The sequence below is a fragment of the Python bivittatus genome, unplaced genomic scaffold (assembly GCF_059951505.1).
Source record: "Python bivittatus isolate LINGU-HERP-01145 unplaced genomic scaffold, Pbiv_v1 ctg000180_np1212, whole genome shotgun sequence".
NCBI lineage: Eukaryota > Metazoa > Chordata > Lepidosauria > Squamata > Pythonidae > Python > Python bivittatus.
Genome location: NW_028277047.1, coordinates 3,611,904 through 3,747,361, shown reverse-complemented (window position 1 = coordinate 3,747,361; position 135,458 = coordinate 3,611,904). Strand labels below are relative to the sequence as shown.

The 135,458-nt window shown below is 48.6% G+C and overlaps 10 protein-coding genes across 17 annotated transcripts in view; 6 read left to right on the top strand and 4 right to left on the bottom strand.

The window, feature by feature from the left end:
• Positions 1-1,545: 1,545 nt before the first annotated feature.
• Positions 1,546-11,056, bottom strand: PCP4L1 (Purkinje cell protein 4 like 1). The gene is made up of 3 exons (XM_088137548.1): positions 10,892-11,056; positions 3,155-3,209; positions 1,546-1,691 (listed from the first exon to the last, which is right to left on the bottom strand). Exons 1-3 carry the CDS (start codon positions 11,054-11,056, stop codon positions 1,546-1,548), a joined length of 366 nt encoding a protein of 121 aa, XP_087993674.1.
• An 11,843-nt stretch (positions 11,057-22,899) lies between these two features.
• Positions 22,900-34,927, top strand: NR1I3 (nuclear receptor subfamily 1 group I member 3). Of its 4 annotated transcripts, none has more exons than XM_015887732.3 (10): positions 22,909-23,082; positions 24,079-24,145; positions 24,755-24,932; positions 25,594-25,724; positions 27,515-27,708; positions 28,775-28,989; positions 29,552-29,697; positions 31,387-31,503; positions 32,288-32,393; positions 32,907-34,927. In XM_015887732.3, the coding sequence occupies exons 3-10, from the start codon at positions 24,784-24,786 to the stop codon at positions 33,043-33,045; spliced, it is 1,197 nt and encodes a 398-aa protein (XP_015743218.2). In that variant the 5' UTR covers positions 22,909-23,082; positions 24,079-24,145; positions 24,755-24,783; the 3' UTR covers positions 33,046-34,927. The 4 variants fall into 4 exon arrangements, with proteins under 4 accessions (XP_087993445.1, XP_025021128.2, XP_015743218.2 ...); XM_088137318.1 differs by lacking the exon at positions 22,909-23,082 and adding an exon at positions 23,094-23,582; XM_025165360.2 differs by lacking the exon at positions 31,387-31,503 and having other exon boundaries at positions 22,908-23,082.
• A 1,414-nt stretch (positions 34,928-36,341) lies between these two features.
• TOMM40L (translocase of outer mitochondrial membrane 40 like) lies at positions 36,342-46,008 on the bottom strand. 2 transcript variants are annotated; one of them, XM_025165357.2, is made up of 9 exons: positions 45,432-46,008; positions 44,925-44,992; positions 43,608-43,700; positions 42,120-42,245; positions 41,460-41,565; positions 40,475-40,597; positions 38,399-38,475; positions 37,588-37,690; positions 36,342-37,069 (listed from the first exon to the last, which is right to left on the bottom strand). In XM_025165357.2, the coding sequence occupies exons 1-9, from the start codon at positions 45,535-45,537 to the stop codon at positions 36,930-36,932; spliced, it is 942 nt and encodes a 313-aa protein (XP_025021125.1). In that variant the 5' UTR covers positions 45,538-46,008; the 3' UTR covers positions 36,342-36,929. The 2 variants fall into 2 exon arrangements, with proteins under 2 accessions (XP_025021125.1, XP_015743217.1); XM_015887731.2 differs by having other exon boundaries at positions 42,120-42,221; positions 45,432-46,007.
• A 4,054-nt stretch (positions 46,009-50,062) lies between these two features.
• APOA2 (apolipoprotein A2) lies at positions 50,063-54,121 on the top strand. Of its 2 annotated transcripts, none has more exons than XM_007426133.4 (4): positions 50,063-50,160; positions 51,217-51,298; positions 53,366-53,540; positions 53,858-54,121. In XM_007426133.4, the coding sequence occupies exons 2-4, from the start codon at positions 51,247-51,249 to the stop codon at positions 53,976-53,978; spliced, it is 348 nt and encodes a 115-aa protein (XP_007426195.1). In that variant the 5' UTR covers positions 50,063-50,160; positions 51,217-51,246; the 3' UTR covers positions 53,979-54,121. The 2 variants fall into 2 exon arrangements, with proteins under 2 accessions (XP_007426195.1, XP_015743215.1); XM_015887729.3 differs by having other exon boundaries at positions 50,074-50,160; positions 51,220-51,298.
• A 2,863-nt stretch (positions 54,122-56,984) lies between these two features.
• On the top strand, positions 56,985-60,727 carry UFC1 (ubiquitin-fold modifier conjugating enzyme 1). Its single transcript, XM_007426130.4, has 6 exons — positions 56,985-57,143; positions 57,984-58,051; positions 58,264-58,327; positions 59,122-59,198; positions 59,302-59,392; positions 60,507-60,727. The coding sequence occupies exons 1-6, from the start codon at positions 57,021-57,023 to the stop codon at positions 60,576-60,578; spliced, it is 495 nt and encodes a 164-aa protein (XP_007426192.1). The 5' UTR covers positions 56,985-57,020; the 3' UTR covers positions 60,579-60,727.
• A 3,215-nt stretch (positions 60,728-63,942) lies between these two features.
• On the top strand, positions 63,943-81,804 carry USP21 (ubiquitin specific peptidase 21). 2 transcript variants are annotated; one of them, XM_007426129.4, is made up of 14 exons: positions 63,943-64,138; positions 67,955-68,048; positions 68,232-69,045; positions 72,563-72,622; positions 73,740-73,863; positions 74,497-74,608; positions 75,788-75,925; positions 76,513-76,577; positions 76,997-77,100; positions 78,536-78,622; positions 79,182-79,260; positions 79,863-79,970; positions 80,246-80,360; positions 81,141-81,804. In XM_007426129.4, exons 1-14 carry the CDS (start codon positions 63,943-63,945, stop codon positions 81,229-81,231), a joined length of 2,187 nt encoding a protein of 728 aa, XP_007426191.2. In that variant the 3' UTR covers positions 81,232-81,804. The 2 variants fall into 2 exon arrangements, with proteins under 2 accessions (XP_007426191.2, XP_087993443.1); XM_088137317.1 differs by lacking the exon at positions 67,955-68,048 and having other exon boundaries at positions 64,072-64,138.
• Positions 81,805-82,968: 1,164 nt separating this feature from the next.
• On the top strand, positions 82,969-99,003 carry PPOX (protoporphyrinogen oxidase). 2 transcript variants are annotated; one of them, XM_007426128.3, is made up of 13 exons: positions 82,969-83,040; positions 84,313-84,406; positions 85,338-85,472; positions 86,307-86,422; positions 86,710-86,842; positions 90,702-90,846; positions 92,568-92,758; positions 93,178-93,238; positions 93,629-93,747; positions 94,556-94,669; positions 96,648-96,797; positions 98,081-98,123; positions 98,626-99,003. In XM_007426128.3, exons 2-13 carry the CDS (start codon positions 84,320-84,322, stop codon positions 98,760-98,762), a joined length of 1,431 nt encoding a protein of 476 aa, XP_007426190.2. In that variant the 5' UTR covers positions 82,969-83,040; positions 84,313-84,319; the 3' UTR covers positions 98,763-99,003. The 2 variants fall into 2 exon arrangements, with proteins under 2 accessions (XP_007426190.2, XP_025021123.2); XM_025165355.2 differs by lacking the exon at positions 82,969-83,040 and adding an exon at positions 83,055-83,078.
• Positions 99,004-99,754: 751 nt separating this feature from the next.
• B4GALT3 (beta-1,4-galactosyltransferase 3) lies at positions 99,755-112,309 on the bottom strand. Its single transcript, XM_088137316.1, has 7 exons — positions 112,212-112,309; positions 109,639-109,927; positions 108,755-108,990; positions 106,228-106,418; positions 104,758-104,880; positions 102,024-102,128; positions 99,755-101,630 (listed from the first exon to the last, which is right to left on the bottom strand). Exons 2-7 carry the CDS (start codon positions 109,889-109,891, stop codon positions 101,042-101,044), a joined length of 1,497 nt encoding a protein of 498 aa, XP_087993442.1. The 5' UTR covers positions 109,892-109,927; positions 112,212-112,309; the 3' UTR covers positions 99,755-101,041.
• Positions 112,310-113,809: 1,500 nt separating this feature from the next.
• Positions 113,810-126,711, top strand: LOC103066520 (palmitoyltransferase ZDHHC3-like). Its single transcript, XM_007426141.3, has 9 exons — positions 113,810-114,363; positions 115,598-115,686; positions 118,522-118,607; positions 119,290-119,402; positions 119,616-119,677; positions 120,914-121,034; positions 122,832-122,904; positions 123,042-123,171; positions 123,267-126,711. The coding sequence occupies exons 1-9, from the start codon at positions 114,194-114,196 to the stop codon at positions 123,356-123,358; spliced, it is 936 nt and encodes a 311-aa protein (XP_007426203.2). The 5' UTR covers positions 113,810-114,193; the 3' UTR covers positions 123,359-126,711.
• Positions 126,712-129,269: 2,558 nt separating this feature from the next.
• Positions 129,270-135,458, bottom strand: part of ADAMTS4 (ADAM metallopeptidase with thrombospondin type 1 motif 4) — a 13,010-nt gene continuing 6,821 nt past the window's right edge. The window contains exons 5-9 of the mRNA XM_007426126.3: positions 135,006-135,292; positions 133,797-133,983; positions 133,078-133,253; positions 132,729-132,904; positions 129,270-131,797 (exon numbers count right to left, since the gene is read on the bottom strand). Coding sequence (XP_007426188.1) covers positions 131,383-131,797; positions 132,729-132,904; positions 133,078-133,253; positions 133,797-133,983; positions 135,006-135,292 — 1,241 coding nt within the window. The 3' untranslated portion in view covers positions 129,270-131,382. The remainder of the gene's footprint in view (positions 131,798-132,728; positions 132,905-133,077; positions 133,254-133,796; positions 133,984-135,005; positions 135,293-135,458) is intronic.

The following is a 135,458-nucleotide window of genomic DNA, read 5'->3' as shown; positions in this document are numbered from 1 at the left end:
CACACACACACACGTGTGCAAAACAGGGACATAGAAATCTGCAAATAGAAGCTGCGTGAAAAGTTCAGAGGAAGAGACGAATGGAAGCCAAAGATCAAAAGCAAACAGATTTTCCCGATTATTTTATTAACATGCTACACGTGTCAATCTTCAAAGCAGGTCAGTCGGTACCTATGGTGACATATCTTTCATAGAGATACTTTACAATATTTATTACGAATTTTGCCTCCACGACCACTGGAATGGCTGAGAGGCAGCAACGTGGGAAAAAGTACAGGTGACCTTCAGGATTTAGATTTAGGGGTTTTTTTTCCCCTTGGCTCATGAGAAGCTGGGCCCTGAGGTGGGGGAGCATGGCTTCTGGAACAAGCAGCCCTTTCTTTGGGTGAACAGACAGAAGAATCGGGGTGCCGAGATCTCCGGACACCGTCGGATGGACGCCAAGTTTGGGAACAACGCTCAGATGTTCCCTTGGCAAAGGATGGCTTAAGTAGCTTGAGGCTGACTTTTCCAAAAGCGTGTCTTACTCGCAGAAAGTGTCGTGGGAGGGAGCCAGACCTTTCCCAATGATGCTCAACATTTCACAATCAGTGCAAAAGATTTCCTTTGGCATGATGTCGGCTCTCCGTGAAAGCGGGATCCCACCGTGGAAGCAAAAAGAGATCCCCCCCCCCCACTTAGGTTGGAATCACTAAGACTTGACTTGCAATTTTCAAAATAGGGCATCCGGGTTTTTGTTCAGAATATTAAGCGAGCTCCCACCTCATCGGGCCGGAAGCTCTTCAAATAGATTTGCCAGGTTTTGAATTCCGCCTCGGTGGGGCCGGGAAGGAGAATTGTGGCCAAGACACGAGGACCCGGCAAGCCCAGAACGGTTTAAAATCCGTGGCTTGCAAGCGGAACGTTTCCTCTTTGGCAATTTTACAAGGGGTCTTTGGCGGGCAAGGTTGGCACCCCGAGGAGTCGGACTTCCCAGCGAGGCATTAAGCACTTTCCAAGGGCCAACTTGGGGGGGGGGGGAATAGCCTCTTTTCAGCACGGCATCTTCTCTGCCAAGGTGAAGAGGGTGGCACCGGAGAGCTGCCAACAGGAATTGCACTCCCGGTCTCCAAATGGGGAGTCTAAAAGGTCAACCCTCCATTTATAGAGCAGCAACCCCTGCCCCCCCGATGATAGATGGGAGGAAAAACGGGATGGAGAAATTGGTTCGAATGATGCCACTATTCTATTCGTCCTGGTCCATGGTTCTCACCTATAGCTACATCTGTCCCTCTGCCCATCATCAGCGGCTTCGTGTGGAAGGCCCCTTCCACCCGCCCCCTCCCCTCCCCACCATTGCTTTGACCGTTTTTACAGTACAGTACGTGCAAAAAGAAATAAATGAACGAAGAGAAGAGAAGAGCAGAGCAGAGCAGAGCAGAGCAGAGCAGAGCAGAGGCCCCGCTTGCTTGGGGATGGGAGGCGAGGGGGGACATGGAGTTGCACCGGATCTGGGGATGGGAGGGAAGACGAGGTCAAGGCGAGGTGGGAAGGCGCCGGAGAAACTCAGGAACTGGGGTCCTGTTTCCGTTTCTGGAAACGTCTAAACTTGCCCTGGATGGCCAGGGCGGCTTTCTCCGTTTCTGGAGCATTCAGGTCGATATCTATTTCTTCCTCTTCGGCATCTGTTTTCTTGGCGTTTTCAGCTTTGTCTGCAGGGAGAAAGCGAAGCGGGGCAATCTTTCAGCACCGTGGCAAATGGACGTTTAGACCCACCAAAAAAGATAAGTCAAATAGTTTTGATTTTTTTCCCCACCCCTTTCTTTTAATTAAGCAAAATTTGGTGATTAGATTGAGCACCGAGCGTAGGAGGGGTGGGTGAAAATTGCAGGGTTATTCAGGGGGAAGAAATAGTGTTGTCTGTTTAAAGATGGCTCCATTCATTCAACGTGCTTAACCTGGTGGGTTTTAACCTTGCATTTTGGGCGGGTCGGCTTCTGCTTCAACGTATTGTCCAAATTCAGAAAATGGGTTTATTCAGGAACCAGATTCAGCATGTTAGGGGTTTGGTTATCAGCGTTTTAGATTTGCATTTTATCTAGACATTTGCTGCAGTACCTCTGGTTTTTTTATGCAGGATCTGTGATTCTCACGCCTTTACACGACGCTGTTGCGGAGATCAAACACCGCCGTGCCAGCTGGACTTCAACTCCCAGCATCCTCGGCGGCGATGGTTGCAGCCGGGAATGTCTTCCCCCGGAAAGTCACTCCCCTTTTGCAATGTTTTACTTACCAAGCTCCAGGGTCCAACTGCAGTCCAAAAAGGAAGCCCAGTTGCCCACCCCCCCATCACCAAAAGACATGCAGATTTAAAAAACGAGTCCTTTTTATGCTTGGACGAGAGTGCAAATGTTGCAGAGGGGACCCGGGTTGCTGGGCCTTGTGTTAACTTAGAAGTAGGCACGGTAACCTAGCAACCAGAAGCGGACAACCGCCTATAATGGAAAGGCAGAGAGCATCACGGCTTTCAGGTTGCCTAGCAACCAGGATCCAATGAGGTCAGAGAGCATCCTCTCTCTCTCTCTCTCCCTCAGTGTTTCTCAACCTTGGCAGCTTTAAGCGGGGTGGACTTCAACTCCCAGAATTCTCCAGCCGGGGAATTCTGGGAGTTGAAGTCCACCCCGCTTAAAGCTGCCAAGGTTGAGAAACACTGCTCTACCTCTTCTTTCCATTGTTCCTGCCAACGGAGCGTGGAGTAGTAGGGAAAGAGCCGAATCTGGACTGGAAGGTGCCGGGTTCAAGTCCTCAGCCGCAGAAGGGCCTTGGAGCAGGCCCTCCCTCTCCGCCCAGCCTACCTCGCAGGGTTGTTGTTGTTGTTGGGGAAAATAGGAGGTGGTAACACTATGCAAGCTACCTTGAGCTCTTGAAAGAAAGGCCGGATATAAATCTAATCCATCAACCAATACAGGGAAATAAAAAGGGATCCCTGCAACCTATTGCAAAACAAAAGACATTGCTTACAGCTTCCATGCACTCATCCCCGTGCCTGGCTCAGGTTCCTGGCGAATGGATTTGCAAAAATAATAATAATAATAAAATAAAGAAAAAGAAAATTCCCCTGCTGGAGAGCCCATGCTTTGAGAAAGAGGGAAAGCCCCCAAGGGTCCCCCCTCACCTTTTTCTTCCTGCCCAGGGATCTCTCTGGAGATTGGTGACTCATCGGAGGTGAGCTGCAGAGAAGAAAAGAGAGCCGAGTTGAGGGGGGGAAGAGAAGGCGGTCTTGAGAACATGCCGGTTTGGGGCTGGTGGCTTTCTTCGCCCGCAAGTCGGCGGGATTCAGATCCCCGGGTGTCCCGGAGGGGAGAGCTTTGGAGCAGAGGAGCCCTGGACGGGGGGATGTGCTGGCCTCGTAATCTGTCTTTTTAATGTCTGGTGCAATCGGGCTTTTTTTCCCTCTAGAAAAGAAGCTTATGTCTTTCCACCTTATTCTCTTCCAAGTATGTTCTCCGGGCCTTTGCAAATATATTCTCTGCACTTTTCCAAATATGTTCTCCGCGCCTTTGCAGATATGTTTCTACACTTTTCCAAATCAGTTTCTACACTTTTCCAAACATGTTTTCTGCACCTTTTCAAAACTAATCATGCAAGATTTCCCAATTTGAAGACTAGTCTAGGAAAGGAATTCTGTCTTAGCACCCTCTCCTTGGATTGAATGGAAGATGCGGAGGCCGGAGGCCATTGAACGGAAAACTCTGCAATGCCTTAAGCGTTCAAAGCAACTTCATTCTTTCATCCAGTTGAATAAGAAACAAACAAAGCAGGTTTAATACAGTGTTACTTTTTTTTAAAAAAAGAGCAAGCACGCAAACAAATCCAGAAGTGTCCTTCCTTCCTTCCTTCCTTCCTTCCTTCCTTCCTTCCTTCCTTCCTTCCTTCCTTCCTTCCTTCCTTCCTTCCTTCCTTCCTTCCTTCCTTCCTTCCTCCCTCCCTCCCTCCCTCCCTCTTTCTTTCTTTCTTTCTTTCTTTCTTTCTTTCTTTCTTTCTTTCTTTCTTTCTCTTCCTTCCTCCCTCCCTCCCTCCCTCCCTCCCTCCTTCTTCCTTCCTTCCTTCCTTCCTTCCTTCCTTCCTTCCTTCCTTCCTTCCTTCCTTCCTTCCTTCCTTCCTTCCTTCCTTCCTTCCTTCCTTCCTTCCTTTCCCCTACCATCCACCCCAGCAGCTCTCACGGGATTTTCTGCTTTTTGGGGAAACGGAGCTAAAACTGTCGACTGATTGACCTGCTTAAGATGGAAAACTAAAGTATCAGATCTTTGTGGTTTAAAGCAGAAGTGAGTCTTTTTTGGGAGGGGGGAGGCAAGGTTTCCATTTCTCCTTTGAATGGAATATCTGGGTCATTTTCCCAAAGCAGGCAGGTAGGACCATTATGGAGGGTAAAAAAAGAAAAAAAAGGAAGGACCAGCAAAGCAATTTTTGCCTTCGACTTTCAAAAAAGATTAAACAGATGTCTTGTCTAGATAATAAGAGGTTTGGATTATCAGGACACCTGGTCTGATTCGGGAAAACAGTACTTATGCTGCTAAAAGATTAGTTAGGTTAATTTTGTGGCATACACACACACACACGCACACAGAGTTGGTGTTGGTTGCACAGTCAGCCAGATGTTTAGACTGGATTTGGCCTTTTTATCCAGCTATCAAGTCTATATATACATATATATATATTATATATATATATATATATATATATAATAATATTGTCATTATTATTTCCCCCATCAGGTGCATAACAAGAATATAATAATAATATGCAGCATGATAATAGCATCATATAATAATGTATAATCCAATCATATATTATAATTGCAGATATAGTTAGATATAATCACGTTATGGAGTGGAATGCATGTATTCAGCGTTATTCTGCAAGCCACTTTATTTGCAATAAATAAATAACGCATTCATAAGTAGACGAATGAGTGCATTAAGAATGCGGAAGGGAGATAAGAAAAAGAGAAGAAGCCAGGGAGAAATGAATTGTGTGTGTGTAGACAGTGCTAATGACCTACAGGTGGTGGCCATTCTCAAACAGTTGGTGTGAGCGGTGAACAGGCAGGACCAGACCCATTCGAGTGAACTTCACCCGCAAACAGTTTTATGCAAGAAAAGAGATTGAAACAGGGAAGGGAGGTGCAAGTCGCTTGCTCGCAGCCTGGGTTGCGCAAGCAAGGGAGCCCCGAAGGGCGGCTGGCACGCCAGAGAGCCAAGCAGCGCATCGTCAGCCGTGACTGGCAAGCCGCAGCCCCTGCAAGTGGAGGCAGGATCTTTATTAGACCCCCCGCGGGTGATTAAGCTGGAAAGGAGCAATTAAGCACTGGCTCCCCGCTCAGCAGGAGGAAAGAAGCAGGAGGAGGAAGGAACTGCAAAGGGAGGGGGGCAGGCAACCCTCTCTCGCAGCCTCGTTTGGGTCTTTTTTGCCAATTTCTCTGCCTCCGCCCTCTCTTCTAAGGGTTTCCCTTCTGTTTTCCAAACCCATCCTGCCTTCATCCCCAGGTCACCCCAGAAGTATATGGACCGTGAGACTCTACGCACAGCCATTCCTGCCCTGGTCGCCTCCCGAATGGACTACTGTAGTGTGCTCTACATGGGGCTGCCCTTGAAGATCGTCCGGAGATAGATAGATAGATAGATAGATAGATAGATAGATAGATAGATAGATAGATAGATAGATAATCATGTTATGGAATGTAATACATGTATTCAGTATTCTGCAAGCCACTTAGAGTCATATGATCGAAGAGGTATTTGCCTTAAATAAATAATGCATTAATAAGTAGATGAATTAAGAATGCGGGAGGGAGATAATAAAAGGAGAAGAAGCCAGAGGGAAATGAATTGCGTGTGTGTGTGCAGACAGTGCTAATGACCTACAGGTAGTGGCCATTCTCGTGCAGCTGCGCGGACAGCTTTCCGCGCCCCAGGATGGCACACATTACGCCTCTGTTCCGCGAGCTGTAAATCCGGATGCGATTCAAGGTGCTGGTTTTGACCTTTAAAGCCTGACCTGGCATGAAACCAGGTTATTTGAGGCGTCAGAAGGATGAGAGCCCTTCTTTTCCTTTGTTTGTTTCCCAAGCCGAGAGTTTAACAAAAATCACCAGGTGATCAGTGGCGGTCAAATATATTTATTCACCCAAGGTTGTTAGGTGGCTTTCGATGAGCAGCTGCAAATGGACTGCCTTCCCATCTCCCTTTTTATAGGAATATATATATATATATATATATATATATATATATATATATAATTTTAGTTTAAAAATGTAGCCAATCATTATCAATGGAATGGTATATGTTAGCTTATTACAATGAACATCCTTCCTTCCTTCCATATCCTGCTAAAACAGATGTTTCCTCACCTTAAAGTTAGGGCAAACTTCCTTATTTATAGTTAAACAGATGCCTCTTCATCTAAACTAAAACAATGGGCATTTTATCTTTCCTATGCATATGTTTTTCTACACATAAGTGATATGTTTTCTTTTACATAGATTTTGCTACATGATATATTCACTTGTTTATACTGGCAGGAATGAGCGTTACTATCTTTCCAAACTTTCCTTATTATAAATATATAAGAAAAATATTTTAACAGAGGGACCGGTTCTCTTCCTGGTTACATCTACCCGTCCCATCAGGTCCAGCAGAAGAGGGATGCTCTGGGTCCTGTCTTGTTCTTCCATCAACCCCGGGGATCCCAGGAAAAACATGCGAACTGGTTGAATGAGGCTCAGTGATGGTTGTCCTCCCGCTAGCTTGGGGCTCTTTTCTGTTTTATTCCTTTCTGGGTTTTTTGTGTTTTATTTTTTGATAGTTTTTATGAAATGTTTTTATTTATTTTTATTTATTTATGCAATTTGTCACTGCCCATCTCGTGAAACGACTCTGGGCGGTTTACCACAAGATAAAAATGCATTAAAATACAACATAAAAAGAGTCCTAAAAATAAACAGGTTCCAAGGAGATGGGAAATTGGCGAGTAATTCCCAGGGAGCATCATCCGGGCGCTAACCGCCCCCAGGGACGGGTAGAAGCCCTAGATAAAAAGAAATGAATTCAAAGAAAGAAAAGAAATATAGTAAAGTAAATGTGAAAAAGAAAAAACAAAGAGGAAAGAAGTTAGGGAAAAAGAAAAATAAAGTAAAAGGACAGAAAACATTTTATATATATATATAAATATATATATAAATAGAGTGCTTTCTGATCTTCCTTTCGGCAGTTATACATACAATTCCAATCAAACTGTTCTCTCTCAGGTTTGATCATAATTCCCTTCTGTCTACAACCTCTTCTTTCCCATCATCGAAACCGTAAGTCACAAATCATTTTCCTTCTGACCCAAAAAGTCCATAAAGACTTTCCAGCCATTAACGGATGCCAATAATGACCTTTCTCTACTCCAAGACGTCGATTTGGCCATCTCAGCCATTTCTGTTGGAATGTTTCATTATTAATGTCAAATGTTTTCTTTGCATCGCGATACAGGTTTACTTCTTTGGCTCGGAAGCCGCCCAGAGTCCCTTTTGGGGAGATGGGTGGCTCTATCCATTGGCTAAATAAATAAATCAGTTCAGAAAAGCTGGTTTTTTTGTCCCCCTTCCACTGTGCGTGCTTCTCCGCGGGAGCCCCAGGAAGTTGCCCGCCCTCGCAAGCCAGATGTTTTTCTCTCGGTGCCTTCTGACTGTTTTCAAGGCCAGCCTCCCCGCTGGGATAACAATACCCATCGCCCCGTTGCTGCCACTCAGGACCCACCAGTGATAGGCCACGGTGGGTGAATAATAGCAATCTGGCTTTGCAGCAAGGCGGAACGGGTGTGCGAGCACACCTTCCTCCCTTTCGCATCCAATCATCCACAGCTGGGTCCCCCAGCTGCTTAAAACGGGGTGGGGTCGGTGGGAGACCCCCAACCCTTCCTGGATGGAATCGATCGCGCCAACCAGACCTCAAATCCCCAAGAGACGTCCCAGTTCAGGCATTGCATTTTGCAGATTCAGATTCTGGCATTTGGGCATGCCATGCAAACCCTGCCAAGGCGTGGGCGTTTGTCCCCCCCCGGCTAAGCATCTCTGATTTTTTAATGTACGTATTTATTGGGTTTTGAAAGCGCTGAAATCTCGTGACCCTCGGCGGTTTGCTGAAATTAAAAACATCCATAACGCAGCGATATAAACTGGGATGAATACCATCAGCTCTCTCTTTTTTCCCCCCTCTCTCTCAGCAAAATGGGCTTTTGGCCCTTGCTTTTTCTCCGTTTCAAGCGCTTCGATTCATCGGGCAGGATTTTTTTCAGCCCCGTTTTGCCGTTTTTGCTCTCACCGCGCCTTGTGGCAGGGAGTTCCGTAAGTTAATGATGCTTTGTGCAAAGAAATCTCTCTCTCTCTCTCTCCTCCCCTTTCTCTCAGTCACAGATAAACTTCACTGAAAGACTGCGAGATAGTATCCCGGTTACATCTTGGCTTATCTTTCTCCACCCTGGTTAAACATATTGTAGGAACTGAACGGTTCTTGATCTGCAAAACGGTTCTTGATCTGCAACACTCGTGCAGTAACTCACTTCGCTTGGCTCCTGAATAAGCCCATTTTCTGGATGGGCGCCATACACTAACCCCAAGCCCAAAAAAGTAACCTAGGTTAAAAGTATCCATGATTAAGAAATTGTGTGAAGGCAGCCACTAGATCTTTCAAATCAGCCAGGGAAGTAGGGTTTCTCAACCTCGGCAACTTGAAGATGGTCGGACTTCAACTCCCAGAATTCCCCAGCCAGCTGGGGAATTCTGGGAGTTGAAGTCCACCCATCTTCGAGTTGCTAAGGTTGAGAAACACTGCAGTGAAGCATGCTGGTGAATGAGTTCTTGCCTTGCAGCCTGAGATAAATCAGTGGCGAAGTTAATTTTCTTGAAAGGCAGGGAAAAAAATCCTCTCCTGCTGGGACTACACCCCCCATCATCCTGATCGTGCAGATGGGAGCCTCATCCCTGCAGAATTTGGGGGGGGGAGGCATCTTAGATTCTGCAGAGCAGCCACAGTTCCCAAATTCTCTCCATCTCCCCCCCCCCCCATATACAGCTCCAATTTTGGAAGACACATTATTTTTTTAGCATTTCTCCTTGAAGGGAGATCTCTCCTCCCCTTTGGCTGTTGCTGAGGCAACCACAGGCCATCCCATAATGAACTCCATTGCAGAGAGGGAGAGACGAAAAGAAAAGAAGCAGCATCGGAATGGATAATCACCCGAGGAAGAAGCGGAGCAGAGGATGGAGAGAAAAGAAATATATTATTGGGGGGGGGGGAATCCAGATGGAATTTGATTGCATAGGGGGAAAAAATACGATGCAGAGAATTCACCCAGCTGTCAGCATGGCAAAATATGGGCAGAAAGGGGAGGAGGAACGACAAAGCAAGATCTTTATTATTTGGGAATCAGAGGCCATTAAAAATGGGCCCCCAGGAGGTTTTATCGGCAGACAGAAATTCAGCAGGTTCGGTCCTCCCCTTCCCTGGCGTGCACGGAGCTTCCCCGGGTGGATGCCCGCTTGCTGGTGGCGCATTTGACAGCACGAGGGCTCGGCGAAGGAGGCACGCGAGGGTTCGAGGCCGCCGGGAGGCAGAGCACGGTGCCTCTGGGTTTGAGAAGAGCCATTCAGAAAATGACCTTATAGTTTTAGTTTGGCCCTTACTTCAGGCTGGTTTCAAATGCCGCCCGCAAGAAATCAGGGCAGACCCCTGGAAGATGCTGTTTGCCACCCTCTTCACCATCGTCATCCTTATTGTAGTTGTTAATTTGAAACATGGCTTTACCAAGAGGCAGTAAAAATCAGAAAAGCCCCGCGAGTACAACGTCGGGTCCCATAAAATGAGCTCACCCCTCCCCAGCCCAGCCGGCGAACGGATATCAACGCTCGAAGAAACCAAACCTAAACCAGCAGACTTTTTCACCCAACATCCTGGGGGGGGGGGGGCAATCCGGCATTGATAGACCTGTCTTTAAAATCAGTCCTAGAAACGGTCACGATGAATGAGAAGGAGGAAGGGGGGAGTCAAAAAGAGAGGAGGAGAGAAAAGGGGGAGTCGTGAACGAACGTGGCCCCGGCCCCCCTTGCGTACATCCTTATCTGCGAATACAGTCCCTTGGATGCAAAAACGGTTATCAGGGTTTATTAAAAGCAGGAGGAAGATACGTGGTTCTGAATGTTCCGCATTGCTCTGAATGACTAACCTAAATTCCCTCCATTAATCTGGGCTGAATTCGAGCCACTGGAGCGCTCCTAATAGGCCGCCCACGGCATGCATTAAGAGATTGGGGATCATCTCTGATTCTTGCCTGTTTCCCCCGCGTGGCATTTTTTTTAAAAAAAATGATGGTCCGATCGTTGCTAAACCTCGTTTGCTTGGAGATCGGCCTCAGCAAACAGCAACCCCCCCCCCCCAAAAAACCTGCACTCCAAGATTAAACAAATGCAGGTCTGGATGGGAGACTACAAGGAAATCCAGGGTTTGGAGGCTAAACTCTCCCATTGGGGGAGATGGGCGGCATACAAATTTGAAAATAAATAAAATAAATAAATAAAATAAACTGGGAAGTTAAAAAAAAAAAAAGATAATGCCGGTTGTCTTTGTTTAGTGACCACAATTAGGACCAACAGCTCGGTTGTTAAGCGAAGTAGTCCCTAAGTGAAACCATGATGGTGCTGACAATCCGACTTCAACTTTCCTTTGCTTTACAGACCTGTGACGGTCGTAAATGCAAGGATCGGTCGTAAAGTGACTTTTTATCGCCGTCATCCCTGGGGACGGTCGTGAAGCGAGGCAGTCACTAAACGAGGCGGCAAGCCACCTCCATTCTCTCGCCAAGAAAAACGCACAGAAGACGTCTCCTCGAGGCCCCCCAAAACCAGATTCATCTTTTCCACGTCCTCCTCTTTATTCAGCGCCTGCAATCCGAATTTGCCCAGTGCTCTGATCAGCCCCGGGGCAGCCGAATCGAACTCGCTTTTTAAGGGGCTGCAGTGACATCCCGATGGGGACATGGTGGCGGGGGGGGGGTGTTAAAAGGGTGACAAGCTCTCCAGTTGCGTTAATAGAACGGCCCCTTTTGTCATGTTGCGGTCTTAATGATGCCAAGCAATTTGGCTGGGTTTTGTAGATCAATAGGGGAACCGAAGCCTTTCTCTGTTTCTGTAGCTTAAGGCTGCAGAATCTGCTCAATTCCAACTATTTTCTATCCCGTTTGCTTTTATTTTTATTTTTAATTTACATTGAGATGTTCCTCGCTCATGCTCGCTTGGGATCTTTCTAAAAAGCCAGGGTTTTTAATACTGGAGCGGGGAGGGGAGGACCCAGATCCAAATTCCCAATTAGCCCTAAAAAGTGACTCTGTTTCTTTCTCAGTTTGTACGCCATGATCTGCTCGGGGTTGCAAACGTCCAGAGGCTAGCAGGCAGCTATCGAGGGACTGTCAGCTATCGAGGGATGCTCAACTGCCAAATGTTAGCTTAGTGTCGCGCGTCAGGGAAGCCAACCATGATATACGGTACTGAACAAGCCAGCGAAAGTTTCTGGGTCTCCATGCTTCGTTTCTCTGAATTTCAGCTTAATCCTGTCTTCTTTTGGGATGAAAGAATGGCAGGATGTTGGGTTTGGGGACCTTTTTATAATTCATCTATTTCTTGAACTTATGCTAGCGCTGACTCTGGAGGTCTCTTAGCAGTTGGCGATGAAATCCTAACCCCAGAATGGAAACTCAGGGTATTAAAACAATTTAAAACAGCAAATCAGAATGGAAACTCAGGGTATTAAAACAATTTAAAACAGCAAATCAGAATGGAAACTCAGGGTATTAAAACAATTTAAAACAGCAATCCCAGTCGATGGCTTTGAAAACAGTTAAAAGGCCTCTTTTCCAGCCAGTTTTATCCATCCATATCCATTTATTTATTTGCAGGGCTTATTCCAGCTGAAACCAACTTGGAAGACTTTCTGTACCGCATGTACATAATGGCTAAAAAGGGCAGAGTTGAAAAATGACAAAACTCAGTGCCAAAGAGGGATAAAATTCTACATTTGTCAAATTGCTCATTACAGGAGGGAACAGCTGAGAATATCCCCATCCGCAAAGCCGCCCAAGGCAGATTTGAAAGCACCACTTGGATTTGGGGAAAATGCTATTTGAAAAATTATTTTCGGGGCTGCCTGCTTGATTTAATGGTTTCAGCTGTTTTTCTGCTTTTTTCTAGTTTGGTACGCCAACTAGAGTCCGTTGGAGTTGGGCGGCCGATAAATTCGAATCCATCAATATCAATAAAAATATTTGAAAAGCCAAATATGGGGGGTTTCGGGTTCCTCAATTGGGCAGGGATGCATTCCAAGGTAGCAGCAGGAACATTTCAAGGAGAAAGGAGAGTCTTATAGAAAGGATAACTTTGTATGCCTCCAAAGATCGGACTCGTGCAAGCCACCGCATTCCCTGGGATACGTCTATTCTTTGTTTTATCTTTATATTTTTTCATGCATTGATTGATCGCTTTGAGTTTTGCTCTACGCTACCCAGAGTCGCCTGGGGTGAAACAGGCAGCTAATAAATAAATAATGAAATACATATTCCAAGGAAGCAAATGTTGGACTTGGGAGAAGCAGGAGAGGAACAGCACTGACACCTTTGAATTTGGGGGTTGGAGAAGACTCCTGAGAAGACCGTGGACAGCCAAGAAAAAAAATCCATGGGTCATCAAACAAATCAACCCAGAGTTTTTACTCAAGGCACAAAGGACCCGGCTCCAGTGATCCTACTTCAAACACATGATGCCAAGACCCAGCTCCCTGGAGAAGGCTCTGATGCTGGGAAAGTTGGGAGGAAAGAGAAGAAGAGGATGAGCAAGGCAAGGTGGAGGGACTCCGTTACAGGGCCGATGAGGACACCAATGGGGACTTGAAAGAACCGCTTAGGGATAGATCGTCATGGAGAAAATCTAACTATGTGGTTGCTAGGAGTTGAAAACAACACGATGGCAAATCATCAATCAATCATAGAAAGACACGCTCTTCTCAACCCAGAGCCACGTCTACCACAAAGCTTCTGATTCAAAAACTCAGTCGTTTTTTTAACCCTCCAGGCAAATTCACCCACTTTTGCAGGGATCTAAATGTCCACCCCAAATACCTTCTCCTAAGCAGCAAATATGCAGGGATCTAATTGTCCGCTCAACGTTATTTCATAGCGTAAGTCTAATTGTTGGTTATCGACCTGATCGGTCTGAAGAACTTTTTTTCTGATTCTTTTGTGCTTCCAAAACCACTCCAGCTTCCACCCCGGGATCCTTTCCTAGATGGATAACATCTGTCTTAAGGATAGGAGCAACATCTGACATCCTTGGGAGCTCTCCGTGGTCCTGAATCGTGAACTGCCTCAAGTACTCCCCCCCTCCAGGACAGGTTTAGATGGTTTGATTCAGCAAGGATCAGACTCTCTCCAAACTTTATCAACTCCCCCACCCTCAGAGAAAGCTTGGAATAAGAGGGTGGTAGAAATAGGCACATTTTCTGGGCTTCCACAATAGATTGTATAGTACATTAACCAGGCTGGGTTTGCACGATACATTAACCTCTCAAACCCCTAAGCAAGGTTAAGGTCAGCAAAACGGTTGATGCCATCAGATCCTTCACTGATGTTCGTAGCTGGGTTGTCTGAACACAGCCATTGTCTCCAAGGAAATAGCTTCTGGTTATAGAGGCTGAATGAAATGTGGGAAAATCTTTTCAGGAAGAGAATGAGAAGAAACCTGGTTGAAACAAGCTACGTTTCTTTCTCTTGGGGACATGATATTGTGTCAGAGAGCTGGAGTTAGGGCCATAAAAGGTAGATTTATTAATACATTGCATGCTTCTTAGATTACTTATTTCCAAAAAGTGACAGGATGCTGTAAAAAAAAAAAAACAGATGGAAAACAATGCACGCGGAGCTCCAGAATATGATTTCATCTGCGTTCCTCTCTCTCAAGCACAACCTTCTCAATAAAAATGTTTCTTTATTTAAATTTATTAGCGCTTGTGCCTGTATTGGCCCAAGAATAGGTAAGATTTGCAATAAATAAATAAATAAATAAATAAATAAATAAGTGTTCTCTTTGCTTGTCTGCCCATTGACTTTCGGTCAAACACGAGAAATGAATGATTAAGTAAATATTTAGGTGGAAAAAGTATAAAAGGAAATTTGCACGGGAGCCACGGCAGGGGTTATAATTTTCCTTTTGCTTCCATGTGGTTCAAATAGGTTAGGCGAGCAGTGGGATTTTTATCAGCCTTTACATCCTTCAATACATTACATCCGATAATACATTAATGAACTTGGGGAAAGAAATATCATCATTCTGGGCTAGACAATGAACTACGATTAAAAGAGTCTGTCTTCATCCCCCTGAGACAACCCACATTGGCAAGCTTTTCTTCTTCCCTGATTTCCTAGACCAAAGCAACACAGAATGGTTTGCAACTGGGGCGGAAGACCTCAAGAACATTCCAGCCAGAATAGACCAAATGGCTATCCAGGTTTCAGGGAGCATTTAAGGGTAGACTGTTACTGGACCCAGAAGCTCCACTGAGTTATCCTAGTTATCCTACAGTAGCCGCCTTCCCCTCCTCCTCCTCCTCCTCCTCCTCTTTCTGTTTCTCTTCCTCCTCCTCCTCCTCCTCTTCATCTCCTTCTCCCTCTCTTTCTCCTCCTCCATCTTCTTCTTCTTCATTTCCTCCTCCTCCTCCATCATTATCATCATCATCATCACCATCATCATATCACCTTCTTCTCTTTCTTCTCCTTCTCCTTCTCCTTCATCCCCCTCCTCCTCTTTTCTTCCTCCTTCTCCTCCCTCCTCTTCCTCCTCATCTTCTTCATCTCCGTCTCCCTCTCCTCCTCCTTCTCCTCCTCCATCTTCTTCTTCATCTCCTCCTCCTTTTCCATCATCATCACCATATCACCTTCTTCTCCTTCTTCTCCTTCTCTTTCTCCTTCATCCCCCCCTTCCTCTTCCTCCCCTCCTCCTCCTCCATTTCTTCTCTTCCTCCTTCTGCTAAGATTTGTGAATTCCCTGGGTTTAGAACATGTTCCTTGATGGACTACTTTCTTTGGGGCCGTTCTGCTTCTCCCGCTGATGGATTTTCTAAGGAGGCCCCAGAGTTTTTATATAATATACGCGCATCCCTAACCCTGAACAAGTCTCCCTCACTCCGCCCTCTCTCCTCTTTTGTGAAAAGTGGGTCTCCCTGTTCCAGTTTGGAGTCGTACGCTCACGGATGCTCCATCGGGGCTCCAGCGTTACTGACATCTGCATTTGGATCAGAGCACACTCATACACACATACGCACGTACCCCAGCACAGCAGGATTGAGCCCCCAGAGATGAATTCTCTGAATTAAGGAACCGAGGTCTCCATAAAACCTCTCCTTTGCACGCACATCACGGGCTTCATTTCGGGCACATCACTTGGCATCAGGACAGCCTTCTGCACGCCTCTCCCTCACCTCCACCCGTGTGCCCCGATGCACGCTCTGTTCTACGGATGACCAGATGCAGAAAAGGGAAGCCTTTCCCAGGGGCAGAGAAGTGGATTTCCTCTCCCTACACCTTCCCCCCCCCCCCCGGCATTTTTTTACTGGATAGGCAACATTTTTTTTTTAAATCCATTTATTCTGATCTTGCCTTGCAGCAGATCAGGCAATGGAAAAGAAGCGCAAGAGGAATAAGGGGAAAGAGCCTCCGAAATATCAGATGGATAAAGGCGAAGAAATGCAACCATTCTCTTCTCAAATCAGGCGTGCAAATGGAACACCTTCGCAATACAGGTTGCTCAATTTCTCCTACCCCCCCCCCCGCCTTTTTAGGAACAAATCTTTCCCGGCTTCAAGCCATGCTTGCAGACCCAATCCCAAAGTTGTCCCGCTCTTTCCCCATATTTTTTCCTCCTCCTCTGTGTCTTTCATTCCCTCTTGCTCGCACCTCGCGCAAATCTAGTGCGAATGCCTACAGGTGCAGGGCTCCGCGGCGCGGGCAGGAAGAGATGCCCTGCGAGGCTCCCCCAGCCTTAGCTGTGACACCCCTGGCTTGCAACGAAACCCACAGCTTGCAATGAAACCCACAGCTTGCAACGGAACCATTGCATGGCTCCGGCCGGTATCCTTCTAAAGCCTTCCACGTCCTGGCGTCCCCTTTTGCATCCTCTTTGCTCATCCAGATGCTCAAAGCCTTCTCTGCGAAGGGGACATCCTTTGCCAAATCTAAAAAGCAGAAACCTTCAAGCTTGTGCACCCCCCCCAGTCCTCCTCATCCCATCCCTCCAAATTCTTGCATCCCCCCCCCCCCCCCCCGTACCTTACTCATAGCGCCTGCAGTCGGATGCTTAGGAGATGCTCCCAGGAAAATGCTGTATTTCTTCCTTTCTCTTGTGGGTTTTCATTCATCCACACTGCCCCTGTTTGCCTTTCCAATTCACTGGCACACTTAACCGACTCAAAGGTGCCCGGCAATTTGATTGGCAGGCGCAGGCGGCCAATGAGAGAAGCCCCTGGTTTCTACAGCATTGACAAAGTGGATTAAAACCAGCTTGATGGTAGTAAACAAACTGGGAGCTGGCTCGTCTTTCCTTCTTTCGGTTTTTAAGAAAAAGAGAGGGCTCTCCGTTAGATGGTCTCTTCCCGCTGTTTTTTTCCTGCTCCTTTCAGAAGCCTTTCAGTGAGCCACACCAGATGGGGCACGATGCTAACGTGCATTAAAAAAAAATATCTCTCTCATTCCGGCTCCTGCTGATCTCAGAAGAAGATCTTCTAAAGTTCGATGAATTTGGATTGATGGGGTTTGGGGTTTTCTCCAAGGGCACAAGAGCCACCAGGCCTACGAAGTCACGGGTGCAAGAACGGGGTTGATAGGAATAGAAGGAAGGTGGTGGCCAATATGGTTTGCAGAGAGGGAACATTCACGGTGTGGACTTCCACGTTTGCAAGATGATCACTAGGCTCTCTGGTGCAGTGCTTCTCAATCTTGGCTAGTTGAAGATGTGCGGACTTCAACTTGCTAAGTTTGCAAACTCTGCTCTGGCGCAACCACCACATGACCCATTTCCCATCTCAGTTTCCAGCTTTTATCAACCAGCTTTCCCCAGTCCTGTACAGTCCAGCTCCAATTAACCAACACTGGGCCAAGCTGGCGGTGGATAAGGGAAGTATCAGCCCAGTGCATTTCAATGGCACTCAGTTGGGGAAACTCTGGCTGTTGCTGATGGGCACTGCAGTCCCACATATTTGCTGGAACCCCTTTCCCCTAGATTTCCTAGTTGAAATTCAACCGTCCCCCTCTCGTGCTTTGCTACTCAGGGATTCAGCTGGAAACTTTTTTAAAACAACCTTTCCAGCTCGAACCATTGAAGGCGATCGGTTGGTAAAATATTCAAAGGAAGGAGGGTTAGAAGATGGCACCGTGGTTGTAGCTCTTATACCCTCCTGTGAAATGGAGCAAGAATATTAATAAACAGGATACCCAAGTAGGAGAAGATAATAATCTGAGCTATTCTTGGCCTTCCATCTGCATCTTGGAGGTATTTCCTGGTCCTCCCTTGCAGTGTTGTTGTGTATAGAAGAGTAACATCCAGGCACTCAACCCCTATTTATAAATACATCATTTAAAGCTGCATGAAGGAAAGCAACCGTATTTTAGAATGTGGCTTAAGGGATCCTTTGCACCCAGTGTGCGTTCAAATCCCCCCCTCCTCCCCGTCCATTTAGACCTGAATAAAGCCTTGTATTTTCAGCTGCTTCTCCCCCTCTGCTCACTTTTTCCCATCATGTTTAATTTAAAGCCTTGGCAGAAGATAAAAAATTCATGTGGCAAAGCCAGACCAGGGCTGGGGGCGGGGGGTGGGGGGGAGAAGCAGGGAGCAGGTTGAGAGATGAGAAAATTCCAACTCTCTTTGCTTTTTTCGTGCCTAAAATCCCACGGCTCTGGGGGCCAAAAGAAGAAATTATAAATCAAAGCGGGGAAATCAACTTCTCTTTCATCAACAAAGACCCACGGGGACGGCAGGCCGAGCAGGCAATTTATACTCCTCTTTTTTTTTGGCAACAAACCAAAATGTGAAACTGCCCTGGGTTATCCGTGTGTCATTACTTGCTTGCTTAAAGCTTCTTTTCCATATGCCATAATGAAATCCTAGCTTATTCTCGCTCTGATGTCAGTTTTTTGGGGCTCCGTCCGTTTCTTCGGCGGACGGGTAGAAGGGTGCGAGGGAAATATCACGAACTGGGCAAAAAAATCAGGCTGGACTTTGCTCAATTCACGCCCCAAGATGAGTCTAGGCTTCTTCGACAAACCATGATTAAGACTCATCCTGGATCCAAAGGCAGCTTGGAGAGATCGCAACAAGGGCTTTTGCAAGTCCTCCTACACAGGTCGATTTGGGACCCCCCCTGAGCAGTTATGGAGCAATAACTGTTTTGTATATCCCCCTCCAAAATCTGGAATTTAAATTCTTCTGCCTGTGATTGCATAGAGCTGTGTTTCTCAACCTTGGCTGCTTGAAGATGGGTGGACTTCAACTCCCAGAATTCCCCAGCCAGCAAGGGGAATTCTGGGAGTTGAAGTCCACAGCAAGGCTGGCTGGGGAATTCTGGGAGTTGAAGTCCACCCATCTTCAAGCGGCCAAGGTTGAGAAACCCTGGCGTAGAACTATCCAGTTTAGGACACGGTGACTGCCTCCTTTTCAATCCCTTGACGGTGAGTTCCGCAGATCCACTGTCCGATTTCTTTTCTCGCTCTTGAATCTTGGCCCCTTTGGTCAAAAGGAGAAAAATGGTCTCTTTTCGCCCTTTTCACCCCTCCGTGATTCTTGCTCATCTTCCTTTACGTGCCTTTGCCTGAAGTGAAGAAAAGAGCTTCCACCAAGAGGAGCAGTCTACCTGTGGAAGTCGGGGGGAGGTCCCTGACAGGTGCAAGGAGGTGAGGCGAGCTTGTGGTTGCAATGTGAGAGGGCGAGCACTGGTTCGGGTTGACCCCGATTAGAGTTTCTTAAATCAGAATCTTTTTAGGAATATCCGTCTTTCCCTGGCTTAGAGGGAACGTGGGGGGAGACACAGATTTTAGTCCCCTTCAGCCACGGAATGTCCCTGGGGGGGCTTGGGGCCGGACCCTCCCTCTCAGCCCAGCCTACCTCGCAGGGCTGTTGTCGTAGGCAAAATTCACAGAGGAAATAAGATCGCCATCCACATAGAATCGCTTGGGGAAAGGGGGTGGCGTCGCTGCAAAGGTGCTGGACGAGGCGCTGGGAGAGTTTGGGCCCCTCCCTCTCTCTCGGCCTGGCCTACCTCGCAGGGACGTTGTAGAGGACGTTTAACCCGCCATGAGCACGCACCTGAGCCTCCACCCGGCTCAAAGCAAGCAAACGAACTCGTCCAAATTCGGAAGTGACTCAGGGAAGAGGATCAGGCTGCAGGTTGTAAGTTCTCACGTGCTCCGGCTGGGAGTCAAACCAGTTCAGCTTCATTCCAAATGGGTTGCGAGAGCCGTTTTCCGGCACTCGGGGCCCAGCGTGGCCGATGGGAGCTTGCCGATGACCCGGGCGAGCCCTGGGGGCCACCGGGGAGTTGTGGAGAAGCCCCCCGCAAGATTGGCTGCCTGTCTTTGGGGTGTCTTTGGGCCCTAGGACGAAAGGGGGGAGCCAGCTTTGAACCCCTCGCTGGCTGAAAGCATCCGGGCGAGAGGTAAGCCAGTGTGAATAAGAGCAGTGGGTACGTCCACGTGTGTTTGTGTGCGGGCGAGCGTGTGTAGGAGAGACACCAAAAACCCTTTAATTTTAACACTATGCCGCTGATCCAATTGAGTATTAACCATATATTTAAGATACCCCCTAATCTAAGGCATATTAAACCGCCGGAATTATATGACATTAAATGATGATTAGAGCACCATCATCCGTCTTGGTTTTCGCTCTCTCGCTCCCTGGCAAAAGCGGTTGGCGTTTCCCGGGTTGCACCATACTCCGTTTTATCGCTAGGAAAAAAAAAAAATTCAGCGTCGCCTCTCTCTTTTACAGTATTAAAAGGAGAACGCGAAGGCGACGCTCCCTGTATTTCAGTTGTAGTCTGTTGGCTGGGATAGCATTTATGTTATGATTTCCTTTAGCTAAAATACCCTGCCCCAAAGCGCTTACAATAGAAACGTGGCTATTTGAGGGGGGAAACGGGCAAGGAAGGGGTTGGTTTGTGCGAGCAAAAAGAATTAAGACCCGGTGTTGGTTTAGTCTTCTAACATTTGGTTTTGCTTGCCCTGATTTATTGATTTCTCCCACACTTTTGTCTTTTCTGCATCGTTCATCTCTAGGGATATTTGGGAGCCGTTTTTCAGGGTCTTCCCCCCCCCGTGTTTCATTTTTAATTTTTTTTAAATACAACAGGGACGTAGCAAGGCTCTAGTCCTCAAGGTCATTGAGGGGCAGCCGAGGGCCGCATTCTGGATGCAGAGAAAGGGTGGCTCCCCAAAATCTCTTTTGTGATCTCTCAAGCCCCAAATTGGGGCCCTTCCTGGCATTTGAGAGGGCTGGAAGAGGCAAAATTTTATGGATTCAATTTATATAGCCGCCCATGTCAGACTAGTGACTCTGGGCGGCTACATAAATTGAATTAATAAAATAAATCAGATACATCTTCAGAATCCAAGCCCATTTTGCCTCCTCAAGCCCTTCGACAAGAGGTTGAAGCTGAAAGTTTGCTTACAGTATCTACTAATATTTTGGCAACGTCAAGGCAAGCCCCTTTGAGATTTTTTTCATGGAAAGCACAGCGCAAAAGCTTTGCATTCAGACTGTGGCTTTTGGCTCCGCTCGGGGAGTGAACCCAGCCAACTCGGCTCAATAAACCATAGTTTAAGAAGCCATGGTTTAGGGTGACATGCAAACCCAGCTCAGACTTGGCTTATTCATTGCGCTAAGCTGTTATGTAGGTGATTTGGTTTTGACTATGGCAAATACATACCCAGCTGTTGACATTTCTGAACCAGAGGCTATGGACCAGTGTTTCTCAACCTTGGCTGCTTGAAGACGTGTGGACTTCAATTCCCAGAATTCCCCAGCCAGGAATTCTGGGAGTTGAAGTCCACACATCTTAAAGCGGCCAAGGTTGAGAAACATTGCTATAGACAGTCTCTCTTAGCCAATCCTGGCTTCTCAACATGCTAAGGCAATTTTTCTCAACTCTGGCCACTTGAAAATGTGTGGACTTCAATTCCCAGAATTCCCCAGCCAGGAATTCTGGGAGTTGAAGTCCACACATCTTAAAGCGGCCAAGGTTGAGAAACATTGCTATAGACAGTCTCTCTTAGCCAATCCTGGCTTCTCAACATGCTAAGGCAATTTTTCTCAACTCTGGACACTTGAAAATGTGTGGACTTCAATTCCCAGAATTCCCCAGCCAGGAATTCTGGGAAATGAAGTCCACACATCTTAAAGCCGCCAAGGTTGAGAAACATTGCTATAGACAGTCTCTCTTAGCCAATCCTGGCTTCTCAACATGCTAAGGCAATTTTTCTCAACTCTGGACACTTGAAGATGTGTGGACTTCAATTCCCAGAATTCCCCAGCCAGGAATTCTGGGAGTTGAAGTCCACACATCTTCAAGCAGCCAAGGCTGAGAAACATTGTACCAAGGTTTGGTATAATGGGAAGGTGCAAATCATCTCTTTGGTACGAGCCACAGAATCCAGGGTGCAAACTGGAATTTTTCCAACCCTACCTGGGAACTGATTGGATCCCAACCGGGGAATTTTGACCAGTAAATCCAGGCCCATCGCTAACCATCTTGGGTTTAATGTTGGTCTTCTATTCTGGGCCTGCCAAGATGGCTCCGGAGAAGAAAGCTAAGCTTGACTCAAACATGGCATGGACTCACGGAGGAACCGAGATGACAATTTGTTTGACGATCCTCAATACCCCCAAGTGGGGCGAGGGGGAAATCTGAAAAAATAGATCAGCCCAGCCTGGACTTGTGCAAGATAAATTAACTAAACACACCATTTCATTAACTAGTGGAGGTACTAATCCGGCCTCAGGGATTAAAGAACAATCTGAGTTTTCTTCCTTCTTTTTCTTCCCCTTCTTCCTTTTTCTAAAAGTTTTATACGGACGTCATTAACCAAACAAATCTTTAAACTAAAAAAAAAAGATTAGAAGAAAGAAAAGAGACAACTCCACATGCTTAGAAAAGAGGAAAAAAATTACTTTATATTTTATACTTATCAATAATCATGGGTTCATTCTGCCCTGTGCTTTTCCCTCACGCTTGTATTAAGATCTCTTTCATTAGCTTCGGTTTTCATGACAAATTTCTGCAAATCCATCCGGCGGGTCAAACATCTCTACTTGAGAAATGTGATTTTTTTTTTTTTAGTTCTAAAAACAAGTGTCTTTTTTTGCAAGAGCAGTTTGGGAAGAGGTTAGCGGTCTGGGGTCCTCCGGATGCAGCCGAACGGCCTCTCCCTCGCAGCTGGTCCGTGGGGAAGGGGCTGATGGGAATTGTAGTTCTGCACATCTGGTGGCGTCCGATCTCAGACTCTGCTTGGTCTGAGCAAATAACCTTCCCCACGATGGCATGCCAGGCAGCACTTCAACCGAGTCAGCTTTTCCTCTGTCCCACCGGTGCAGAGTATGTTCCATGCCTACATGTTAAAAGAGGCAGGGATTTGGTCCAATGTTCACAAGTCCCAAGCAACCTGGCGTCCGTGCCGTGGGGTCTGGGTGGCCTCCAGCCCTCCTTCTCATCTCCCCATCTCCAGCTGGGTGCCCTTCCCTTCCCTCCCCACCAACCCTCCGCCCGCGGGCCGGCAGCCACCGTCCTCTCCTGCCCGCTCCAAGGGCAAAGTACAACGGTGCCCTCTCTTATCAAATCAAATTATTCTGGATCCTTCCCCCCCACCCCGGAGATCCAAAAGTCACTGGGGAAAAGAACAAGCGGGCTGTCGGGGTGCTAGGAAGAACGACAGTCGCCCCTCGCACACTCCGACGTCCATCGAGCACTGCAGGTCAACCAGGTAAGAAGGGAAACCGAGGCGGGGCAAGAGAAAAGTCACTGTCTCCACAGTCCGGGGGTGGCAGAAGAAAACAGGACCGATCCACACTAGATTTCACATCTGGGGCAAAACGGCGATCGGAGATTTTGCCCTTATGGGGAAGAAGATAGGGGGCTGGGGGTGCTTTGAACTAGAGGGGATCTGCGGTTTCCCAGCGTGGATTTCGGATTTTCGATCATTGAAGCCTGGTGGCCGCTTTTGAAATGCCACCACCGTCGATGCCTCGTCTTCCCGGCCAAAGACGCACACACTCGGGGACGTGTTTTCCCAGCCGCCACTCAGGATCCACGTAGAAAGCAAGAGATCTGGGGTGGGGTGGGGGTGACGTCACCCCCACCTGGGGGATTTGGGGGGCAGGAGGAAAGGGGAGGGTTATCGAGAGGGGAGCAGTTGTGCAACGCACACTCGGCACGACCTCTTGTTCGATCTCCCTCGCTCTGTACATTGGGAACAATGCCCAGGTTGGTACCGATGAGATTTTCTACCTTTAAATAACTTCCAGGTAGGATTAGTGTTATTGTGGGTTGCACAATCCAGATGTTGAGGCTGGATTTGGCCTTTTTATCCACCCATCGAGTCCTGCCCAAGGACCTGGGATGGCCAGATGTGGTCAGTTGATGGTGTTCAGGGTATTGTCGTAGGATATTAGCTATTATTATTATTATTATTATTATTATTTGTTATTCCGTGCCCAATTTCCTTGGAGTCCAAAACCCACGTCTTTCCTTTCTCCTCTCTCGAAGGAGAACCATGTTTGTCTACCGTAGTCCAAAAACAAAAATTAGGATTTCGGGAGCACCTTTTCCAACTAATCATGTTTAGGAAGAGGCCTCCGAGGCAGCGGGCCGCAGCTCCCCAAAGCTGGCGCCTCCGAACAAAAGGGGTGCGCCCAAAAAGGTGCCACCGAAATCTTTCCGATTCTCTTTCTCTCCCTCTCCCGTAACCTTTGCCTCCCAGGTTGCACAACCCTTGTCCTTTTACACACCCACGAAGGCGCGACTGGAAGGAGGAGCTGAACACAACAGTGAGTTGGCACAACTGGGCTTGGCTAAAACAGGGTGGGGGAGTTTGTTTATTTCTTCCCTATTTATTTCTTCGATTTTTCTCCCGCCTTTATTATTTTTGATAAATAACTCCAGGCGGTGAACATACCTCTGCACCTTCCTCCTCCTTTTTTTCTCCACAACAACAACCCTGTGAGGTGGGTTGGGCTGAGAGGGTACAGTCCAGTCATGACCTAAGTATTTTCTGCAGCAACCAGGTCCTCCCTTTTAGCCAGAAGATGGTTTGAATTCCAGAATTCCCCAGCCAGCATGTTTTAAGATGGGTGGACTTCAATTCCCAGAATGCCCCAGCCAGCATGCTGGCTGGGGCATTCTGGGAGTTGAAGTCCATCATCTTAAAGTTGCCGAGGTTGAGAAATACGGTGCTAAAAAGACTGGGGAGACTGGGTTCAAGCCCCCCTTTAGCCACAGAGGCTCCCTAGGGGGCTGTGGCCTCGCTGTTCTCTCTCAGCCAGCCTACCTCACAGGGTTGTTGTGGGGAAAAAATAGGAGCACCCACCCTCACCTTCATCTGGCCAGCAAATCCATTTCAAAAATAAAATAAAGAAGACGGGTGGGCCTTTTGAAAGTTCCCCTAGGGAATTGGCCGGTGGCCGCCATGCAGCACTTCTCGGACGGTGAGGTTAGGAGCACCTGCAGCGACCCAGACCTCGAAGGCGAGGAGAAGACCTGCGCCGTGTGTGGGGACCGAGCCAGCGGCTACCACTTCCACGTCATGACCTGCGAGGGCTGCAAAGGGTTCTTTCGGTAGGCATGAACGCCTTTCTTTCTGCCCTGGCCTTCCCCTCCTCCCTCTCCCGGCCACCATGAGGACTGGAGCCTTGCACGGTCTCCCCAGTTCAGGCCAGGCGTTCTCTCAGCAGATGCTAGGGGCCGACGAGGAAACATTTTTTAGAATCTTTCAGTACAAGAAAAGTATACAACGTTAAGAGAAAAGAATATAGAAAAGAAGGAAGGAAGGAAGGAAGGAAGGAAGGAAGGAAGGAAGGAAGGAAGGAAGGAAGGAAGGAAGGAAGGAAGGAAGGAAGGAAGGAAGGAAGAGAATTATGACTTCTGCCCTTCCTCCTGTCCAAGAGTACAGTAATTACCATCTTATTCTTTCCCCTTCCCCTTTGACCCTTTTTAATCCCAAAATCCATAAATCGTCCATTCAGTCTTTTCTTCTTTCAACCAAAAGCCCACAGAAGGCTTCCAGTCTTTTAAAAAAACATTTTTCCCTGACCCAACTCGCCAGTTTGCCATTCCCACAAGCTCCGTCAATTTTATTATCCCGTCTTCTACCACGGGTTGAGCTTTGGCATCCGAAAGCAAGGTCGGGTGCTAGTCCTCATGATTCAGGAAGATGCAGGCGCTTGCGAGTTTCTAGTCCTCAGGTCTCCTCTTCAGGTTTCCTCCCCTTGCCTTGCAGGAGGACCGTGCTCAAGGGCATCCAGTTTACTTGCCCCTTCACTCGGAGTTGCCCCATCACGAAAGCCAAGCGCCGGCAATGCCAGGCCTGTCGTTACCAGAAATGCCTCTCGGTGGGCATGAGGAAGGACAGTAAGTGATCGGGCAGGACCCTCAGACCCTGGCACCACAGCCTGGCCAAAGTTCAGCAGCTCTCTAGCCCGCTTCACACCAAACATGATTCGGTTTTGACTTCGGGGGTTTTGCACATGCAGATATTGGGGCTGGCAAACCACGGTGAAGGGGGTTCACGCCTACTGGCCTGGTCAGTAAACCGTGGTTAGCCAAAGAGAGCTGAGTGCAACGGGTGAACCCGGCTCATTATGGATGATAGAAATGTCAGGCTGAGCCATGGGTTATGGCACATAGGAACCAGGGTTATGGATTGGGGGGGTGGGCTTCCTCAGCCAGCTTCCATCGTCTCAGAGTGGATGATTGGAATTGGAGTCGGGCCCCGGCTCAGCCCCGAAATGCACTGCCGGCTGTTGGTCTGCCAGGACAGCTTTGCCGAGCCTTCCTCGCCAGATGGTCGTGAGCATGAAATCAGCAAGAGTTCACTCTTAAGAGAAAAGGCAGAACGAATAAATGGCTTTTTTCTGCCTCCCAAGGAGTTGCAGCTGTAAGAGGACCTCGCAGCAGGGTGACCTCCTTTGCCCACCCTGCCAGTGCTCTGCATCAAGGGGGAGATGGTTGGAGAGGCCCTGCAAAGCTTGGCTGGTTTCAGGAGGGGAGCCGAGGCGGGCCTGGCAGCTGCCGGCTGGCTTGGCGAGGACAGAAGATGTTGCCAGGAACGCAGCGTCAGCTCCCCTGGGAGCCCTGCGCGGCGCTGGAGGAGTCGGAGGGAGGACCGGCCCAGGCTGGCTTCCCCGCTGCATCGACCGGCTCGGCTGGGTCGGCTTTCATGCAGGGGCCAGCGAGAAAGAGAGAAAGGGAGGGAAGGAGGGAAGGAAGGGAGGAAGGAGAATTGGAGGGGATGGGGAGGGGAAGGAAGGAAGGAAAGAAGGGAGGGAGGGAGGAGAGAGAGAGAGAGAGAGAGAGAGAAAGAAAGAAAGAAAGAAAAAAAGAAAGAAAGAAAGAAAGAAAGAAAGAAAGAAAGAGGGAGAGAGGGAGGGAGGGAGGGAGGAAGGAAGGAAGGAAGGAAGGAAGGAAGGAAGGAAGGAAGGAAGGAAGGAAGGAAGGAAGGAAGGAAGGAAGGAAGGAAGGAAGGTTTCACTCCTAAAACAGAGCTCCGGTCCTGGCACGGAAGCCATCGATGTGCTCTGGAGCTTGGAATGATCTGGTAGAGGTGAAATTGGGGGCAAGCGAGACTCTGGATTTATCTTGCACCGCAGGGCATGGGGGTGGGGGGTGCGGGGAGAGAAAAGGAAGCGCAAGATGGAAGATGCGGCCACTGCAGGCGAGGAGGCGGATGAGAGATGATGCACTGCGGTCGCCTTCTGACCCGCAGCTCCAGTCCTGGGCAGGTTGCAAGGGAAGAAGGAAGACGCCAGGCGCCAGACCGCGTGCCAGGCACTCCGGGGTTGCATCTGAATATCCCACTGGGATATTCACGCTAGAAGCCCTCTCCAACCGGGACAGAGGCTGGGGGGCAAACCAATTTGAGCCAAGCAGGCTGGCGGGTCCCTAAGCAAGCTGGCTGGGTCTCTGCAAGCCGAGGAGGGAAAAGGAAAGTTGGAAATAAAAATTCCAAGAGGCCCAGTTGCTTCGAAGAAGTGGAAAGAACCAATGAAAAAGGCAAAAATAGGTTCCCGTCTTCCTTCCTAGCTGGCATGCCCGGTACGGTGTGAGAATCTGTTGGGGGTTTGTGAATCAGAGTTAAAGCAAACTCTGGTGCAGAGTTCGAATCATGATCACCGGAGCCCCAGTTCTTCTTTCTCTCCCAGTGATTATGTCAGAGGAGGTGCTCTGTGTCCGCCGAGCGCTGCGGAGGCAGAAGAAGCCCAAGGCCCCGATTCTCCCCACCGAACTGCCGGAGGAACGCAGCCTCTCTCCGGACCAAGAGCAGCTCATCGAGATCCTCACAGAAGCACACAACAAAAACTTTGATTCCACCTTCTCCCAGTTCATCCACTACCAAGTGAGCAGGAAGGAGGTGGGACAGATTAGTTTGGTTTTTTCAGAGCCTTACCTACCTTCCAAGATGGCATTCCAGGGCTCGGTTCACACAACCCCCTGAACCTGGGTCAGCCATCCAGGAGCTTCTCTTCGTCTGGGTTTCAACCGAGCCCCAGACGTGGCCGAAAGAAAAGGTGGTGAAGAGGCACGCCTGGGTGTGGAAAGTAAAATCACGCATGTGAAGACTACTTATAAATACAACCTTGCAAGTCTGAATGCGCTCCCCGCTCCCTCCCTTTATCTTCGTGAGAATTAGGGAAAGTCTGTCTCAGATGCTTTTTTGGGTTACAGTCCTGGCCCGGATTCAGTTTTCTTTTATCTGGCTGTTGTCTTGGCTGTGGCTCTTCCTCCTGTCCCTCAAGGTTGTTCCTTCTTCCCATTACAGATGGGATAGCTCCCCCGTGCCTAGCTTTCTGAGCCTAGCTTGGCCTACCTCGCAGGGTTATTGGGAATACTCTGCAGGTCATCTTGAGTTCCTGGAGGGAAGGAAGGAGTAGAAATGCAACGCATAGCCAACAATAGGCCAAAAGACTGGCTTGGAATGGACAGGAACTTTGAGTTTAGCTTGTAGATGATTGACCAAGGAGATAAAGGGCAGTTTAGGGATGATGAGAATCAGCCCAATCTATCTAGAACAGGGCTTCTCAACCTCGTCAACTTTAAGGTGTGTGGACTTCAACTCCCAGAATCCCCTGCACCCAAATTCAGATGCAGGAGAAATGAATGATTCATGGATTGTGACCGCCCAGAAGTGTCATTTGCGAAGGTCAAATGGGTGCAGAAGCCAACGTGGTCCTGGGACAGGGAAGCTGGGGATAAACGGAGGCTTTAGAAGACCCTTGTCCTGGTTGTGGCTCTTCCTCCTGTCCCTCAAGGTTGTTCCTTCTTCCCATTATCCTGAGGCTAAATTAGAGTGAGCTTATCCATAGCTTTCTGGAGAAATACCAATGGGATGGGGCTGCCCCACCCTGGGAGAAGGAGTCCCCCGTATCCTCAGCCAAGGCCTCTGATCCAGCTTCTCCCCGCAGCCTCCGGTCCGACTCTTCTTCCACAGTCCGCCAACCCGAGGCCCTCAGGAAGTCCCGTCCGCTCCTCTGTTTCTTCTGCACTCCCACGAGCACATGGAGGACAGCTCAGAGGAGGTCCTGCCTGATGTCTTCTCCACCTTGCCCTTGTTTGCTGACCTCAGCACCTTCATGATCCAGCAAGTCATCCGGTTTGCCAAGGCCATCCCGGTGTTTAGGTGAGTCGTGAGGCCGGTCCATCTCCTGGTGTCAGGTTCAGCCCAAAGAACTCCAAGAGACAATGCAAATACAGTTCTGTTGCATTTATTAGCTACAACCTCCAGAGAGAAAATCTCCCAGACAGGACCCTAGTTCCCAAGCCAGCCAGCCACAACACCGTGAATTCCTTAGGGAGGTGCCAGCCTCATCTTCTTGAACTTCCCACGCTCCTGCTGGGGGCTAAGAACACGCTTATCTCCCTGAGCCTGGCCTTCATAAGTCCATTCCATCACATCTGGCCATCTCTCACCTTCTGGTCCTCTCTTCTCTCTTGGCGAGCCCCATCTTTCCCAATCATATGGAGCTCGGTGACCAAATAGACCCATTTTTCCGGGCTCATAAGCCCCCTGAATCCTAAACTAACCAGGATGCACCCTAAGCCATAAAACAGAAAGCCACTCACCAAGATGGAAACGAGTCAAGCCAAGCGATGATATGAGGGTACCTCGTTGGATCTTCTCCTGATCTTGTGAACAGCATCCCCCAACCCCTGCCTCTCTCTCGGTCCTCCTCCCCACTTAGAAATTTGCCTATGGATGACCAGATCTCCCTTCTCAAAGGAGCCACGCTGGAGATCTGCCAGATCCAGTTCAACACTGTTTTCAACGAGGAAACTAACACGTGGAAATGTGGCCATCACTGCTACAGCATCCAAGATGGTGCCCTGGGTAAGTGGGTGGGGCTGGGAAGAGAATTCACCGTGCGCCTCTCGTGGATTCACGTGGTTGTGCATCGCACCCCTCCCTTCCCTGAAAAGGGGGGAGTTGTCGTTAGTTGCTTGTCCATTCACCCTACACGATTACTTATGGTTCACGGAAGCATTTTTAAATTTTTGATGAGAAAAGGAAGAAAATGAAACAGAGAAGAAAGTGGGGGGAAAGACAAGCAGAACAGCCAACAGCGTATTTAATTATATATGAGAAATGATTTGCTCCAGTTTTTAAACCCGCGAGGAACCCTGATCGCATGGAATCATATCCATCAGCTTTTCCATTTCTCTAGGTCATCAGCCAAAGCAAATGTGTGATCCAAGATTATAAAGACCGAATATTATAATCATTTTTGCTGCCCCCCCCCGAGTTCTACACATCCATAATTTTTCATAGAATGCTACATCTCCAAGCTGGGGGGTCTATCTTGCAAAAGGACATTTGCTTCTTTAAAGGGCATTTGCAACGCTATATTAAGAAACGTACAGATTGCAAATAAAAACAGGTCAATGATTAATTTATACCCTGCAGGACAAATGCCTCACCCCACAGTGGGCTTGATTAAAGAGGCTTGGCGAGTTTGGGGTTCACCGGGCGTTGCAAACTCAGCCTGGGAACCAGAAGCTGGAAAACAAACTATGATTGGTGGCTATGTTAGGAGAGCCCCCTCTTCTCCCCCCATGATGGGAGCTAAGGCTGGATCTGGCAGTTGAGAAATTAAGATCTGCTTTCAGTTAATTCAGGATGGGCTGGAGCATATACAATTGGCAAAAAATTGAATATAGATGTGGAAGGAAACCCTTTATGAAATGCATTTCGTTCTAGCTTTCTATGGCTAGAAAAATGGATGGATAGAACAGCATGCTAGACCAGGGTTTCTCACCCTTGGGAACTCTAAGATGTGTGAACTTCAACACCCAGAATTCCCCAGCCAGCATGGCTGGCTGGGGAATTCTGAGAGTTGAAGTCCACACATCTTAAAGTTCTCAAGGCTGAGAAAACTAAGATGCTTAAATGGTTAATTTGCAGACAGGTTCCCCAAAAGGGGTAAAAATCACACAATTCAAGCTCAAGGTCCCACACTTGCACTGATCCCTCCAGGGGTGAGCAGCGTAGAGGCCTTGCTGAACTACAACTCCCAAGAGCCTTCACTGCTCACCCAAGGCTGCTGGGAACTGGAGTCCAACAACATCTGGAGGGCTGCAGGTTGTGTAATTCTGGTTCCCACCCATGGCCCCTCTATTTAACAAAGCAATTCCCTCTTTTTCTTCCCGGGTGATCCCAGTAGCGGATTAGTATTGCAGTAAAAGCATTGGACTCCTTAAGACTTGGATCAACAGCGGTGCACATCTGGGTGGTTTTTTTTTCCAGCCCAGATAGGGTAAGCTGTAATTAATCTTTAGGACGGATTAAACAGGCATGAGACCAAGGATGGAAGAGAGATTATGGAGATATCTGGGGAGTTGCCAATGCGTAAAATTGGAGCGCCCGTTGGACGTTCGCCACAGATGTGTGTGAAAGCACCCTCCAGTGGCCAAACCTGGGTGTTTATTCCGGCAAGGGAGAAGACCAAGGTTGTCTTCAGGAACGTCCCAGCTCCCACCCTCCTTCGGATGACCTGGGTCCCCACCCCCGTTTTTCTTCCAGCCGGATTTCAGCAGGTTTATTTAGAGCCGCTGCTGAAATTCCACATCAGTTTGCGAAAGCTACGACTGCACGAAGCCGAGTATGTCCTGCTGCAGGCCCTAGCGTTGTTCTACCCAGGTGAGACCCCATTCGCAAGGGGGCAGACTCGATCCTGCTCCCCAAATTTGAGGGAGTAGATGATTCCTGCCCTGGCCGAGGGTCAGACTAGATGGCCTCTAAGGTCCTTCCCATCTTTCCGTTCGTGGTTTCCATGCATTGGGTCCCTGCCCCGGCCAGGAGGTCAGACTAGATGGCCTCTAAGACCCTTCCCACCTCTCTGTTCAAGGATTCCATGCATTGGGTCCCTGCCCCGGCCAGGAGGTCAGACTAGATGGCCTCTAAGACCCTTCCCACCTCTCTGTTCAAGGATTCCATGCATTGGGTCCCTGCCCCGGCCAGGAGGTCAGACTAGATGTCCTCTAAGGCCCTTCCCACCTTCCTGTTCAAGGATTCCATGCATTGGGTTCCTGCCCCGGCCAGGAGGTCAGACTAGATGCCCTCTAAGACCCTTCCCACCTTTCCATTCGTGGATTTCATGAATTGGGTTCCTGCCCCGGCCAGGAGGTCAGACTAGATGTCCTCTAAGGCCCTTCCCATCTTTCCATTCAAGGATTCCATGCATTGGGTTCCTGCTCTGGCCAGGGGGTCAGACCAAATGACTCTAACGGTCCTTCCCTAAAATCCCAACAAGCCTACAATGGCTTCAGCTGCTATTTCCTTCCCCTTAAAACGTTTCACTCCGTCGGGGGACACCCAGCCCTCTTTGGGTAGCCAAGGGGATCTCTCTCTGCCTGGCCAGCGAGGGAAGACGCTCCACCTCGACTCCCCCTTCTGTCTCACCCTCAAGCCTCTTGCTCTGTAGACCGCCTGGACGTTACCCAACGGGAGGAGATAGATCGGATGCAGGAGAAGATCGCCCTGACCCTGAAGAACTACATTGACCAGTGGCATCCGTTGCCCGAAGGCAGGTAAGCTGCCAACGGAGTCAGGGAAAAGCCCCCTGCAGAAACTCCAAATCGCTAAAAATCAACTCTCTTTCCAATCTGGGAAACCACCATTTCCATCGTGGGTAGATTTATGGGAGGCAGAATCCAGCCGGTCTGAAGGATCCAAGGCTGGGGGAACCAGCCTGTTCTGAAATCTCTGAAGCTTGCGTTTCCCTATTTCTTCTTGTTGCTCTGCCAGGAGTGTAAAGATTGAAAGCCAGCTCAAGCTGTTGAGTTTCTTTTTGGATCCTTCTTCGGAGGAACCCGCTGTTTAGCTTTCTTAAATCATCCGAGTAGACGTGCTTTCAGGGAATGGAAGCATGGCCTAGAAATAAGTATTTTTAAGGGGGGCCTGAATGAGAGAGGGACGTTCAGACAAGCTTTTTTCACCAACCAGAGTTGGGAAGGGGGGGAAAGGGAAACCATTCGGAAGTGAGGAGGAAGAAGGAGGAAGAAAAACGGAATAAATTGGGTATCCTCTTCTCGTCTTCTTAGGTTTCTCTACGCCAAACTTCTCCTGCTGTTGACCGAGCTTCAGACGCTGAAAGTGGAGAACACCCGCCAGATCCTTCACATCCACGACACCCAGGATCTCTCCTCCATGACCCCGCTGCTCTCAGAAATTATCAGCTAAATGTTTGGATCAGGAGAAGCCCCCGCGTCGCTTTGCAAAAGCTAGGACCCAGATACAGCAAAAAACAGGCTGGGCTAAAGTCCACCCAGCAGCTTCTACAGCTTGTCTTCTCCTGCAAGAGATTTTTTAAAAAATTGTTCTACCTCGTTTCCTGCTGGAAAATCTCCCCGTGGCGCCTTCCGGCTCTGTCCCTGTTTGAGACGGCCCTCCGGAAAAGGATGCGAGTTGGAAGATGCTTTTCCCCTTGCTCCCAAACCTGTCAAATTAGCCCCTGACCCATCCTGCAGTTGGAAAAAGGCTGTAGGGTCAAGCAGAAGGGTGAGAAGGCCATTAGAGATTGTCTAATGCCATGTTTCTCAACCTTGGCGGCTTGCAGATGTGTGAACTTCAACTCCCAGAATTCCCCAGCCAGCCATGCTGGCTGGGGAATTCTGGGAGTTGTAGTCCACCCATCTTCAAATTGCCACGGTTGAGAAACACTGGTCTACTGAAAGGCAGGACGTACGTCCGATCCTCAGCCCCAAACTCAGTTAAAGAACGCCATCCTTCAGCCGCTAGGAATTTCCACCAAATTTTTTGCTGTTTGGAAAGAAAGGAATGACACCTATTGCCAGGGGGGAAATATAGGCCATTTTTTGGAAGGGGGGGGCAAGCTCAGATGGCTGCTCTCTGCAAGATGGAGCCTTGAATCTTTCCTTACAACGAACAGCTATAATGAAATTTGGAGCTAAGGGGGAAAAAAGTGAGTCCATCTTGGAGGCTATTCTAGGGTTAATTCACCAGTCTAGGTTTCCTGCCCAGCTAAACCCATTTTTAACTCTCTCAGAGTTTTCCAACCTACCCTGTGCACATAATCCAATTATAGTAAGGTTCCTAGTTTAATCAAAGATCAGGGGATCCCAGCTCCAGCAAACTGGGTCTGACCCATCTGAGGGATCCTTTAATCCAAAATCTCAGTAAGTTACAATAGCTTCAGGACTGTCTGTACTATAGTCCATTGTTTCTCAACCTTGGCCATTTTAAGATGGGTGGACTTCAACTCCCAGAATTCCCCAGCCAGCATGGCTGGCTGGGGAATTCTGAGAGTTGAAGTCCACCCATCTTAAAATGGCCAAGGTTGAGGAACACTGCTATAGCCAATGAAGTCCATTCATTTGATTCTCAAAATGTTAAAAAGCAAAGAATTTCAGAAGGTAGCAAAAATAATTAAAATTAAAATTAAAATTAAAATTAAAATTAAAATTAAAATTAAAATTAAAATTAAAATTAAAATTAAAATTAAAATTAAAATTAAAATTGAAGGAACTTTCATTACTCCTTGCCAGCAAAAATCAGGTTTGGCAAGCAAGGAACAAAATGTGCTTTCACAACATCTAAGCATAGTCAGAGATATCACTACAAAAATCTCACAACGTAAGAGGCACCTAAAGGAGAGGCTTACACAGTGGTGTCACCGTGGGGCGGGTTTTGCTGAGGATCAGGAACTCCTCTTTGGCCCGAAGCCTAAAAACACACCAAGCCACGTGATAAAAGAGAAACGCGCTGTCTGAATCGAGCCGAAGACACAGACTCAGCTCAGGCACAAGATATTGGGGAGAAAGGACATATTAAAGAAAATAACTCTCCCAGACACAGGTACGGAGAGGAACATTGGGAGAGATTCCGGGAGAGTTCCCTGCTCAGGTTCCCACGGATCAAAAATATCCTTTTCCCCCAGCATAAAATCTCGGACTGAATTCCAGCTGCGAGACCTTGTCTCTGCACCACACCTGGCGATTTTGAAATGCAATTCTGCTAATTTTCTGGCACAAGGAGGAGGCAGGCTCTTCCCTACCCGCACTTTAATGGTTGCATTAAAAAAAACCCATGGTTTATTTTTCAACTGGGGTTTCTATCTTTCTTTTGTTCACTCAAAGCTTTCCCTGCAGGTTTATAAAATTATTATAGCTTTTTCCACACTCAAAAGTGGCAGGAAAGGAGTTTCCAATGGCTTTGCATCTATTTAGATGGGCATTTCTCAACCTCTGCAAGTTTAAGATGTGTGGACTGCTGGCTAGGGAATTCTGGGAGTTGAAGTCCACCCATGCAGGTTGGAGAACTCTGGGAGTTGAAGTCCACCCATGCGGACCGGGGAGGTCTGGGAGTTGAAGTCCACCCACGCGGGCCAGGGAGTTGAAGTCCACCCACGTGGGCTGGGGAACTCTGGGAGTTGAAGTCCACACATCTTAAACTTGCAGAGGTTGAGAAACACTGATTTAGGTCAGTGTTTTGTAGCTATCCCTCTGTACCAAGTTGTAACATGGGACAGGGAGTCCGGCTCCCAAATATTCTAAGGATTCAGAGCGATCCTAAGAGCTAGAAGTTCAAACCACTGAACACTAGATGGCAGCAAAGACTGCAAAGCATTAAGACTTTTTTCTCTTTGCTGCCTCCTAGTGACCATCCAAGTTCCTGCATCTGCAATCTGGTGGCCCTCCCGTAAGGACCACTCTCTTTGGAAGACCCTCACCTTGTCGTCCAAGAGACTCTCTATCCCAGGCAACTTTGTGGCCGTGGCCAACCCCCTGGGGAAAGCCTAGTTGCCCACCCCTGAAATTTTTAAACTTGCTCATCAGCCCCCCAAATAGGGAGGGAGGAGCATTAGAGTTGAAGGGGAACTCAAAAACAATTTGCGAAAAATTGAAAAAGCTAGGGGAAAAAATCTAGTTTCAGAACCAGGCACATTACGGGGGGAGATCAGCTCAGATGATTTTCAACGTTATCATTTTGACGGGGGGAAAGCAAGCGTGCCTCTCATCAGATGCAAACTCCCTGTGCTTCACCAAAGGGTATTTTGTGGGAATAAAACGAAAGCAGGGGTCCCGCTGAAGAAAAAGGCCTTAAGGAAAAGAACTTCATCACCCACAGACATTTTAGCCAATTCATGGGTTCCAGGAATAAATGGCACACGCTTTCGGTTTTGAGATGCGTTAGCGTTCTTCCTGAATGTCAGAGAAAACCCGCCGCTTGGACCACCTCTTCCAAAGATTGCCACCGCGATAGCAGCGTTGTTATGTACAATGCTGAATATTTTACAATATTCTTCTTCTTCTGAGTGGCTTCTGTGGATTCGTGGCTCTCTCCTCTCCCTCCCCTTCCTTCCCCCCCAGTGAATCCATAACTATAAGAAATGCACCGCGAGTGCCGATTTGCAAAGAGATAAAATGCCCGCGTTTGTCGCAGGTTAATCTTTGAGAAAGGGAGCTCCGTTTCCCTCCTCGATACCCAACAAAGGCATAAAAAAACGAGAGAAAAGGTGTGTTTGGAGGGGGTAGAAAGCCCAGCCTCTCCATCATTTTAATTCGATTCAGAGTCCCCGTTACACAGAAGCCCCAACTCTGGTTTTCGCCCGTGTCCTGAGTAAACAGAATAGCCCAGTGTCTGCCAACGGTCCAAGGCACGGCGGCTGGGTCCGAGGTCTCCAGAATTTCAGGGTCCCAACGTCACCCACACCGAGATGGCACCGATCCCTCGGCTCCGCTGGGGAATCCAGGGATCGGTGCTCTCCAAAAACGATCAAACAAGAAAAGTTTCCAGCCGCCTGGCCGGAGATCCCGTGCCCGGCTTTAACGCTGCCCTAACCCAGCAAAATCAGAGCTCCGTGCCCGTAAACGGGTGAGAAAAGGGCACCATCTCACCTGCGCGTGCTTCCTGAAGGTAGGAAGGGTGCGTGGACCCACGGAGGCTGCCGTTGCAGCGCCACATGCCTGCGGGAGGTCGCTCTGCCGTGCACGCGCATGAAGACTCTCACGTCTGTCCCGGGCTGAACTGCTCTGGCCGAGCAGCTGCTCCGCGTTTAAACCCCAACCGCCTCTTTTGCAGCGGGCCCAGGCTGAGCCAGGCTCTCAACCCACAATGATACTGAACCCACAATGGAACCGGTGTTTCCAATGGTTGAGGAAGGCGCCCAGAGCTAAGGTCACGGGCAAGGGAAGTATTCTCTTCTCCAGAACTGCCCCCACGCACCAGTTACTGTCCAGAAACCCTGAAGAAAGAAGGAGGAGGAGTTAAAATGGCAATACGGCTTCCCCCGAGTCCGTAGCCCACCTCCCATGTTCTCTACAAGCAGCCCAGATGGATCAACTTCCTTCTCCAGCCCCACCAGCTATGTTCTCTTTGCCTCTTTTGAAGGACCTTGATGTTTCAAGGCTGGTTCTGCTCAGAGAAGACCTCCAGAACCCTGGAAAGAAGTGGGAGCGTGCGATTGTGTGTTTGTACGGTCCACAGGTGTCTGATGTGGACAGGGAAGGTTGACAAGATGTTGGAAGTGCTCTCTTTGAGGTGTGGGATTCCTATCTCCTCTGGAACATTCTTGGCTCGTGAATTGCCACAATGACACCTCAGAAATGTGTAGCCGTCTTCAGAAAGGAAAAATATATTGCCTCCCCCAAGCTAAGGAGACGACTGACTTTGGCAAGCAAAATGGAAAAGACCCTCGTTCCCCAAACGAGGAAGAAAGGGTTGATGGGAAGCAGGACCTGCTGATGGTTTGATTTCACTCACCCCTGAAAATCATATTGGCTTCGGGCAGGGTGAGCTGATACCCAAAAGCAAAGCTTGTGTCCTGAAGCCGGGTGTTGGCCTCAAATTCCACTCCAACCTGAATCTGCAAAGGAGAGAAAAAAGGGAAGTCAAACTGAATAGGCCACTGGGGTCAAGGAAAAGTGGAGAAGGAGAAGGAGAAGGAGAAGGAGAAGGAGAAGGAGAAGGAGAAGGAGAAGGAGAAGGAGAAGGAGAAGGAGAAGGAGAAGGAGAAGGAGAAGGAGGAGAAGGAGAAGGAGAAGGAGAAGGAGAGGAGAAGGAGAAGGAGAAGGAGAAGGAGAAGAAGGAGAAGAAGGAGAAGGAGAAGATGGAGAAGGAGAAGATGGAGAAGGAGAAGGAGAAGATGGAGAAGGAGAAGATGGAGAAGGAGAAGGAGAAGATGGAGAAGGAGAAGATGGAGGAGGAGGAGGAGAAGGAGAAGGAGAAGGAGAAGATGGACAAGGAGAAGAAGGAGAAGGAGAAGGAGAAGGAGAAGGAGAAGGAGAAGGAGAAGGAGAAGGAGAAGGAGAAGGAGGAGAAGGAGAAGGAGAAGGAGAAGGAGAAGGAGAAGGAGAAGGAGAGGGAGAAGATGGAGAAGGAGAAGGAGATGGAGAAGATGAAGATGGAGAAGGAGAAGGAGAAGGAGAAGATGGAGGAGAAGATGGAGGAGGAGGAGGAGGAGGAGGAGAAGAGAAGATGGAGGAGAAGGAGAAGAAAGAGATGAAGGAGGAGAAGGAAATGTTGGAAAAGGAGAAGTTGGAGGAGATGGAGAAGGAACAAAGGTTCAACTCACCTGATCGTTTGCCCGGTGGTAGTAACTGGCGTGAGCCCCACCATACCCCAAATTAAGGGTGGCTATCCATTTCAGAGCTAAAAGCAAGCAGAAATATGATTAAATATATTTCTAATCCACCCTATAGATGGTGTTCCCTGGGCAGATTGCAAATAATCAAAACATTAGAAACATTGAACCATAATAAAAACAAGAAATCCTTGTCTTAGTAAATTTTGGCTACAAAGGAGTGGTTTTTTAATTGGACTCTGTCCTGATAAGCAGACCCCAGACCAAAGTCCGTTAAATCAGTAGTTTGTCTGTAAAATCAAACCCCTCCTGTCATATGAGCACTACTGATTATCACTGTTGTAATGTTCCTTGGTTTTGAGGAGGTTATTATTTTTATTATCTTATTACTGGGTTGTGATCGATGGTTTCAATCTTGCTTACATACAGTAGGACTGTAAAACACTTCAGTTAGTGGCATATCAGCCAAGTAAAATATAATAAAATAAAAATCAATCAATCAATCGATCAATCGAGGTTTTCCTGCCAGCGATGCCTTTTACGTCAATTACATATTCACATGAATGTTGGAAATTGACACAGATGTGTCACAATGTCCAACAGACATTCAGATTTAATAGACTAGCGTTTCTCAACCTTATCCATTTTAAGTTGTGTGGACTTCAATTCCCAGAGGAATTCTGGGAGTTGAAGTCCACTCATCTTAAAGTGGATAAGGTTGAGAAACACTGTAACAGACAGTCCCTCCCATCCAAATTAAATGGAGGCATTACCAGAAAACTTTAGAAAAGAGATCATCGCAGTCCAGTGCAAACATTTCAGCTCAGAAGCAAAATAAGAAAAAATGATCCAACATTTGGACCATCGGCTTGATGAGTTTTTATCTATATAAAGTGCTCGGCTGGAACAGAAAGCCACGATGGGAACACAAGAAAAAAAACAAGGAATAAAGAAAAACGTGGATTGTGATAAACCTGTTCTGTTTTAACATAGCAGGAGACGCTCTTGATGTCTCATCATCAATAGGATTTCTACCCACGTACCCCTGATTCTTTTTATATAGATACATATACGTGTGTGCGTTTGTGTGTGTATAATTAAATTCATTTTTAAAAGAATAGAAACAATACAAATGTTGAAATAGAAAAATAAGTAAAAAAAAAGTAAGATGTGAAGAAAAAAAGTGCACAGAAAGGAAGAGAGAAGAGAGAAAAAGAGAAGAAAAGAGAAGAAAAGAGAGGAAAATAAAAAGTTATAAAGCAACTTCTGATCTTAACAGTAGCCACAAGTACATTTCTATTCTACCCTCTCTAAGGTGACAACATCATTTCCTTCTTTTCGCAGTCCACCCTTTCTAATCATTAACCCCATCAATCTCAAGTTCATTTTTTTTTCAGCCAAAAAACCCTACGAGTTTTCCAGTCACTAATAAATTCTCTAATCAAACAAGTCCGTTCGGCCAGTTCTGTCCTCTGCACCAGCCATTCCTCCGTTCCAAACATCCCGGCTTCTTGATCTATCAATGACGTGGCCATCGATCCATCCAAAGTTCATCTCCACTCTTCAGCTGAACTTAAATATTTGATTTTGGATGAAGTCGTCATTTCGGAGTAGGGCAGACATCACGGCTCGTTCTTTTTCCCTCTCTCTTTCTTTTCCTGGTTTCCCATTCATCCTTCTCCCGAAAAGTCACGCACCTTTCCTTTGAAAACTGCCTTTGGAAAGAGGTGCGAGAAAATGTGTGTTTTGCCCTGAAATGTGCACTTAAATGGTTTAAGTTTTTTACTTGTAAGCTGCCTTCAGTCACGTATACAGTGAGATGGGCGGTGTATAAATTTGATTAATAAATAAAATAAATCAGTTTAGGCTCGTGGGCGTCTTCCCGTTCTTGTTACCGTTCTTTTTGAGAGTGGTGTAGCACATTTTTAGAGCGCATAAGGCTTACAAACCGGATATCCTTGGCTGTATCAACTGGAAAATCCAGAAACTGTCCTCTGATGGCCTCTGGACACCTCTGGATTGGGGACAATCCGATTCTCCCTCCAAAGCGTTATAAAAGGAACTCACCGGTGTATTTCCCAGCCAGAGTGACAATTGCACCTTCTTCTCCGGCCCGTCGGTGATACACCAATTCACCCCCTAGAACCAACCGTGAAGTCACGCTCTGGAGGAAGTGTGCAACGACGATGACTGTATGGAAGAAAACACGGCCAAGGATCCGTTAACGATGGTAGGGCTGGCCCCTTTGCCCAACGTGACCCCTACAGTCACCGTCCCCAGGTTGCAAACGGATGAACATCCATTCAGTTGTATCGTTTAGCACAGTGTTTCTCAAACTCAGTAACTTTAAGACGGGTGGACTTCAACTCCCAGAATTCCCCAGCCAGCATGGCTGGCTGGGGAATTCTGGGAGTTGAAGTCCACCCATCTTAAAGTTACTGAGTTTGAGAAACACTGTGCTAAACAATAAAACTGAATGGATGTTCATCCATTTGCTTGCTTGATGCTGCTAAACATGGCTGGCTGGGGAATTCTGGGAGTTGAAGTCCACCCGTCTTAAAGTTACTGAGTTTGAGAAACACTGTGCTAAACAATAAAACTGAATGGATGTTCATCCATTTGCTTGCTTGATGCTGCTAAACATGGCTGGCTGGGGAATTCTGGGAGTTGAAGTCCACCCGTCTTAAAGTTACCGCGTTTGAGAAACGCTGGTTTAGCAGCCCAGTTTAGCAGCATCAAGCAAGCTTGGGCCCCCTTTGCTTAAATTTCTCTCTGTCCCATCTTATACGAAACAAAATCAAAGCGGGTTTATTCTGATCTCTTTCTCACCCTCCCTTCACACTCTGGACTGTGTAATCTCTTCTTCAACTCTTTCCCCCATGGCTCTTTCACACCTTCCCCAAGGTCACATCTAAAGTCTTTTATATCAGGACAACTCACACTTCCACGGGAGCTACAGAAACTAACCCGTAAAGAAAGAAATTAAGGGACCTAAACTGGGGGACAGATGCTTAAACCTGCCAACGGTTGCCCGCCTGGCACGTTCACTCACCCGATTCGCTGATCAGATCGGGGTTGCCCAAAGTCAGGGTGGCCGTATAGTCGTCCCCACGATATTCGGTATCGAACTGCCAAGTCGTGAATTTGGCCTGTTGAGTCTGAAACAGGTTGAAGCAGTCAGGAAATGCCTTTTTAAAAGGAAATTCCTAACCCACTTCTCAGAGCTCAGCCTGGGCTGTTCAGAATTCAAGGGGGGGAGATGGGGGGGGGGGAAACAGGACTGCAATAGGATAGCTCCATCTTGTAAAAAAAAAAAAAAAATCACCCATGCAGAAATCTAGCATGTCAAGGGAGAGACTCCCTAGTTTTCTACATGCAGGGAAATCCCTTCTTTAAAGAATTTGAAATGAGCTGGAATCTGCATTATCCCAAGTCATACATATTTATTCCATAATCATTGATTATGTTATATTGATTCCCAATCTGGGTCTCTATTTGCTTTGGTGTGCAATTTTTTTGTTTAACCTGCCAATTTTCCAGCCTCCAAGCTGCAGCTTTGGGCTTCAAATGTGCATCATCTTTACAACGGTCCTGCGAGGTAGCCCAGCGCTGCTCCAGAGGGACGGGGGGGCGGCACACCTTTGTCGGCCGATTTGAGAAGGTCAAGATCCTGTCTTGAATCCAGACCAATGCGCGGGGAGAGACATTGTACCTGAAAAACTGCTTTGGTGCGTATCCGCTCCGCTAAAAGATGGAGAACTTGGGCACTGAGGCTCCCGACGTTGTTAATATCGCCAGTAAGGGTGGGGAAAGCCTGGGAAGGAACCAGGAAAGGGGACTGGATGAATTAAAAAAAAAAAAATGTACAAAACTCTTAGAACCCTACAATTTCAGCCAAAATTTCACTGCCGTTCCGAGAAACTTTCAATTATTAACTGTTCTAGGGCCTGGAACTATTGACTGTTTCTGGCAGAACGAAGGTCACGTTTGCACCTTCTACGAATCTGGAGTGAGGTTTGCACACTTTCAAAGTACACAAACGTTTGGCTTCAGGACTGGCTTAGCGTGCTGCAGGAACCCTGCCCGTGGGGGCTTATGTGCTAAACATGGTGAAACAGGGTTTTGTGCAATGGGGAAAGCCAACCAATGGTTGAAAGAGGGGGGAGGAGGAAAACAAACTCAGTTAAGGTGGTCTTGGGGAGGGTGAATTTTGAGAAATATTACAAAGGGTTCATCGGTTTGGGTTGGGATGATCTGGGGCACTGGAAAGGCCCTCTGCCTGTCCTCAGAGGCACGCCTGCCGTGGTTAGCTCGAGCCTTCTGCATGTTCTCAGAGGCACTCCTCCCATCTCAATTCGGAGCGGAGGTTTGAAAAACCACCCATACTCCACCCCCATCGTCTCTGCCACTGCCTTCTCTTCTTCATGCTAAGCTCCCCCTTCTCTTTCCATAAACCTAACAGATCTGGGCTGCAAGACTTGGGGGAATCACTAGGTGGGAGCAACACCACTTTTTCCCTCCCCATCTCTCTTCGCTGCCATCTAGAGAATCTTTGCAATTTTGGTGCCCAGAGATCACAGCCCTATTATTTGCATGGGAAAAGCAGTTGCCCTTTTTTACCACATTTAAAAAGAAAAAAAAGGGGGGGACCCTTAGGAATTTTGCTTAGGGGAGGGGAAGGAACTTTTTCCAGCCTCAAAGAACTGTAAACCATTGTCTGACCTTTGGAATTGATCCTTGGGGAGGAGATAAACCAGGGTTTCCCAACTTGGCAACTTTTAAGACCTGTGGACTTCAACTCCCAGGATTCCCCAGCCAGCCATGAAGTTGAAGTCCACAGGTCTTAAAGTTGCCAAGGTTGGGAAACACTGAGATCACCCATAATTTGCAGCTACCCCTTAACCAGAATTTTCTTATTGCTGCTCTAGCAAGGTTTAAATGGGTGTGAAAATGAAGTCTAAATGGATCTCGCCGTTTCTCAAACCACTGTTCTTCAGATCGTCCTTATGCTGACGTTGCACACCTCAATCCTTCCAGATCCAAAGGCAGAACGAAGACCTGGTTAACTCACCGGATCCCACCTGCTGTCCCTGGAGCGACTCCCAAACCCGCCCACTTCTGACTTGGGAATGAGGAGCAAAGGACAATTTCAGTTCCATCTCGTCTGCCTGGATGTAGCAAGAAATCTGCTTTCGCTCACCTCGGCAGGACTCAGCTGCTGATCTCCCACGTAGGTTGCATTGAGGTGGTAACTCGAGTGGCCAATTGTGCTCATGTGAACGGTGTGGGTCACCTGGAAGGAAACCAGTGATGGCTGCTTTAAATTAGGATCGGAAAGATCTGAAAAGATGCAGCCTCTTGCTGGTGGAGGCGAGAGAAAAACAAAGGAGTGACGCTATTTTCATTATTCCTTTGATTTTGAACCTGAAGGATTTTGATCCTTAGGAATGTAGCATTGGTGGGAGTCAAAAAGGGTGGGAGCTGGGAGGCTGTGCTATCCCACAGGGGGTCCAATCGCTGGAATGGGCTCTCCCCTCGAAATGACTATTATTGCTGCTTTTAGGGGAACAGAATACAGGTAGTCCTCGCTTTACGACCACAATAACGACCAGAACACTGGTTGTTAACCAAGTCACACCCGATTTTACAAGCTTTTTTGCAGTGGTCATTAAGCGAATCACCATCGCTGTTAAGCAAATCACGCAGCTCCCCATTGATTTTGCTTGTCAGAAGCTGGCTGGGAAGGTCGCAGATAGCGATCACGTGACCCCAGGACACTGCAACCATCGTAAGTGTGAGTTGGTTGCCAAGTGCCCGGATTGTAATCACATGACCGCGGTGGTGCTGCGACGGTCGTAACTTCGGGCACTGGTTGTAAGTCACCTTTTTAGCACCGTTGTAACTTTGAACGGTCACTAAACGAATGGTTGTTAAGCAAGGACTATCTGTAGTCCCTGACCATTCATTTGAGTGCTGTGAAGCTAGCAGTGTTGTTGCTGACTAGCAGTCCATAAAAGCAATCAAGAACATTTTGGGACCATCAGACTGACAACCGGTGGTCGACTTCTGGAATGGCTGTTCCAAAATGCTGAACAAGTTTGAGACATTATTTTTGAAGACAGCAGTAGGTGAGCATTCAGCTCCCAAATTCACTCTTTTCCATCAATTTCCCCCCCCCCCGCAAACGTTCAGAGGGAAAGGGTCATTTTTCCATTGATGCAACACGGTTATATTTCTCTAAAAAGTCAAACTGTGGTTACTTTAACACGGTTTTACCACATTAACCCAGAAAAGTGGTGTCAAACTCATTGAACTCTAAACCAATTATGTACGAGGCATCTTAGCCTAATGTTTGTTTGCTTGCTAGATTTCTCTCCCATCTTTCCTTCGGAAGCCCTGGATGGGGGACATAGCACTCCTTCCTTCCATTATTCCACATCACACCCACCCTGCGAGGTAGGCGAACACATTATGGAAACCCAGCCAAAGTTTGGTTCCTAGAAGCAAGGATACCCACCTGGAAATGGCTACTCAGGTATTTATTAATTATCAGCTTGACTCCTTCCATTTGTTGGGGGAAAACATCTGAAATGGAAATAGGGTGAGAAAGAGAATGCCGTTTACAAACAAGAAGCAGCACCAGGAACAGAAAAACAAAACCCACTTTGTAATGCTCAAGGTAATTGCCAGCAAGCTGTTAAAATAATACTATTGGAAAACATAAGATTCAGCAATTTCCCCCCAAATCCAACAAGGATGTTTCTCCATACGCAAGATTTTCATCCCAGCACAGAAATTCTCCCAAATATACCCAATTGGGCTAGGAAACAAATATGCGACGCAACAAGTCACAGGTTGCCTAATCATGGTTAGTCATATCACACACCAGAGCTGAGGCACACACCCAACCATGGCTCAGACACCATGCAAAGTGCGAATGCAGGGGGTCTGCAACTAGCAGCCCTCGTGCCAAATCCGGCCAAGGAGCAAAATCTGTGAATAGGTGAGCAAAAAAGGCATTTACCTTTGCATTTTCGGTGGAGTTCATCAAAGCTACCCGGATTGGAAAGTCCTTCTGCTCGGCGAGCCCCTTTTCGTGGGCCGGGGAAGGGGGTTAATATATTCCCCATGGCCCCTTTACAACACACTACATAGCAAGAGCTTGGCCCATCAGCCTCTCGTTTCCTAGCCTCGATTAAAAGAAAGGATGAAACGGCTGTGTTGCTTCACACCAGGAGCCCGGGGGGAAAACAAATCCTTTTTCAGACATGATGCAAAAAACCCCTAAAACTCCAAACTTTGCAGAAACTGTGACGCCTTCGCTTGCTCGGACATTTGCTTTGAGAAAGCGGGGGGAGGCGAAGGCGTGTTTCGAGGGCTCAGGTGAAAAGCAGGGATGGAGACCCCACAATCAATAATGCATGGGGGGGAATGGGGGTAGCCGGACAACCCCTTTTCAGAAGGAGAAGGGCAGATCGCGGGAAATGTCTGGAGAGGGGGAAAGGAGGGGGAAAAAAGGGCGTCAGCCCTGCCCAGCCCCCTCCTCCTCCGTGATCTTGATGGGGGCGGCCATCTTGCCCGCCCCACTTCCCCCCCCCGCCCTCTTTTAGGAAGCGATTTGTCGCTGGGCGACTCAATCAATCTCCCGCTTCGGGGGCCGTCTCCGCAAAGGACGAGCCCGCCCTGCCGGGGAGGAGCGGAAGACGGACTCGGCGGCGATTGGGCAACAATGTAGCAATCCGCTTCCTTTCTCCCCCTCCCGAGCGCTTTGATCTCTCCCCCGCTTCCCTTTCACGCGGCTCGTGATTGGCCACGGAGGTTGCGGGAACGTTCTGTTTCCTTTTTCAACGTTCCAAAGCCGCGGCGCGCGCTCCTCTGGACGCGGAGGCCTCCCCGGCTGTAAACGGAGGAAAAGGAATCCGGATTAAGGGCGAGGCTGCCCTTCGTGTTTGCTGATGAATCAGCACCAGGGGTCTCCCCCCCCGGGTTTCCTTCCGAATAAACCAGTTTTAAGTTTGGAGCTGGAATCCTGGCAGCCCTGGGGAGAAATTGCAATCTTCTTACTCGCTGTTTATGGCGTTTTGCATCACGCCTTTCCCTCCGGAGCACCAGCTGGCATTGGTAGCGCTCCCTCCTCCCATTTCTCCCCACAACAACAACCCAGTGAGGTAGGCTGGGCTGAAAGAGAGTGCCCGGCCCCAAGTCACTCTATAACGTCTTTGCTTGAAGGTAGATTAGAACCAACACCTTCGACCTGAGACCAGCCTGGCTCTGTGGATTAGCCGGGTTTGCAGAACCCCTTAACCAGGTTGGTTAAGGGCCTGCATGGACCCAATTGCATTGTTCATTGGTTAGCTTGGTTTAAGGCTTAGCATGTGGTATAAATCCAGCCGGTGGGGTGACTTGGGGGGTAAGGTTAGCCTAGAATATGGGTTAATTCAATAACTGAGTTAAAAGTGCTGTTCAGAGGAAACGTGGTCTACTCAGAACAGTTCTAGATTTGGCTAGGAAAGAGTGGATGTAGTAAGGAAGGACAACATGCATTTTGCACAAGCAAGCCATATCCCAAAGAGAGAACATATTTCACCCTAATTTTCTCATCCTAGACCTGTACGCGGTCTCTTTGATTTTATTCTAACCTAGCTTCTTGACTAGGTGCTAAAGAGCTGCGTTTACACCACATATTCACCCAAATCAAAACCCGGTGGGCCTTTGTGCTGAGTAAACTTTCCTACACTTCTCTTGTAACGAGTTCAGCGTTCGCATGAATTTTCACACCGCCTCTGCCGATGGTAAATGTCAAATCCCCCAAACGGAAAAAATGCCAATAATCAAGACCATCCCTCCATCTGATCCCCAGAAAGACATTCAGGTTTGTACGTATTTGATGCTGTTAGCAAAAGAGCAGCTTAAAATCTTTTAATGTTTAACCCAGAAAATAACTTCCAATTATTGGGGTGGGGGGGAGATGGGAGGGAGGAAGAAAACATATATTTCTTCCATATATTCGGAAGATGTCATCATTCATGACTATTTCCCTGCTCTTTCATTGCAGAGATCTTGAAATTCAGCAAATAATTGCAAAATCAGGTTGGATGTCCATCATGTTTATCTTCCATAAGCTGCAAGCCAAACGCCCCCCCCCCCCCATGATGTTCAGTTTTCCAGAACTTTGGAATTTGAGGACAAACATGGGGACTCACCCCTCCCTTCCTGTTTTCCCTCTCCTGTCCTAGTCCAGCCCTTCAATGAAGTTTGTTACCCGGTAGTTTGTGATGATAAGAATATGACCATTCGGGTATCTACAAGGAAGCGGATGACCTTTTTCGGTTTATGGCAGAAGGAATGCTGGCTTGTTCACCTATGTGGGTCAATCAATCACCTGCTTTTTAACTCATGGGTTAATTAGTCACTTGCCTTGAGGCGAAGGGCTAGGAGTTTTTGAGAGGTTAAAAAAAATGCAAGGAAGAATAGGATTAAGGCCCATCTTTGACTCATTCAGCATCCTGCATTTGCGGTCTTCTGATGGGGGTCCAGGGCTGGACCCCTGTGGCCCTTTTTTGGCACCAACATCCAGAAATGAACCATCTTTGATATGGGTGTTCTACACAGTCTCTATTGCAGTGTTGCTCAACCTTGGCAACTTTAAGATATGTGGACTTCAACTCCCAGAATTCCCCAGCCAGCATGGGGGAGAACTTCAACTCCCAGAATTCCCCAGCCAGCATGAGTTGAAGTCCACATATCTTAAAGTTGCCAAGGTTGAGCAACACAGCTCTATTGCTTGGTTTCTCCTAATTCATTATGTTTTTAATAGTTCCAAAGCTGGTTTTCGATTTGTAAGTCGGATGGCTGGTTTGCAAGACTATGTTCTGCTTTTTCAAAAAATCCACATGCTGCCAGAAATTTTGGTTTGGGGGCTAGACATTGTAAGAGGAGAGCTGCGCTGGCCTATGCTTGCAAAAAATCAGTCCTTTCCCCCACTCACAATTTTCTTAAAAGGCAGAAGCTTTTGCAAGCAGCTGCAGATCTATTGAATTTGATGAAGCTCGCACAAGCCTTTTAATAAAATGTGCAACTCGGAGAAATACTACTGGGGTCTTTCTGATCTGGGGGGTTGCTGGATTAGAAGGCGCCCTTCTCTTCCCATGGTGGATTTAAAAAAAAAAGTTTTTTTCTGTTGACTTCATTTTTCTTTTTGCCTTTCCTATATTGGTCAACCTGACGTGTTGGAGGTTAATGTCCAGCGGATAAGAGAAAACGCAGACATTGTCCCGCTAATCATGTGAGTTGGCAAAAACATAACTTTTTTAGGACTGGTTCCCCTCCCTCCTTTGCCAGCTCAAACTCCAAAGGGGAGAAAAGAAATTGAAAAAGAGATTTTTGTTTTGGTCAGCCGATTAAAATGTTCCATTTGCCAGCTGCGGCAGCCTGTTAATTTGGGGTGCACAAGAGCAGGGTGAGGCTCTTTTCCTCTGATCAGTTGGCAACCGAGATCAAAGGCGTAAGAAGACATAAACAATCATTTTGCAAAATTCTAGGGTGGGAACATAAACCTGGATTTAATTGGCCGTGTGATGTAACAGCCTTTATCCTCACTTCTTGTGGGACACCAGCAATTATTGCTTGCAAACTATAGGTTTTTTTGGGTAACGTGATCTATGAATTGAGGCCGATTCAACACCTTAGGTCTTCGAGGGCTGCGGGAACCCAATATTTATTTAATTCATAAATTCATATCGCCGCCCATCTCCTCTGCCTGACTCTCGGTGGCTGAGAATTAAAACAGAATAAAAACAGGGTGGAAAACAGCCCAAATGAGATGCTACATAGATCACATAAAACGTCAGCTGAGAACACACCTGACTTCCTACGATATAACCAAGACCAGGAACCGCTGAAAAGGGGAATTCTTCACATCCTTCAAAGCTGTTTTTACGCAGCTGGGCGCTCCCCAAATGTATTGGACTACAACACCCATCACTATTTCCCCCCATTGTTCTTCTCTGCTGAATGCCTCCCCTCTTTCTGTTACCAGGCCAAGTAATACTTGAATGAGCCTTTTTTTTAAAAAAAAGCTTGGGCACTCTCATTGTGGCACAAGGAACCTAAACTCAGGGCTGGGCCATTCTCTTGTGGCAGTGAGTTCCACTGGTTAAAAATCTGTGTGGGAAGAGTGAGCGGGACAAGACCGCACCTTTGCTCTGCTTTGATCTAAAACGTGGACGCTCATCTCCTTTTCGCAAGCCGCTGAAACAGAAACAAATCTGTTTTCCCCCTACACACCTTTCTTTCTGAACTCTCCCATTGTTCCTGAATTGTGTGTTCGGTTTTCTAAATGGGACACTCTGCGTGTCACTCAGGGAACGTATATCAGCAAAGGTTTAAACCAGAGAATTAGGGTTTCAGTGTGAGCTTTGCCCCTTGGGCAAAGCTTCATTTTCTGGTTTCAGCCGAATATTATCACTAAAGTGTGTGCATACGGGGAAGGAAGATTATGCCTCACACGCACACACAAACACATCTGTTTACCCAAGAATGGCCTCCTCCAGCAAATCTGTTTCGTTCAGCTCCCAAGAGAATTGATGGGGGTGGCAGATTAAGACAGGGAGGGGAAGAGAACATAAGCACCAATCGTGTTTAGGGCAGATTAGCAAAATAGGCCGTACTTTTAGTGGGGTGTATAAAAATCCCTAACCTCCCACTTAAGACATATTTCTCCTCCAGACATCTCTTTCAAATTCCTTCTACAGGTAAGAATCTAAGTCATTTTTTAAAAAAATGGAAAGAAGCAAGTAATGGGGTCCCTTAAAAATATATATATATAAATATATTTTTATTCCCTTAAAAAAATATATATAAATATATTTTTATATATATATATATTATTTTTATTTATTTATTTTTTATTTTTTATTTTTATTTTTAATATATATATATATATATATATATATATATATATATAAATATATAAATAAATAAATAAATAAATAACTGGCTTTGCTAAATATGGGGCAAGTAAGCAACCAGCCGACACAATTGACTATTTAGGTGGGAGAAAGCGTTCCAAATTTCCAGTCTGTCCCTCTTCTGCATTGCTCTGTCTAAGATAGATGCTGGATTACTAAGTCAAACCAAGAAAGTCCCCCACGGTCAACTCACCTCACCTGAATTTCACTTCAGTTTCGGAGTGTGTGAGTTGCTACAATGCTTCAACTTCACCCACTCTTGGTTTGCCAACCGATTAAAACATTCCAGTTGCCAATTTCTGCAGGCAGCTCGCTTTTGAGTGCAGAAAAACAGGGCGAGCCTGTTTTTTTCCTCCAGTTAGTCGGTCACTGCTTCAGGTTCAAAGACAGAAAGGGGGTTAATTTTCAATTTTGCATTATTCTCGGGGGGGTAGATATACCCAGATTTACTAAGCCATCGGAGGGGGTCTGCTTTGGGGCTAAAATGTGGCATGACCTGGCATGTTTCAGGAGATGCATCTAGAAATGCTTTGCGCACCATTTTTAAAGTGCGGGAAGGAAAAACAGAATTGAGGATGCCCTCCTAGCACTGAATGGGGGAATTCAACTCTTTCCTTCCCCCAGCTGTCCCTATACAGCCTTCTCCGGCATTTCGAGAATCCAAGTTTCTAGTCCCTGTGGTGGCATTATAAAAATCAGAAGTTCAACGGGTTGAGTCAGATATGGACAAGAGAACGACAGCTGGATGAACTAGGCAAGGAATGATTCTAAACCTGATTTCCCCCCCCCTTTTTTTTCTCTTTCTTCTCTGCAAATTCCCCAATCCCCCTTTCTCTCCAGAAGTAGGGTGAGGGCATAGTGTGTGCCAAAATGAAGGTTTTTGCCCTAATGGTCCTGCTGATTAGCATCTGCTGTTTAGAAGGTATGTAAGAGTGCACGAGGTACCTTTGATAAACCGCCAATTCAGTGATATTGTCTTTTGGGTAAATATTGTGCCAGAAGATAGTCCATTGGCAGCTATTGATAGGTTTTGGGGGGGAGCTTTCTATCCATGAAAATACAGTACTTGGAAGGATCCCAGTTTTATTCTAAATAACAGCATGTACCAAATGATAAACATTTGCAAGCCTGGGCTAATTATTCTTGACGGAAGGAAAAAAAATCAGTCAGCCCCCTAGATCTTTGGCCCCACAGTTTCTCCCCTGCCGTTGGGATACGACGCGGTCCTTTTCCTGCATGAGTTATATTTGATCTCCCTTTCCACCGATCCTGGGGGCAAGCCCGTGCCAGGCAATTCGTTGGCTCTTTGAGTAAAAGCCTAGGTTGGCGATATTCCGCCCGCCGTTCTGCCGAATCTGCAAAAGTAGCATCGTACTTTTGAAACCTGATAAATTGGAGTTTATACTTAGTTCTGGATCAGTTACCAACGGGGATTCTCGTCCTTTTTAAAGGTGCAACCAAAAGGCACACGTTTTTGGGCTCGCAGGCTGCCAGAAATTTAATAGCAAAGTAATAATTTTTGCTAAACATGATTATTCCTTCTTCTCCTTCTCCTTCTCCTTCTCCTTCCCTCCCTCAACTCCTTTTTCCTTCTCCCTCTCCTTCACCTCCTTCTCCTCCCCTTCCTTTGTTCCTTCCTTCCTCCCTCCTTCCCTTCCTCTTCTCCTCCCTCCCTCCCCTCCCCTCCCCTCCCCTCCCTCCCTCCTCCTCCTTCTTCTCCTTCTCCTTTTCCTTCCTTCCCCTCCCTCCCTCTCATCTCTCTCCTCCCTCCTTCCCTCCCCTCCTTCTTTCTTCTCCTCCTCCTTCTCCTTCTCTAGTGTTTTAAAGCATATAAGCCCAAAAGTCAAATGGGGGGTGGAGGTGGGGCGGTGGATATTTTACCTGGCTAATCCATTGCCTTTTCCAACATATGACATACTTTAATTTCTGGAGCACTGGCTCAAGAGGATGAAAATGGCTGTGGAAACAGTGCAGGAGGAAGAGCCTGACCAGATGTGGTGTGAATCACCACTAGATCGCAGCAAACAGACCCCGAGAAGTCTAACTCCGACCACCTAACGTTTATTTGTACATGTGCAGTCCAGATTTAGTTGCTGCAGGCACTCCTAACCAGGTTCGGGATAGATTGTCATAGAGAAGATCTACCTCTGGAGCCACGAGGAGTGGAAAAAGAATAACCCAGAATATTATTATCACTATTGTTATCATTGTAAGCTACATCTCTAGGACTAAAATACAGAATATTATTTGTCTAAAACTACAGCATAAAACTAAAATTCTAAGATATAAGCTGGTTAGAATAAAGTAGAATAAAGTGACATCCATCTATCTATCCGTCTGTCCGTCCATCCATCCGTCCATCCACCCATCTTATCTGTCTGTCTGTCCATCCGTCCACCCACCCATCCACCTTATCTATCCGTCCATCCACCCATCTTATCCGTCCGTCCGTCCATCCACCCATCTTATCTATCTATCTGTCCGTCCATCCGTCTGTCCATCCATCCATCCACCCACCCACCCACCCATCCTTATTGTTCAAAAGTTAGGCCCAGCCATATTACACGGAGGGGTGGGGATTAATCTTATTAGCAGCAATTACAGAATTTGGTAGCATCCAGAGAGGCTGAGTCTCTTTGATCCGAAAGCAGAATTTGTATATAGAAAGTATCAGAGTGACTTGGATATTTCACCAGGAGAGGGGAAATAAAATGGGTTGTAATATCTGTATAAAAACAACAATACCATAAAATGTGAGCGACAGATTCTACAGCACCTGCAGCACGTGGACCTAACTGGGCAGTGATGGATTTTTTTGTACCTGCCTTCCGCAACGGCGGCATTAAATCGAGCCAGGGTTAAAACCCGTCTCCGCTTGGAGATTGTCATATTGTTGAAGGGTCTTGCCGGTCTAAACGTATCTGATCGGCTGCTCGGGAAAACGTTCCTGGCACTCGATTCTCATCGATTTTTTCTGCATTTTCCGCAGGCGCTTTAGTGAAGCGACAAGCTGAAGAACCAGCGGAGGGTGAAGTCTCAGCCCTGTTCACCACTCAGGTTTCTGACTTTATCAAAAGGCTGCAACAACAGGCCGAAGATTTCGCTTCTTCGATCAAGAATTCATTTGGGCAGGAAAGGATAGAAGAAATAAGGAGCCAGGCAGAGTAAGAGCTGTTTGACTAAGGCCAGATGCCCCAAAGCGGCCCTCTTATTTATTTATATATTAAAGTTGTATGCTTCTCCTCTTCCTTCTTCTCTCAAAGAACACTCGGACAATCATGCCCGAGGTGGGCTTTTCGCCACGTGCGTAGTAGGCTGGATTAACAATGGAGCCTCCATGCTTTGCGGCAGTCTACCTTAGGGTGGAGCGGCTATTGGTTGCCACCAATGCGCGAGGGCTATTTGCTGTGGTTCTGGGCAGTAGAAAGGGCACAACCTTCACTCCGTTCTTTCTTTTCCTTTTCCTTTTTCCCCCCCGCAGGACGATTCTCCAGCAGGTGCAAAACAGCTTCACGCCCCTCACTGAGGAAATGAGACAGAATTTGGCCCGATTGTTCCCCATCCCGCCCCAATCCAAGCCACCTGCCCAAGAGGGAGTGTGAAGTCGGCTCTGTTGAAACGGAGTTCTCTGTTCCCGTCCGCTAAGGATGAATATTTAGAGAAGGACCGGCACTTTTTCCCGAACCAAAGCTGTTGAGATCTTAAGACTGGTCACAATAAAGATAAACCAGTTCTTGTTTCCAAATCGATGTGTCTGATCTGACTGAAAACTTGGGTGTTAAGCTGAGATTGGTTTGGTCCCCAGTAGTGTCCCAGGTTTACAATCCGGACACCTCCTCCCAGCCCAATTTCCTGCTTGTGGAAACTTCCTGGAATCCTGGCCTGGCTTCGCAAAACCCGCTAAGGCCTCGGGAACCCCCTGCCAGTCCTGTGGTTCTATGGCATACAAATCTCATTGAGAAACATGAGGACTGGAATCTTGAGTTGTAGGAGAGGAACCAGGTAGCAGAGCACATCGTTTGTGTACAGAAGGTCCCAGGTTCCCTTCCTGATACATCCAAGAAGGAAAAATACTGGAAGATTACTTGCAAGATGAACCAAAATGTCTGATGATAATGGTATAATCAGATAGATAGACAAACAGACAGACAGACGGATAGATAGATGGATAGATAGATAGACAGACAGACAGACAAACGGATGGATGGATGGACGGATGGACAGACGGATGGATGGATGGATGGACAGATAGATAGATGGATGGGCAGACAGACAGACAGATAATAGATAGATGACACATACTAGAGATATTTAGAGTTTATTGATGGATAAATAATTTAGATAGATGACAGATAGATCGAATAGATAGATAGATAGATAGATAGATAGATAGATAGATAGATAGATAGATAGATAGATACGGATGGATGGATGGATGGATAGATGGATAGATAGATGATATATAATAGAGATATTTAGAGAGAGCTTATTGACGGTTTAATAATTTACATAGATAGATGATAAGGCAGATAGAGGTGACAGAGAGATTGACAGTCTCATGCCCAAAATCTGGCTCACCTAAAGCAACCAAATCACTTTGAAGATGCAACATTAATTTATTAGCCTGTAAACAATAACACAGTATATTTCAGGCTCCCAGCAAAGCCATGGCAGCTGGTTGGGCAGCCCGGAGCAAAAGCAGAACCACGGCTTATATATCCTTGGCCTACTCCATTGCAAAGGAAAGACAAAGGCAGAAACGGGGGGTTACAGCGCGACGTTGGAACGTTTTAGATAAGCCCCTCTGGGTGACCTCCTTATTACTTATCCCTTCCGACTAGCCTAGCATGTACACTCTCTGAAATATGGTCAGTGAATAGAAATAATTTGGTTTACTGGGCCACTGAGTCTTCTTCCCTGTCGCCACTTCGCCTTGCTGGGAATGTTTTCTTCGAAGGGCGGTTTCAGTCATTCACATGTATCACTTAGGCATCTCTTAGGTATAGTAGCAAATGCAGATCACAAGTGTATGGGGGGGGGGTACCTTTTATCACACACACACACATATATATATTTATGCCTTCAAGTCAGTGTTGACTCCTGGCGACTGTCTGGAGAAGTCCCTGCAGTTTTCTTGGCAAGATTTCAGAATGGTTTGCCGTTGCCTGCTTCCTGGGGCTGAGAGAGAGTGACCGGCCCAAGGCTTTGAGGTTTTAACTTCTCTGACCATTATATTATAATACACATAGGCATATATGTGAGAGCCAGTTTGGGGTAGTGGTTAAGGCACTGGGCTAGAGACTGAGAGTTAGAAAAAACATACAAGGATCACGGTTTTGAGCTTTGGGCTCAGGCGGGACTAGAACTCGCGGTCTCTCCGTTTTTAGCCTGATGCCCGATTTTTAAGGCCATCACGTCTTTCTGGAGTATGGAGACCATTTTTTTCTTTTCCTTCTGCAAGAACTGAATGTAATCAATGGTCTTCTGCAGCGCAATCCTCTTGCTGAGCTTCTGGGAGCCTATTGAGACATCCCGCCGCTGGCATGTGGGTACGACTGCTTGCAAATCGAGTAATTTCTTTCTTGATAGCATTCCTCCTCTTCTGCTCAGCCTGCATGAGGGCACGACAACCGCAATCCTTGTATGTTTTTTCTAATTCCCGGTCTCTAGCCCAGTGCTTTAACCACTACCCCAAACTGGCTCTCATGTCTATGCCTATGTATATTATAATATAATGGTCAGATAAGTTAAAACCTCAAATTCTTATTTGGGTAGTCCTGGATCTCAGGATCAAACTGAGATCCAGGACTACCCAAATAAGAATTTGAGGTTTTAATTCATTTTTAATTTATGGGCCTTTGCTGACACCCTTCTCAGTGCAAAAGATAGTCTGGATCAATGGCAAGAAAATCCCACTGCTGCGCTAAAACGGTTCAGTCATAACTCATAGAGGAGACTTCAGAATGTTATGACAGTTAATCTTGAAAGCAGAAATGCACAATGTAGGTACCAGGAGCAGCTTCCCAAAAGCTTTGAAATGAGGTTGCTCTTGACCACTGTTTTTCAAACTTGGCCACTTTAAGATGGGTGGACTTCAACTCCCAGAATTCCCCAGCCAGCATGCTGGCTGGGGAATTCTGGGAGTTGAAGTCCACCCATCTTAAAGTGGCCAAGTTTGAACAACACTGATCTAGATCAACTTTATGCAATGTGCAAACAAATAAACAAACATTAAACTATCTTCTCTTGCATATCACACTGGTTTTCTAACTAAGCCACAATTGGTTGGGTCCACTAAACCACAAATCAGAGTTTGCAAATGATGAGGTCCATCCCACACTCCCAAAAGCAAACAAACCAGGTTACGGCTTAGCACGATGCGCAATTTGTATCCCCTCCCATAACGAAGCCCTCTAACCACACTACATTCCTCTCATTCATGAGCCGTTGCAGCATAAAACTTCCGCCAGCAGTTAGCATGGCGGCTCCAGCTCTTTCACCCGCCCCGTTAATCTTTTCGTACTTCCTCATCGATTTCCGGTTCAGCGGCCTTCGCCCTTGACAATGATGGCTGCTGTTTCTGCTCGGCGCCTACGCTATGAAGCCACTTCCGGTTTAGCCTTCCTCTTTCTCCCTTAATAAAGATGGCAGACGAGGCAACACGGCGGGTAGTGGCGGCGTTGCCGCTGCTGAAAACGAACGCGGGGCCGCGGGATCGGGAGCTGTGGGTCCAGCGGCTGAAGGAGGAGTACCAAGCGCTCATTAAGGTCCGTGCTTTGTCTACCGACGGGAGGCAAGGCCTTATTCCCGAGGCGAACGTGGCTTTTCTACCTGGTCCCTTCGCTTACGGTGGCTCCCGAGGGTCAATTTAAGCCAGGGCGCGAGGGTACTGTACTTCTGTTCCCTTCCCTTGCGAGTTAATGGTCGTGGGGAAGACGATCGTGGGAGGCAGCAGCCTTAAACCTAAGCTGGAGTTGCAAAATCCGAGATAGTGAAACCTTATAAACAAGGGCTCTCAGTTTCCCTCATCTTTATTTTCTTACATTTGAAAGCCAAAGGGTTAACAAGAAAACTGATGTTCATGAACCTTCACACATTTCCCTCATCTCTGTTAAGTTGAAAGGCTTTAGGCAGACATCCGGTCTCCTTAAGTGTCGAGGCCATAAAGATATGGGTGTAAGTGACCCCAATCTGCATTCTAGGAAACAATAAAATTCAGAAGATCAGAGGGGGTGCCCCCAACTCTGACTAGTAACCAATATAGGTCATCAGGAAGATAGGTTTCCCCCAATAATAAGGAGGATCCAAAACTTATGCCAATTTCAGCCAATCATTTGTTAATTTCTATAACTCTTTGTAAGAAACAAAGTCTTCTTTGGGTGTGATCAGGGTTCTTCTCTGTCTTAAGGGGAGACCCCAGCTGACTCTATGGGCAAGCTTTCAATAAAACTTTAAAATCTCAGCTGGTATTTTCGGGTCTGATCTTCTGCAGGACTGAATCTGAATTGAGGAGAGTCAAAAACTCTCAAATTTAGCTAACAATAAGACCTTGTCTGCAGAAGGCATCCCTTGTCGCTTTGTAAAAGGTCTCTGTTCCCTTTCCATAGTACGTGGAAAACAACAAGAATGCGGACAATGATTGGTTCAGGCTGGAATCCAACAAGGAAGGTACCAGGTGAGTGAGAAAAAGAGAGAGACCAGACTTCTTGAGTGACACATGGGGCATCTGTTGACGCTTCCAGATCCAGTGCTTGGCATTGCTCAGGATGGAGCAATGACCGGTTCTGACATCCAGAGGTCTCCCTTTGCTTTCTTAAAAAATAATGTGGGTGGCATATATAAAAACGGTGGTTTATCACTCGTTCCCCCTTTTTTCTCTCTCTCTAGGTGGTCTGGAAAGTGCTGGTACATTCACAACCTCTTGAAGTATGAATTTGCTGTTGAGTTTGAGGTGAGTTTTGCCCAAAGTATGATTTGAAGCTTTCATATTCCTTCCGCCCACTCCACTACTTTTCTTAATTAATTTGGATTCCTGGTCTCTCCTTCTCCAACCCAAATAAGATGGTTGATTATCCTTCATAAGGAAAAAAGAATGGGAATCTTGGACTAAGAGTTACTCCTCCCTGCAACCTTTATAAGTTAAACCACAATATATTTATTTGTTGGTCTGTTTGTTTAACATAGTCTAGTTTTGTAATTCATGTCTATAAAAGACGAAGAGGTTTGCAAGATGCTGAAACACCCCCTTTGCTGGTTCCTTGCAGCCCTGTTTAGCTTTCTCTGTAGATCCGGCTGCACCTTGGGAATATTTGCTGGGAAATCTTGGGTGCTAGCAACATCTATTCAGCTGAGAGATGGAATTCTCTGCAGGCTGAATGCTGGCTTGTTATACTACCTTGTTTTATCTGAATAGGGAAATCATAGCTTCATCTCAGTTCATGAATCAGGTCTGATTTTTTTTTCCTTTCATTGCAACTTCAACTAAAAAGTTTTTGGAACCAAAATGTGCTGGCCGATTATTCCTTTGAGAAGTTTGCTTAGATTCTCTTCTGTTTTGTAAACTCTCCAAAGACAGGCTGATGCATTTCCAGCTTTTTTCCCCCCTCCAACAGTGGGAATTGGATCATGGGGTTTTTCTTTCTTTCTGATCAAGTGTGTATGCGGTGGGAATGTGAAATCTGAATTGGCTCATGGTGAGAATTTTTTTCTAGGAATTACCTGCCACTTATTCCCTTCCTTTTGCAGATTCCAGTCACATATCCATCGACAGCACCAGAAATTGCTATTCCAGAACTGGATGGCAAAACAGCCAAAATGTACAGGTTAGATGTCCTTAAAATTTAGTCACTTGATCTGATGCTGACAGTGTCTCTTATGTTCTGTCAATTATATTCCCTAAATCTGGTCTCTCTTTTTTTCTTATAGGGGAGGCAAAATATGCCTTACGGACCATTTCAAGCCCTTGTGGGCTAGGAACGTACCAAAATTTGGGCTAGCCCACTTGATGGCCTTGGGGGTGAGTTTCTGGCATGTCAGGGGAGACCTGGCCTGAAGGAGGAGAATTTCAAAAGTGGGAAGGAAGGAACCGAGTTTAGGGCAGGAGCCACAGTGACAGATTTGAGTGAACAAGCAATGGTTCTTGCACATATTTAAGATTTCTGTGTAACGATTCCCAGCAGCTATTGCACGGGCAGGCTATGATTCTGGTTAGCATATTCTTCTCAGTCTCCAACACGTATGCAATGATTGGGGCTACGTTATTTGCCATGAAGGCAGGAGGGCCATGAAATCTCTGCTTCTCCTTTTTTTAGAACAATCCCTCAGAATGCAATCGTCATACCACTTTGAGAGTGCCAATATTTGGTTGAATAGTTTGGGGGGGGGGAATTTTACCTTGCACATTTTTCTATAGCATGTTTTCTGCCGAATAATTTTCAAGCCTATCTTTCCTTCCTTCCTTCCTTCCTTCCTTCCTTCCTTCCTTCCTTCCTTCCTTCCTTCCTTCCTTCCTTCCTTCCTTCCTTCCTTCCTTCCTTCCCTCCCTCCTCCCTCCTCCCTCCCTCCCTCCCTCCCTCCCTCCCTCCCTCCCTCCCTCCCTCCCTCCCTCCTTCCTTCCTTCCTTCCTTCCTTCCTTCCTTCCTTCCTTCCTTCCTTCCTTCCTTCCTTCCTTCCTTCCTTCCTTCCTTCCTTCCTTCCTTCCTTCCTAAATTTGTCACCACCCATCTCATTAAAAAGTAACTCTGGATGGTTTACAGAGAAGATAAAATCAATTAAAATACAATATAAAAGCAGTCTTAAATATTCAATAAATTCCAAGAATTGATGGTAATTGGCGGGTAGGTCAGGGAGTGTCATCAGGGTGCCAGCCACCCCCAGGATTGATTAGAACTCTTATTGCCCCACGCAAGCTGGCAGAGCCTGGCCTTTAGTCCTTTCTGGAAAGCCAGAAGGGTAGGGGCCCGCCACACCTCTGGATAGAAACTCGCCCTGCCTGACCAAACCACATTCTGATTTAACTGAATGGTCTAGTTCACCCAACATGCTAAGACAAGGACCGAGTTCCATAACAGGCTGAATTTGAAACTACTTACGTTGTACAAACTCAACTTGTGGCTTCCTTTGTCTTCCAGCTGGGACCTTGGCTGGCTGTAGAAATTCCTGACCTGATATCAAAGGGGCTGATTGAACACAAAGAAAAATGAAGCTCCTGTGCCAGTTGTTCTCCTAGGCCCCAGCGGTAACCCCAGATCCATCATATTGACTGTCATATACTTCTGTGTCTAATTTCTTCCTGTGGATTGCTAGCCAGTCTGTGCATTGTGTGTCTCTAATAAAACCAACACAAAAAGAATCTTGCCCTTCTCTAGCAATTACTTGCAGATCACCTAGACCAATATAACCCAGTGTATTTATTTAGGAGAAGTACTTTCATGCCTCTTTTTAAAGAGTCAGAGAACAACACCAATTTACATGCTGTTTTTTAAACTCCCAAAGTTGTTTACAGGGATATTGAAAGCGTACAGTACAAACAGCTTAAAACAGGACCAGGTGGATTGACGTCTGCAAGAAGACGTGCCAAGGTTTTCTTCCAAATTATGCAATAAAATATCATTCTCGGGCTGCGTGAAGCTGTTGAGGCAAGGAACGGTTGGGAGTGGATAGATGGCAGAAGCGATTTGTGCAAAACAGCTGTGACCTCGTTTCTGATTTGAAAATAGATTCTTTAGCATGTGCTCAGAGCAACTCTATTCTTAATTCCTCTTTTTTTTGTTTCTCAACCTAGTTTTAATTTTATTTGTGGCATCCATTGGTGGATTTCAGGAGTTTTGATTGTTTTAAAAATTGCATTTACCTGAAAGGAAGGCATAAGGTTCCCCCCCTCCAAAAAATGTAATGGGTGGGTCATATTTAACTTGCTGAGAACATAGTAAACAGTGAGTTCTCCCTACTGTTTTATGAAGGGGATTGTCTTAAATTCAGGTTTCTCTCCTTTGGGGAAATATTGATTGTTCAAGGTTGAAATCTTCTTATTCAAGGTATTGGGTACCAGTTTATGGTTTATCAATTATAGCTGATGGCTTAGCATGTACATGTTTATTGATTATTCAGTAAACCATGGTTCAATAGGATGGGGAAACCTGATTGTTTTTTGGTGTGAGGGGCGTGCCTTGCAATTTATATCTGGGTAGGCTTTAAGTACATTTGGGACTGTCCTTTTCCAGGAAGATGACACGAAACAGCTTAAGACAGGCAATGTGAGAATGGAGGTAAATGGATTTCTGGAAGCTGATCTGTTTACCATCTGCTGAAAGATGGGTTTCCTTTTGCTGGAAGGAGGAGCAAAGGGTCCAGAAGCATTGAATTGCAGGACCGTGAGAAGAATGCATGAATTTCTATCACTGGAAAGTTTGGAATGTAGCTTCAATCATTCAGGATAGTTTTGGAGCAAGGCCCAGAAGATCCTGCAACAAATGATTTGCAGGGCAGCAGAGATCACTGGATAAAAGGGGGAGAAGCGTTTTCATCCAGCCGAACCTACAGTTTTGCCCCAAATTTGGTGAGTTCAGCCTTTCCATCCAAAGCACGTTTGGACTCCTTGGTTGGGTATCCTTCATGCCGTTGGGAAGAACTGCTTGCCCTCTAAAAATCTCTAAAATCAGGAATAGAGGTCAGCGGTCCTACGGGAGTCATCTCTGCTTCATTTATTCGGCTGGGGGGTTGTGTAAAAACTAGACTTGGGACATTTAGGAGCAAGGGAGCCTCAAGATACCAAGCTCTTAATTTCTACTGGCCCTACTCAACGTGATCCGTGACCTCAGAGACTTTGGAAATAAGTTCAGCAATATCTGGAGGACTATAGGTTCTTTCCCCATGGACTAGTCATCTCTTCTAGATTAATGTACAGTGGCTATATACTGAATTTAGGACTTTCTGCAGGCCAAGTGTTTTTTCGCTGGGCTAAAGGCTTTTTCTGTTCTGCATTTGTCTGTCATCTTCCAAAAGGCAGGCTCTGCTTCCGTAAAAAAAATCCCTTGTCTCTCTGAATTCAGTTGGATTCATTCCCAGGTTTTGTATCGCAGCACAGCCTTAATGGTAACCTTGTGTGAGATGGGCGGCTATACAAATATGAATGAATGAATGAATGAATGAATGAATCAATCAATCAATCAATCAGTCAATCAATCAATCAATCAATCAATCAATCAATCCCTCTTTGCATGTAGGCAGCATGGAGCAGGCAGGGCTGCCGCGTTGCCCTAAATTGTAGTACGATTTGCTTATTTCCTTTTCCTTTTTTAGTAATATTTTTAAATTGATGTTTTATGTATTTATATATATTTATGGTTTTAATGTTTTGTGTGAGTCGCCCAGAGTTCCCCCATTGGGAGGAGATGGGCGGGGGAGAAATGTAATAAATAAAATCAATCAATCAATTTACATGCTGGCTGATTCCGCGAACCAAAGTTAAGGGACGTGTGTCCGAATGCAGCGCGAGCGCCCAGCCCCAGAGTTGCCTGCGAAACGCTCAAAGCCAAGGGGGTTTTGCAATGTGTCCAGGTGGTCAGGGTGTGACTCAGGACTCTGATATGGTTATTGGGGAGTAAATCCCATTAAGGAGAAAGAGATTTGGTAATTGTGGAGCCAACGTAAGGTGCAACTCGGAGTGAATTGCTCTTAAGTTGAAGCAGAGAGACATAAAATCCCAGTGTTTCAGTGTATTGCAGGGTTTCTCAACCTTGGCAACTTTAAGACGGGTGGCCGTCTTACGTGCAATACACGTAAAGAAGACTCGAAGCATCGGGGGGCGATTCGTGCCGAAAATGGGCTTGCAAAATAGAGCCTCCCTGGTCAGAGGCTGTATACCTGACTGTCGAATAGTGGAGAAGGCTGGGAGGGGGGAACATTCCCAGCTTGAAGAGTGTCAGAAAGGGGATGAGTGGTTTTGTGGTTTTTTAAATCAGATCCGCACCTGGGAAGCGGGGGGTGGGGGACAATGGGGGGGCAGGAAAAAGCATGGGAGGCGTCTCCTGTGTCCTGGAACCCCCTGCAGTGTATTGCAGGGTTTCTCAACCTTGGCAACTTTAAGACGGGTGGCCTTCAACTCCCAGAATTCCCCAGCCGTCTTAAAGTTGCCAAGGTTGAGAAACCCTGGGGTATTGAGACTCTCTGTAGCTGGAGCCCTGCAGGACTAAAACTCCCAGAATTCCTGGGTAGTTTGACAGGGAATTCTGGGAATTACATGACTGTACAGTGTTTTCCCCTGATTTGTGTCCTAATGGGTTAATCTTGAAGGCAACCAAATGTCCCATTCTTTATTTTTGGTGCAGCAGATTAATAGGAATGTTTTATTGATAAATAAAGGAATCCTACGAGGAATCCCATTGGAGAAAGGCTAGTTAATACATTATAAGCAACTTTTAAAAACGCGACTGCCTCTTTAAATTCCCGGAAAGCGGCTCCTGTTGCCACGGCAACGGAAGACGAGCGTGGCCCATGCTGGGCGGAGGAGAACAGAAGCAGCTATGACGTTTCAGAAACAGGCAAGCGAAAAGAGAGGAGCTGCGCATGCGCCACTCTCGAACGCCGGCTCCCCTTGCGCCGGCGCGCGCGGGATTCGGCGAGCTCGTGACGACGCCTGCGCAGACGGCCTTCGCGAAGCCGACTGTGGTCCGGGCAACTCAAGGCGCGGGGCGGGAGGGAGAGGAGGAACAAATATGGCGGCCGGAGCGGCGGGAGTCGTTGCCATGGCGTCGCGCCGGCGGTGAGGCCCGCATACTTGACCGCCTTCGCGGCTGCAAGGCTTATTTGAGGGGTGCGGGGAGAGCAGAGGGGGCATCGGGGCCGCTTATGGGGCCGCGGCGAGCGGCCCACCAAGTGGGGGTCCCGAGAGCACCGTTCAAGCCAAGGTGCCGCGGCGCTGTGGGGATGCGGAGAGGCCTGTCGAGGGCGGGAGGGGGGAGGGCGCCGCCTATACATTATATAGGTGTCACACTGGGGGGGAGGGGGTGTGGAGAGCGAGGGGGGCATTATTATGTAACCTGCAGGCGGCGGGGGGAGAGGCGGGTGAGTCTCGGCTGCAGGGGAAGGGCTCCTGGGGGGGTGGGCGCCCGGATTCCTCGGGGGGGCCACCCATGGGACCCCCCTGCGCTGTGTAGAAGATGGGGTGGGGTCTCCGTCACCGCAGGAGGCGCCTCCTCCCTCGTCACGGAGCCAGGGGGACCCTCGAGACCCTCCCCCAACCTGTCAGAGGCGGAGGACTACAACTCCCATCGTCGCCGCAGGCTTTGGAACCTGTCTGTGAGCCAGAGAGATGGGGGTGGTAGTCTCTAGCGCAAGGAGCTGGGGAGCGCCAGGTTGGGGAAGGGCGGTTGGGAAAGGGGGTCGGGCGCAAGACCCTGACAGCAAGGGGGGAAATCGTTTCCTCATATCGGTTCCCCCCAAGGGATGGTTCACAGGTTTACAGGACTATGATTCCCATCATCCCGTAGCTGAGGTGGCTTTCCAGCGTTTCTGGAGGGCGCCAGTTGCAGAAGTCAGCTCTGCAGGGTAGGCTGGTTGCTGAAAGAGCCGGCAAGTTGGGTCTGTACCAGGGATTGGAGAAATGAATGGCAGAAAATAGATTGACCAGGGATTCAGGAGACAAAATCGTGGAAGAGGACTATGCTTCAGGGGCCACGACTGCCCAGAGAAGTTTCCATGTACAGTTGCAGTCTACCACTGAGTATCAAGGGACAGCCCTAAGTAGATGCCTTTTACAGGCACCTAGCACAAGGCTTTTCCAATCAGGGGGTTGTACCTTTGTGTGAAGTTGATGTGAGAGGTCAAGATTAAGCTTAGTTCATTTGCATTTCAGTACAGTATTGCATCCCAGCTCAGCTTAATGTAGGATAGGCTCAAGCAACAGGGCCTAAATGGATGGAAAGTTTTCTGGATGAGCTGTAACTGAAATTCACCAGAATAAAACGCTGGTGAGCCCCTGGGATGCATAAGGGATAATGCGAGAGGATAATAATAATGGTCTTTGTGAACACAAATAAGATTCCCTCCTTCCTTCCTTCCTTCCTTCCTTCCTTCCTCCCTCCCTCCCTCCCTTCTTTCCTTTCTTCCCCTGCCCTTCCCTTCCAATTCTCCCTCCCTCTGCTTGCCCTTCCTTCCTTCCTTCCTTCCTTCCTTCCTTCCTTCCTTCCTTCCTTCCTTCCTTCCTTCCTTCCTTCCTTCCTTCCTTCCTTCCTTCCTTCCTTCCTTCCTTCCTTCCTTCCTTCCCTGTCTCTCTCTTTTCCTCCCGCCCACCCCAAAAAGCCTCCCCTCCATTTGTCCCTTTTTAGATGCTGGGAACTACAATTCCTATTATTGCCAGCCACATTGACCGTAGTAGTTCAACATACCCGCAACCCCCACAGGAAAGTGCTCCCCTGTACTTAGTACTTCAGTAAGAGCATGTAAAGTTGAAAATTTAAAACAAAACCTCTCTGTGCTAATTGTCTCTTACCCTCAATATTCCTCATCTCTGCATTAAGAATATTAGTAAGCAGCATTTGAGCAGTTCTCTGGGCAGCTCTGTTGTCCATCTGGGGAGTTTACAGTTAGATCTGATCACTTAGATTCAAATTTTGATTAACAGAGAGAGTGATTTAGATTGCAATTGATTCCTCTTCTCCTTTTCCTTCCTGGCTCTGTTCAGTGTATTTTTCAGGAAAGAAGGTCTTTTAACTGGCATAATTTGTCGCAATATTGATTGCTGATTGTGTGGTTTCCTGTCCAGCGTGCCTCTATGGCTGCTACTGCAAATTAAGTCTCTTTTTAAGAAGCAGTAGAGCCATCCTGAAGGATAGATCTAATGACAGTTATTGGCACTGAAGCTAAAAATAGCATCTCTCTGCTGATTTCTAGAGAAGGGGCTTATTATCTACTGCCTATATTCTTTGAAGAGCATGTCTCCTGCTAGAACTCTGTCATGGACTAAATGTGTATTTGATATAAGCCAACCCAAATTTTGCATTTTCCCATTTTTGCAATATAGATAACTCTCACCCACTGCTCAGTAGGGAAATTGCTTGATTTTAAAAATGCAGTGAGCAGATTTTTAAAAAAATAATTCTAGAAAGACTATTAGGATTTTTTACTTCAATTAATTTACACGTGCATTTTTCCCTATGATGAGAATGAAGCATAAATGTCTGTCCCACATTAAATTATAGAATTGAGCCCTTTTGTATGACTTCTTTTTGATTCACTTTGGTGCTCCCTTTGATATAAAAATATACAAAGTATGTTATAGCCCTAAAACAGAAGATTGAGGGACAAATGTGCTGTACTGAACAAAATAACTAAAACTCAGTGTTATATCCAGCCTCAGCTGTGCTTATCGTGAAACTGAAATGGATAGGAATTGAGTTCATTGTGACTAAAACAATCCCATAATCTCAGTGGGTCTTTTTAGATTTTTCTCAGCTGGCCAAGCAAGAAAACTGCCATTGAAGCCATTATGAAAGAATTCCAGTGGCTGATTTGTATCAGATAAGAGCCTTCTTTACAGTGAAATCAAATTCTTTTGCCCCTTTCTCTCACCCGCACGGGCTAGAAATCACTCTTTGGGGCAACACTGATGGTTTACTCCTATCTTGTGTTTTGGTAACAGCCTGATCCAGGACCCGGTTGATTTGTTGTGATTGCACAGAACTTGCTGCCACAAGTATTCCTTAAAAATTTGGTTCCAGATGCAAAGTATAATATCCTGATGGTTCAGGGACTGCCATGCATACTGATCCTGCAGTAGATATATTAACGCAAGGCACAAGCAGCAGTTCTCCTGTAGGCAGTGGCATAGCAAAAAGGATGAAAATGTGAGAAGATTCCTGTTAGGGTAAACCAAAGGAACCTGTAGACCAGCTTTGGGCTTCACACAGTTGCCATCCAGATGTCTCTGAGCAGCTCAAGAAAGTCATGTTTCTCTCCAAATACCCTCCAGCAGCGGGTATTCAGAAATTTAGCTATCAGAGATACCACCTATTCTGTAAACTATGAATCTGTCAAATCTCTCTACCTCCTCCTGTTTTATTGTCACATTCAGAGCATTGTTTCATCAGTTCAGGCCCTCATCATGTGCGAAGTACCAGCCTAGAAAGTTTTTACAGTGCGTATGGCTGTTTGTGAGAAGCCTTCACTGTCATCATCGTAGCTAGAACTCTGGAGAAGCTACCTTAAGATATAACTCAGTTTTCTCTTAGGAAATGGATGACTCCGGAGGAGTCTATCTGTCAGCCCCTTGAGGCAGGCCAGGTCAGGAAACAGACTCTGCAAGTTTGACCGGAGTTACACTTTGTTGATATAGCCTATAGTAACAAAATCTGGAAAGCCTGCCTGCACTTTCTCTTTCTCCCTCTTACACCCCAGTGAGTTAGGGTGGAGCTGATCTGAGCTTCTTCTAATGTGCTGTGCGTTTCCCCGGGCTTAAAGCACGTGTCTGTTTTTGTAACCATCTCTCTGCGTAGTTCCCCGAAGGTCGTCTCTGTGGCTCTCTGTGGTATCTGTGAGCCAAGAGCCCTGTACGAGCCCTGCATCCTCTTCTGTTTTGCAGGCCAACAGCAAAGGGGAACCCTCGTGCAGTCAGCCACCTCTGTGAGGTGTGAACAAGGGGCCAGCGGGGTTGAGAGACTCTCGGCTTGTGAGAGGTGTGTATTGTGTTGCTGGGAATTAATTTCACAGCCTTAGCTTCTTGACCTTGACTGAGTATCCGTGTTCCGGGATATCTTTGTGAAATTAGAATCAGGGACGCCTCAAGAAGCTGTGCGCTGTGCTCTTAATCTTTGTATCAAGAGTGACTGTGGCCCTCTCTTCTTTCCGTTCCGCTTTAGGGCTCTCCACATCCTTCTCTCCACAATGCCCCAAGCTTCCGAACATCGCATGAGCCGGGCTCGAGAACAAGCCGTCATCACCTCCCAGCCGAAAGCCACCAACAAGCTTCCCAACGGGCCACGGGCCCCGAGCCAAGAGCACCGTGGCTGCTGCCCCTCTTCCACCCTCTCCAATGGGCTCTCCGCAACATCGAAACTCCGCCCTTTGCCACCCAGACCAAGCAACCTGGATGACAGGAGCAAGAAACTGGAGCTGGAGCGAGGCAGGACCTCCAAGCGCGGCGATATGCCCCGGGGCTCTGCTTCCCGCCGGGGACCCGTCAAAGCAGATCATGCTCTCAGAGTACCCAGCTGCCCACAGGCCAGCCCAGTCTCTGGCAGCACCTCCTTCACCATGCCTCCCGGGGTTTTCCTCGGCGGGCCGGACTCTGAGTGCCGGCAAAGCAACCTCCTCCGCTCCAAGTCTATCAGCATCGGGGACTTAAGCCATTCCGGCAGCCACGCCGAAGAGCAACTAAGCACGGTGCTGAACCGGCTCGCTCTCCGGGACCGCAGCCCCTCTTGCAGTCACAAGCTCGGCCTGGGCGCCCTGGCCTTGAAGAGGAGTTCTTCCCTCCGGAGGGTCAACGTGACCTCCGGCCTGGACGGGAGGCCCACTGCCCCGCTCTTGTCCGTTCGCACAGAAGGTTACCTGAGGACTTGCACCATAGACCCACAGGCCACAGAGTACGCTCGTTCCCAAGACCTCTTGGTGTCCACGAGCCCGCCTCAGAGCAAGACCCCTGTTCTGAGCAGGCTGGAAGAGAAGGCAACTGTAAGGGATTATTAAGCATAATACTTGCAGAACCCGGCTATGACTGTTGCAGAGGGGTGGGCGATGTGCAGTTCCTGGCTGCCAGAACATTTGAAAAATTACTTCGGGGCAGCCAGGAGCTATGGTGGCCAAACTAGTGGAGGATGGCAATACGAGAGGGGATGGGGTTGATATTCTGTCTGGTTTTCCTGTTTTGGTGGGAGTCTTCCCTTTCCTAGGTGTACGAACATGCCATTTTTGATATTGCTTCCCAGCCAAAAATCAGTGAGAAATTGCCAATTTCAGTAACAATCTCAGGAGGCTCTCTAGGGCTGCAGAAAATGTGTTTGAGAGCCCTGAAGTCAGGGCAACTTCATATTTAATAACTCTCCCAGTCCCCGCCCCCCTTTTTTTTGGTGCCTTCAAGTCAATGTTGACTCCTAGCAACTGCCTGGACAAGTCCCTGCAGTTTTCTTGACAAAGTGGTTTGCCGTTGCCTCTTTCCTAGGGCTAAGAGAGAGGGACTGGCCCAAGATCACCCAACTGGCTTCATTTTTTACGACTTTTTTTGTTGCAGTCATTAAGTGAATCACACAGTCGTTAAGTGAATCTAGCTTCCCCCATTGACCTTGCTTGTTGGAAGCCCCCAGGGAAGGTCGCAAATGGCAATCCCGTGACTCTGGGATGCTGCAACCGTTGTAAATACATGCTGGTTGCCAAGTGCCTGAATTCTGATCATGTGACCACGGGATTGCTGCGACGGCTGTAAATGCAAGGACCGATTCTAAGTCACTTTTTTCATGCTGTCGTAACTCTAAATGATTGTAAGTTGAGGACTACCTGTACCTTTAAACACTGAGTGTAGGAGACAGGCATCTGGAGAGAGTAATTGCTTTTATGACTTCTCAGCAGCATTGGGTCGGCTGTTGTAGAGCACAGAATAGACTCTTGGTCACATCTAAGACGGCTCTGTTGCAATTATTGATGTAATTAGCTTCAGCAAGTTTTAACTGTTTTGTTCATCTTCCCAGAGACATATACCCACAAAAGATCTTGATCATTTTAATGCTGGAGGAGAGAAAGGGCAGTGTTCTCCACTTGGTGGACTTCAGCTCCTGAAACATCTAGCTTGCTGACTTTGCCCCATGACCAGCCCCATGGGCCAACAGGTGTGAAAGTCACCATGCTAGGCGTGGCTCTCTGTAGCAGATTGTCGTCTGCATCGTCCCACCCCATTCTTTGTGTTTGACTTTCTCTCTTGCTGGGTTGATGCTTGTGTGCTGAAGATCCGGGGAGCATTTGCGAAAATATCTGACCGTAGGAAGGAACCTCAGCGCTGTTGCATTTCTAAGCTTCCTTATGTTTGTTTATTTTTTATTCATTTATTTATTTAGTCGATAGCGGCCCTATTCAGAACAGATCTTAGTTGCACGAGCAGATGATCCAAACCCAGGTTATGGAATTGTTCCTTTTTCTTCTGGAGACGCTCCTGGCAGCCTCTGATTTTTGAAGCACAAGACAGATTTGGGGAAGGGAGGAAGGGAAGGTATCGTTGCTAATAACATAACAAAAAATACATTGTTTCCATAGAAACATGCATGGAACAGCATGCATAAGATATTGCAAATGTCTCCCCCAAATCTTCTTTTTACATGCAGACTCAGTCTTTTCCGGGGGGCAGGGTTGCTAAGAGAAGTTGCATTCTCAAATGTCTCCCCCCCCGCCTCCTGTGTTGTGCATCTGTTACTTGTTTACCCTCTTTTGGGGCATCTGATAGGAGTTAGGGTGTCCTATTTTTACTGTGTTGTGTATCCATGATCCCCACTGAAAACCTTGTCTCCCAAGTGATTCCCTCCCCCCCCCCCATTTATGAGTCCAGTGCTGGCAAAAGGTGTAACCACTAATTAATTCCCCCAGGGGGGAATTTCTTTTACAGTTTCTTGTGTATCTGTACAGCCTTCTGCATTGGGTGCAGGTGCCCGTGGGGGCAGAGGGAATGTTTCTTCGGCCCTTCTCACCGAGTTGGGCAACTGGCAGTAGCCGCTCAAGATTCAAAGGCACTTTAGGCCCTTTGCAGCTCGCCCAGGAACGTGCTAGTCGTTGCCATCACCTTCTTGGTGTTTGTGATGGTTTATTTTTATTTTTTGTTTTTGGCTCCGTGGTCCTCTCAACAGTGGCGGTTCCCTAAAGTAGCGCGCTCTGCTAATTAATCCCATTGCGATGAGCCTCCAGAAGAGCCAAGAATAGCTGGGAGAAATGGGTTTGGCTAATGAGCTGATGGCTTATAGAGACGGGTGGGAGGGTCCAGCAGCCCTTTTCCACTCGGCGCTGATCAGGGCGAGGCGTGCCACCTTTGGCCACCTTCTGGGATCAGACGGGGAGCTATGCCGGAGGTCCAGGGGGCAACCTTGGTGGAACTGCCCCAGAAATTGCATCGCACCCTGTGCTCCAAGCACAGGCTTAATGGCAGAGGGGCAGACATCTCCGAGTCAGTGGTCCATACAGCAGTGATGGGGCTCCTGCTGATGACCAGCAAGGTAACAACATGAATCTCAGTTTCTGCCACCGGCCAGAAAATTGGCGCCTGGTTGCAGAGCAGGGAAGAGAATACGGTCCTCCTCGGGTGAGTCCCCTTCATAAGTGCCTCGGTTAGCCCGAACAGAACACCGAATGAGGCACCTGCCTTCGTTGATCGTGGTAGTCTCTCTGGCTACTTCTTCCACACTTCTAGCTATTCCCTATATGGGAGAACAGCTGCTCTGTGGTGCCTAAACTATTTTGTAGTGGAAGGAGCAGTGTCAGACCACCAGCCCTGAAGTGAGATTCAGTCGAATCAGTTTGGGTATGTGTTGCCTGGGGATTGTTTTCACTGGTCAAGTGGCCTTCCAAATTTGTCAGAGTCTAGTTGGCTGGGAAATTCTTAACAAACTGAACACTTAAAAGTTGCCCGCATTTGGACCGAGCAAAAGGTTAGGTTTAAACGGTGCAGGGGCTTTCGTGTCCGCAGTTTCACATGGTGGCTCATTGGTCCTGGCTTTCAAACTAGGCTCGAACTGTTTTCCAAACTCCATTTAGGATTAAAACACAATGTTGTTCAAGTTAAGGGGCAATAGGAGAATTCGGTTGTGACAGTGGGCTGTTTGAAATCGCCAAAACTTTTAAAGCTGCAGGGTACTCCTTTGAAGCTGCTGGAATTTGCTCAGTGTCATCTGCTTGAGATGGCTAGGAGGGAAGCTGCATCTGGTCAGCTCAGGGACGTGGGTTTTATTTATCTGAGGCAGCATCAGCGGTGGCCGAGAGAGGGACAATCAAGGGGCTGGCGAGGTGTCCCTCCTAGAGTGCGACGTAAGGCATTTTTCAGCAATTTGGTAAAGGCAGCTATGTTCACCTGGCTTGGACTGTTCTATTTGTGTATTCATAAATATGAATGTAGTTCACGTAATATGGTATGGGGACATGGACCAAGCTAACCCTATTATACAAGCTGTCACAACAAGCCTGTCATCCGTTCGGCTTCTCTCGTTTTTGTTTCCTCCAGACACATCACACTCTCCTGCTGGGCTCCGGGCACATAGGTCTCCGCAACCTTGGCAACACGGTAAGCAGAGGATGTCATGGGTCTCCCCCTCCCCCCCCCTCCCCAGTTTGCCACACGGAGATAACTTTGCCACAAAGGTTTCTTAAGTGTCTGGGGATAGGTAAGGTTTTGCTTTTGTGGGACATCTTAATGTGGCTGAAGTTGGAAGAGTCAGTGCATAGGGTTGAAAAGTGCTTGTTCTACATTTGTGCATTGATGCCCATTGCAGTATAGCATCCTCAGATAATTTGGCTTTTGTGTGTTCCCTAATGTCACTGCCTCCACCTGAGTGGGACCGCGACTCCCAGAACTCTCCGCCAAAGCCCATGCTGGCTGGTAAATTGGGAAGTAGCAGCCCCAATGCATCTGGGCATTGTGAGGTTGGGGACCCTGATTGCTACCATCTTCCTCCCCTCCATAAGCCTGCTGTCTCTCCCATATCTTGGATATTTCCAAAGCCCTCTAGTCAGAGCTAGAATAGCGGCTTCCAACTTTGCACTGCACGCAGGATCAATGTGGTTGCCCCCTGAGTCTGAAAAAACTTACACTATTCAAATGACGGTGCTTTGCTGAAATGTCCCCCACCCAGCCCTCTTTTAAGCATTACGTCTGTATGCTTAAGTATTCTTCTGTATTACTTCTGTATTCTGACTGTCAGAGCTCTTTGGCCTCAACCTTCCTTCCAAGCCTTCTAGTAAAAGAATGATGAAAACATCCTTTTTCTCTGAAGCATGTGTTGTTGTCAAAATGTGGGGCTGTAAATGCTGGTATCAGCTTCCTGCTAAGAGCCACCTAGAGTCTCAAGGGTAGGTGGCCTAGAAGTATGGGCAAATAACTCCATCTCCCTCAGCTCCCCTTCCTGTTCATCTTCTGCTGATTTATTTACGCATGGAATAAAGGAGAAACGAACCCCAATAAGCCTCCCTGATGAATTGGCCCATCCTGGCTTTCACACTCAAGCCTTGGGTCCTTTCTCCTTTTCAAGATGGCAGCCTTAAGCAGAGGAAAGGGAGTGCGAGAGGGTTAGGCTTGGGGCGCCAACTAGCTGTTAAAGGTCACGGTTCATTGGATTTTTCGGGCACTCCCCTGGCCTGACGGGCTGCAGTGGGACCTCACCTTGCCTCTGCCTCCCTCCCAGTGCTTCATGAACGCGGTGTTGCAGTGCCTGAGTAGCACCAAGCCCTTGCGGGACTACTGCCTCCGTCGAGAATTTCGGCAGGAGCAACCCTGCACGCTCCGGACCCAGCAGGAGTTGACAGAAGGTAAAAAGGGTGTGGCAGAAGGAAGGTTCCTTCCTGCCCTGTTTCTCTCCCTTGTAGGTAGAGGAGGTGACCTAACCAGATTGGTGCAGAGAGCCAGAGAGCTAAATTGGTCTCCGGGGGAGTTTAATCCAAGTCTCGTTGGCCACGATTATACAAGCATCTTGGCCTTAAGCAAAGGGTTGCATAATTAGAGGGCTTTAATGCCAGGGCAATCCTGTCCTCCGCTCACCTGTGGGCTGTTTTTAGCCTCGGGTTGCAAATTAAGATATGTCGCTCAACAAAGGGCTTAAGGGAGGCACATCAAAACAGCCAAGCTTGTAACTTCCAGTGGTGCACGGGAGAGGATCCCTGAATCCGTGCTTCTGCAAGTGGGGTTGATGCTGTTGGAAGTCCACATGGGAAGGAAACAATGATGTGATATATAGGTGATACATAGGCCATCTCAGCTGTCGGAAGGTGGAAGGAGCCCTCTTGAAATAGAATATTGTTTTTAACATTCTCTTGCCTGTTGTCTGTCAAGCTAGAAAAGCGGTTGCTGTGGGCTTTTGCACAAGCTGCTGATTGCTGGAATGAGGAGGAGGGAAAACTGACCTGGGGGTGTGTCCCCTCGTTTGGGGTCTCTTTCCTTTCCAGCCTTTGCAGACGTCATCGCCACTTTGTGGCACCCCGATTCCACCGAGGCCACCAACCCCAGCCGCTTCAAAGCCGTCTTTCAGAAATACGTTCCATCTTTTACAGGATACAGGTGAGGGAAGCCCTAACCTCCAAGGTGCATTCTGGCTGCTTTATTTGAACACCATCCAGGCGTCCTTTCGGACACAAAATAGGGCCAAATGCCCTCGCCTTCCCCTCCAAACAAAGGCTGGGTTCAGAGCAAAGGGTTGAACTTTTGTTCAATACACACGCAGTTGGATTATTTAGCAAATTAGGGTTTCTTTGCAGCAAAGGTGATGTTGAGCTTCTGCTATCTACAGTGGTATAGACTGTTGCACAAGTTGGTCTAAGACGCTGGTAAGCCCAGCGATACAGAAGAGAGAGGTGGGAGTTTCTGCCTTGGATGTTCAGAGATGAAAAAATGCCAGGAACCATTGCAAGGCATTTTCAATCCCACCTAACACAGATCAATATTTGAAATACCACAACATTGTAAAGGCCACGGAGCTCTTTTTCCTAACCTGGCCCCTTCCAGATCAGAAGGACTGGATTTCCACAATCCTGGAACATCATAACCAGTCATCCATCCATCCATCCATCCATCCATCCATCCATCCATCCATCCATCCATCCATCCATCCATCCATCCATCCATAGCACACTGTGAGGGCCCAGAGTTGGGAAAAGCAGTTGCACAATAAGTAACAGAAGTTTAACCCAGCCTGGGTGCCCTCCTGAGGTGGGAAGTCAACTCCCAGACTGCTCAGCACTTGATGTTCTGGCTGGGGAATTCTGGGAGCTGAAGTGCATCGAAGTGGAAGGTGCTGAGCTTCGAGAAGGGTGGGTGAGGATAGGTGAACCTGGTTGATTGTGATGTTTTCAGGAAACAAGGTTCAATCATAGCTTAGCCCTGTTGGCCAGAGATAGTTGTATAACAGCCAACCTGTTTCTTCCAGAGCGGGGAGGGCTCTCTAGTAGCAGAAGTTACAAGTTTCTTATTACAAACCTGTAGTCCAGTGTTTCTCCACCTTGGTGGCTTGAAGATGGGTGGACTTCAACTCCAAGAATTCCCCAGCCAGCATGGCTGGCTGGGGAATTCTGGGAGTTGGAAACACTGCTGTAGTCTATTAGAGGCCAGGTCTTGTATGCCCTAGCTGTGAAATTTCTGTAAAGAAAGGATTGAAGATCAAATGGTTTTGTCCCGGTGCATGTTGTCATCTCACGTCTTGGACGAGAAGCCAGCTTATTCTGTGCCCCCCTTTCTCTCTAGCCAGCAAGACGCTCAAGAGTTTTTGAAGTTCCTCATGGATCGGCTGCACGTGGAGATTAATCGGAAGGGACGTAGGACTCCTTGCATCCTCTCAGATGCCAAGTGGCCCTCGGTGCTAGAGGAATCCGAAATTCTGAGGTGAGCGTGGGCCAGAAACGGGATATCGAATTGCGAACTGAACGGAAGCAGCTTTTTTTCAGTCTGCCGGTTGGCGTTGTCGCCACCCTGTGACTTGTTCCCTCTGGCACAGATTTCACGATGTTTTACAAATGTGGAGGATTTTTTTCCCCCTTTTTTAATTTGAACCCTTCAGATATTGTTTACTGTTTGATTTATAGGTAAATGCTTTGATTTTTTATAATGTTTTTCCTGTTTTCCTTGTGGGTTATTCATGAGGTGTTTTTTTTTTTAACTTTTTGACTTTGTTTCTGGTTTTTTTTGCAGTTAGCTGGCTTTCTTTTTCCTTTTTGCATTATTGTGTATTTTTTAAACGTGTCCTAAAATAAATGAATTTCTTTAAAAATAAACACTTATTTGTGGCCATGTTCTTTTTGTTCTCTTCTGCTCTTCAAAACTTGAATGTCAAGGAGGCAACCTGTTAGACTCCCTTTATGCATTGTGCATATGCATTGATGATCCTAAATAACAACTCCATTTTGGCCCCTTCCTTCTTCTCAATGTAGATCTCCTCTTTTTTCTTTCTTGGGTTTCTGTTCTCCTTCCAGTGACGATGAGCAAGCCAACCAGATGTGGAAACGTTACTTGGAAAGAGAAGACAGCAAGATAGTAGGTCAGTAGACACTTTCTCCAAAGCTCTTTGTCTCTGGAGCCCGCATATTTTTAATCCTTTGCTGCCTTTCACTTCCAAGAACTGAAAAAAAGAAAACGATTGAGTGCACGTTAGGAAAACCTGGTGTAAAAAGGTGCCTTTTCTGAGCTAGACTTCAGGCAATGTTGCAATGCAAGTAACAGCCTAGAATGACCCCTTGGTCAGGGGGAGAGGGAACCCACATAATTTACACCCATAGGTCAGTTTGGTACAGATGCAGGTGTCAGGACATCACAGGATCAGGGTGGGAGACGGATACCATTGCTTCAGGTCTACCGAGCAAAATGTTTTGCTCCAAAGTCAAATGCTGCTTCCACACTGACTCTTGCAGTAACAGAACCACGCTTCCCCCCTTCTCTCTCCCTCCTTCTTTCTCCCAGACCTCTTTGTTGGCCAGCTGAAGAGCTGTCTCAAGTGTCAAGCGTGCGGCTATCGGTCAACCACATTTGAAGTTTTCTGTGACCTTTCCCTGCCTATCCCAAAGGTCAGTCCCCAAGAGATCGTGCAGGACAGAAACTGCTTTATGCTATCGTGCTGCTGATCCATTCAGCCCAGAATTTTGATCATTGGTGGGGAAGGGGAGGATCTTGTAGAGGACATCTCACCACCCCCAGGTTTTATTGCCCAGTTTTTGTTGGCTTGTTAAACAGTTTTTGATAAATGGGAACGCAAGCTGCTCAGAACATGGGTTTTCTTTCTGACAGCGGGAGGTGGAGAATCTGGTGCGAAGGATTGGTTTGAGCTACAAAAAGTTGAAGGGAGAGGCACTGGAGTGGGGAATAGCCTTGCATCTTTCCTCTCTCTGTTTTTTGTTCTGATTTTTTTATGAGCAATTAATTTTGCAGACTAATTAATCGCTTGTTGCTCCCGGAGGGATAGGCCCTTGCCAAATATGTAAGTAGCATAGAAACAATGCAGAATCGTGTCCTGGAAACAGCAGTTGCCATTCAGCTTTTGAGCTGGAGTGGGGGGGGGGGTTGTGCAGCTGATGAGAGGCTGAACTGAATCTTTGTGGGAGAATTTTTTCACCCAGTTTTGGGAGCTTATAGGTGTGAAGGAAATACACCTTTGGGTGAAAGAAGCAAGGTTTTAGAGGCCTCGGATGAATGGGATCACCTTAAAATTGAAATGTAAAGGGATGTGCAGCACCCTTGAAGCTGGTGGGAACTAGGCTGGTTGTAAAAAGCCTCATCACAAACATTCCCATGTACCAAGTCTTGAAGGAGGACGTGTTCTTCCTGGCATTTGGCACCTTGAAGGAATAGTTTCTTCTTCTCTGTGACGCTATTGTCTTCCTTGTAGATAGTAGCTAACAGAGGGACAGAAAGTAATTTGAGAAGTATTGCTTATTTAGATAGGCCTGCATCTTCATAGGAATATGTATGTGTATACATTCTTTTTCCCTTCCCCTTGTAGAAGTGGATAAATATCAGGGTATCCATTTTGCCTGTAGGGGAGTGTCTCCTACTAACCCTTGGTGGGTCCCCTCCAGTGCGCACTGTCTAACACTGCCGTGAAGCCTTGTTTATTTTGCATTTGAATCCTGCGTTTTGATTCCATATAGGCACGGCAGTGAGGTTGGGCGTTGTTAGTAGCGGAGATGGCAGTTCTGCAGAGCAGTGGTGGTGATAGCTAGAATTCAGGTTCATATCCCTCTGTATCCTTCAAGCTCCCTGTGGTCTTGGGCCCATCATGCTCTCTCTAGCTGGCCTATCTCGGAGAGTCTTCATGAGAATAAAATGGGAGAAGGCAAGAACTGTGTATGCCATTTTGAACTTTTGGGGAAAAGATGGGATACAAATGCGATTATTAACAATATACAACTCTGTGCTAATTTGTACAAGCTGTATTTGAGCTTTGCTCTGGGAAATGGCGAGATAGAAGATATTTTCAATCAAATCCTTGTTTGGATTTCACAGAAGGGATTCGCTGGTGGGAAGGTCTCTCTCCTTGACTGTTTCAGCCTTTTCACCAAAGAAGAGGAACTGGATTCTGAAAATGCACCGGTAAACTTTTTCCCCTATTAATCAAGGATTCCTTCTTCCCGGTGCTCCTGTGTGCCGAGGAAATTTCAACCCATGAGATTAGGAATGTAGTTCTAAGTCATACTGGCTTGCTTTGATTGCAATATTTGGTTTTAGTCAGTACTTAAGATCATTGTGAATACGGGGTGAAATTGGTAAATGGTGAGGTGGAGGAAGGAGAGGCTGCACCAGCAATACATAAGGAGGTGGAGGAAGGAGAGGCTGCACCAGCAATACATAAGGAGGTGGAGGAAGGAGAGGCTGCACCAGCAATACATAAGGAGGTGGAGGAAGGAGAGGCTGCACCAGCAATACATAAGGAGGTGGAGGAAGGAGAGGCTGCACCAGCAATACATAAGGAGGTGGAGGAAGGAGAGGCTGCACCAGCAATACATAAGGAGGTGGAGGAAGGAGAGGTTGCACCAGCAATACATAGCAAATGGCAAAGGGAGGAACCGAAGTGGGCAAATCTCAGTCTTAGTAATTATTTGTACAAAGTTTGCACCAAGCCAAACTCGCTCTTTTCTCTCTCTTGGCATAGGTATGTGACAAATGCCGACAGAGGACCCGAAGCACCAAGAAGCTGACCATCCAGCGCTTTCCTCGCATCCTTGTGCTACGTATCCTTTTCACATTTGCTTCTCCATTGCTCCTGGTTCTTTTGGGGAGAAGTACAAGATCACGAGGGAGAAGATGTGAAGGGTTGGAGGGTTGTAGTTGCTGGCGAAAGTCTCCTGGCACAGATGGGAGGTTGTCCTAAGTCCCTGTGAATTAGAACGTGAGTAATCTTTAAATATCATTCCATAGAGGAACCGACGCTCTTAAGAAAAGTATACATCTCCTATTATTCCTATTTAGTAGAATTGGCTTTTTTGATTTGCTTCTAGATACAAACCCATCTAAAGGCTTAGGCATTGAATTCCTTTTTAGTAGAAACATCTGTGTTGTATTGACCTGAGACCAAGCCAGTGCCTACAAGATCTTTGTAATAGAAGTGATCTTCCAGGGCAGTGTTTTGGAGAGAACTGGAGTGGCACTGATTTTCCTATCTCTGTGTTTTCTTCAGACTTTTGTTCCTTCTCGTGTTCTCTTTTTAAAATAACAGACCTATAAGCATGGCTTAAGCAGCAGTCAGGCCTGAGTTGGGTCTGCCTTTGTGCATCACCTGGATAAAACCAACATTTACAAAGCCGTGAGGGTTCCTTAACCCCTGTGGTCTCAGATCTCAATCGGTTTTCCACCACCCGCTATTCCATTAAGAAATGTTCTGTATATGTGGATTTCCCCCTCCAGCAGCTCAGCCTGAAGGAGTTTGCCAGCGAAAAGGCTGGTAAGTTGTGCCCTGAGTTGGGGGCATTCCCTTCTGGGTATCTTCTGAGACTCAGATTGTCAACATCAGTGAGGATTTTAATTTTAACCCCAATCCAAGAAGTCAGCTTTTTAAAAAAAGTGTGTTCATTTGAGACACATCTGATTCCTAACAGGAAGGATGATCTCATAAAGTAGCATCAAATTTGTTTTTAAAGACTGTCTTTAAGGATCCAGGAAGCAGAGGCGGCTCGTGGGTATTAGTATATATTACACACCGTTTTCTCTCTTTTGAAGGCACCCCCGTGTACAACCTCTACGCCCTGTGCAATCACTCCGGTAGCGTCCATTATGGTCATTACACAGCCTTCTGTAAGGATCAGTCTGGCTGGCGGGTGTTTAATGATTCCCGGTAAGCAAGTCACAGCGTGGGCATTTAAACGGCGCACGTATCACCTTTGGTGAACGTTTATTCTTTTTTTTATTTATTTATTAAAGCAATTTATACAGCCGCCCAACTTATGGGGACTCTGGGAGGCTTACAGAAATAAAAACACCAGATACAAAACCTATTGCACCTGCCTCCCCAGCCCCCTGGTGACAACCACAGATTTACACTAGCCATTTGTTGGGCTCCGTATCAACCCGGGATGCCCAGGCCGGCTGGCAAAAGCAGATCTCCTCAGCGATCCGTAAAGAAACCCCAAACGCTAAAATAGAGGAACATCCAGTTACGCAGTATTTAGCGGTAGCATCAGAGCATATTAACGGTGGGATGGGGGGGAACCTCCGTTTTTTTAAGTATCTGCTAAAGAGGAACAGCCTCAGCTTGTAGCCTTGACAATGTGCCTATTCCACCATTGTGGTAGAAGACTGGATGGGCACATTCAGATGGTAGGCTGAGCCACATCTGGACATGATCGCCACGGTCGTGTCAGACTTCTACTTTAAGGTGGAATTCCCACCCTGGATTAGCCTCTACAGGTTCAAGATGATTATGACTTAATAAGAAGAACAGGATTAATAACAAATGTGCTGCCGTGGCATTCAGGGAGGTATTTCTCATCAAGCTAAAAAATACTCAGCGTGTGACCACAGCGGGCCCGTTTCATGCATCTGGAAGCAATGTTCTCATGTGATTTCCTTCCTTCCTCTCTCTTCCCCCCACCCCATTTCTCCCTCTTTCTGGCAGGGTGTCACCCATCAGTGAGAACCAGGTCTCATCAAGCGAAGGTTACGTTCTTTTCTACGAGCTGGAGGACTTGCACTGGAAGAAACAGTAAAAAGTATTGATTTGCAGCCCTTCGACCTTCGGCCCCTCTTACCTCAGAGACTGGCGCTTGGGTCTTTTAACATTAAAAGAAAAGAAGGGGAAATAAGAAACACGGCAAAAGAAAAAAAAATAATAAAATCAACAAACAATTACCGCGTGGGGTTTGTTTCTCAAGAGGCACCCGAGCTGATTCTCCACCTCTTTCCTACCTCTTTATCCAGGCTTATTTTTAAATTTTATTTTATTTTTGCCTCTGTGGGGTTTTCCTGCTGCTAAATTCCCCAGAATTTTAAGGCAAGATGGGGGAGAAACATGGATCGCATAGGAACGTGGGGATTGTGGGTTGAAGCCTCAGAGGGCGATACAGCACGTAATGCGAAGCAGCGTTTTCCTTCTCCACCCATCTATTTTGCCCTCCCTCCCTCCTTTCCCTATGCCCCCCAACCCTCAGGGCCAAAATAAGGTGGGCTATTAACACCCCATCCCCCCAGTCCGAGACTGGGGGTATCATTCTTGGTTTTAACAACTTTCTACATAATGAAGGGTTTGTTGTACATAGATGATCAAGAGAAAAATGAAGAGACTGAAACTTTTTGTGAATAAATTTATTTAACAAAAAAAAAATGGCCTTGGCTCTGTTTGGGGGAGGGATGGGAAGTTGGGCTTTCGAAGGGGGTCCTGAGTTGTGGGGAACATGCCTGCCTGAATCCCTGGAGGATTTTGGACCATCTGAGTTTAACTGATCCAATATTTGAGGCTTACTAAGAACTTCCTAACCTTGGTGGGTGGAGTCATCCTCGCCAGATGTGATCATAGATGTGATCGTTTTGCTCCCCCAAAAACTGATCAGATGAAACATACTGTGTAGGTGGAAGTTCCATTAAACAGTTGTGTCTTGAGAGCCACTGAGAATTGCCGTCTTCTGTGAATTGGTAGATCCCCTTTTCAAGCCATCTAGAGCTGAACTGTCTGAAAACTCAGTTTCTTTTCTTCTGGATGAAAGTGGCAGAGAGAGAGAGACATTCAGAGAACAGAAATGCTGGCAGTATGATGTGGCAGGGTTCAATGTCTTGATTTAAGGTCCGTTGCTGCATCTTAACTAAGTTAACGTAACTTAATTAGGCTAAAAGACAAAGTGTGTGTGTCAGGGGGGTTCCTGGGCAACTCTCTATTCTGAATAGCCCAAGCAACCAGCTGGAATTGTCTCGGTGGGGCCTAGTTAGTACAAGAGCTTGCTCAGGATGAAGAACCTCCAGCAACAGATGCAGTCTATCAGCCCCCTGAGCTCCCTAGCGTATTTATAAAAACTATCTTTCGCTGACTGGGGACAGCGGGTGTTTCATTGGAGACTCTTCTGAGCTCAGATATACTTGGAGAGAAGACACTGGGACGAATGCGCTTAATAAATGTATGATGCTTTATTCTGAGCCGTACAACAGCCCTGCAGAGTTGTGCAGTTACATCTTCGAGGACTTTACCTGCCCAGACCATCGCCAGAAAGTGAAACTCTCGTCCTCTTTAACTCTCTGTCAGGTTAGAGGTAGGAGCTGTAATACGACGGATCTCATCGATGGGCTTTGAAATGCAATTTAGGACTATTTTGATGATGAACCTATAAAATTCCACGCCGGCTCCATCAAGACGAAGGCACCGCCCACTCCCCGGCCACGCCCCTCCGCGTTCGATTGGAGGCGATTGGCCCAATCCGAGAGGATGTACGTCATCGCCATTTCGACCAATCCCGGCGGGGAGGGAGGAGCTCGAATCAGCTGCGCTGGGGGACTGAAAACCCAAGTTCGTTCGGCGTGGGAACAACGCGGTGAGGGGCTGCTGAGATCCCGGGTCATCGTTCTGGTCGTATGAATGCACCCGGGAGTTGGAGAAGGCGGGGTTTTGGCGCAGGAGAGATCAGCGGCGGCAAAATTGGGCTCAGGAGAGAGAGGAAGGCGGGCTGGGGAGGAGTGGGAAGTGGCCGGGAGAGTCGAAAGGCAGATAAAGCGGGCGTTCATCCGAGAGGACCAAGGTCTGGCATCCCCTGCGGAGAGAGGAGGAATAAATTCAGGATCGGCGCAGGGCGAGGATGCGTGCACCCGAAAGCTTAGCAGATTAACGCCTTCCGAGGAAAGACCCGTGAGGAGGGAGAGGCTTAGGGCTTTCGGGGGCGAAACGGGCTCCTAGTAAAATAAGGGGCAGGTGCTCATCCTAATGATAAGAGATGGGGGGAAATACTTAATTAAAAACAGTGCAGGAAGAGGAGCCTAATGCTCCAACTTGATCAGCTTCCGATCTGTTCGCTCAACTTCTTTCTTTCTTTCATTTAATTTTCTGGAAGCCACCGGGGAGACTAATTTTAGACCAACGGCTCGGCCTGACTTGCCTCTCTGGGTTATCGTGTCAGAGGAGAAACAGGGAAAACCAAAACGTGCTTAACAGATCAGTTAAAAGAACCAGTAGCCCAAACCATGGCTAGTTTTAAACTGGGTTAGTTCTATGGGCCTTGTGTTTTGGGGAAGCATCCCGCTGGCTTTGTTTGTGATTCCCTTCTATTACCCAAACCCAGAAGGTGGTTTAACTTGTGCTCCCCAGGTGAATCATGTTTTGCAAACTTAAGCCACCTTCTTTATACTACAGTGTAATACAGCATCGTACAGTATTGCAACCTAGTTGTGACCGATGCCTGTACAGGTAGTCCTTGCTTAACGACCAGTTGTTTAGTGACTGTTCGAAGTTACAGCGGTGCTAAAAAGTGACTTACGACCAGTCCTTGCAGTGATAGCGTCCCTGCGGTCACGTGATCAAAATTTGGGCGCCTGGCCACCAACTCACACTTACGACGGTTGCATTGTCCCAGGGTCACATGATCGCCATTTGCAACCTTCCCAGGGGGCTTCTGACAAGCAAAGTCAATGGGAGAAGCTAGTTTTGCTTAACAACTGTGTATTTGCTTAACGACCACCACAAAAAAGGTTGTAAAATCAGGTCCAATTCGCTTAACAACCACCCAGCTCAATTTTATGGTCCCTCTTGTGGTCATTAAGCGAGGACTACCTGGATTTACTCCTATCCTTTATCCCATCCTCTCCCCTTTCAGATTCCCAATGCAACCGAGGGTAGCTGTCCTTGGCGGAGGAGTGAGCGGTCTCGCGGCTTGCTATTACCTCGCCAGAAGCACGCTAGCGTCTAAGGTGAGAGCTTGCCCAATGGATCGCGTGATCCTGAAGCCCTATTCCTCTCCTTTTTGAGTTAAACCAAACACGTGGGAATTTGCTAACGGCTTAAAAAATTAAACAAGCCGCCTGGGCGTGGCTCTTATTCTGCATCGTTCCTTTCTCCTGTTTTCACTTCCTCCGTTAATACAGAGGATGCCAAATTAAGTTTCCTCCTTGGGTTGTTTTCCCCCGTGGAACTGAGAAAGTTTTGCTCGGATTTATCTATCTATCTATCTATCTATCTATCTATCTGTCTGTCTGTCTGTCTGTCTGTCTGTCTGTCAGTCAGTCAGTCAATCCCATTTATATGGCCGCCCCTCTCACAAAAAGTGAGGCATACCACAACCCAATAAAACAATAAATATATAAGCAATCATGGCATAAAACCATGATATAATAATGATAAAAAACTATAAAAACAGACCTAAAACAGAAAAGGAAAATAGGTGAAGGGGTGTTAATAGTAGAGCCAACTCACGAATTCTATTTTTTGTTGTTGTTATTCTTTTTTAAAAAATGTATTTCTAGTTTTGCTTTCTATTGGCATGTTCAGCCACGGTCCTGATGGAAATTAGATGGGGAACAGAGGCTATTAAAACAACTCGCAACCCCCCTGGTTTCGATTGGACCAAATCAAGTCCTGTTTGTCTCATCTTCTTTCTCTCTCTCTTTTTCTCTCTCTCTTTCTCTTTCTCTCTTTCTCTTCCTCTTCCTCTCTCTTTCTCTTTCTCTCTTCCTCTTCCTCTCTTTCTCTTTCTCTTTCTCTTTCTCTCTCTCTTTCTCTCTCTCTCTTTCTCTCTCTCTCTTTCTCTTTCCCTTTCTCTCTTTCTCTCTCTCTCTTTCTCATTCTCCCTTTCTCTCTCTCTCTTTCTCTTCTTCTTTCTCTTCCTCTTCCCCTTCTGTCCAGGTCATCCTTTTGGAAGGCAGCCCCCGGCTGGGGGGTTGGATTCATTCTACCCAGACGGAGGATGGGGCTGTTTTCGAACACGGCCCAAGAGGGATCCGACCCGCTGGAGCTGTAGGAAAAAACACGCTTCTTATGGTATGTTTTGGGGGGAGGATGAACAAGCCGGGGGAGCGAAATGCCATTCCAGAGACCTACTTAGATGAATGAAACCTATGGATCAGAGAAGCACCAGGGATCAACTGTCGAAAAATGGGCAGCAAGAACCGGAGAGAAATAATGTTATTTATTTGAATATGTAGAGCCTCGGTTGGTACTAGCCACAATGCATCAAGAAGAGTAAAATAAGAGATTTAGCTTATTTAACGGTGGGCTGCTTTGCCCCCTCGTGCTGCAATGAAATTGGCCAAGGAAATAATGGGTTTGGTTTGGACTCGGCAAACCCAGCCAATTGGGCTTTTTAAAATGATTGATTGATTGATTGATTGATTGATTATTAAATTTGTATGCCGCCCATCTCCCCCAGAGGGTGACTCTGGGCAGCTTCCCGTTAAAAACCAAGACAATAAAACAATAAAAATATAAATACCCCGGACGAAAACAGAAACCACACATCTATAAAAGCCATAGAGATTGTCCAGCTTGGTTCCGTAAGCCACGGTTTAAGGGTGGGAACCGAATCGGGGCTGGCAGCGGAGGGCCCAACGCTCCTCGTCCTGAAAAGTGGCTTTTTATTCCCGAACCCCCCCTTGGCAAAACAGGAATCTTGCAAAGGCAGGGCCAGAAGGTTTCAATCCACAAGTGCCTTCTTCTTTTCTTCTCCCCTAAAACGGCGCTTTTTAATTCCACCGATGGGGGTTGCGAGAGGTGGGGGGACAGCGGCCGGAATAATCCGACTTTGGGCGATGGGTGGCTTTCGACGGAAGGACCCGTCGCCGGTTGGAGGGCAATGATGCTGTGATTCTTCGCCAGGTCTCGGAGCTTGGACTCGAAGCTGACGTTCTTCCCGTTCCTGGAGACCACCCGGCCTCGAAAAATCGCTACCTCTACGTCGGGGGGACCCTCCACAAACTCCCTTCCGGCATTAGGTACGTGGGGATGGCTTCGTCTCTTGGACTCTCTTCATCTCTTGGACTCTCCTTTTCTTTTTTTTTTTATGGATGTTTTATGCCTTGATATCTATTTCTGGTTTTAATCTTCTGGGTGCGTCGCCCAGAGTTTCCCCATGGGGGGGAGATGGGTGGAGGAGAAATTTAATAAATAAATAAATGAGGTGCGTTCCCGTTCCCTAAAATCCAGTGATCGCTTTTGCAAGGGGAGGGGAGATCCATCCTTGTTCACGGGCCCTAACGAGAATATTTCTTCTTTTCCCTAGTGGCGTCTTCCGGACCATTGCTCCGTTCTCCCGACCTCTCATCTGGAGTGGGTTGAAGGACCTGGTGGCCCCCCGTGGCACCGCGCCGGACGAGACCGTTCACGCCTTCGTGGCCCGCCGCTGTGGCCAGGAGGTGCGTCCTTGTTTTTTGAGCTGGGTCCTTTTATTTGTGGGAGGTTTTGAGAAAGCTGAGGAAACCTGAGACGGACACGTGTAAAGGGAGAAGAAGAAAGAACTCTGAGAGAGAGAGAGAAAAGGGCAAGGGAGGGAAAAAAGGAAAAGAGAGATAGAAAAAAGGAAAAAGATACAAAGAAGCAGCTTCTAATTTCCTTTGTAGCAGTTATAAGTACAATTATAAATTTACTTCTTACTCTGTGGCTACAGCATAACTCTCTTCTTTCTATAATTCAGTGTTTCTCAGTCTTGGCTGCTTGAAGATGGGTGAACTTCAACTCCCAGAATTCCCCAGCCAGCACGGCTGGCTGGGGAATTCTGGGAGTTGAAGTCCACCCATCTTCAAGCATGGCTGGCTGGGGGATTCTGGGAGTTGAAGCCCACCCATCTTCAAGCATGGCTGGCTGGGGGATTCTGGGAGTTGAAGCCCACCCATCTTCAAGCATGGCTGGCTGGGGGATTCTGGGAGTTGAAGCCCACCCATCTTCAAGCATGGCTGGCTGGGGGATTCTGGGAGTTGAAGCCCACCCATCTTCAAGCATGGCTGGCTGGGGGATTCTGGGAGTTGAAGCCCACCCATCTTCAAGCATGGCTGGCTGGGGGATTCTGGGAGTTGAAGCCCACCCATCTTCAAGCATGGCTGGCTGGGGGATTCTGGGAGTTGAAGCCCACCCATCTTCAAGCATGGCTGGCTGGGGGATTCTGGGAGTTGAAGCCCACCCATCTTCAAGCATGGCTGGCTGGGGGATTCTGGGAGTTGAAGCTCACCCATCTTCAAGCATGGCTGGCTGGGGGATTCTGGGAGTTGAAGCCCACCCATCTTCAAGCATGGCTGGCTGGGGGATTCTGGGAGTTGAAGCCCACCCATCTTCAAGCATGGCTGGCTGGGGGATTCTGGGAGTTGAAGCCCACCCATCTTCAAGCAGCCCAGATTGAGAAACCCTGCAATAATCTAGTCTGTCTTATCCTCAAAACCATAAATCATACATTCATTTTTTTCTATTTCATGCAAAAAGCCTATCAGTCAGCAAGAAACATAGATATTGTCTTTTCTCTGATCAAAGAAGTCAATCTGGCCATCTCAGCAAGTTCCATCACCTTCCCCAACTCTCTCCATGATGGTGGGTAGCGGCCAGGAGGTATTTCCGTGAGCCAGGAAGCCCTTCGTAAAAACCAACCCCCCCATCTCTTGTCTTAAGAGATCAGCGTATTTCGCACTCAGCCCCTAGCTCTGCTCTTCTGCCTTTCAGCCTCTGCTTCGCACGCAGAAATGAACCCTCCTTCCAGGAGAAAATTCACCCGCTAAGTGTCCGCGTGGCCCTTCATCTTAAAAACACAGGGAAGAAAAAAAACACAGGGAAGCTTTGTCCCTCGCCAGAAAAAGGGAGCACTTTTAAAGATGGTCCACGTTGCCTTCCTGTGGCTGTGCCTTTAAAAGCAACCCCTGCATGCAGAAAGCTAGGGCGTCAGGGTCTTTGGGTCAAGGCTCAATTGGCCGAGCTGTGCAAAGCAGAAGAGCAGAACTGGGGGGGAAATGTGGCGATGCTGAAACCAGTTTTTCAAAAAGCGGGTGACCTTACATTTTGCTAAAACTGGTCTTTGAAAGGTGGGGAAAAGGAAAGAAAATAGGGTGGGGAAGGAGTCATTCTGCCTTATCAGCTCCATGCAGAGGGAGCTTCTCTTCAATTAATCTTCCCTTTCGTGGGGCTTCAGAAATGTGACGGGGACTGTTGGCCGGTAGAGCGAGAGGAAAACCGGGACAGCCAATATAATAATCATATTATTTATGAAATGAATATGTTGCCAGCAATTCTAGAAGATGTAAAACCCTTTTTACAAGCCATCCTGCCTCCTCCTTTGATCTCTCTCCCAAACTCCAGCCTTAGACACGTCAAGCTTAAATTCATTTATTGAAAATGGGAATCGTGGCGTGTTAGGAGAGACTTAGGAACCCCATTGCGTTTTTTTAATTGTTTCTTTTGGAAAAGCTCTTAAAATCTCTGCAGGCTATAAGGCCCAGAGAATTGTGATGACTGGGGTGATGGGAATGACGAAAAATCATTGAAAAATGTTCCCCGGTCCCAGTCTTAGGGCTGGCTAGCAAGACCTCTGGCTTTGATGACCCCAAATCCTGTGTTTTCTCTTTTCATTTTTTTTTGTTTAATTTTTAATAGAATCATGACATCGCTAACATCTATAGATGAATGATATTTAACATTGATATTGCAACGATTAGTCTATGATAGGATAGGGTATAAAGGGTTTATTAAAAGGCTAAAGAACCAAAGGATTTAGAACAGCTCATTTTCTGCACGGCTGAGTGCGACGGTAGCAATGGAACATCATAATAAAAACCGATCATCCTAAAATGACGTAGAAACGTAAGGCCTGTAGATAGAGAATTGACCAAATTTGAGGTAAAATCAAGGATCAAGAGAGCCATAGGGGCAAATGTCTCAAAACGACCTGGAAAAAAAGATGATGCCATATTGTACCGATAACAGAGCAATACTTAGCAACATTCAACAAGTCGATTCGACTTTGTGATCCTGCAAAGATTCAACAATTCTACAATTCCTTCATAATTCCAGTAGTAGGTTCTTCCACTCAGCAAAGTAGATTCTACTTTTAAATCTACTTTGGGATTTCTACTAAGCAATATTTAGCCACATTCAACCAAGTAGATTCGACTTTGTGATTCTGCAAAGATTCGACTTTGCAATTCTGCAAAGATTCGACGATTCGACTTTGCGATTCTGCAAAGATTCGACTTTGTGATTCTACAATTCCTTTGTAATTCCAGTAGTAGTTTCTTCCACTCAGCAAAGTAGATTCTACTTTTAAATCTACTTTGGGATTTCTACTAAGCAATACTTAGCCACATTCAACCAAGTAGATTCGACTTTGGGATTCTGCAAAGATTTGACTTTGCGATTCTGCAATTCCTTCGTAATTCCAGTAGTAGGTTCTTCCACTCAGCAAAGTAGCTTCTACTTTTAAATCTACTTTGGGATTTCTACTAAGCAATATTTAGCCACATTCAACCAAGTAGATTCGACTTTGTGATTCTGCAAAGATTCGACTTTGCAATTCTGCAAAGATTCGACGATTCGACTTTGCGATTCTGCAAAGATTCGACTTTGTGATTCTACAATTCCTTTGTAATTCCAGTAGTAGTTTCTTCCACTCAGCAAAGTAGATTCTACTTTTAAATCTACTTTGGGATTTCTACTAAGCAATACTTAGCCACATTCAACCAAGTAGATTCGACTTTGCGATTCTGCAAAGATTCGACTTTGCGATTCTGCAAAGATTCGACTTTGTGATTGTATAATTCCTTCGTAATTCCAGTAGTAGGTTCTTCCACTCAGCAAAGTAGATTCTACTTTTAAATCTACTTTGGGATTTCTACTAAGCAATATTTAGCCACATTCAACCAAGTAGATTCGACTTTGTGATTCTGCAAAGATTCGACTTTGCAATTCTGCAAAGATTCGACGATTCGACTTTGCGATTCTGCAAAGATTCGACTTTGTGATTCTACAATTCCTTTGTAATTCCAGTAGTAGTTTCTTCCACTCAGCAAAGTAGATTCTACTTTTAAATCTACTTTGGGATTTCTACTAAGCAATACTTAGCCACATTCAACCAAGTAGATTCGACTTTGGGATTCTGCAAAGATTTGACTTTGCGATTCTGCAATTCCTTCGTAATTCCAGTAGTAGGTTCTTCCACTCAGCAAAGTAGCTTCTACTTTTAAATCTACGTTGGGATTTCTACTGTACGTTCTCTAATCATCACATGTTTTCTCCTTTCAGGTGGCTGACGTAGCCATCGACAGCCTCTGCCGTGGGGTCTTCGCGGGGGACTGCCGTGCCCTGAGCGTCCGTTCCTGTTTCCCAGCGTTGTTCCTTGCTGAACAAAAGTGCAGATCGGTTATTCTGGGCATGGCCCTGGCGAAATGTGAGGCTTAAAAAAAATAATGATCAAAACCATCAGAGGATCAGCCGAATGTATGAAATACATAAAATAAAGTTGGAGGTGGACAGCCTTAATAACTAGGCCGGGGAGAGAGATTCTTAGGGTTGTACCTTTATGGGTTTTTTGTAGAATGATACGACCTTGAAGGGAGTTTAGAGATCATCTTCTGCCTGACGCAGGAAGCTGTGTTAGTCACGTATCTTTTGCACAGAGTATTGTGCAAAAGCTTTTCAGATCCTCTGAAAGAGCCAGGCAGAGAATAGCAGACGGGGAGGGGTCTTTGAGGTCATCTACACCAGCCCCCTGCCCGGTGCAGGATCTCACATAGTAGAAGTGGGATTGTATTCTAGGTGAAAAGCTTATTTTCAGTGGAGCTGAAGTGTATTTATAGAGAGACGGAGAAGGCGACGTTCAGGAGTCACTGGAAAAAGGGAAACTTCCACGTCATAAGAGTTTATTCCAACCTTATCAAGGCTTCAAAGTTCAACAACGTAATTGCTTGATATCGATTCAGTCTATGTCTTGAGGCTTTGGAGGCATAGTGAATTATCAGGTTTAATGAGGGTAAAAAAATAACTCTGTGTGCCACTCTAGTTCGTTAGGAGAGAGATTTGAGTTCTGTGGAAGCCATGGTTTGGAATTAGCCATAGCTAAACAAACCATAGCTTGGTATGTGTGAGCCAAGTCTGGGATTGAGTTCACACATGGCGTCATGTTGTAACGTGGCTGGTTTGATTCTGGCTGACTACGTTGTACCATCCCTGCTTTCGCTGCTTAGAGCCATGATTTATGGCTTAGGATGTTGGCTTAAGGAAGCAGTTCAGCCCCACTTAGCAAAATATGCCAGTCCAGTGATTGTGCGTTGGCTGTTTGGGGGTTGAAAGAGGGGCCGAGCTGGTGGGGTTTCTCCTCCACCAGCAGGGTGCCAGCCTACCCAGGGGTGCCAACCTACCAAGGGGTGCCAACCCTGCCAAGCAGGGTGCCAGCCTACCAAGGGGTGCCAACCCTGCCAAGTAGGGTGCCAGCCTACCAAGGGGTGCCAGCCCTGCCAAGCAGGGTGCCAACCAAGGGGTGCCAGCCAAGGGGTGCCAACCCTGCCAATCAGGGTGCCAGCCTAGCAAAGGGTGCCAGCCCTGCCAAGCAGGGTGCCATCCTACCAAGGGGTGCCAGCCCTGCCAATCAGGGTGCCAACCTACCAAGGGGTGCCAGCCCTGCCAATCAGGGTGCCAACCAAGGGGTGCCAGCCAAGGGGTGCCAATCCTGCCAATCAGGGTGCCAACCTACCAAGGGGTGCCAGCCCTGCCAAGCAGGGTGCCATCCTACCAAGGGATGCCAGCCCTACCAAGCAGGGTGCCAACCTACCAAGGGGTGCCAGCCAAGGGGTGCCAACCCTGCCAATCAGGGTGCCAACCTACCAAGGGGTGCCAGCCAAGGGGTGCCAACCCTGCCAATCAGGGTGCCAACCTACCAAGGGGTGCCAACCCTGCCAAGCAGGGTGCCAACCTACCAAGGGGTGCCAGCCAAGGGGTGCCAACCCTGCCAATCAGGGTGCCAACCTACCAAGGGGTGCCAACCCTGCCAAGCAGGGTGCCAACCTACCAATATTAAACAGTCTGGCGGAGAAGGAGGTGGTGTTGTGGGCCACACGTAACTAGGCTTGGCAAACAGGAAATGTTCCCAGCCTTTGCTCTCTTCCCCACCAGCAAAAAAGTCTCCGGTGGACTGCCGGCTGATCCGCCAGGCCCAGGAAGGCCGCTGGAGCCAGTGGTCCCTGCGTGGCGGGCTGCAGACCCTCCCAGAAGCCTTGGCGGCTTTCTCGAGACAGCGAGGGGTGGAGATCCATTGCAACGCCCTTGTGAAGCGGCTGGAGAGAACCGCCTCTGGTTCCTGGCAGGTGCGGGGTAGGACCCAAGGGGCAGTCAGGGGCCTCGGGGGCATCTTCCCCCAGTTTCCCCCCCTCCTGAGCTAAGTTCTCCTCCTTCCGGTCTTTCCATGGAGGTAGAGTTGTCCAGGGGGGATGTTAAGCTGAATGTTACGAAGATTGGCCTAGTTTCCCCCACTTTGGAGTCCCCGGATAATGAAATTTGTGCAGGGTAGTTTCATCTGCTAGCAGATGGAATGTTCCTCTCTATCAATATTTAAAAAAAACCCAAAACCCTGCCCTTAGAAATGTAGCTTCTCAGGCTTGGCTGGTGAGAGGCTTGCTTTCTAGCTTCGGGGAATATAGCATGGGAGCAGTCTGAAGGGGGACCAGCAACACGCAGGTTGACTTGGCAGGATAATGTTAGAGCGGAGGGTGTTTTATTCCCTTAGATTGCGCTGCAGGATGGCACCGTGGAGGCAGATCATGTGATCAGCGCTTTGCCAGCCAAAGGTAGGAGGAATCCTTCCTGGCAGGGCGATTTTAGTTGGGGTACTGAAGTGTGTGTCTCTCATTCACACATACACACACACACAGGAAATAGTACCCCAACTTAAGATGAAGAAACCTTACCCAGTTGATTTTTTTGGTGCAACCCTGAGGACTAGAAACTTGCGAGGGCCAATCCCGAAAGGGACGCCTGTGGCTTTTCTCCACCCGTAAATTCCCGCGGCTCAGGTCTTTAAGCATCAATCCTGAAACAGCCCAAACGCTACCCCGCTTGCTCGAAAGGGAGGCCCCGTGTTTGTCCGCTGCTGGATTTTGTTGTGCACCTCCCTGGGTTTGGGGGATACGGGGACTCGCTTCCTCCGGAAAAGACCCCCAGCCCCTTTCTCCTCTCAGCTCTGGCCGCGTTGCTCCCCGCCGGATCCGAGCCCCTTATCCGAGACCTCTCGGGCGTCCAAGCTGTTTCCGTGGCGGTGGTGAACCTCCAGTACGAAAACGCCCAGCTTCCCGTCACGGTAAGTTTCCGTTTAGCGTGATTCAAAGAACCGACGAAGCGGAGAGAGCGCGACCCAGAAATCTCACCCTTTTCCCGCAGGGGGGATTGGCCCGGCCCCAGGCAAAGACCCAGGCCGGTTTGCAAAGGAGTAATCAAAGCTGGGGGGAGACTCGCCGGTGCAATTTCTGGATGCCCCCCCCAAGCTGGGGAAGACCCCGCATTTGGCAGCTAACCAAACCCGCCGGGTTACTTTTCCGCATGTTGGGAAAGTAACGAGCAAGGAAAATAAAAGAACCCAAATTTTGAGCTTTTCACTTTTCGTGGCCAGTCCATTCCCTATTTCTAAGGTGGCCATTCAGCCTGCGGCACCTTTTCCAAGTCAGGGTGCATTTTGCCCTTTTCCACTTCTGGGGAGAAAGTCTGTCCTGGCCCCCCTCCGATCCAAGAATTTGCGTTTTCCCCGCAAAATTGGCCTTTTCTGTTATTCCGAGCCGGCGGAGGTCGGAATCGGCTTTCGAGGGGGTGGCACGGGGTATTGGAGGTTGAGCAGTGGGCGAAATTGTTGAATTGGCATGGTGTAGGGTGTTGGATTGACACCCAGGAGATTCAGGGAAAAACTCCCCGGGGGGGCCAGTCACTCGCTCAGCCCGGCCTACCTCCCAGGGTTGTTGTAGTGGGGGAAAATAGGAGCCGTGCTCCGTATGCTGCCTTGAGCTCCGGAAAGAAACCTGGAACGTGATTCCTCTCCTCCTTTGTTAACTCCTTTCAGGATCTTCCCAACCCCACCGGAGTATTTCAGATTTTGCTTTTTTCTCCTATTCCCATAGGGGTTCGGCCACTTGGTGCCCTCGTTCGAGGACCGTCCCCTGCTGGGCATCGTTTACGACTCGGTGGCGTTTCCCGAACAGGATGGCCGCCAAGGCTGTGCCACTCGCCTGACGGTACGAGGCACGGGCGTTGGGCACTTTTCGTTTCTCCGCTCCTTCCCGCCGGGTTTTCTGTGCGCCATGCGGGTGCCTTGAAAGTTTCGGGGCGGCTGCGTGTGGCTGAGGTGATCTCGCTCTTGCTGGAATTGGGACCGATTTACTTTCCCCCCATAAAGTGCGGGGAGAGAAAGATAAGACAGGATGGTTCCTATAGGAGACCCCATCTTGATCTTGTAGCGCTAGACCACTGTTTCTCCACCTTGGCAACTTTAAGATTGTGGACTTCAACTCCCAGAATTCCCCAGCCAGCGCGCTTTAAGGCGTGTGGACTTCAGCTCCCAGAATTCCCCAGCCAGCGCGCTTTAAGGCGTGTGGACTTCAGCTCCCAGAATTCCCCAGCCAGCGCGCTTTAAGGCGTGTGGACTTCAGCTCCCAGAATTCCCCAGCCAGCGCGCTTTAAGGCGTGTGGACTACAGCTCCCAGAATTCCCCAGCCAGCGCGCTTTAAGGCGTGTGGACTTCAGCTCCCAGAATTCCCCAGCCAGCGCGCTTTAAGGCGTGTGGACTTCAGCTCCCAGAATTCCCCAGCCAGCGCGCTTTAAGGCGTGTGGACTTCAGCTCCCAGAATTCCCCAGCCAGCGCGCTTTAAGGCGTGTGGACTACAGCTCCCAGAATTCCCCAGCCAGCGCGCTTTAAGGCGTGTGGACTTCAGCTCCCAGAATTCCCCAGCCAGCGCGCTTTAAGGCGTGTGGACTTCAGCTCCCAGAATTCCCCAGCCAGCGCGCTTTAAGGCGTGTGGACTTCAGCTCCCAGAATTCCCCAGCCAGCGTGCTTTGAGGCGTGTGGACTTCAGCTCCCAGAATTCCCCAGCCAGTGTGCTTTAAGGTGTGTGGCCAGCAAGGGGAATTCTGGGAGTTGGAAGTCCACAGCAAGGCTGGCTGGGGAATTCTGGGAATTGAAGTCCACCCATCTTAAAGTTGCCAAGGTGGAGAAACCCTGTGCTAGACGCACACTGCAAAAGTTCTTTTTCTCAACAGAATCCAAATTCAAACCCACCCAAGGAAACCGCAGAGCGATCGTCCGATCGATCTGGAAATCGCTGAACAAGCCTTAATGGCCCGATTAAAGTGTCATCTTTTGCTCAAAACCCTGGCAACAGTGATTTTAAGGGGGAAAAAAGTCCTTTAAGACAGAGAAAGTTGAGGAGAAGGCTTTAGATCAGTGTTGTCCAAACTTGGCCACTTTAAGATGAGTGGACTTCAACTCCCAGAATTCCCCAGCCAGCCATGCTGTGGACTTCAACTCCCAGAATTGCTGGCTGGGGAATTCTGGGAGTTGAAGTCCACTCATCTTAAAGTGGCCAAGTTTGGACAACACTGCTTTAGATCTTTCTCTTTGTAAGGTTTCCAGACCCAAAGCGAATGGGAAAACTTTTCTAGATAGACGCGGCAAATTCCAAAGACTCTGTTGCTCGAGAAAAAGCATTTCTGGGCCAAAAGGCAGAACGTTTTGACTTTTCATCCCTTGCTTTATAGATGCATCCTTTTTTTTTTTCAATCTAGAATTTATGGAGAAGCTTTTCTTTGCAATTTTGCTCGGGTGGGCCTTAAACCTCAAGAAGACGGTCTCTGCTTGATCGCGGGGGTCTTGCGGAACACAGCTTCTGATCGCTGGCTCCCTTTTCCTGTTTGCTGGGGGGGGTCCTTTCTGGCCGGGGGGCTGCGAGACCACCCGGAGAAATGAATCTAGAAAATAGCTCAACTTTCCACCAGCTGACCAATTCCAGGCTCATCAAGAACAAAAACGATTAAAACTAAAAGCAGCCGCCAGTGCCAAATTGCAAAAACAGAGGCTTCGTGCGTATTGTGGAATTCTTCCATCATTTAAAAAAAAATTGCTGGAGTTCATAAAGCTTCCAGTTTGGGAAACCTGGAAGGGAAGGTGTTGCTAGCCGGACCTGCTATAAAGCTATTTTTATGTCCCCCTGATTACAGGTGATGATGGGTGGCGCGTGGTTTACATCCAACCTTGGTGACCCAGACACGGTTCCTCACACTGAGTTGCTGAGCCGAGCTCAGGAGGCTGTCAGGCAGCACCTTGGAATCGCTACGGAGCCTGCTCGCTCCATTGTTAAAGTACATAAGGTATGCAGGGCAGAAATCTTCATAACTTCCCTTAAGCTATTCTTCCCTTTTCAGCTGCTATTCGCACCATGGCCACTAGGTGGCAGCGCTCACCTTCTCTTTGGTGTTTCTCAACCTGGATACCTTTAAGGTATGGCACTTCAACTCCCAGAATTCCATGGGAGAATTCATGCTGGCTGGGGAACTCTGGGAGTTGAAGTCCACATACCTTAAAAGTTCCGAGGTTGAGAAACACTGTCTTAAACTTTTCCTTTTTCGCGGTTTTTTTTCCTCTTTAGGGGACAATGTTTGAGGAACGTTTTTTGTGTGTCCTTTAGGGACACCCAAGTAGATGATTTCCTGCTGGCCATTGGCTAAGAAATTGGGCCCCAGCATCATGACACTAGCAAGCTGCAAGGAAGTGGGCTGTGGTCATGGCAGAAGTTTGGATCGTTATATTATTATTAATATTAATATTAAATTATTATTTATTAATTTAATGATTTAATTTAATAATTTAATTTAATTTATTATTTTTATTATTAAATAAAATATTATTATTAAATAATATATTAATATTATTGTTTATTTATTTAAATTGATTGGCTGCCCAGGAAATTTATTGGCAATAAATTAAATGGATTAATTTGGCTGCCCAAGTGGGCAGGGAGGGGAGGGTATATAAGTATATCTGAAATATGAAAAGGAGCAATAGGAACGTGATCTGGAGGCAAACAGGCGATGAATTACAGGAAGGAGAAGAGCGAGGTGCAGTTTAGTTGCAGGGCTTAAATGTCCCGTCAACGCATTGCTAAGAAAGCTGATTCTCGGAGATCCATAAATGAAACGAAAAGGGCCTTGCTGGTGACTCTAGTTGGGTTTAACCCTCTGGACCCAGCTCGCTTTTTTAAAAAATATTTCTTTTATTAGAGTTTTACAGTACAGTTAAGCATCAAAGTATAAAAAAATGGGGAGAAAAATAAGGAAAAGAGAAAAGAAACAGGAAAAAAGAAAAGAAGGGAACAAAAGAAAGAAAACTTAGAATTCTGACTTCCACCCTTCTCCCTTTGGAATACATTTCTTTATCATATTTATATAGCCGCCCGTCTCACGCAAGGTAATTGCCATCTTAGTTTCTCCCCTTCCTCTGTAACCCTTCCCAATCCCCAAATCCGTCAATCGTCTGTTCAGCCTTCTCTTCTTTCCGCCCAAAGTCCCTCGAAGGCTTCCAGTCTTTTTAAAAATCTATCATTTTTTTCCCCTGACCGACCCGGCTAACTTCATGAACTTTTCCTTCTGGCTAGGCTTGCATCCCCCAGTACACGCTCGGCCACTGGAAACACATCGGTAAGTTTCTGGCTCTTCCGCCCGACGGAGCCCGCTGGGAAACCGGGAAAGGACCGGGCAGGGGGGCAGGATTTGCCGTCGCTTGGCGTTCCCCAGTGCCAGCTTCCTCCGTGGGTTTTCGGATGGGGATCAAGTAGATTCTAAAACTGGAGAGCTGGTAGCTTTCTGTCACTTTCGGTCCCCGCTGATCTTGCTTTTCTTCGTGACGCGGATTTGGCTGTCAACGTCATCGTTCGTCTGATGGGGTGCCCGGCCTGGGGAGCTTCCTAAGCGAAGGGGGGACTCGAACTCGGGCCTCCCGGCTCCTCGTCCAGCTCCTTAACCGCTGCCCCATTCTAGCTGTGCCCCGTTTTTATTTTGCGCCAACCCCAAAGGCCCCGAGCCATCTCTGGAAGCCAACGGCTGGCGGAGGCTTTGCAGCTTCGCAGAAGGGCCGGAAGCCGAGGGAGGGGCCCACAGTTGCCGACCTGCCTTGGCCCAACCAGTCTTCCTTCTTTTACAGAAAGCGCTGCCTCCTACTTGAAACAGCAGAATCTGCCCCTTAGCCTGGTGGGGGCTTCCTACGCCGGCGTCTCCGTCAGCGAGTGCATCTTCAGCGCCCAGATGGCGGTGGCGCGGCTCGCGGGCAGCGTCTCCTGAGGACGAGCCGAGGGATGGGATCTGGGCTCCCAGGATCCAGCCGCTCTCGTTCGCTGACTTCCTGATCCTTTGGGGGGGGCGGTGGGCTGAGCCAAGTGGGAAAGGCTGGGGAAAAGGCAGCGTATTCCAGCCCGGCGGTGGGTTGCAGCCCCCCTCTGCACACCCCAATTCCCCACCCCTCTCCAAGATCGTCCCTCGCCTGTGCAGAGGCGGCCTCTATTAAAAGCCTCCGATCCAGGTGCCAAGTTTGCTTTTCTTCTAAAAAGAAAAAAAATCAATCAATCAATTAACTCAGAGCGCCCTGAGGATTGTAAAAGGCACCCCTCGTTTTTGAGCCCTCGGGGGTCCCGGCTCAGCACATTTTAATCAGGAGCAGCTTAAACAGAGGGGAGAATTCAAAAAATCATTGCCTTGGTGCAGAGGGATTTTGGAGGTCACCTGCTCCTGTGCTTTTCAAACTTGGCGACTTTAAGATGGGTGGACTTCAACTCCCAGAATTCCCCAGCTGGGGAATTCTGGGAGTTGAAGTCCCCCCATCTTAAAGTGGCCAAGTTTGAAAAACACGGATCTAGTCCAAATCTCAGGTCAGTGAAAAGGGCAAGGCAGCTATTACTGTGAACTGGGCCTGCTCCAGATGACTCTTATGGGGAATTCTGGGATTTGAAGTCGGCACAGCTGGGTGACGCTCAGGTAGGACCGCAGCATTCCTCGCCCGTGACTTTTCCCTTTCAACACATCCAGGGAAAGAGAACCAAAAGGCTGTCAGAAAGGCTCTTCCTGCTAAACAAAATCTGTACCCCTGCCGCAGCCGCTCATGGTTCTAGTCCTCATTCCTCCGGAGGCAGAATCTTCACCGTCCCCCCCCACACCTGTTGGTCTTCTGCCTGGCCCAATGAGAAGGACAGGTGTCCTCTCAGACCCACAGCTAGCTTTCATTAGAAGAAAGAACAGCTCATTCTTTTAATTGGTGGAGGAATATTTATTTTTGTAAAAAAAAAAAAAAAATCAAAAACAGGGAAGGGGGACCACTACAGCGAAGGGGACGGGGGCTACATAAATAGAATAAATAAAACTACATATCATTGACAGTACTGAGAGGTGGTGAGATGGTCACCGGTGGGGAGCAAGACCCTGATCAGATTGGGGGAACACGTCAGGCCGGGATCAGCCCTGAAGCAGCGGCAAAAAAAAAATTAGGAGAGGGTAGTTGGATAAAGGAATGCCTGCTCATGTAGAATTTTTTATTCTTATTTTTCTTGGGAGGGGGTGGGTGAGAGTGAGCTAAAGTAGTGATAAACCTCAGTCCGGCGGGGAGAAGCATGTCTCCATCCGAGCCTCCAACACCTGATGGCAGCACCCACGGGCCCAGCTCCAGGAAGCTTTTGCTCCGGATTCTGTCGAAAGAACCCAGATCGAGACCTCAGGCGTCGGATGCAGTAGCTTATTAACCAGTCGAGAATTTATTTTGGCTGATCTTAAAAAGAAAAAAAACGAGCAACCACCTATAAATCGTATGAGCGAACGGCTGAGCCGATGGACAGCAACCTCTGGCCTGTCTCCCCTTCGCCGGTTTCTTGATCCGGGGTCGGGGGAGAAAAAACTTTCCTGCGCCTGAGAAGAGGCTGAACGCCCCAGGAGGGCCTTTCCGTCGAAGCCCCCCGTCCCTTGATCCCGGCTGGACGACTTGCGAGAGGAAGGCGGAAGTGAGAGAATACGGGTGGGGGGTGGGAGAAGACCCCCCTCCAATTCTCCTTCACGAGGAAAAGAAGAAAAATTTTAAAAAGTTGAGTGGGAGTTTGCCAACGGTTGATATCTTCCTGGTGCTGAAGGTAGTGTTGGAGAGGGTCAAGCGGTAGGGCTCAACCCCCTTTTTGAAAAAGGCGCTAAGTGGACAGTGAAGTCGGGAGGGCTGGAGCTGGCCACTTAACGGAAGGTGGAGACCCTCCAAATATCCATCCACAAACAGCTTGGGGACAAGATGCCCCCCCCGTCGCTCATGCTCTCCCAGTCCCCTCAAAGCGGGATCCAGTCCTACGAAGCGCGACGGGCCCTGGGTGGGCTACCCGCATTCGGGAAGGAAAAACCCGCTGATGGAGGAACAAAATTCCCAAGGGAATGCTGGTGCCGCCTGGCTTGCCCTTCCCACCCGCCCCTTCGCATGTCCAGTTCGGCTCCGCTGGCCTGGGCAGAAAGGCGATCGGTCTCCTCCAAGCTCCCAGCCGGGATGAGAGAATAATTCCAGACTCAGGCGCCTCACTGCAGCTCTCGGCATCGTCTTTTTAATCTGCGGCTCTAGGATCTGTGCGATTGGCGGAAAGGGGCCGGGAAGCCGTGCGCCGGGCTGTGTCTCTGGCCGAGGGCCGGGGGGCGGCTGGACCTGCTCGACTTGTTTGGACCGTCTCCTTCTCGGCACCCTTGGCTCGCTTCGGCACTTCCAGGCTGGGGGCCACCTTGCTAAACGTTTGGAGGACAGCTTCCCCCTCGCTGTGGGTCGTGGCAGCAGAGCCCGGCTCCGTTTTTCCTGCCGTGGGGCTGGGTTTGGGGTTCTCCGAGTTCGGAGCCTGCCTCTCCCCCTTCCTTTCTGCCTCCAGCGGAGGTTCTCTCCACCCCATGGCTTGGGAGAGCTTGGCAAAGGGAGTCTTACGGAGCATCTCCTGGCGGAAGTCATGATTGCTGTCCCTCGGATAGTTCCTCCCGTCGAGGCCTGGCACGGTGCCCTTCCTGGGCTTGGCGGCCCGCGGGTTGGTGCCAATGTCGGCAGTGATGTTGGTATAAAGGGGCAGCATTTCCTTGGACAACAGGGTGTAGGAGAGAGAGTTCATGCCGTCCTGGGTCCAGGTGCGGTACGTCCGGATCAGCAGATCGAACCTGCAAAGAGAAACAATTCTGGAAATCTTGCAGGTTCTTCTCTCTGATTGGCGTCCGTGCCTCAGGGCTAATCTGGGAGGGGGTTTAATCCTGGTTTTATCGCATCAACCGCAACTGACCACCTTCGCAACGCACGAAGCGATAAACCGCGGTCGGCACGGAAGGTAACCTCAAAAATCTCGCCGGGACTTTGTGCAACGTCTGAACCGAGCCGATTCTGAGCACGCTTTCCCCCTTCGCAGAGCATATGGACTCGTGACTAATTCAGGGGGCTGGGTTGAACGAACCGGCCGTTTCTTAAAAGCGCCCCTCGGCCTGCGCGCTTGGGGGTCTCTTGCATCGGGCCGGGATCTTTCCACAGGCCTAGGAGCGCACCCCATCCTTGACACTGACCTGTGGGGGTTCTGCTCGTTGCCTTCGTCGCTCTTGTGTTTCACCATTTTATAATGGCCGACGGACACCGGAGGGCGTAAAATCTTCATCCCTCGGAAGCGCACCCTGGGAAAGCGGGATCAGATCAGATCGGAAGGGCTGGCCCGTTCAGTTTCCAAACCTTGAAACCCTTCCAAGGCCTTGATTCCCTTGAGCGGTGTTTCTCAAACCTGGCAACTCTAAGATGTGTGGACTTCAGCCCCCAGGATTCCCCAGCCAGCCACTCCAACTCCCAGAATTCCCCATGCTGGCTAGGGAATTCTGGGAGCTGAAGTCCACACATCTTAAAGACACCAAGGTTGAGGAACACTGCTCTTAGTGAGACACCTCCAGAAGCAGGAAAAAAAGGGGGGCCAACATGACTGCACCCCCCGAGCCGAGCCTCCTGCTGAATTTCCCCTCTGCATCGCTCTCCAAACTTCTTTGACCTTCCAAGCAAGGTTAAGATTCGAAGTGGGTTTCCTTGCAGAGGAGACCGAGCAGTTGCCATGGTTTAAGGCAGTGTTGTCCAAACTTGGCCACTTTAAGATGAGTGGACTTCAACTCCCAGAATTCCCCAGCCAGCATGGCTGGGGAATTCTGGGAGTTGAAGTCCACTCATCTTAAAGTGGCCAAGGTTGGACAACACTGCCTTAAGGTAACTGCAGTTCCTTAAAGAATGGCGACTGGGGGAGCCCGGCAGTTTTGGGAATCCCGCGTTGATTCCAGCCGTAGGACTTCCATTCCTCCTTGCTGCCCTTCTGCTCCACGGAGGGCCAGAGCCACAAAGAGGTTATTACTGCTAACAGACAGCCCTGCAGAACAACCTGACAGGTGTGGGGACTACAGTCCCCATCATTCAAAGCCGGGAGGGAGCTGAAGTGCCGAGAGAACGAGACGGCACCACGTTGAGGGAAGTCCACTGTTCAGCAGGATGGCGACAGCCAGGTTTTGGCAGCCAGAAAGTCAAGCTCCCTGTTCCCCCCCCCCCCAAAAAAAACCACTTGTCAGGAACTATATAGACAAGCTAAATGATTCACTGCAAATGTATCTCAAATGAACCAAACACCACATTACCCAAAGGTAGCTTAAATCCAAGAGGCTGTTCTAGTTATTTAAATATGTTTAAAACAGTAGTTCTTAAACTGATTGACCCAATTTTCCAGTCTTAAATAAGGCTATTACCCCCGCAAAAAATACAGACTCTGTTGTTTGACAACTGACTGCATCCTTGACTTACAAACAAGCGATTACAAATTGCTCCATCTCCCCCAAGAGATGCCCCACTTACTCCCAGTTTAAGAACAACCGTTTTAAAACAGCCTGAAGATTCAGGATATTTTTCTGAACTCAATAGGCAGGGCCCAAGCCTCAAAACCATTCCATCTGAAAACACAGGAGGTTTATCTCCTCTCCTTTCCAAACTGAAATCTCAAAAGATGCCCGACAGACCTTGCACTTGGCCTGCTTGGAAATGGAGAATGTTTGTGAACGTTCCCTGTCATCACAGCGCAAATCAGTGAGTGAGTCCACCACCAACAAGGACAGGTGGAAGGATGATCTGGTTTTCAGGCACGTTGTGGTACCTTTTTTAAAAAAAATACATCTTACCTGGCATGGTAGCCTAACTGCTACCTGGCGTGAAGAAAATGAGCATGCAGGGCTTCACAAGAGAGAGAAGTCAAGGGGAAGAAGAGGAAGAGGAAGAGGAGAGAGAGGATGGAAGGAAGGATGAAGGGGAAGGGGAAAGGGAAAAAGGGGGGAAGGGGAAGGGAGAGGAGAGGAGAGGGGAAGGGGAAGGGGAAGGGGAAGGGGAAGGGGAAGAAGGGGAAGGGAGAGGAGAGAGGAGAGGAGAGGAGAAGGGGAAGGGGAAGAAGGGGAAGGGGAAGAAGGGGAAGGGGAAGGGGAAGGGGAAGGGGAAGGGGAGAAAAGAAAAGGAAAAAAAAGAAAAGAGGGAGGGAGGGAGGGAGGAAAGAAGGGAGGGAGGGAGGGGGGAAGGGGAAGGGGAGAAAAAGAAAAGAGGGAGGAAGGCAGGAACGAAGGAAGGAACGAAGGAAGGATAAAGGGAAGGGAAGGGAAGGGAAGGGAAGGGAAGGGAAGGGAAGGGAAGGGAAGGGAAGGGAAGGGAAGGGAAGGGGGTGATATGATGGAAAGGCGAAGGCAGGCGCCATTCAAGTTGCAAAACTGGAAGTGAAGAATGGAGCAAGTGAAAACAGAGCACATGTTACATGCAAGGCGAGAGTCACCTGGACAACAGAGGTGGCGTAGAAATGGGACACAGAAATAATAAAGGCGACAGAAATAAAGGCTGACAGATCTCCAAGAGGTCATGTTACTGTTCCCAATGACCGCAAAGGTCCCGATTTTAAAAATCCCTCAATTTTTAGCCCCACACCATGGCACAATTCCCGCGGCTGCCAAGACGGCAAGATGGTGGGTCGCCGGCCTGAAATCCAGTCTCTGAAAGAAACGGAGCGGCGGCTCTTTCCTTCTCAACGTCAAGCTGGAGAAGAAGCATCGGAGGGTGTGCTGCAGGGCGAGGGATGGCTAAGTAAGATTTCAGGCAGGCGGGCGCACCGGTGGAGCACTGTCTGCCTATCGCCAGCCACTACGGCCGATGCCTGACAATGCGACTCCATGCAAATGGAAGAAATCAGACGCAGGAGGAAGAGGAAGGAGGACGCGAGCCCGGGAAGACGGCCAACCAGAAACTCACCTCATGGCGATGTCATCGTCTTCGCCCCCCCAGCCCCAGTACTGGTTGGGGAAACCATTGATCTTCAGATACTGGTCCGGGGTCAACGCTGACACACCGCCGAAGTACTGAGAGTACGGGAGTCTAGAAACGAAGAGCAGCGAGGTTTTCTTGGGGTGCTCTGCTGATCTAATGGGCTTTTCAGAGCTGGGGAAAGAGGGCGGTGGGGTGGAACAGCAATGCAGAACATGGGCTTATTCTGCATTTCTCCGGAAAATGGGCAGCCCCCTCCCCGGTGCATCAAGTTGGTTAGCAAGTGGTTGAAAGACCCTCTACTTTAGTGAACTTAGAGACGAATGGGGTGCTAAAGGAAGGCTGCGCTCACTTCCTTTAGCCACGTTTCCTGCATTAATCCATTACTAAGACGGCAGTAACTTCCTCCCTTTCCCTTATCAATAAATCTAGTTAAAGAAGACTTGCTTTTCAGCTGTAAACAGCTGCTAAAGGCTTGGAAGCTGATTCAATGCATGGCTTTGCTTGCCAAAGACTCCTGACGTATATCCGATAGACAGGCAGACAGACAGATGTGTGTGTGTGTGTGTGGTGTGTGTGTGTGTTGGTGTGTGGATGGATAGATGGATGGAAAGCTGGAATGGCTGGGTGTGACATGGATGGTAGTAATTAATAGCAATTCAATTAATTAATAATTGGATTAATTAATCCCAATCGCTATTTGAGGCAGGTGACCTGGGGTCACAAGGAGTCTTGGAACATACTTTAATGAGGTTAATGGCTTGTGACAGGATCCTGAAAGTCTGTCAAAGCCTTTTTCTACTTTAGCGTATACCTAACCCAATCAAGGTGGAGTTGTTTTGAGTCTTTCACAATTTTTTTCCCGATTTTTTTTTTAATCCCGCCTTTCTTACTTTTATAAATAACTCAAGGTGGCGAACATACCCAATACTCCTCCCTCCCACTTTCCCTACAACAACAACCCTGTGAGGGGTTGGGCTGAGCGGGAGGGACAGGCCCAAAGTCAGCTGGCCAGCTTTCCTGCCTATGGCGGGACTCGAACTCACTGTCTCCTGCTTTCCAGCCTGGGGCCTTCACCACTAGACCAAACTGGCTCTCTCTTTTTACTTTCCCACAACTGAGATCTAATTTCTATCATGGCTGGGCATTCTCCTCCCCGTTCTCTGAGTCAAACCAACATTCCATCGTTTAGATAGGCCATCTTTCCTTCTGGATGGGGTGGCTGGAAATTTTCCTGCCTCGCCCAAATTTTCCTGCCTCACTGCAACGCAGGGCCCTTTCCTCCAGACTGGATGACTTTGTCCTAAAGTAGCAGAGATTTTGAATAACAATGCCCACCGCCCCCAAACCCCTTCCCTGGACCCCCTGCCCCAAATGGAACATGGACCAAAGGAGGGACAGGTAAATACCGCAGCCCACCCACATCCTTCAGACTTCTCCCCAACTCTTTTTCCTCACTGGTATCTGAATTTATTCATGGCGACAGAGACGTGCTTGGGATTCCAGAGATCGCAAACGTAAAGGTTGTGGTCGTTCTCGGGGATGAGATCCACATCGTGAAGGAAAAGGCAGTTCCACTCTTCATCTTTTAAAGCTTCCTTCACGCCCACGTTCAGAAGCTTGGCACGATTAAAAGTGGCGTTCCCAGCCTGCGGGAAAGAGCCGACCGCGATTGAACAAGTCACCTGCCACTGCAGACCAGCCTGGAGCAACCCCCTGAGACCCATCAGCACCACGTGGCTGTCGCTCGCATCTCAGATGCCAAGCCCACCGTGCTGTAAATCTCCCTGTGTCGGCCTCGCGGGGCAAACTAGACAGGAATCGCAACCAGATGAGCTAATTCTACTTTATGGTAAAGCTACATTAACAGATCTTGTAAGTCTGAAAAGTACAATTCTACCCCCATCTCCTTTACAGCCTGAGAAACTAGAGAGAGTCCCTTCTGAGTCTTTTTCTCCACCCATTATGCAGCTGTGGCTATGCCGTCTCTTATCTGACCATTCCCTTGGCAGCATCTCTTGGCCCCGTCTCCCAAGGTCTTTCCCACATACCATTACACCCTGGTGCATCTTTCAACATTGTCCCTAGCTGTCCAAGCATTGATTTATTTTGAAGACACTATGGCTTAGGTGTGTCAGGCCTAGCCCAAGGAACTCCAAGAGACAATGCAAAATCAGTTCAGCTATGTTTATTAGCTACAACCTCTAGGAAGAATCTTCCCAGACTAAAACCCCAGTTCCCAAAGTCCTCCGGCCACAACAGTGTGAATTCCTCAGGGAGGTGCCAGTCTCATCCTCTTGTAGTTCCCACACTCCATCGGCGAGCTAAGAAAATGCTTATCTCCCCGAGCCTGTCCTTCACAATTCCACTCCATCACAGGTGCCACCGCTTGGTTTAGCCTGTGGTTTAGACCCCCCACTTAAAGAAAACATAAGATGGCTGCATCTTAGCCCAATAGACTAGTCATCACTTCCAGGATTCCTGGCCAGTGTGATCCTTGGCCATGAACACTGGCCATGAATTCTGGAAGTGATGACTAGTCACATCAGATCTGGACATTATTCCAAATCTCCATTTGGTTTGGCCTTCATAGAATTAGTCCTTTGCTTTACTGCCTGGGGTTTTGTTCAGAGTCCTGAGAGAGATTCAGGAATTACAGGCAATGCATGGCATTCCAATGAAGATCAACTGAGTATTGAGGGCAGGGTGGGTAAAAGAGCAGGACTTAAATCAAGTAAATAGCAGAAACTATCTACCAGCTAAAGGGAGCTTCCGTTCTCTCTTATATACAAAACCTGAGATTCGGAGCTGTCTCATTTTCAACCAATGAGGAGCTGTCCTACAAGTCTGCACACCCATTGGTCTCTGCATTGCACTTAACGGCCAATGAAATAGTCAGGCTAAGAGCCAATGAGAAGTCAAGCTGCAAAGCTGGGCGACCAATCGGGCCGAGAGTTGCTTTGGAGGGAAAGTATAAAAGGAGCCAGCAGGGAAGGGGTTTAGCCAGACTGCAGGAAGGCTTAGAAGAGAGAAGGAAGGAACAAACCAACCAGGAGGGATAAGTCAGTCAGCAGCTTGGAAGAAAGAAGCTGGTGCCAGAAGAGCAACCCTGAGAGGGAAAAGGGCAGCCCAAACCCTGGCAAGGTCTTCAAGAAGTGGAAATAGCAGGTAGAGAAGTTGCTGGAGGACCAGACAGAAGACTGAGGGGACATCTTCAGCCTGCATTTTGCTACCATGAACACAGATGTATCTCAGTTCTGCTGAAGACCCAACCTGGCTTTGAGGGATGGGAAGATCTGCTCTGTATTTCATATGGGAATGGCAACTTTCCCCCAGAGCTTTATTTTATCTAGTTATGAAATGAAATAAATTGAAGTAAAGCAGAATTTAACTTTAGTTAGCAAAACCTGAGAGGTTTATTCATTAGATCTTTCCTTCAGGAGCTCAAGGTGGCCTATTCCTTCTGCCTGTTCCTTACAAAGCCCAATGAAATAGCCTGGGTCACCTGGGGGCTCTCTGTGACAGGGTGTGTGTGCATGTGTGTGTGAGAACCCCTGTTCACAAACTCACCATGGCACCCCATTGGCCTATCCCTCCCAGTTCACAACAACCCTGTGGGGTAGGTTGGTCAGAAAGGGATTCCTAGCCCATTACTGTCACCTCTTTATCCAACAAGCTCTCAGCTGAGCTCCCAAATGCTCACCCTGCCCATTCAATTTCTAAACCAGGAGTAGCTTTCATGCCCGTTCTGAGATGTATAAGAGGGAAAAATGGCAGCCGGTAATCCAGTTAATAAAAGGGGGAGTTTTTTCTGGGCGTCTCCTTCCTGGTTCTAACATTTTTTTTAAATGCCTGGTTCAGAAGAGGATAATCAAGGTCAGCAACGCTCGGGGGAGAGGCTGTGCCCAAACCAAGCCAGGGTCCCGCAGAAAACAGCTGGGCTCGCTGGCCAAACCACGTGATGTTTCCCTGCTTCCATCCCTACCTGGTGTATGATGTAAATTCCATACTGCAGCTGTTGGCGCTGGAGGAAAGGGTGTAGGTAGTAGAGCAGGTGCCGCAGGTGGGTCTCCCGGTTGCGGTGGGGGATGATGATGGCCGTCCGGGAACGGGACTCGCAGTTGAAAGGGCGGTACCTGCCCCCTAACTCGACCGCGGGGTTTTTCTCCTGAATCTTCTCCAGCGTGGGCACCTGGCTGAAGCTCACTGTCAGGGGACCGACTAAAAGGGAAAAAAGGGCACAAGGTTTTTAAAAACACACAAACAACAGGTCGCTGCGATGCTCAGGGATTCAGGATCAAAACACCGCAGGGAGTGGGTTGCGTTTGCCTTCAGCTTCCCAAAATCAAAGGACGCGCCTAAGTTTCCAGCCCTCGAAACACACCCAGACCTGAAGCAGGACAAAAGTTCAGCATGTCTTGAACGTATCGCGTGGTGGCAACCTCCCCTGCTCTGGATAGGGTCCAGAGGGAGGGACATCAACTCCCAGAATCCCTCACGCAGCACGGCCATTCTCCCTGAATTAGCCACGTGGATTTTTTACTGCCCTGAATCCCGCTGGGCAGAAATCCAGCATGGTTACCAAAGTGAAGGGCAAACGGGCGGCCTTAGAAATTGGCTGCAAACCTGGCTGCAAAGCTGAATAAATCCACAAGCCGGACGTACCCCCCCTTCCTTTACTCTAGGAAAAGGGGCCACCCCAAAAACGCCTTCCGTCCTTCCGAACGAGCCCCCAGCCCTCTCTGGATCACGGCCCCAGCTCAGCTCCCAAGCTCTTCCGCTCTACAAACCGGCCCCCTGCGCTTTTGCCCCTCAAGCGGGAGACGCCGGGGGGCTTTGGGCCCGCCGAGCCAGGGAGTCCGGACTCACTCAGGTACGGGGACCGATCCGGGCAGTAGGCCAAAGGTTTCGTGGCGCCGGGGCGAGGGGGCAGCCCGAACACCAGGCTGAAGTTGGCGTAGACATCGTGGCTGCGGGAGTAGTCGAAGGAGGGGCTGGTGTCGCGGCCAAAGATGGCAGCCAGGTTGCGAAAGCCCCCGAAGGAGAAGTAGGCCATGAAGAGGAACTGGAAGCCGATCAGCAAAGCTAACGTGCAGGGGCGGTCCAGGAACCTTCGGAGCATGGCGCTGGGCGCATCGGAGCAGGCGCTGCGACGGGTCTGTCGAGGCGAGAGAAGCGGTGAGGAATGGCCCGTCCAAAGGCACGACGTCCGTCCTTAATTAGGCTTATGTCTTGCCTTTCCTTCAGGAGCTCCGGATGGGGGTGAGTCCCTTCCTATTTTCCCCCACAACAACCCTGTGAGGTTGGGCTGAGAGAGGGGCGGGTCCAAAGTCACCCAGGGAACTCTCCCAACTTAATCAGCCTCCCTGCCTGTGTATGAAAGGATTTATACCATATATATATATATATATATATATATATATATATATATGAAAGGATTTACACATGCGCCTTTCCCAAAGGTTCATCACGACAACCCTGCAAGGGAGGCTGGGAGAACGCAGACAACCCTGCAAGGGAGGCTGGGAGAACGCAACACCCTGAAGTCACCTTGTGCGGGGAGACCTGAATCTGGGTCTTCCTGGTCTGAGTCTGGCACCTTTGTAACACTCTCCTGGCTGTCATATTCGCCCCCCCCCAAAAGTCCTGTTTTGGGCCTTGCACAAACTTTGCCAAGATTAGGGTGCAAAAAAGACACCGGCCTGCATAAAAAAGCAGATATGTTTGACTCAAGGCCCAGGAATTTAGGGCAAACGCCAGCAATTACTGCTCTGTGTGTGTGTTTAAGTTTCTAGTCCTCAACGCAAAAGTCATTTCCACCCCCACTTTCTTTTGGGCTCCCAATACATTGCAACTCTCCAAATGTGTGGATCCGTCCACTAATAAAATGCACTCTTGTCATTCCTAGCCAATTTTTTTTAATTATTTTACAAAGCTGCTACGACATAATTATAGCGATCTCTCCAGGCTGGTCCTCTACCCTACCCCACAAGCAAAATGCAGATTTATAAAATGCTCGGTTAACTGGCTAAAGCTGGCTCGGTCTCTTCTTGTTCAAGCAGCAAATTCCGACTTTCCTTTCCCAGCCTGCACAGACCTCCCTACGCAACTTTTTTGCTAGACATCCCCAGCAGTATCTTTCTGCAGAAAAATGATCCTTTATTTGGTTCTCTTTCCATGCAATAAAAGAGACAGGGTGTTGGAGAGAGAGAGAACAGCATTTTGCAGAAACTCGCCAGGGCGAAGGGGGACGCGCCAACGTCCCCTTCTGCATTGGCCAAGCCGCTCGCCTGCGGCCTGCAAATTGTCCCACTTCCCTTTAGTCCCAGGAGTGAAATCTGCCCGGGGAACGTGTTCAGGTGTGGGAAGCGAAGGCAGCAGAGGAGGGTTCAGACAACAGCGATGCCCAGTTACTGCTCTGGGTTCCTGCGACGGGCCTGGAAAAAGTGGGATCAAACTAGCATCTGGGGCTTAAATCCAGATGGCTTACACTGAGCAATGACGGACAGGGCCAGAATTGGCTCTGCGGCAAACAATCCTGTCTGCTTTAGGAAATGGTTAAGAAGAAGGCTGAAGAAATGTCTTCTGGAGCAGGGTTCCTCAACCTTGGCGATTTGAAGATGGGTGGACTTCAACTCCCAGAATTCCCCAGCCAGCCTTGCTGGCTGGGGAATTCTGGGAGTTGAAGTCCACCCATCTTCAAGTCACCAAGGTTGAGGAACCCTGTTCTGGAGCACCAATTCCTTCCACTTCCCTTCCTCGCTTCCCAGCTCTTCAACTGAAGATCGGGGTGGAGGGAAGAAGAGCCCTGTCCCACTCCGCAGCTGGCGCACTTGATGTCCAATTTCTCCTGGCTTCGGGGCCAGCCACGGCAGGTCCGTGCCAGGCGAAACTGGGCATCAAGTGCGCCAGCTGCGGAGTGGGACAGGGCTCTTCTTCCCTCCGCCCCGATCTTCAGGGCCAGCCCCCGCTCCGGCTCTTTTCCTCCTGCTCCCCGCAGACCGACCCCGCCGGAGGCTCCAGCCTGACCCGCCGCTTCCTCCCCGGCGGGAGACCCCCGCTCGGCCCCGAAGGCGCCTTGCAAGGAGCGAGGCGAGCAACGACCCATCCCCGGGTCGTGTGAACGCAGCCAGCGAAAGGGAATCCCGCCCCCCCCGAGAACTTGCAAGGATGCCTGCCGGCTGGAAACTCCGCGGCTTCCCCCGAGCCCCTCCGGCGAAAGTGCTGCTCCCGCCCCGGCCCTCCGGGAGGCAACGGATCGACCGCCGCTCCCGTCATCCGCAGGCGGGCTGGGGCTCGCTGCACCGAGGACCGCCAGCCGGGGGCAGGGCTGCCTTTGCGGGCAGGGCAGGGCAGGGAGCCCGCTCCGGAAGACCCATCATCCCCGGCGCGCCTCCGGAGAGGCCCCTCGCCCTCCCCAACCCGCCCGCCTGCCCGCGTACCTGAACGTTTGGAAGAGCCCAGGATCTCAGCCCCACCCCGGGTCCGGCACCGCCGCCGCCGCCGCCGCCAGCGCCATCTTCGGAAGGTGAAAATTCAACTTCGGGGCGGGGAGAGGGAGGGAGAGGGGAGGGATTGTGACGTCAGACAATGGGGCGGGAGGATTCCCCTCCCCTTAAAGCGCCCCGAGCTGGGCGGAAAAGCCCTTTTTGCAAACGGCGGGGCTGCTTTTTCGGGGCGGGGGGAGGGCCTGAGGCTTGTCTTCCGCGCTTTTCCAAGGCGGGGGCCCCGCGGCGCGGTTTGCTCAGGGGCTGAGCCCCCTGGCATTGGGGGAACGGGCGACCGACAAACCCCGTCAAGCAAAGCGTGGCTTCGGGAAGGGCTTTGCAAGCTCGGGGACTTTAAGAGGCGTGGACTGCAGCTCCCAGAATTCCCCAGCCGGCATGCTTTAAGATAGGCGGACTGCAACTCCCAGAATCCCCCGGCCGGCATGCAGAACAGCTGTCTTCGCGGCCCCCTGGTGGCCGTCTGGAGTCGTTGCAGCCTCCCTTTCTCCTCCCTTTCTATTTTGCAAAAGAAAATCTGGGCCAAGCCTATGCACGAAATCCGGGGCAGGCTGCTCATCTCGCTTTGTGGAAGAAGCCGCCGGGAGCGGCCCTCTGCACATGCCCAGGAAGTCGAGGCGTTTCCACCTTGATCCGGAGCGGCTGAACTCCCCCCCGGGGACAGGCCGAGGGTTTCAGCCTCAGTCTTTCAACCTGGGGAAGGGGGAGAAATGCCTGTGGATCCCCCCTTTCTCCATCCGTCCTGAGCCTTGCCTGTCTACAAAGCTCCCGGCTCCCAAACATCCCCGTCTCGGCCGGCCTTTCCTCGTTGCCAAGATGATGGAGCAAAGAGAAAATGTTGGAAAAATAACCCGCTCGGACCGGCCGGAGCGCTTTCCGTAGGGAAGGCGGCCAGGATCACGTCCAGCCGGCCTTCTTCCCACGCTCGGCTCCTGCGGCCGAGCTGCCCCACATCTGTGGGCGAGGACAGGCCCGCGCTGGGCCACCAAAGGCGGCTGCACCGCGCCACCCCTGCGCGGGCAGGCCAGCCCTTTCTCTCCCATCCTCCCCATTCCCTGTTGGGGGGTGCGGAGGGGCCCAGCCGTGGGGAGAAGGCCCTCGATGCCCAACAGGCCCCTTTGCGCCGAGCGTGCAAGGAATTCCTCTCGGGTGGCGACTCGGGGTCTCTCCCCACGCACGATGCTCGAGGTGCTTCCGGCGAGGAGGCGTCTTTGTGCCCCAGCGATGCAGAGTGCCCCATCGCCCCATGGATCCCCGTCTGGGGAAGGGGAGCGTCCTGGAGGCAGTGTCGGGTGGTTCTATCTGGGGCAGGCGAGTTCGAAGCCTTGCAGGTGTTAAGGATGGGGCTCAGGTGGGGCCGGCCGCTGGCTTGCCAGGCCTGAGTTAGCCCCCTGCTTTGGGGCGGAGCAATAAACATCTGGGTGCATTTTCAGGTTTGGTCCTCAAAGCCGGAGGGGCATTTCTCGCTGCCTTGGACCCCTAAAGCTCTTCTAGGGGGACTTTTCAGGTTTCCCAGAGAGTCCTGAGTCCGCTTGTGGTTGGGGGGGGGCATCTGCGGCCCTCCAGATGTTGCACCTCCCCTGCCATACAGGGCGGTTGAGTTGACCCTTATAAGAAATAGCCTCTGGAATAGGCTGGTGTCCTTCCTGGGCGCTGGGTGAGTGCTGGTCCTCTCTCCCCGCCCGCCTAATTGCGGCCTCACAACAACCCCGCGAGGTAGGCTCGGCTGGGAGGAGAAAGGTCGGCCGAAGGGAGGGCAGCGCAAGCCGGGCGGCCGCGTCGCCGTGGCAACGGGCGCCGCGCGGGTGCGCGCGACTCCCTCCTCCTCCTCCTCTTCTTCCCGCCCGCGCTCCGTGCGCGCGCGCTCATTGGCTGGGCGGCCGGCGAGGGCGGGACCGGAAGCGGCGGCCGGGGTTGCCATGGGGGCGGCAGCGGCGGCGACCAGGGCTCCGTGCCGGTGCGGCGGGAAGGGGAGGTCCCGGGCGGATCCCTGCGGGGCGCTCTGCCTCCTCCTCACCTACCTCAGCGTGGGCTACGCCGATTATGTCATCCTGGAGCATGTCCTGCTCCAGCCGGGCTTCCGGGGCAGGTAGGCCCGCCCCCGTCCCCCGGGAGCGGCCCTCTGCACATGCCCAGGAGTATCGTGCTTCGGCTTTGGGTTTATTGCCCCGGGGCGGAAAGGGGCTCCTCGGTCTCGGGGCACTTTGGGTGTGGGAGGGGAAACCAAAGATTAAGTAGAGGAGGAAGATGCCCTCTGCACATGTTCAGGAGCTCGGTGACCTAGAGGAGGGAGGTGCCCCCTGCGCATGTTCAGGAGCTCATTGACCTGTGATTATGATTGTAAATATTGGGATGATCTTTTTTTCCTGTGCCAGAATTAGTCCCGGGCGCTTTTTGAGAGGAAAATGTACTTTTCTAGGGCAAAAGCCTCATCTCCTAATTTTTCGTGGGTGGGTGATGGGATGGGGAGCTCTATACCCTTTTTTTTGGGAGGGGGGAGAAGTTTCTGTAAGGGGGCTAACGTCTCTGCTTAATTCTGTGCCTCTTCACATGGCCAGATGCTTTATCCATCAAAATTCATTTTGAGAAACTGAACTTTGGATCCAGAAAAGGGTGTGTACATGGAGGCGGGGGTGTTGGTCCCTTCTGGGATGCAGGACAGGAAGAAAACATTTTATCTTGGGGAGGATGTGGAACTCTTCACATGCCCTGGAACACTCGAGAATATACTCTGCAGAAAGTATAGAAAGGGGGAGACCCAAGCATAAGACTTAGGAGACCTGGCCTGAGTTGCAATTTTTTTAAAAATGGGGAGTGTGATGCTTTTTCATCTGCAGACCTCCTGCCCTTCCATATCCTGAATTCACTTACAAATAAATAAATGGTTCCCCCTCCCCTCCACATGAGAAACCACAAAATATGCTGTGTGAATTATTTGCAGGCCAGACTAATGTACAATTAGCTCTCTTTACTGGCCTGTTGCATCCATGTCCTTCCACCTGCCCCACAGGATCTGGAAAGTGGGAAGAGAACATCGAAAACACAAAGGGCAAAAACTCTCAATGCCCAGGTTTTCCTAAATTTGCCCTTTCGATTGACCCAAATGTCATGAAACAGATAAACTTATTTCTGCAAAGAAACCCAAAGTTTGCTGGGGTATAAAATCATCCCCCTTGGGTCTCCAATCTTCAATCAGATAGTAAGAGATTTGAGGATTATTTTAATAGCTAAGGGACCTTAACATCTGTGCAAAGCAGATGTTGACGGGGGGGTGGAAACCTTGCAATATGTTAATAATCTTAAACGTTCTGTTTATTACCTAGCCTTTGGTGTCCCTTCCATGCTGTGGCTTTCAACTTCATCGTTCTGATGCTCCTGGTCTGTCACACAAGGGCTGTTTTCGCTGACCCAGGTGATTCTCCATCCCTTTCCGTTTGGCCTCCTAGTCCCGTGCTATATTTTTGCAAAAGCACTGTTTTGCACACGTACACTAATAGGTCCAGCTGTTGTGCTGAGTTGTGTTGTTTAATTTCCCTGCAGCCTGTGAACCCAGCTCAGTTTTGTAAACCATGCTTTATGGCACAATATAATACCCAAACCTAGCCAGCGATGACTTTCTCAACACTCCATAGCTTAGGGTAGTGTGTTTCAAACTGGGCAACTTTAAGATTGTGGACTTCAACTCCCAGAGTCCTCCAGCCAGCATGCAAGCATCTTAAAGCATGCTGGCTGGGGAATTCTGGGAGTTGAAGTCCATACATCTTAAAGTTGCTGAGTTTGAAACACACTGGCTTAGGGTGATGTGTGAATCTGGTTGCACTCTCACCAATGCTTGATGGAAGTTTTTGCCTCCAGCTGGAATTGTCATGTTTTAGCCCTAGTGTACAGGCATTAATAAACACAATGTGTGTGTTCTGTGACGTTGAATCCCGAATCGATGAGTGTGTCATGCTGCAAGTTCCTCTAAGATCCTTTCCAACTCCTTTTCATACATAGGCTAAATTCCCTGACTGGTTGTCTATGAACACAATGAAACTTCCTTTGGAATAAATGTGACCTTCTCCATAAATGCGAGTTGCGTACAAAGCGTTACCAGACCCACTGTGGATAGCAGTCTGATTGTTATTTATGGATTGATGCAAACGTACGTCTGAATTATCGCCGGTCAAGGATGGAAGCTGCTTCGGCATGGACGTGTGCCCTCTGAGTTTTCTTCCTCTGCCCTGTGTTCATGTTGCGGTCCCTTTTGCAAAAAAAAAAAAGGAAGAAAGATTCTCTGCAAAGGCTGTGGGCTTGTTCTTTGCGACCAGGGAAAGTTGAAAAGTGCCCTGATACTCTTGCTCGGTAATACATAGGCCGTGCTGCGTTCATAGCGAGGCATTTTCTGCAGTATTGCTTTAAGGCCTTTGGATAGAGCAGATGTCGTGCTCATCCTGTCGCTGTTTTACAGGAGCAGGGATCCAACTGAAGGTTGTGGCCTTGGGTTCTTGGAAGTGTCATCTTACCATGGGAATCTTGGGGGGGGCGGCGGGGGTGTCATTTGGGAAGCTTGACTTAGGCCTGCGAATCTTCAGGAGTGTTTATCTGCAGTCAGGGCAGGCCGTCAATCACTTTTGCCCCTGGCATTTGGGACTGATGCTGAAATTGATTTATTGAAAGTTCAGCCTCTTTTGTTGTGTGTGTGCATTCTTCTCTCCTGATCCAAAATCAAAATATTTATCCGGCAAAAGTTCTTTTGCTGCGTCACTGCCAGAAGAACATCTTGGTTGAGTAATCTGTCTGCATCATTGTTAGAAGTTTGTCCTGTTCCCGTTTTTGAAGCTGAGGATATGCTTTCAAAATGATGAGGAGAAAGGGGGGAGATCAGGGCTCTCTTTGCCCCCCTCTCCCCCCCGCAATAGCTGGCTTGTTCTCTCATTTGTTTGCTTAAAAAAATGTAATAATGGCCTTGCTGGATTGGGCCAACAGCCTTCTGGGATCCAGCACTATAACAGTGGCCAAACAGATGCTCCAGAACAGCACGAGAACAGGACATGACGTGCAAACAATCTCCTTTTTATTTTTATTTTTCTGTGTGCCCAAGATTATGTCCTTGGAGGTACAAGATCTACCCTGGTTCTTCCAGGAAGTGCTAGGAAAAAAGGGGGGGATACAATCGATGGAGACCCCTGCCCTCATATATTGATGGGCCTGGGAGAAGTGCAGACCGATGTTCATCTAGAAGATATTATTATTATTATTATTATTATTATTATTATTATTATTATTATTATTATTATTATTATAGAAGGAAGAACTCTTTTTTTAAAAAAGCGCTCTTGTGGGAAATGGCGGAATCTGGAATATAAAGGGGTCTGTGTGATAAAGAGAGGAACATGAGAGTGAAATAGGAAGGTGTAGGTAAGAAAAGGAGCATAAACTAATCACACGGGGGAATCTGAGCAGTTCATTTCTGACCAGTGGACCTGTCTAGGTCCCCACCCATTCATTTACCTTTCATTACACTTGTGTAAAGCTTTGGAGAAGGCAAACGTGTTCCCCACTTCTCCTCTCTGTCCTCATGACAATTATGCGAGGTCAAATGTTAGCCGCCTTACGCCTTCTGGGCATCATGGACTAAAGCTCCCCTCAGCTCCTGCCTGTGAGGCTAAAGGGCAGGAATGATGGGTCTGGTAGTCCGAAGTTCTGGGGCCCCTCCATTGCCTCCCCCTGGAGATAGTGCGGAAAGGAGCAACTATAACCCCATCTGCTTGGTTTCATGACCGAAAGAGGGTTTAGGGCTAGGCCTCTGCAGTCTGGCTGGGATTACATGCTGGAGTAACGGGATTTGTGTGTGTTTGCTTAGCGTGATTATGGCTTAGCGTGATGGGTGAACCATGACCTAGTAACTTGTAAAGGCCTGGTACAGCGTGTGATGCCAAAGCCTAGCCCCTGATTTTGAAACGATGCGGGTCCACCTGTATAATTGAACTGCAGGCAGGTGTTTCAAGGAGCCTAGGGTCCCAAATTAAATAAATAATCTGAGCTATCCAGGAAACACACACACACACACACACACACAGAACCAACTTGTGCCAAGGCATTGGTGGGAAGGCTCTTATTGCAGATCAGAAGGTGTCGTAATCCTTATTTGAGCTTCTTAACCAGAGGGAGGGACGACCAAAGGCATCTCTGTTGATAAGTGGAGCAAAGTGATTCGTGCCCCAGATTAAACCATGCTTATCTAAGATCTTTGAATCTTTTTCAGGTGTGGTCCCACTGCCTGATACCGCCCTTGATTTCTCTGATCTGAGGAGCAGCGGCAGCAGCAATGCCGCACATCAGAACAGCCGCGTGAGTTGTGAGATTTTTAGGTTGCTGTAGCCAGAAGAGACCAAAGAACTCTACTGTGGGCCCTATTGCTAGCCATGGACCTACAACACATGGGGAGAGAAACCGTTATTACTTCCTGTATTGATACGATGGCACCTCAGGCCGGAAGCAGGGTGTTCCTTCTGTAAATGAAGTGTTCCAGCATGTCAGTAAAAATTCCCTGCTCAAAATTAGCTAGTTGACTGGGGAGAGGGGATGCTCTTTTTCTGACACCCTAGTTGTGTCCTGGCACGATGAAAGTTGGGAGTTGGAAGAACCCAAGGAGCCATAGCTGGCATTAGTCCCTGAGTTTCTCAGTCAGCTGCTGGCTTCGCATTCTGCCCATATCTCCCTTGCCTCCCCGTTTTTAATTTGAAACCTAGTGTCCATCTGAATTTCCCACCATGCCCCAGCATAGTATTGCAGGACCTTTTGAATGCTAGATTATCAGGAGGAAAGCAGAGGTGTCCTACCATAGAGTTCTTGGCCCAGAGCCCTCAGAAACCTAGAGGTGTCTCCAGGAGGACTCTATGGTAACTAAGCCTCACCCTGCAGCAGTCAAGTCCTGGCTGAAGTTCACTGTCCTGATGCCTCAATGGGGAAATATTCCATATGCAGGATTCCCTTTGCTCTGTCCAGCATTCCTTTTTTCTTTTTAATTTAGAATAATGAGGACTGGACTGTGTGCAACCGGTGTGAAACCTATCGGCCACCACGGGCCCATCACTGCCGGATTTGCCACCGTTGTGTGCGCCGGATGGATCATCACTGCCCTTGGTGAGGTTCAGGCTATTCTGGCTTGGGCAGACAGGCAACAATTGCTTAGCATAATGGGGGTCTGCTGCACTGCTTTGGTTTCTGGGAGGGGCCCTGGCTTTCCCACTCATTTTGTAAATGACGGACTCAGCAATGACAGAGGTGACTTTCTCTTTCTACCTTATTTGGCATTCTCAGGGGCTTCTTTTATAAAAATACCCCCTCTCTCGACAGGATCAACAACTGCGTTGGGGAACTCAACCAGAAATACTTCATCCAGTTCCTCTTCTACACAGGTACATTGGAGAAGTTGTGCAGCTGGGGTCCAGCGGCTGGGATCCTAGGAGGGACCTTGCAGGGGTGGGATCAGAGCACCATGGCAGGATTCTCAGTTGGCCTCCGACAACCGAGCCCCAGATCTCTGTGGGTCTGGGCCTTGCCATGAAGGAAAAGCGAAAACCCAGAAGCTTGTAGGGTGAGCTGAGCCAACCCTCTCTTTGTGGAAGAATGTTGTGGATCTTGGAAGACCTCACCATTCTACCTTGATCTGATTCAGCCTCCCTGACATAGTTCTGCTTTCTGAAAGCCGAATAGCAGTTGCTCTCTTCGTCCACTGGAGGCTGCTCCAGGCACACCCATTGTGTCTCCGTGTGCTTGTGTCAATGCAAAGCTTGGAATTGGTTTACACTTCATAGCACTGTCATCCCTGAGAGCCGTGGGTCCTAATTAGCAAGGGGACATGTCCCCTTCTTCTCCAGGATGTCCCTGAGGCATATGTGGGCTAGAATCACCCCAGCACAAGCCATTGCCCTCCCTGATTGCACTTTCAGCCTTTATGCCACACGTTTTCTACATTTGGGGCTATCTCCCCCACCCCACCCCGGCCCCCCAACCACAAGCTTTGTTGCCGCCTTCAACTCCGCTTCCCATTCCCCATTGGGACCCTTAAAGGCTAGGATTTGGGGAAGTCCCACCTTGGCAGACTGTTTTGACTTTGGGAAGATGGGCCATGCCCAGAACTGGAGGGTCTCCCATGCAGACAGAGCATTCTCCAGGGTTTAATCCAGAGGAGACCTGATGCAGGGGAAGGTGGGGGAGCTTTCGAAACTCTTCCCTAACGTTCCCCATCTCCACAAATGCTTAACCTGCCCCCCCCCCGGCCTCCCCTTCTTTCCCAACCCCTTTGCAAGGCCACCTTTCTCCCTCTCCTCCTCAAACGGTGGAAACTTGCCAGCTGCTCCCTGTGAGACACTACGGCACCTAGAATTCCCAGCCCGAAGGCCCTAGGCCCATCTTCTCCCATTTCTTTTCAGCCTGAGGGCTAGAAAAGGTACTGAAACATAAGGTCCCCAAAAGTGCATGGGGAAATCCTCTTTGTATCCGCTGGCATCTGCTGCCTTCTCTGACCGTGGGCACGGATGACAAACGGCCCTTTGGATGGATGATGGATAGATAGACAGGGCTGGGTTGGAGCCTTTCCGCCCCCTTTTCAATTTTTCTGGCGTCGGCTGACCTACTTCTCTTGGCCACAGGCTTGGCTAGTCTGTATGCCATGGGACTGGTGTTGGCCACCTGGCTTTGGCCCGTGGACAGGAGCTCGGCAAGCAAAGCAGAAGGAGCCGAAGGAGGCGTTTCTGGCAACCGCGTCCAAATGTGAGTCCCCTGCCCCATCTTCCTTCTACCACCAGGCTAAGGAATCATTTTTTTTTTCCAAAAAAAAAGTCAGACATGGGAGGGGTGTGTGTGTGTGTGTGTTGTAGAGGCCTTGTGCTTTCCTTAACTCGGCCTTAAAAAAATACTGTCAAAGAAATTGCCATGTCACAGAGTTCCTGCCAAGAACAACTGGAGCGCCAGAACGCTGGCTCAGAGCCGAGGGGAGGATGCGCAAAGTTGGCCTTTATGAAAGAGCCAAACTGCTTTTTGGGAACGGCAGAAGTTTGAGAATCTTTTCTTTTCCACCCTGCAGCCTCTCCGTCCTCTCCTGCTACGGCTGGTGGGTCTGTGGATGTGGGTGGACCTGGAGGTTGCTTCTGGTGGTCGTTCGGTCTCAAAATGTTAAGGATGATGGAACTGTATCACTAATTTAGCTCTGAGAGCCTCCTGGCTGGCTTTGGACCAAGCCATCCTGTTGGTTGTTGGTTGTGGGTTAGTGTGTCATGTGAAGCCAGGTTGTGTGGTGATTGAAAAGAAATCTTTGCCCAAACGAGGCTCGGTGGAATGCACAAGCACGATCGACTCTGCTTGACTGGGAAATAGTAAGGATCGATGAAGGTGGAAGAAGGTGTGCTATTTATCCATGAGATGGGCGACTATATCCATTTGATAAATAAAATTTAGAATTTCTACCCAAGGGAGGAGATCAAGAGTGTATCGGCGATCCCCCGATGTTGCTGGTATGCAGTTCCCAGAATCCCCCACAGTTGCCCAGCTGGCTAAGATAGTTGGAAGTTGTCATTTGAAACTTCTTGAAGAAAGCTGGTTCTCCGCCTAGTTCTCAATGTAGCTGATCTGTAATCTCATGATCTTTAACCAATGAGTATGCAAGGTGGGATATTAACAAATAAATGAAGGAAAATGCCAGATCCTTCTGTTTACAGAGTTGGGAACTGAAAAGGGGAAATACAATATGCCTAGGTTGTCGAGGAACGATGCTCCCAAGGTCATACATTCTAAGCCAGTGTTTCTCAACCTTGGCAACTTCAAGATCTGTGGAGTTCAATTCCCAGAATTCCCCAGCCAGCATGGCTGGCTGGGGAATTCTGGGAATTGAACTCCACAGATCTTGAAGCTGCCAAGGTTGAGAAACACAGTTCTCAGCAAATGAATGCAGAGCCACACTCCCTCTTTAGAAAACATCATTAAAACCTTTTTAAAATTTGGTAATGAGAAAAACTCTTCCTCCCCTACTTAGGAGGAACACCAACTTCTGAGTTCAAGGTGCAGATGGAAGTTGCTGAGTTGTTAGACAGCCTTCTCTAATTAGATGCCCTCACCGTGTCTTGGGAATGGCAATTCCCAGAATTTCTACCCAGCCCGTTGGCTCGGAGTTCTGGGAACAGCAGTTGTAACCTATCGGGGGTGAGGGGGGTGCCAGGTTGGAGAAGGCTGCTCTTGACCTCGCTGCAGGGACCACAGATGGGTTGCAGGACAGACTCAGTTGTCCACCACTTCTAGTTTGACCCCTCGCTTTGGTTCCCTCCAGAGGAAGGATGGGTTTCTGCATCCAAGAATCTCCAGCAGCAGTTCTGGCCTGCAGTCTCCCTGCGGGATTTGGGAAGTAAACTATGAGGACCGCGGTCTACACCGCCTGCCCCGAAGTTGTGCGTGAGGAGCAAGCCAACCCTCCCTTAAAAACCCAGGGTCTTCTGCAGCAGCTGACGTCAGACGATGGATTGCTTGTATCCTTAATTCCCAAACCCATCACCGCCTTCTCTCCTTCTTCCCCCCTAGTGCTCACCGGATCATCTTGCTGGTGGAATCCATCCTCTTCGGGCTGTTTGTCACGGTTATATTTTATGACCAGGTGAGGGGAAATTGAGAGCCCCTTCAGATGCTGCTAGCCCCTCTCCTAGCAGGCCCAGGGGGGTCGGAGAAAGTCATCACCCAAGAACATCCAAAACCCTCTCACCCCTTCCTCTCCCTGCTCTGCGTGTTTCCCAGGTGGTCTCCATCATCACGGACGAGACCCCGATCGAACAGCTACGCAACCGGCTTCTGAAAGAGGGCCACCGGGGAGGGACCCATACGCGGAAACCCAAGATCGCCCTCCTGCGCGAGGTGTTTGGCCGAGGTGCGCCCGTGGTCTGTCTGAGGGTGTGGGGGGGAGGTCCCTTCCATGTCCTTGCTCCCCCCAACAGAATCTCTCCTCCACCCTTTTCCGTGCAGGTTTTGTGATCTGCTGGTTTTTCCCATGCAACTGCAATTCTCCGTCTGCCAGCGGGCCGTCTTACAGCTACCTGCCCAACTACGACGTGTGACCCTCCTCTTGCCTGTCCCTCTGCCTCTGCGCTCACCGCTCTTTCTCTCTTGGTGAGGGCAAAGGCCTCACCCACCTTTGTTTGCTTCAGCTTCCCAAGCAAAAGAAGACCGGACGAGGTGGCCCGAGCTGGAATGGGCCCGTCAAATGCTGAAGGGGCGTTGCTGGCTTGGAAGAGTTCGAATCTCGGTGGTCACCGGCACATTCTTACCTCTTCTTTTGAACTCCTGGCCCGCGGGTGCATTTCTCCAAACAGTGGCCACGCTCACAGGCAGCCCTGCCTCGAGATCTTCTTTAGAAACTGCTTTGACAAGACTTGGGCCTGCGAAACAGTGAGAGCGAGCTCCTGCTTCTTCTGAGCTAAACCCTGCAACCTCGTGAGCCATTCCACCAGGTCAGATTTCCCCCAACCTCCGAGAACGAGAAATTCCAAGGGGGAAGCAGTGACCGCCTGTATCCCTGGCAGATCACCCGATTGCTCAACAGTGACCTTGACCCACTAGGCTGGGGCCCCCCAACGGGAGATCAGTGGGTGGGGAAGGCAAGATTATTTCCCTTTCTGCTTGCCACCCCACCCCACCCCAGTTCAGTCTTTCAGTCAGGAAGCATTGATCTCCCGTTCTAGAATGTGCGGAAGGTAGAACTCTGTCTCCCTTGTTCCCAGAACAGCGTGGTCGGTCCCGAAGAACAGGGGTCAGCACCTTTCCAACACAGCATGCCTTCCGCTTGGCCGTGAGTGTGATCCATTTTTGCTTTCGAGGGCCCCCTCCTGACTCTTTTCAGACGGTGGGTGATCACCCATCTCACAGGAGAGACCTAGTTAAAAGGGACCATGTCATTTTACCAGCCCGTTCGGCTCCCTGTTTCAAGAATGGAGCATCTGATGAGCAATTAAGCACAGTCACTGTCCTGATTTTTCCGTGCGGGGGGGAGACTGTCCCCCTTGACCTCCTCCCTCTTATTCAAAACATAGGACAAGGAGGGAAGATGCTTCCCCATCCCAAATTTTGTCTCCTGCTTCCTCCAAAGCCATACATGGGCCCCCGTATACGTATAGATAGACTTATTTATTAACTTTATTTATTGAATCTGCCTCAGTTGCAGTTAAGAAAAAAAACTTAAATAGATAACAGCCCATCAGCGGATGTTTTTGAAACCAAATGTCCCAGGAGTGAAACCCCCACCATCTTATGCTCCGTGGCTTGGCTCAAATCGGGGAACTGCTGTCCCCAGATTGGCCTTCCTTTATTCGGCTCCCTGGGGCTGATTGAAGCTGGGGTCCAGTCTATCAAAATGGTTGCCGGTGAAGGAGAGCTGGGGTCTCAGGGATCGCCTGAAGATGAAAAGGCCACGCCTGCAAAAAGTCCCAGTTCTTCCTGCACCTCGGAAAGCAGGGGAGCCCAGCCTGAGTTTCTGGAGGCTTTAACCAGACAGTGTCACCAGTATCCTGACCCCAGTTCTGCTCCGGGCTTGGTGGATCTGCCCTTCAGTGAATTGTGAAGTTCAGTTAACTGAAAGCTTTTAATTGGGGTGGGCGTGTGCTGTGTCTCCTGGCGAACGGAGCAGCAGATTTTGACATTTCATCAACAGCATCTCATACGGGCAGGGAGCAAGGCTGCTAATGGGGGCTTTATCCTCTCTCATATTTCCTTTTGCCCCTGACCTGAAAGCAGCTTTTCTCAGTCGGGGATGTGCCTCCACCCCCGTGTGCCTGGAACAGCTCTGTGGTGGATCCAAAGACTTTAAATAGACATGATCATGCCTTTAGTCCAATAGTAGTCTTCGTTTCCAAAAGAAAAGGAGAAGAGATTTCTCGGGATTCAGGAAAAAGTAGATCAACCTTGATATGTATTTGGAAGGAAATCCTTCATGTCATTTTAACCCTCTTTTTCTTCCCTCGATGACTCCTTTCTTTCATCTCCATCCCCTTACTTGGTAAACCGCATCAGGCGGGCATCTAATGCCCTCGGTTTTGATTTGTACTTGTAGAAGACCTTTTCCCCCATCCCCTTATTTGGGTATTTTTTTTAAAAAGCCAGCGGTTTCATTCAGACTTGGGCAATGCGTTTTGAACGTTGAACTTTTTTGCAAAAGGAACGGAAAACAGGAAGCACGTGGCATGGAATTGGGGCAATTTTATGCCATCAAGCCATGGTTTCAACAGCCTGCCAACGCAAGGATGACAGGGTGGATAGCAATCCATAACCTTCATGTCCTTTAGACAATGCTCCTGCTTGCAAACTAACGCTGCATGTCAAAATGATGTTTCCTTTCAGTGTTTTGCTGTTTCTTAGGATATGTTTATGTCAGATGCTTACCCAAGAGGGGTAAAACGTGTGAAGTTTGCACATTTGAAGGCAACGCTTTTCGTTTTCGTTTTCACAAACCTCCCACCCCGACAGCCGTTCCGGATGCAACCAAGAGGGTACTGTGAAACTTGAGCTTATTTTATTTATTTTATTTATACATCACGTTTATAGAGTTGACGTCGAATTGCCACTCCAGAGAACAAACCATCCCGTTTGGGGATTTAAAAAAGGCAGGGAGAGCTCAGAAGGAAAAGACTTTGGGGAGGAAAATTCTGAAGGGAGATTTTTTTTGTTTTGTTTTAGTTGGGTGATCCGATTTGTATGTTTTTAAAGCATGTCTGAGCTTTCCAGAGACATCCATTAGATTTAAGTGCTGCATTTGTAGACCATGCTAGGTGGCTAGGATTTCAAGAGGGGAGTTGTGCCTTAGCATGTCATTCAGGGTATCATAAAACCCAGAAAATGAATTAATTCAGGAACCAGGTCTGGTACATCATATGATACAACTATGTACTCCGATGCTTAAAAAAAAAACGGAGAAGAAATCAGTATATCTAGCTAGCTAGTCCTTCCCACCCTCCCCATCCTTCTGTCAAAACTGTACCGAGTCCCTTAGGTGGTCTCTTGTTGAAAATGAGCTGCAGATCAGTGCACATCCATGTTGCATTGTTCATTCAGGACCTTCCGCTCTTGCGAAAGTCCAGGTGATTTTCTCAAGGCTCTGTCTACTATGGGTGGAGTGGGGGTGGAAAATATATACATACCAACACACATCTGTCTTCGTGTCTGTATCTCTGTATCTCTGTGTGGCAAGGGAGGATCAGGGAAAGCTAGAATCAGTTATTCATTACAGAACCAGGCCGTTTCCCATAAACATGCCTGCTGTAATTTTCAGCGAGGCACTGGGAGGGAGCAGGAACGCTCTGATTTCTGAAGTTAGATAACGTGGGAATGTTTCATCAGATCACTCCCAGTTCTCACTCTGCAATCTTCAAGGATAAGAACTTTTTATTTATTTATTTATTTAGCTAGCTAGCTAGCTAGCTAGCTAGCTAGCTACCCTAGGATTTATTTATTTAGCTAGCTAGCTACCCTAGGATGTTAGATGCCCTCTCCTGGGGTTGACTCCTTCGTTTGCCTTGCAAAGGTGGAATAGCACGCAATTGTTGCCTTGCCTTACTACGGGTGGCATGAATCGGTAGCCTGTGTGAATGTCACTTCTGTGTCCGGTAGCACGGGGCGAGTAGAATAAATTCGAAGCGTCTTGGATTGTATGCAGGAGATCTGGGTTTCAGATGCCTGGTTGTTTGACCAGACCCCAGCCAAAACTCGGGGCCTCTCTCTAAATTAGCGACTGAAACAAAGGAAGAGGGGAAAGATAGAAACCAGGACCTAATTATTGTTTGCAGGGTCTGTGAACTCAGGTTGGGCATTCAAATCTGATTCCCAGTCAGAGCATGTGTCAAGTGATCCCCTCTTCCTTAAGCGCCCCTTCTTTTCCATGGATATTAAGGTTTAACAAAAGCAAGCATCGAGAGGGTAGATTTTGTGCACAGTTCTGCACAAAGTTGTTGTCTTTTGATTCCTGCCCATTTGTTAAGCGCAATCCACCTAGTATAGAGCAGTGTTTCTCAACCTCAGCAACTTGAAGTTGAAGTCCACTTCAGGACTTCAAGAAGGGAGTTGAAGTCCGTACATCTTCAAGTTGCTAAGGTTGTAGAGGAGATGTGTGTGTGTGTGTGTGTGAGAGAGAGAGAGAGAGAGAGAGAGATAGAGGATCTCTGGGTTTGGCTTTTTTGCTCATTGTTGTGAATATGAAAGACCATTTTGTGGTTTATGGTGGTGGGAAGAGAGATCAGGTCCTGGCCATTGACCCCAGAAGCTCTTTCATATATGCCGGTTTGTAGCACGGTCATCAGAGTAGCCAGCCCTCCCTGGCACAAATGACTGGGCCAGCACAGATCTCACTTGGTGGAAACTGGTGGTTTAGTGTATGTGGCTCAGCTCCTTCTGATCCTTCTAGAATCTTAACCAGTGAAGCTAAAGACGCTGGAATCCCTTCCTGCTTTTCTACCCCTTCCCTCTCCGAAATGGAAAATTGCAGCCTCCCTTGTGGGCTTCCATCTGCCACTCCACAGCCTTGGAAAGTTGAGGGAGCTGGAGCTGGGCCCAGGGCTGGGTTGAGTCAGAGAAGGTGCTGGAGGAGGCCGAAGGAAAGCAAGAGATCCCAGGGAAGAACGGCAGCAGCAGAACCCTAGCAGAGATGGAGAAGCGAGGTTGGGCAGCCTTGACCTTTGAGGATCTCCTGTCCAGCAGGGTCTGGAATTTCGTTTGTGCAGTTTGAGGAGGCTGAGCCCCTAATGTAACAAAAACAGCTGTTGGGCAGGGACGGTGCGGAAGTGCCTGGAAAAGACATTGATGGAGGCCACAGCTGTTCTCTGCAGGCGGGAGTGGGATTAGCTGCTGGGGTTTATTGCTTCCCCAGATTCCCCACCCCCCTTCTTTAGTCCGGGCTGGACAAGCGGGCATTAGCCACTGTTTGGAGTCTCCCACAATGCTGCAGTGGTGTCTCGCGGATGGATTCTGGGAAACTTAAAGGGGCTGCCCTCTTCCTGCTCAGCGGGCCCTGCGCTCCGTCCCACGCACGTGGTTGCAAGCCAGCCTGATCCTTCATGACCATTTCGGGCCCCAAACAAAGCTTATCGAAAGAGCTCCTTCCGAAAATTGTCCAAGCGAGACAATTTTCTCTGGAGCAGGACCTTGGCTCAGAGGATTCCTGGGAAGATCCTCTGAAACAGAATAATTCGGAATACTTCTTTTCTCCTCTACAAATCTGCCAACCCCCTTTTAAAGCTGCGCCCGTGGACTCCAAAACGAGGTATAAGTCGGATGAAAAAGTCGTGAGTCTCCTGCCAATGTTAGCGTGTGACGTTGAGTTCCACGGGTCTTCCTCTTCTTCTTCATGTCTGTTTTTATTATACATCTCCTCTGTTTCTGCTTCGCTGCTAACTAGTGGAGTTGGGATTATGTCGCCCCGCAGGAAGGAAATCTCGCTTAGCTGTCGGTCAGAGGGGTGGCCATGAGGTCCCCTGCCTTTCAATTTCTTGTTCTACAGCTTTCAAGAGTTGGGACTGGTGGGTAGAAATCATTGATGTTCAGCTAAGCATGTAGAGCAGTGTTCCTCAACCTTGGCAATTTGAAGACATGTGGACTGGCTGGAGAATTCTGGGAGTTGAAGTCCACACATCTTCAAGCTGCCAAGGTTGAGAAACCCTGCTATAGAGAAACTCGTAACAGGGAGATCTCTTTGACTGACTGCTTCTGGACAGGCTTTGGAAGAGATGAACTCCTGGTGGGGAAAAAATCAGGCAAGGCCGGGCGGTTATCTGCCAGATATATCTAAGGTCCCTTCCCAATTCTAGATCTCTTTAAGTTTTCAGGGCAAAGTCAACAAACACGCAGCTGGCAGTTAGCATAGGTGGACCTTGAAGTTGAACCATCCGATTTTTGGGACAACGAACAAGGGACGTTTCCTGCTAATTTCCACCCCTTCCTGCCATAACCCGGGTCTCAATCCTATAAAGAACCATGCAGCACCAGGAGTGAGTTTATAAATAGCGTTAAATAAATAAAACCGGCACCGTTTTATTGCTTTTAGAAAACGAAACCATTAATAGACAATAATAATATTAACATAGTGCTTATAAACAAAATGGATACACAAGTCCTGCCTCCTGGCCCAGAGGACTCGCCTCGGGGTCCAAGAGACTTCGGCTGCTGCCTGTTAAATTATAACTTAATTAAATTAACTTCAGTCGGCAATCCCTGTGGCCGGCGGAGGAACGGTGGGGTAAAGTGGGGTTGCATTGAAGGGGTTCTCCTCTGGTTCTACAGAGGCTTTAAATAGATCCACCCCTCCAGGGGGAAATTTTGGGGATATTCCTTCTGGGAAAGGGACACCGTGAGAAGATCAAGCGAGGCTGAAGAGCGGTTAGCAAAAGAGGGAGTTGGAAACCTGTGGTTGGAAGTCTGGCCCCCTTCCTCTTTCAGTTTTCCTGCTCTGTTACTCCCCCCTGCCCCCCGTGGGGAGAAGAAATCTCTCTCGATCTTAAAAGCATCGGGCAGTCCTCGAAGGTGGTTCAGGCTGGTGCTTCAGGCCTGGGGGATGGGGTGGCGAGTAGGTGACACTCAGGGACACAGAAAGCGGTCCAAGTGCTAGGAGCGGTGTGTGCAAGCAACCCCAGCCGCCTGTTAGTAGCCTCTCAACCGGACCCCTTAGAATTCCTTTAGTTCCCCAGGTGGGGGACAGAGATGTCGATGCCAAAACTCCCAGCTCCCTTGGCTAAACACTGGCAGTTGGTGGCTCCTCGTCCCCCCACTGCTCTAACCACTAGTCTCCACTCAGTACAGTCTGGTAGTGTCCTCCCCCAGCTCCATGCATTGCCCCCCCTCCTCTATTTTAACATGAGCATAAGGGCATTTGCATGCAAAGCTGCTCTCTCAATACAGGTCTTCCTCCCCCGTGGGCTCCCGTCGCCTCCCTCCCCTGCAATTCGGGGGCCACCCAATCTTGGATCAAAGGCAGAAGGGGTCTCCCCATAGCCAGCCCCTGTGGGCATGGCGGGCCTGCATTAGCGGCGTGATTGACGCCCTTGTCCTACAAAGGGATGGGGTGGAAGGCTGGCACCTTAGGGGAGAGGCAGTCAGCCCGCCTGTTTGGGGTGGCTTGCCTTACCCCAGGCCCGCCGTTGCTCCGGTGCCAAGGAGAAGTGAGTTGCAGGCCAGACCTGGAGAGGTTTAGCCACACCGCCACTTTGGGTGGCGGGGTGCCAAGCAGCAACAGAGAGTGTGAGTAACGCACTTGGAAGCGGGAGAAGAGGTTAGCGAAGGAGGAAGCACTCGAAGGATGAGGTAGACACAGTTGATCCAGGCGCAGTTTGCTGGAACAGCCAAACGTCAGGTGAGGGCGAGGGCACCGTGCTGCTGCCCGCTTGATTCTCAAAGTGTGTGCGGCTGGTCTTTTTAAAAGATCGCCTCCCCCCTTCCCCAACTCATCTCTGCTTCCCCAGAATGACAAATAAATAAAAGCAACAATAAATATAGTACAGGAGCGGCCGGGCACGAACCACCGAGGGTCCAGCCGCAATGAAAAATCAACCCGTGGCAGGGCTCGGGTTGACTCGGGTCTGGCTCTTGCAGGTTCAGCATCTGCTTTTTCTGCTTCTCCGCGCTTTGCTTCTGAATGCTTCTACTATACCACGTACTGGAGGCCTTTTCTTCCTCTTTTTGGGCTCCTCGGCTTCTGAAGGTTTTTCTCTTCCGGCTTTTCACATCCCCCCCCCTTGCCAGGAGGGAATCAGTTCAATTCAGCGCCAGGTTTAGCTCCTTCTCTGACCTGGGGGACTCCTGGATGCTGCTTTGCTGTGCCTTGCCTCTCCCCCCCCCAATCCCAGATTTGCCTCCAAGCAGAGCTAAACAGTCTGGGAAATTGTCTGCGGCGAGCTGAGAAACGAAGGGGCCCCAAATGCCAGCCTCTGCCAGGCAATATCACTGCTGCTTATAAGGGTTGTTTCAGTCCCGGGTCCTTTGCCACATGGTCCTCTTTGCAAAAAGCAGGCAGCGGGACCTCTGCCCCTCAGCTTCTGGCTTCCCCCGTGGTGGGGAGGGGGCAAGACTGTTTTGAGACCCCTGCCCAGTGCCCTCCCGCGAAACTGCTCTATTTGCGTCCTCTTCGATTCTGCAGCACTTCTAGGATCCGGGCTTTCTGCTTCAGCCACTGGTTGGAGAGTCTCTTTGGGGGCTTGGGGAGAAAGAAGGTGTACTTCAGGCGGGGCACCTTCTGATCGGTCACCACCAAGGCTTGCAAGGTGAGCGGCTCCTTCAGGGGCCCGTGGCCGGTGATTAACTCCATGGCTTTGGTTGCCCCGCTGTAGCGCAAGGTGACGCCGTCCCGCAGGTGGATGTCCTGCTCGGAGGGGGTCAGGATGTAGTTGCCGTTGAGGGCGTAGGAGCCGTCCTGCCGGCGCAGGGCTAAGTAGATGCCATCGCTGGCTGCCCCCAAGTTGCTGCTCTGGCGAATCAAGATGCTGGTGGCTCCCGCGGGGATGGTGACCACATCGTTGTACCCGTAGCTGTGGGTTAGAAAGACAAGACCCAGCAGGGTTAAAGCAGGATGGAGGGATAAAGGCTGATCGTGAGGGATAAACTCATCAAATCTCCCTTTTTACTTACTTTCTATTTTGCAATGGTTATAGCCTACCCCACTCCTCAAGAACTTTGAGCGCAGAGCCAACAACTGAACGCCCCCCACCATATACAGAATTGAAATCGTGTTGAAAAAGAGTCAGCGTTAACCATCGTGGGCTCCCTTTTGGCTTCCGAAGTCACGTTTTGGGGTTCTCTTCATCTTAAATCTTGGGGGACCATCAACCCTTTAAAGGGCACAGGTATTCTAGAGTAGCTAATGCTTGCCTGCGGTTATGGGTGTACAAGCTCCTTGTACACGTGGCATCAACTGTTATAAAAATAAGGAGCGTGCCGAAGGAGTGGTTAACTTGGCAGCTTGGTTTGCTCGCTAGCTGGACAAAGATCTTTGCGGAACAGGAGAGGGTGACTCATGATTCGCTATTTGTAAGAGCTTTTTGGGGGAAAAAAAAGAAAAAAGGGTTTTGGAATCACAGTAGTCCCTGTAAAGCGAGAGTGTGTTCCATTTGAAATGTCCAGATGTTTCGGCGTGGGTCTCTTTTGGCTGCTGCAAAGCCCCAATCTTTTGGTTTAAAACTTGAATAATCCTCTTGTGGGAACTCGCTTTAATAAATGGCTTGAGTCAAAAGTGTGGGAAACATGGACTCCATTTGGTCTTTCAGTGAGTAGTACAGTAGGGCTGTATTGCTAAAAATAACCCTAAGGCTATATCGGTACAAACCCCACATATACTTTCAAATGGAGTATCTTCTGGCTCTGTCACCCTATATTTTAGCTGTGGAGTGAACGCTGACAATCGCGTGAAGAATATCCATCGCATGCCCACTTTTCAACCACTTAAGCAGGAAGATCACTTACTGGGGCTTGGTGAAGGAGCGATAAATCTTTGTGCATCTCGAGTTGTCTCCGCCACACACCATGCATTTGTCAAACTTCTTCTTGGACCCAATGACGCGGTCGCAGCCGGCATGGACGCAGCGTCCCTGGACGCAGACTGAGGTAGTTTCTGGCGAGCAAGGTGTCCCATCGGCCACCTGGAATGAAGAAGTCCCGTTTTAGTCCCCTTCGCTCGAACTCTTGCCCTCCAGATGTTGTGGACTCGAGCGGCAGCCAGCTGATTGTGAGAGCCGGAGTGCCAGACCTTTGGGGGGGGGTCACCAAAATGTTCCCTTCCAGTCAGGACCGGAGGCCCTGTGTCAAAACTTACCCTTGGTTCCAGCACGTAATAGTAGCCTAAAGCATGGGACTGGCAAGTCAGCTTGCATTGATCACGCTTGGCCACACCGCTGTAACGAGGCACCCAGTCCATGGGCGAGGGGTAGTCTTTGAACATGTCTGTTCGGTGGTTGTACACGGCACACTGTTGCTCCCGGAAGGTCAGAGCTGGAAGAACAAAATCCCGTATTTGAATAATTTTTTGGAAGGGAAACATGGGAAGAAATTGTGCCCTCCTCTGTAAAGGTACGTGGGGATACACCGTGCTCATCATAGATTAGCAACTGTGGAACAGAACTCCTATTCTTTCCCTCTAGCGAGGCAAGTCTATTTCCTACCGAAATCTTACTCTTAAATTTCTCCCAGCCTGGATTGAGCAGCTGGCCAGATGCTGCCAGAGCATCTCCTTGGCTCTGCGCTTGCATTCAGCTCGTTCCTTGGCCGGTCATAAATTGGAAGACGGAGCCCGCCCTTCCCTTCTCCCTTTGTCTCCACTCCCCTTTGTGCTTCAAAACTGTTTTCGCTGGCTTGCGTCCTCCAATTGTTCGCATGGATGAACAAACCTCTGTTCCACCCCTCAGCGAACGAGAAGGTGGACAAGAGACCTTTCTGAGATCCGTTTAGGGTGGTAATACAAGACAAAGTGGCTCGGCTGCACGTGAAACAGGAAAGCAGTTCGACTAACTGGAAGAGCAAAGAAAATGAACCCACCGTTTCCGTCAGGGCAGTCCTGGACGTTGCAAGAGCGGAATTGGGTCCGCTTCCCTTCGCAGTATTTGCCACCGTTTCGGGGCACCGGCTTGTTGCATTCCCGGGTCGAGTACTGAATGCCGCCCCCACAACTGCGGGAACAGTCTCCCCAGGGGCCCCAGCGCCCCCAACCTCCGTTGGTGGGAATCTGCAATGATGAGAAGGGACCGAGTGAAGATAAAGGCACAAGCTGTTTGACAAAACACAGCAATCTTGGATCCTGCTTTCTAAATGAAAAGTGCAGATGCTGGCTAGACCCATATGGACAAGCTCTGGCTTCTGAGCCACAGTGCCGGGGTTCCCCTGTTGTGCTAAAAGAAAGTCCAACCACAGAATGGTTGAACTTTAGTAATTCTTCTCGCACGTTTTTACTATCCGCCATCCAGCAGATGCGAGGTTGGAGATGGTGCTTCATTCATGACAAGATCTCTATGGCTTAATTTGAGCCTGTGGGGAGAGAATTGCTCTAGGATGGGAAGACCAAGATTCAGGTAGCCAAGCGATTACGGAACAGCGTTCTCTCAGCCTGGCCTACCTCAACAGTTTTCTTGTGGGAATTGGATGGTGGAACCATGGACGTTACCTCCTTGAAGGAAAAGGAGGACGTACATAGGATTCAAAAGTCACTACCCTACATTAGCTCCAAGAGGTGCTCTCTGCCGGGCTGTGCTTTCTGCAGCATGGCAAAAAGACAGCTGCTTAACAGATCACAGGATTAGCTGGATCACCAAAGCACCAAACTCTTGGAAAACAAGGGAAGAACTTGTGTGAAAAAGCTCGCTGTGGATTTTCTGCAGTGTACCGTATTTCAGATCTAGCTCTAAACCAGTGTTTCCCAACCTTGGTCACTTTAAGATGGGTGGACTTCAACTCCCAGAATTCCCCAGCCAGCATGGCTGGCTGGGGAATTTTGGGAGTTGAAGTCCACCCATCTTAAAGTTGCCAAAGTTGAGAAACATTGCTCTAAACGCTCTTATCTCCAGGGACTGAGTTTGCCCCCAAGAAGTGCTCTGACTGCATAGGTAGGAGATTTTTTTTTAGGTCTGTTCCCCTTCAGTCGTGTGGCCCCTAATGGGCCACATCTGTCCCCCCTCCAATTCTCTGGCCCCTAATGGACCAGCTCGTAGGCCAACTCTGCCCCAGAATGGAGCCGCCGTTGGAACAACTTACATTGTACTCCTTCAGCTCCGTGTGGCTGATGCACTCGCCGCTCATACAACTCTTCCCTTCCCCGCACGGCGTTCCGTCTGCCCAGGGAAAGTATTTGGTCTGGCACATGAATTGCCCGTTGATCTGGCCCGTGCACCATAGCGAAGAGCACGGGGGCTGCATGTTGGGACAGTGGCGGGATTCGGTGCCAAAGCTAAGCTGGCATTGCTGGTCCACGTTGTAATTGCTGCCAGGGAAGACGGCGGGCAGTTTCAGAGGTTCGTGTGGCTTGTCTAGGAGGCAGGCACCTGAAGGGGGGGAAGAGGAACGGAGTCTTAGTTTTGCTGAGCCTCAGTAACTGGAGAGATGGCCTGGCTATGGGAAATTCATTCTTCAAATTTAGCTCTTTTTCTGCTGTAAATTATTCAGAAATATGTCTTGGCCACTCTACAACCTGCTCCCCAAATGAGCATT

Excerpts from the sequence above, each read along its gene's own strand:
- PCP4L1 (XM_088137548.1), bottom strand. The coding sequence starts at position 11,056 with ATGTCCCCATCGGGATGTCACTGCAGCCCCTTAAAAAGCGAGTTCGAT. Across the intron at positions 3,210-10,891 it reads GCCTCGAGGAGACGTCTTCT|CTCACCTCCGATGAGTCACC; the intron begins GTGCGTTTTTCT and ends TCTTCTCTGCAG. Across the intron at positions 1,692-3,154 it reads CCCTGGGCAGGAAGAAAAAG|ACAAAGCTGAAAACGCCAAG; the intron begins GTGAGGGGGGAC and ends TTCTCCCTGCAG.
- NR1I3 (XM_015887732.3), top strand. The coding sequence starts at position 24,784 with ATGCAGCACTTCTCGGACGGTGAGGTTAGGAGCACCTGCAGCGACCCA. Across the intron at positions 29,698-31,386 it reads CATCCAAGATGGTGCCCTGG|CCGGATTTCAGCAGGTTTAT; the intron begins GTAAGTGGGTGG and ends TTTTTCTTCCAG. Across the intron at positions 32,394-32,906 it reads CATCCGTTGCCCGAAGGCAG|GTTTCTCTACGCCAAACTTC; the intron begins GTAAGCTGCCAA and ends TCGTCTTCTTAG.
- TOMM40L (XM_025165357.2), bottom strand. The coding sequence starts at position 45,537 with ATGGGGAATATATTAACCCCCTTCCCCGGCCCACGAAAAGGGGCTCGC. Across the intron at positions 43,701-44,924 it reads ACCTGAGTAGCCATTTCCAG|GTGACCCACACCGTTCACAT; the intron begins GTGGGTATCCTT and ends GTTTCCTTCCAG. Across the intron at positions 37,691-38,398 it reads ACCACCGGGCAAACGATCAG|ATTCAGGTTGGAGTGGAATT; the intron begins GTGAGTTGAACC and ends TCTCCTTTGCAG.
- APOA2 (XM_007426133.4), top strand. The coding sequence starts at position 51,247 with ATGAAGGTTTTTGCCCTAATGGTCCTGCTGATTAGCATCTGCTGTTTA. Across the intron at positions 51,299-53,365 it reads TAGCATCTGCTGTTTAGAAG|GCGCTTTAGTGAAGCGACAA; the intron begins GTATGTAAGAGT and ends CATTTTCCGCAG. Across the intron at positions 53,541-53,857 it reads GAAATAAGGAGCCAGGCAGA|GACGATTCTCCAGCAGGTGC; the intron begins GTAAGAGCTGTT and ends TCCCCCCCGCAG.
- UFC1 (XM_007426130.4), top strand. The coding sequence starts at position 57,021 with ATGGCAGACGAGGCAACACGGCGGGTAGTGGCGGCGTTGCCGCTGCTG. Across the intron at positions 58,328-59,121 it reads AATTTGCTGTTGAGTTTGAG|ATTCCAGTCACATATCCATC; the intron begins GTGAGTTTTGCC and ends TTCCTTTTGCAG. Across the intron at positions 59,199-59,301 it reads AAAACAGCCAAAATGTACAG|GGGAGGCAAAATATGCCTTA; the intron begins GTTAGATGTCCT and ends TTTTTCTTATAG.
- USP21 (XM_007426129.4), top strand. The coding sequence starts at position 63,943 with ATGCGCCACTCTCGAACGCCGGCTCCCCTTGCGCCGGCGCGCGCGGGA. Across the intron at positions 68,049-68,231 it reads AGACTCTCGGCTTGTGAGAG|GGCTCTCCACATCCTTCTCT; the intron begins GTGTGTATTGTG and ends GTTCCGCTTTAG. Across the intron at positions 75,926-76,512 it reads GAGGAATCCGAAATTCTGAG|TGACGATGAGCAAGCCAACC; the intron begins GTGAGCGTGGGC and ends TTCTCCTTCCAG.
- PPOX (XM_007426128.3), top strand. The coding sequence starts at position 84,320 with ATGCAACCGAGGGTAGCTGTCCTTGGCGGAGGAGTGAGCGGTCTCGCG. Across the intron at positions 92,759-93,177 it reads CCGCCTCTGGTTCCTGGCAG|ATTGCGCTGCAGGATGGCAC; the intron begins GTGCGGGGTAGG and ends TTATTCCCTTAG. Across the intron at positions 93,239-93,628 it reads CAGCGCTTTGCCAGCCAAAG|CTCTGGCCGCGTTGCTCCCC; the intron begins GTAGGAGGAATC and ends TTCTCCTCTCAG.
- B4GALT3 (XM_088137316.1), bottom strand. The coding sequence starts at position 109,891 with ATGCTCCGAAGGTTCCTGGACCGCCCCTGCACGTTAGCTTTGCTGATC. Across the intron at positions 108,991-109,638 it reads GGATCGGTCCCCGTACCTGA|TCGGTCCCCTGACAGTGAGC; the intron begins GTGAGTCCGGAC and ends TTTCCCTTTTAG. Across the intron at positions 101,631-102,023 it reads AACGAGCAGAACCCCCACAG|GTTCGATCTGCTGATCCGGA; the intron begins GTCAGTGTCAAG and ends TTCTCTTTGCAG.
- LOC103066520 (XM_007426141.3), top strand. The coding sequence starts at position 114,194 with ATGGGGGCGGCAGCGGCGGCGACCAGGGCTCCGTGCCGGTGCGGCGGG. Across the intron at positions 118,608-119,289 it reads CCGCACATCAGAACAGCCGC|AATAATGAGGACTGGACTGT; the intron begins GTGAGTTGTGAG and ends TTTTTAATTTAG. Across the intron at positions 119,678-120,913 it reads CCAGTTCCTCTTCTACACAG|GCTTGGCTAGTCTGTATGCC; the intron begins GTACATTGGAGA and ends TCTTGGCCACAG.